Source organism: Passer domesticus, chromosome 5, assembly GCF_036417665.1.
Source record: "Passer domesticus isolate bPasDom1 chromosome 5, bPasDom1.hap1, whole genome shotgun sequence".
NCBI classification, from domain to species: Eukaryota; Metazoa; Chordata; class Aves; order Passeriformes; family Passeridae; genus Passer; species Passer domesticus.
The window spans coordinates 50063180-50204347 of record NC_087478.1 but is presented as its reverse complement, the minus strand read 5'-3'; the positions used below and the strand labels follow the sequence as shown (position 1 = coordinate 50204347).

Here is a 141168-nt window from a genome sequence, read left to right as displayed (position 1 = left end):
CTGGTTTGTGTTTCTCCTCACGGCCCCAGCTGTTGATCTCCACACCCCTGCCCTTACCATCCCTGGTAACTTTAGCTGAGAGGGCAGGGGGCCCATCCTCCAGTGTGTGAGCCTTCCTTAAACCCTTTGAAAAGCCATACTGAGAAAGGTCCCTAAAACTCCTGGAAATTATGGCCCTTCCATTTCAGGAAAATGACAAAAGCTATCTTCCCCAAAGCCAAAGGAAGGTGACAAAGTGGCCTAGGCACAAGAACAACAATTCTGTGTGAGTTCTGCTCTTGGCACAGCCAGGAGCTGGGAACCACTTCTGTGTCCCAAAGCACAGCCAGAGCTGTAATTCTCTGTCCATAAACTTGGACCCTTGCTTACTCCCTCTGTGCTGGTCCAAAAAGACAGGCATGATAGGAAGGACTGAGCCAGTCATGAAGGGAATGCCTCAAGAAAATGCCTAATGGTGTCAGCCCAACTTCACACAGAGTTATTTGTGAGCAGTCTGTATGATGCTACAGCTGTGGCAGCAATGATTCACAGCAGGGTTTAATCCAGGCTTCTTCATTGCCATCCTGTGAGACTGTGTTAAGCAACTTGCAGCTTAAGTCATTCCTTGCAGACAGCACCAGGGACTAATTAGTCCTTTTAAATGTACTGTGTCAGTAGGTGCTGAGCTCCTCACTTATGACTGGCTCTAATCTGATTGATGTGTGAAAGTCTCTTCCATGACAGCAGCACCAGGCACTAGCCAAGGCTGCATTGACTGCTGCTGGTGATGGTCCCACTGCAAAAGCCAGTTCAAACTTCCCCAGCTCCCTGCTTTCTCAGTTGTCTGCAGGGTCACTAAGCCTCCAGATTAGCCAGTGTGCATTTTTGTTTCTGCTCCTAGAAACAACACCAAGCCTGTGTGAGTAAAGCTGACCTGCAGTCCAGGAACGGCACAGGAGCCATGGTCACAAGGGGGCAGTGAGAAGAAGGACTTAAAATAAAGTCATCCTGAGAATCCCTATCTCTGGCCGTGACCTGTTGTGTGTTCTTGGACATATGTATTTCTACTTGACATAGTTTCTCTCAAGTTCATGGTGTGTCTCTTTTGGTCTCAGACTCTCTTGGGTGAGGGCTGTCTCCAGCTCTGGGCTTGTAAAGCTCTTAATGCAACATGATCTTGACCAAATTCTCCAAGCACTCTAAAAATATTCAATTCATAGGACTGTATAAACATCAATCATTTTTTCCATCCTTTGTAGAAAAATGATCATCACAGAAGGGTTACACTGCCCACTTTGAGGTAGGGCTGTATTTCAGGATGCTGTCTTTATAATTAATTGATCATTCCTTCAGCACAAAAAAAAAAAAAAAGAGAGAAAGAGGCCCTGCTCTTTTCATCTAGCCCGCTCTTATTGTTATACTTACAAATCCTGTTTGCTGCATTGTGAAAAGCTATATTTAATTTTTATCTTCCTATATGATAATAGAGCCTACCAACATCCATTACAGAGCAGGACTCCTGTGCTGTTGCATGAGTACAGAAAAAACCCCAGTCTTTGCCCCAGAGATAGATATAAGTGCTTATAAAAACAGTGATAATTCATTCTTCTAACACTTTTGTGAAGTAAGCAGTATGATTATCAACCTCATTTTACAGATGGGGAAGTATGTCACAGAAAGGTTAAGTGATTTATCTAATAACATGAAGCATGTCAGTGACAAGAAAAACTGGAACTCTTGATCCCAGACAGAGTTCTCTAGTCTATAAAGCAGATCTTTAGCAGCAAGACCAGAAATGAGGACCAGAATTACTGACACAACTCTTTTTAAAATGCTCAGCTATTTTTGAGACAAAAAAACTATGAAAGTAGAATTTCCCAAAATTACTTTAATCTTTTGTCAATAATTCAAGTCCCTGAGCTGAGAAATCTTACATTTCCTAAAACTGTTCCTAAACAGACCCATGTCCCCTTGCTGTGTTCCTTCTTTTTTATTACTCAATTTTCCTCATTTCAAAACCTCACCTATAAAAGTATTTACCTAAAGTAGCAAATGTTAAGCCAGATTTTTGTTTCTCATTTTTTCCTGGATAGACCCAAGCAGCCACTTGTGCTCTAAGAAGTGTTTCTGAAATGTGCCCCACATGGGTCCAGCCAGAGTCAGCCCCCAGGGCAAGTCTGGTCCCCTGGCTGTGCCTCATGTGATTTCCTGCATGGAGGGAAGAGATTCTTTCTCACTGCTCCCACTGGGAGAGGGACAAACTGGTGCTGAGCTCTGCAGCACCACTCCTTTGATGAGATACCTTGAGGGTCATGTTTGAGGTGTAGGACCTCTGGACAGTGGGCTCCAGAGCAGCATTCCCGCGCCTGTTCTGGCACCATGTTCTCTCCAGCTCGGTGCTGAGCTGTGCTGCAGCCCCTGTCCCTGCAAACAGGCTCTGCATCCTCAGCCTCAGGTGTGCCCCCACCACCTGGGAGGGTTATTTATGCCTCCTTTTTCTTTGTAGCTGGCTGTCATCCTAAATTCAGCTGGCAGCGAAGCCACAAACACTCTCCTCCTGCTTCAGGCCACAAAGAAATGTTTGTCTGTTTTCTGAAACATGATTAATATTTAACTTGCCCAAAGTAAGATTCCAGTCTAGCTGGCAGATGTGAAACCTCAGGTGTGTCTGTCACCTCTCCAGCTGCCCGGCAGAACGAGGGCAGGCGGCAGCCCTGAGGTGCCAGCCTGCCTTTCCTGCATGCTCACACCTCCCATTCCAGCTGGAGAAGTTTCTCTGGGAAATGGAGTCCAGAAAAGTCTCCTCTGCCACGTCCCCTAAAGGGCGTAGTAGTTTATTCCCTCTTTACCTTTTCACCTCTGCTTGACCTGTTTGTAATGTGGAGTTTATGATGTAATTATATCTCACGCAGCTGAAATTGTCCCTTGATCACCAGACTGATTACACTTAACAAGGCATAAACTCCCTCTCTCCTTCTCTGCCAGGAGTCCAATTTTAAGCTCTAATTGTTTTATAGGCCTTTTGCACTCCGGAGAAAGAAAAAAAAGGAAGAAAAAAAAAAGAAAAATTAGTTGCCATTTACACATGTTGTAAAGGCACATTTTTCACCCTCCCATCCACACAAACACCTCTTGGGGACTGCCCAAATGACTAACAACCCAACAGCCTATACACCTCACTGCTTTCCTAATGATTGCTAGAAGCCTCAGCTTTTCTCTGTCTCAAGTACAAATTGTTTCTTAGAGGTGAGCAGCAAAAGCCCTTTTCCAGGGCAAGAGTTTCTGCTCAGGTCATCAGCAGCTGCCTGCTGGCACATGGGGCTGGTGACAAGCCAGAGGGCACTGAGCTCTGCTCAGACCTCCTCCTGCAAGGGCTCACCAAGGGCACCTTGTCTTGAGCTGAGGGAAGGTATGCAGTGAGTTATTGTGGCCCAGCTAGGACAAGCTGAGTGATTTCTCACTCTCTAGGAGAGTGGCCCTGAGATTTCACTAGCGACAGCCAGGTTATGCACTGGGAACTCCTGACATCTTCTGAAAGCATTCTTCTTTTGAGGGGTTTTCCTGCTTCCCATTTTCCTCTTTGAAAAAGGAAGACACACAGTATTAGCTACACACACAAGGCATCATGGTATTACTGTCATTTACTATCATCTTCTGAGCAATACAGCCCAATAGATTTGTTGTTCTCAGGAGGAGATTCACCAAAAGACAGGGGGCAATGGGAAAAGATGGAACCTGAGGAAGGGAGGGAAGAAGGTAGAGGAAGCAGGAGCCCACGGGGTCAACTTTCCCAGCATTAAGGACGAGGCTCACTGCCTCTCAAGCTGCCTGTGCTCCTTTTTAGTAGCAGTATTCTGCTCACAGCCTGTACCCACTGGTAGCAGGTGGTGTGCAGGTTTCCAAGATAAGTTTTTGGTCTTTTTGTCATGTACAGCACCTTGTACAGTAAGAGTCTTGCTATCTGAGGAGAGACACTGCTGAAATACAAGAGAATGGGACGTGACCCAGTACTAAGAATAAGAACTTTTATAAGGTCTAGGTGGACCATCAAAATAAGGAGGTGAGAGATCTCTGCAGGGAGTACAATTAATGGCATTTTCAGAGTACAGAAGTCCATGCTGATGGTCTTCTCTGTCTCATCTGGCTCTTTTCCAGGTCTTTTGGCTGCTAGAGCTGGCTAATTTCATGGTATCTCTTTTGTTTTTAACTTTGTCCCCCTTCATTCCCCAAGCTCACTTGGCCCTAGGGACCTTTAATGCCCTATTTGCAGTCCAGGCAAATGCTCTTTCATAAAATCCCAGCCAGATGTCCAGCTGGTGAACAAATCACATAGCTCAATTGATTTCTGTGGAGCTATAACAATTTATAGCAGCTGAGGCTCTGGTCCTATAAACTGCAGCGAGCTTGGAAGGGAACTGCAAAGGGTTGCACACACCACAGGTTAAGGATGTATATTGGTGTTTGGGGAACTGGGAAAGGTTTTGGAGATAAATGTAAAGCAAAGCTGAGGAGCACAAGCAAAGCAAGTGGGCTGCCAAGCAAGGAATACAGGAACACTGTGTGTTAGGAGCACTGGGAAATGACTGAGCACATTGGGGCACGCTGGCTTGCATTCCTGACACACCAGCTAAAAATATTATGATGGGAAAAGAAAATGCACCAGATGCAGTTCTGCACACACTGGTAAGGAGGGAATTTCATAGAGCAACTTCAGAGTTCTTACAGTGGCAAAACAAATTCATGAAGGAATGAATGTGTACGTAGCAAAGCAAGAACAAAGAATTCAAGCCATGCCCTGTGACATGTCCCCAGTAAGGGGAGAATCAAGAGGGGTGTTGCAGCGAGACTCTTACTGTTCCATGCTTTATTCTGGTTTTATTAATATCTTAATTTGATATGTGGAGTAGTTGCGGGGGGAAAGTAGAGAGGATGTGAGAGTCTGCTTTCAAAGGCAAGCAAGGAGGAGAAATAACAGACTGGGAGCTGGAGAAATTGAAACAACAGGAAGAAATTACCCAAATGAAACATTAAGCTTGGGGGAAAAAAGTAATTATCTGAGATCAGGGAGGGAGGAGGAAAATAACCCAAACCACAGGTGCTTAATGGGAGAGATAGCTGCAACACTGGAACACCAAGGGCTATAATAGAGGGCAAATTGCATATGACTTTGGCAAGAAATGTAAGCCCCTTGTTTGTGTACAGAAGCACTGTATAGATTATGCAGCAGCAAGCCATGCTCTTCTTTCTCTACGGATGTCATGCCTAAGCTGTTGCTCTCTGTTCTGGGCATTTCAATACCCAAAAGCTATTGACAGAGCAATATATATTGATTACCAGAATAGAGACATCTAATTACAAGAAAAGGTGGAAAGAACAAAGTTTGCACCAGTTCACTAAGCAGTGACTAAAAGTAAGTAGGATCCTTATTTCTGATAAGGAGGAAGATATAAAAGAGGGGCAGCAAAATTACTGGAAAAAAGAGAAACATAAGAAGGGATAAAGAAATCAATTAACTTGGAAAGTCTCAGGAAACTTTCCCAGGAAACATTCATATGCTACTTGGTATAACAGGTTTCTCCAAGGGAAGGCAGTGCATCCCAGTGACCTGGGATATTGTAAGGTGCCATAAATCACTAAAAGGGTTTTGTAGGCATCTTGTAGGGAAACTGGCAGTTGCTAATGCCAAGTTTTCCTAATGTTTTGCAAACATTTATCTATGTTTTGGGGTTTTTATCCCTTGATGCAGACCATCCACACATTCTTTAAATGCTACCCAGGAGGTGGCATGAGCTTCTTACTGTTAGATGTTCTTCAAGGGGCATCTTCCAATCCCCAAACCCAGACTCACCAAGCCTGCCCATTACTCTGGAACCTGCTGAACTGTTCTTGGTTTTTGGCAGCATTACAGTTTCCCAGCCCATCAATCTGAGGAAGAAAGGTAGGACATCCAATTTTACTTTCAATTGCACAAGACAGCAGAGGGTTAAACTGAAAGTGGAGTGAAAGAGAGAAGCTGGCTTTATTCTTCCCTTCATACTCCCAGCTCTCCTCTTCATTTTGCTATTACAAGAGGCCAAAAAGACAGAAAAGCCTATATATTTCTTCCACTTCAGTTGATATGATCTGTCCCCAAGGGATTCCTCTATTTTGTATTACCACAGTTCCCAGGCCCTTCTTCCTCTGAGCTTTCCTTTTCCATTATTCCCCAATTATTGTGTCTGATAAAAAAATCAATTATTCCATTCAGTCTTCCCTAGACAGCTCCAATTTTGAAATGGACATGCCTAACCTGTTACCAGTGTGTGCTAAGCACTGCTGCTAAAGAGAAATCTCTAAAACCACCCCAGGAATCTGAAGCCACACACATACACGCCCCATTTCACAGGGGATTGCACATTGTTGTAGCAGGTAAATTTATTTTTCCAAACATAATGATCTGAACTGTCATGCAGGAAATATGAATTACGTTTCCTTTTCTCTTACTCTTCCCCATTAATCCCCCGTCTTTTTTTTTTTTAGATAATTGTCTGAAAATTTAGCAGCAACGGGATGCTCAGTTACAGGCAGAGTGGGGAACTCAGCATTAACTCAGCATGAACCCTGGAACTCTGGTACCTCTATTTGCTGCCAAAAGAAACAAATTAGATCCTGTTCTGCTAATAGGACTGTGTGTACCGAACATGATCTAGTAAGCAACAACATTATCAGAGAAATTGGAGAATCCTCAGGGCCATTTTTAGGATGTGCTGGTTCTTCAGTGGCAAGATCCCATCTTTGATGTTGTTTTTGAAGAACACCTGGGACAACAACAAACATATCTGAAGGCAGAATTGCAAATAAGTAGCAAATAATTAGTGTATACCCACAAAACACAAAATGTAGCTCCATCTTGACTTTTTATAAAGCACTAATAACTGCTTTGATTAAATCTTAGTCTCATTTTCCCTTTCTATAAATACACAGAAAGCTTGGAGCACCAGAAGCTGTAACATGTGTTGTCCTGCACAGGATCTGTGGCCCAGAACTATCTTCCCGAAAATCCTGCCCTGTACTCTGCCACTCCCTCAGGCAAGTGGTTTAATGTGACACAAATCCTTGAGGCCATAGAAGAATATCAGGTCACCCAAGTATTGCAGATATCTCTTTGCTGTGTCATGGAACTAGAGGAGCAGAGACCTCTATTTTCTACCCACAAATTGATGAATCATGTAATCCTTCATGGAAGAGCTCATAGTTTTGCACCTGTGTAATTTTGCATGTGTGCTTGCCTGTTGCACACATGGCTATTTACATTGCCAGTGAGGGCCCATCAGTGTACTGAGAGTCCTCCAAGAGGCCACCAGTTAGAAAATTAACCTTACTTCGACACCGGTCTGTGAAACTCAGTCCTGTGCATAACATCTGACAATAGCTGTGACAGTCAGTAAGCAGTTCTTCCTGCTTTCTCTGCAAAACCAATGGGTTGAGGCACTGTTCTTGTCTTATTCACCAGCCTGTTGATCATGACACTGTTTGGAGACATCCTGGTTGCACAGGCAGCTGTACTGTCCCCTCTCTGGAGGACAGTGTCCTGGTTTCAGCTGAGACACAGTTAATATCCTCCTAGTAACTGCTAGAGTGCTTTGGATTTAGTGTGAGATTTAGTATGAGAATAATCTTCATGACCCAGTCATGTTATAGTTGTTGCTAAGTAGTGCTTACTGTAAGTAAAAGACTTCAATTTCCCATGATCTGCCAGTGAGGAGCTGCAGAAGAAGCTGGGAGGGGGAGCATGGCCAGGACAGCTGATCCAAACTGGCCAAAGGGATATTCCAGACCACAGAACATCATGCTCAGTACATTAACAGGGGAAAGTTGGCCAGAAGGGGCTGATCACTCCTCAGGGACAGTCTGGGCATCAGCCACTGGTGGTGAGCAATTGGGTTGAGCAACACTTTTCTCTCTCGGGTTTTATTCCTCTGCTCTCCTTTACATTACAATTATTATTGGTATTATTAGTATTTGTTAGTAGTGTTATTATTTTTCCCCCAATTATTAAACTGTTCTTATCTCAACCCACTATGTTTATCTTTTCTTTCCAATTCTCCTCCCTGCCTGGGAAGGGGTGAGCGAATTGCTGCATGGTGCCAGCTGGGGTTAAATCACTACAGCAGCTGTGTTTCAGGTGCAGTGTCACCTGCTAGGCAGTGCAAACAAAACCATCTCAAGGCAGCAGCTATGATATTTTTTAGGTTGCCTGGGAGATCTTGGGCCCTGGAGGCATTGGTGGGGGTCGGCTGGTGTTAGCTGGAATGCAGATGGAATGCAAGATTGGAAACTTAGAAGAAGGCTCAGGGACAAACATTTGGATTACAAAATTAATCACTTCAAATTTCCAGAGAGAAAGACTTGAAAGAGCCCCACCTACCCACTGCTTTTTATGGGGGGCGTGAGTTTCACAAATCAGCAATCATTTGCAACCGTAACCTGCAGGGAATATTTCCTTCAGATACAGCCATCCATAAAGATTTTGCATTAAGAGACATGGGCATTTGCAAGCACCATCTAATTCTGAAAGCTGTCAAAACACCAGCATCAATTGCATTTAGTGAGAAAACTAAACTTTCCCACAGCTACCCAGCATCTCCAGCTCTTGCACTGGATTTCCCTGAAGAGAATTCAAACCGTGCAGCCACAGGCCTGACCTTGTAGACTTTCTATGTCCTCTCATGCTGGCCTTTAAGTTGAAACATATATTTTTTATGAAGAAAAACATTTTACAGAGCTTCAGAAGAGAAGTTGAGCTGCCCCACAGAAAGAGACATCATTACCACCACATCATCACCAGACTGTGGTGGTAGCTCAGCAGCCAGGGCTGTGCACTGAGCTAATGCTGCACACTGTGCAAAGCCAGCCTCAGCCTCATTCCTCTGGCCATGCCTTGCTGCTGCCCTGGTGACTCTCCTTTACTTTTGTGCCCTCTAAGTCCTGAAGTGACAGCTACTGCAAGCAACAAAAATGTGGGAGAGGGAAGGAGGACCAACAGACCTGGAGAGATTGCATTCTGGAATAAAAAAGAAATCAGTTCCCCCTTGGATGAATATTGCAAGGGGAGTGTGGAAGGGGGAAAAATAGGTGATTGGCAACAGATATGCAAAGGGAGGGAGGAAAACCCATAAAACAGTGAAACTGAAGGAGGCTCGGCAGTGACAGATCATAAATTCATATGAAAGCAGGCCATGAATTATAGCAAGGACAAAAAGCTGGAGGAACCTTGCCTCCAGCTGTGGTTCTTGCAAAGGCAAGGATTTAATACAAGCTCATCCTCTCCTCCTGCAGCCCCGCTTGCTGGTGCCAGCAGTGGGACTGGGCTAAGCCCTAGTGCTGGGACAGGTTCTGGTGAAAACCATCTGCAGCAGCAGTGGGAAAGGCAGTTTGCTCTGTCCATGGAGAGGAGACCTCTTGGGTGGAGAGCACCAGCTAGCCTAGGAGGATGAAGGCAGCTGCCTGGTTTGCAAAAGCTGAAGCTGGTGGCAAACAGTTTACAGCTCCTGCAGCAGTAGGTCCCTTTCTTCCAATCCCTGAGGTGCTCCAGGAGGTAATGGCCCTTTCCAGCCAGACAGCACCCAGAGCTGAGGGGTTATATTCTGCTTTCAGCATCCAACAGACAGAAACACGCCCAAAGTGAACAGAGTTCAGAGGAGAGCAGTAAAACATTATAAAAGGGTCAGAAGAGTTATTTACAAGGGAAAAATAAAAGAACATATGTTTAGTTTGGCTCAACAGTGACTGTGGGGAGATCACCAGATAGCTGAGAAAGATTTGAAGGACACAGTCAACAAAAAGGGATCTGAGGGTGTAGAGGAAAGGAAAGTGGTACTGCTTCTTGATCAAGAGGCTTTCATTAGTAGTAGCAGACTGAGGATAACCCAGACTGAGAATCTCTGGTAGAGATGGCTACAGAGAGAAGGCAACCACTGCCTAACAGAGATGTGCTGCTGTCATGCTCATCAAGTGTGGGCAGGCTGCCCCTCTTCCCTGCCCCTACCACCTCCATCTCCTCCATCTCCAACAGATGGAAAAGGTCATTCCTCCTCTGAATTGACACTAGGGACAGTTTTGACACTGTCCATAGTAAAGACACTGACTTCACCTGAACGGAGATTCATCCTGCCTGACAAAAGCAGTTACACAATATTCAGCAGTAAAATGTATCTCTCTTCAGACTGTGCCAGTGTTAGCAAACTTCATCCCAGTTGTCATCCCACTGCAGAAATGTTTTGCTGAAGTTCCTGACTCCAGAGGAAATTGCCCAGAACATGTTTCTGGAGGAGTATTCTGGCTTGGCTAGCCCTAGTACGAGGTGCTACAGCTGATCTGTGTGTCTACAACTCTGCCCTTAGCATATGATAAAGTAGTTTGCCCAGATGTAAGAACAACAATACAAAAGTGGTTCCATGGATTTGCTTATCCTGCTACATATTCAGCTGTTGTATATTCCAGAGGACATGGAGATATATTGCACCTTTTCCCAGTCCCTTCTATTTCTGGACCTGCTTACTGGCAATGAAAAACAATTCAGAGTTCACATACTGCTCATTTCAGCTTGCTGCTTCTTGGCAAGAACGAGCAGGCAAAAACATGATGGATTCCTCTTTGCACAGGTGCTTCTCCATGAGCTGATACCCAGTGGAACATGGAAGTAACTTCCGTGACATTTCTGCCCTCCTCTGCTTGACAGTGTTCCCAGATTTCAGTCCAGCTGAACAGCAAACAAAAACATAACAGCAGGAGAGGGTTGGGATACTCACTTTGTGTGTGCTTTCCAGTCACATCATAGCTCTCATAAAGCAGCAGAGATAGTTGTGATTTTGCCCATTGAGTTATATATGCTCTCTCCTTTTGAAAAACTGTGTAGTTGTTTGGGAACAGTGAGCTGGAAATGGGATTATGGACACTGGGGCCAATATGTAATAGGTAGAGCCCAGGTTATCCCTCACCCACAGCAGGCAGCAAGCCCCCTGCTCTGATTTCTGCCACTGCAGACATCCAGTTCTGGGTGAGGGAGGACTTTTGGCAGATCCCCCCAGTTGTACACACAGAGACATATCCAGCTGCTATAGCTGGCAGTGTCCTTTCCCAGCCCCAGCAAGGTGGCACCATTACCTGGTGAGGGAATTAGAGAAGTTAACCAGAACAATGACTTTGGAAGGCATTCAGAAGGCCATGAGAGGTAAGAGTTCATGTTTCAATGAAATTACAGTATCTATCTGCCTATGCAAAGGGCTTTAAGAAGCAAGAACACTTTCATAGGAAATACAGCATGTGTGCAGTGTAAAGCACATATGAGAAGCTCTGAGGAGAACTGGCAGTTACTTCCATACTCTGGAAAAGTATTAGTACTTATTCACTGAACATGAGGCACAGATAGAGAAAGAAAGAATGAACATAAAAAAGTCAGACGAGAGTTTTTTTCACATAATCTATGTCCAAAATGCTGTGCATCAAAGCGCTAGGCAAATGTCTCCTCTTTGGGTATATAACCAATTCATTCCTCCAGAGCACAACACAAAATCCAGAGATTGTACACTTCCATGAAAGACAAGATCACCACTTCACAAAACCGATGGTATCCATCCAGCTCAAGTGTAGTCATGATATTTCAGTAAAAAATCCTGTGTTAGGATTTTTCCTGTCCTGAGGAGCTGAGAGCCTCAGGAAAGAAATGTAAACAATAACCATCTGCTGCTGTGGAAGGCCACAGGTGCATCTTCTATTGGTCTATGTGGATTGTTTTCAATCAGTGACCAATCACAGCCACCTGTGCCAAGGCTGTGAGCAGTCACAGGATTTTTGTTATTCATTCTAATTCTATTCTTGTCTTTGTAACCTTCTGATCTTCTTCTCTCTGTTCTTTTAGTATAGTTGTAATGTAATATTTTAATATAATATATAACATAATAAATCAGCCTTCTGATGAAAATGGAGTCAAGCCTCATGTCCTCGTCCAAGGGGCAGCCTAAACAAGACTCAAGCATAGTCCAAAATTATTAACCAAGCATGTCACTTCACATCCCTCTTATGACTGGCCATGGCACAGAAGATATATGGGACTGGTCAAAAGTCCTTTGAACACCCTGAGACCAAGTACTCTTGGAATGAGGTATTCTGGGAAATACCTCATTCTGTATCTATGTCATTCCTTGAGCAAATCTGATGTTCAGTCCATCTCTGGACACATCCCCTATCTTAGTGTTGATAACAGCAGGCAAAGTTACAAATTTTGCCGAACTTCCTACTCTTTCTCACACCTGTGAGAGCCCAGCATGAAAGCTCATTCCTGCACCTCCGTTTGGAGGGCTGGAGGAGGCAGGCAAAGGCATCTCCTCCTCCCAGGCTGAGCTCCAGCAGACCCTCAGTGACGTGGCAGTGAGCATGGCTGGTAGCCTGGCCCTGCTGAGCTCAGCACAAGTAAATCCCTGTGCCAGGAGGGAGTAATGCAGCTGCTCAGAAAAGTCTGCAGACAGCAGGGGTTTGCACAGCATGAGGGAACAAGATTTTGAAATTAGATGGTCATTGCCCGCCTGTGTGCAACAGGCAATCAGTAAGCCTGAGCAGGTCTCTTTTACCCCAGGTCCCTCACCTGTCTCCCAAACCTAAGCAAAGATGTGCTATGAAAACCAAGGTTCCTTAGCCCACGTACTTTGACCTGCTGCCTCAAGTCCCTCTGCAGCCAGATGCTGAAATACTGCCATGCTGTGAGTGTCCCTGCCTCTGTTTCACCTCGTCTCTCCAGGCGGTACTGGTCCAAATGGGCTTGGCATGATGTGCTGTGAAACAGCCTGCTAACCAGGTCAGCTCACAGCAGCCACCAAAACCCACCTTGCATCTCCAAGCCCAGCCCATGCAACTCCCTATCCCCCAGCAAACACTGGTCAAACTGTGTTTTCATCTGATTTGGAGCTTAGGAAGAGCACTGCAAGGAGAGGAAGCCCTCAGCCAGCACCTCCCTGGATCAGGGAACCTGAGCAGTTCTGTCTGGAGCAGAGAGCAGGGAGAGAGTATGGGCTACACAACACTGTGGGCAGCAACACCTTCCCTGCTGCCTGACAGGGATCTCACAGTGCCCAAAGCAAAGTCAGTGAGGGGACCCACAGCCTTCCCCCCGCAGTGTCTGCACGGAATTACCGATCCCCAGGTACGAGAAAGCTGAGCAGCATCTGAGCCCCAAGGGAGCCAGCAGGTGAGCAAGCTTTTGGTGAGTTCCCTTTCCTCCCCCAAGGCTGGCATCTCCCCAGGGAAGAGCTGAACCACATTGCCAGAGAGCTTGTATTTCCCTTTCTGTACTGTTCCTACTCACTGGAAGCAAACAATTGGCCAAAACAGGGAAGAGAGGGATCCCACAGCACCAGCCAGACAGAGGGAAAGCTGCTTCCTAAAGCCAGGCAGAAGCTGAGAAATTCACTCTTTCATTTCTAGCAGAAGAGGAGCATCTGTCTTCCCACCTGTTCCTCTTAAGCATAACTCCTGGATTTCAGTTTCTGAAGCTGACAGCTTGCTATTAGTTAAAATGCATTCCCATCACAACTAAACATAATACCCAGCACTTTAAGTCAGCACTGGTTTAAGGGAGTAATTTTAACCACATTAATTTATACCTGGAAGGAGAGCAGTCTGCTTCTAAAACATACATTTCTTTGGAAGAAAGGCTTTGATAATAAGGGAAATTAAACTGAGGCAAACTCCCAGAGATTGCTGCACTGAGGGGTTAGACCAGTTTTTATCACCTGTGATTATTTTCTCATTAATTTTTCATAATTTTTATGTGTCAGTTACTGGTAAAACAGCATCATGTGTTCAGACAAACTCACGTCTTGCCAGCCTGTCTTTGCATCTTATTAGATCCAGCAGTCATCATGCTAAATTTGTGCCTTCCTGTTTATTTCCACTGCACCAGATTGCAAGGAGCTGTCGACTGTGTGTTCTTATAAATAATGATAGCGCTTTGCATTTATATAACCTTCCATCTGTGGATCAAAGTACTCCACAAAGCAAGGTTTGATGTTCACATTTTATTATCATCTTCGCTTCTTGCACAGGGAAAAGAGGAAGCACAGAGAGAAGAGCTCCCATTCAGAAGCCAGTTTCATTGACTAGGGAACAGTTCCTTTTCAGGCCCAATTTTATAAGCCCAGGATGATTTTCATGACCCTGAGGCCACACCTGAGTTTAAGAGGAAGATGTAGGTACCCAGTACCCTCTTGGCTCCAAGCTTACCGAAAGCCCAACGCATTGATGCCTGTGTGGGTTATCCTACCTGGAGAAGACAACGGAGAATCTAAATTCCCTCTGTGGGCAGATACTGGGTCATCTCCAGCAAAGCAGGAGCAAGACAAATGTGGTAGCCAGGATGCTGGCTGTAGTGGACAGGCTGTCTCTCAGAGGGCCTTGGTGAGGTGGGTAACTGCTTAATTTTAGTCCACTCAGGGCATGAACCCTCAGAGAAAAGAGCAAAGAAGCCAGGAGAGAGCCTCATTAAGTGGCTTTACTCCAGAAAGACTTTCAGTCAGAGTAAGCAGTGCAGGAGTCTCCAGAGAATTAGTTGCTAGAAGTCAAATTCCAAGAACTGAATAGACAGACACAGCAGAACCAATGTTCCTCAACGCCAGGCCTGGTGTGGCCACTCAGTCAAGTTCATGGAACATTTCTGGCTGCCACCTCTGTCCCTGCATGCACAAAATAACTTCTGAGTCAGCAATCACCCCCTATTCCAACAGCCTTTCATCACTGCCTAGTTGTTTCCTCCCTCCAGTACACACAGCTTAAAGTTGCTATGTCAGGATACAGCACCTCGAGTGCCTGGAAGCTGCTCAAGGTGCTATTTTTGGGGTGCCAGTTTATTTTTACATGTCCTAATGCACAAAGAAAATCTAGGCTCAGTGAGAAGGGAAGTTGAGATGTCCTGCAAAATATCAGCAGTGGTTTTTACGTCTCTGAATTGAATTTCAAGGAGAAAGGAGCAAAGCACTTGGCAGAGGCACCTGCTTTTAGTCTAAGTACTTGCTTTCATGCTGGTTTCTTTAAGTCCTCTATTGAAAAATCTTGTGATACTCTCTCTCCTTAAGATATTTAAATATCATTTCTCCCTTTGAAAACCAACTGCACAGTGATTCTGAGCACCTCTTCCATTATCTACTGGTTGGAGACACATACCAAACAAATACTCTGTATCCCCCAGTGTATTCTTACCCATCAAAGAACAAGCATGGCTTTAGGCAGCATGAAAGTGATTCTGCATTTAGTATTGTTTCCTCCTTCTTGCCTTCTTACCACCTGGACCCTGAGCAGCCCCACTCTCGTACACATGCACACTGAGGCATAGACTTAGCTTTCATGGCATGGGGTTACCTCAAAAATCAGTTTAAATATGGCTGAGGGAAATGCAGAAATAAGGAGCCTGCAGGCAGCTAATCTGTGCTTAGGTCCTCCTTGCAATATTCTTCAATAAGAAGAATGGCCCTTCAGGGCAATGGATGTATTAAGTCAAGAATATACTTTTAACTTAACTTGTTTTCCCAAAAAATGTTAAACCGCCAGATATGTTACATATGTGCCAGCACACTGATCCACATTGGCTTCATATGACCCATCATCCTGCACTCTGTAGGTGGGATGCCAAATCCCATATGCTCCTAAGCCAGTCAACTGTGGTTTTAAGGGACATTCCCAGCTATTATTTTTCAGAAAATTCTGGTCCACAATTTTGAAAGTTTTATGTATTTTCTAAAAATAATTATTCTTGCTCAGTGAAAACCAGTCATTAACCCTCTTTTGCCCAACTAAGCCAAAATACATTTGCGACTGTGTTCTTGTATTCTCTCCTTGATAAACAGTCATGGTTTTGTGATCTTTTATAAAGGTATTGATATACTATTCCTCTAAAGCAGAGGAAATTGACTTTCTGTGGCTCATCTGGAAGTTGCTAGGTGCAGCACTAGACACACATGCAAGGCCCTTCATATGTCTCTGAAGAAATGTATTGCTTTCACCTTTCTGACACCTCTCACACCAGTCATCTCCAGAAGCACATTGAAGTCCAGGAAAGGGCTGAGGACACCATGTAAGCACAGAGCAAGCTTATTCTCTCTCCTTCCCCAAAATGCTTCAATCCTACCTGAGATGCAAAAGAAACAGTGACAGAGCACACACAGCTAGCCCATGTGACAGACCTCAGCATTCTCTGGCATCACAAATCCTTCTTATTAACCATTTGTTATTGATTTTGTTTTTATGAATGGAAACCTTGGCTGGAGAAAGGCAGGTGTTAGGTACCATAATAAACAAAAAAGACAAGAAGAACCCCAAAGGTGGTAGCTACAGTGGTCATCCAGAGTGGTCATGGGCCTGGCCAGAAGCCACATATTCAGGGGGGCCTCATAAGTAACACTAGATGTCTGTGGAGGCTGCCCTTCCTTCCACTTCCATGCACCACCATCAGTCCCAGTTCCTCTCTCTGCTTGGAAAACCCCCCTGTCCTAACTCAGGAAAAGAAAAGAAAGAAAACAAGAAAAGATGTAATGCTGATGGTGATGTAGGCTGGGCACCTCCACAGCTCTCTCAGTCAGTAGTGTGAGGTACCAGCACCAGGCATCACACCCCCATCACACCCCCTGATCAGGTACACCTCGGTGAAGGTGACAAAACCATCATGGAGAACAAGAGAAAAGGCACACAGAGGAAGGGGGGGGAGACAGGAGAGCTGGCAGGCAGCTCCCCAAGGACAGTGTGATTCTGTAAGTCTCAACAACACCAATCAAGAACCGCAGATTTTAACTTTGCTGTAATTAACTTTATCCAAACGAGCAGCGAGCTGACTGACTTTCTTTGGGAGTCTTCTGGCAATTTAATGTGTCTTTAAAATGACTTGGCACTCCTAGAGGAAGAGGAGAGGGAGCATAAGATTGATGCAGTGCCAAGCATTTACTCCCACTAATGAAAAGGGATTGCCAAAGCTGTTTGATTATATATTGTACACTATTCACTAGGTGCTGCTCAAATGGGAGCACTGCTGTAACCACGGTGTTTCTCAAAACCATCAGCAAAATAACCTCCATTGCAACACGTGTGTGGAGTGGAGTGCAAAGCAAATGGCACAGGTATTTCAAATTACATCTGCAGCATGTTAAAAGGTAATGCAGCATGAAATCAGTCTCACTCACACTGAAGCAATGGAAATGACAGTCCCTGCATTTCTGGGCAGGTTTTTGCTCTGAGGTTTGCCTGCTGCCCTGACCAGCCATGCATGTTGGCACAAGGGGCTGGTGCAACAAAGGCCTCTGTTCATTCAGCTCTTTTGCTTGAGATGGGGATGTGACTTGCTAAATGACTTGCTGTGACTGCCTTGGCCATCTCAGAGGTCATCTCGGAGCTTGGGGTGGAACTGAGAAATCTGTGACAGGGTGAGAATTGGTGGCAACACTTGGCCATAGGCATATGAGTTAAATGCTTCTTGGCAGTTGGCACTCATGTTGACTGATTTCACACCTTATTTAAGACCCAAAAATAATTTCTTAGAGGTCTTAACCCTTCCCTATGAGTAGCATGGGAACTTTGATGAAATTTAGACCACACAAATGTGATAAATTCTCTTAAGTTATTTATAAAAACTGGTTTTCTTTCTGCACTTGTTTCTTTACTGCTCTAGCAGATTTCATGGGAAAAAAGACATGGTGAATACCTGGGGACCTGCATGTTTATTTATGCTGGGAGTTATGCTCAGGACCAACAGGCCAGGATTAGGTTTCTACTTCTTTCAGCTTTATAGCTGCTACCAGCATGTTGTCACAAGGTTTCACATCTCAAGAGTGACATGGGTGGAGCTGGACTTTAGAGGAAGCAGGCATGGGGTGGCCAAGAAAAACTAAGCAGCAGTTTCTTGGTGTTCAATAACATCTTTTCAACACAGTTAAGATTTTTTTAACACTCTTGTAACAGCCTTAGAGCTGAAGGATCCATTTCTGTCCATTACTGTCTGATGCATTTCTTCCCTGGAGAATTTTCTAACACCTAATCTAAACATTCCCTGGCGCAACTTGAGGCCATTTCCACTTGTCCTGTCACTTATCAGCTGGAAAAAAAGACTGACTGCCTACAACCTCCTTTCAGGTAATTGTAGAGAGTTCTAAGATTCCCCCTTGAGCCTTTTCTCTAGGCTAAACCAACACAGCTCCCTCAGCTGCTCCATTGCTGGGGTGACAGGGAAATCACAGCAACTGACCCTGTTGGAAGCCGAGGTGAGGCTGACTGGGAAAGAGTGGAAGAAACATCCTATTGTGACCAGCCCAGAGGCCCCATGTGTTCTGGGCATAGTCTTCCTCCGGAATGGCTATTACAAAGACCCAAAGGGACTCAGATGGGCTTTTGGCATAGCTGCTGTAGAGGCAGAGAACATTAAGCAGTTGAACACCTTGCCTGGACCATCAGAAAACCCATCTGCAGTAGGACTCCTGAAGGTGGAAGAGCAACGAGTGCCAATTGCCACCTCTATGGTGCACCGCTGGCAGTATCGAACAAATCGAGATGCTGTCATCCCCATCCACAAAATTATCCATGAACTGGAGAGCCAAGGGATGGTCAGAAAAACCCACTCACCCTTCAACAGTCCCATCTGGCCTGTGCACAAGTGTGACAGAGAATGGAGATTGAATGTGAACTATTGTGGCTTGAATGAAGTGACTCCACCGCTGAGCGATGCTGTGCCGGACATGCTGGAACTCCAGTACGAGCTGGAGTCCAAGGCAGCAAAGTGTTATGCCACTGTTGACATTGCCAACGCATTTTTCTCCATTTCTCTGGCAGCTGAATGCAGGCCTCAGTTTGCCTTCACCTGGAGGGGCGTGCAGTACACCTGGAACCGACTGCCCCAGGGGTGGAAGCACAGCCCCACCATCTGCCATGGACTGATCCAGACTGCACTAGAAAAGGGTGAGGCTCCAGAACACCTGCAGTACATCAATGGCATCATTGTGTGCGGGAGCACGGCAATGGAAGTGTTTGAGAAAGGAGAGGGGATCATCCAGATTCTGCTGGCAGCTGGCTTCACCATCAAGAAGAGCAGAATCAAGGGACCTGCTCGAGAGATCCAGTTCCTGGGAGTAAAGTGGCAAGACAGACGGTGTCAGATTCCAACTGAGGTCATCAACAAGACCACCGCGATGTCTCCACCAACCATCAAGAAAGAAATACAAGCTTTCCTGGGCACCATAGGTTTTTGGAGAATGCACATTCCCGAGTATGGTCAGACTGTGAGCCCTCTTTACTCAGTCATCTGCAAGAAGAACACTTTCCACTGGGGCCCTGAGCAGCAACAAGCCTTTGCTCAGATTAAGCAGGAGATCGCTTATGTGGTAGCCCTTGGCCCAGTCAGGACAGGACCAGATGTGAAGAATGTGCTCTACTCTGCAGCCAGGAACAATGGCCTGTCCTGGAGCCTTTGGCAGAAGGTGCCTGGGGAGACCTGAGGCCGATCACTGGGATTTTGGAGTCGAAGCTATAGAGGGTCCAAAGGCAACTACACTCCCACAGAGAAGGAAATCTTGGCTGCCTATGAAGGAGTTCAAGCCACCTCAGAGGTCGCTGGCACAGAAGCACAACTCCTCCTGGCACCCCAACTACCATTGCTGGGGTGGATATTTAAAGGAAAGGTTCCCACTACCCACCACACCACTGACGCTACATGGAGCAAATGGATTGCTCTCATCACTCAGCATGCCCATATTGGAAACCTGAATCACCCTGGGATTTTGGAGCTAACTACAAACTGGCTGGAAGGAGAAAACATTGGTCTCACTGATGAAGAAGAACAAGAGCAAGTGACACGTGCTGAAGAAGCTCCACCATGCAACCATCTACCAGCAGAGGAAACACGCTATGCTCTTTTCACTGATGGTTCCTGTCACATTGAGGGATGAACTGGAAGTGGAAAGCAGCCGTATGGAGCTCCACACGACAGGTTGCACAAGCTACCAGAGGAGAAGGTGGATCAAGTTAACTTGCTGAGCTCAAAGCTCTTCAACTGGCCCTGGACATTGCTGAGAGAGAGAAGTGGCCAAAGCTCTATCTCTACACTGATTCATGGATGGTAGCCAATGCTCTGTGGGGCTGGCTGGAAAGGTGGAAAAAGGCCAACTGGCAGTGTAGAGGAATGCCAGTCTGGACTGCTGATGAATGGAAAGACATTGCCACTCACTTGGAGAAGCTGCCTGTGAAAGTCCGTCATGTAGACGCCCATGTCACCAAGAGTAGAGCTAACGAGAAACACCAAAACAACAAGCAGGTAGATCAGGCAGCAAAAATAGAGGTGCCAAACGTAGACTGGCAACACAAGGCAGAGTTATTCCTAGCTTGATGGGTCCATGATGCCTCAGGTCATCAGGGTAGAGATGCCACCTATAAGTGGGCACGAGACCGAGGGGTGGATTTAACCATGGACAGTATTTCTCAGGTTATCCATGACTGTGAGACCTGTGCTGCCATCAAACAGGGCAAGAAGGCGAAGCCGCTACGGTATGGTGGGTGGTGGTCCAAGTACAAGTATGGGGAGGCCGGGCAGATTGACTACATCACACTGCCCCAGACACGCCAAGGCAAGCGCTACGTGCTGACCGTGGTGGAAGCCACCACGGGATGGTTGGAGACCTAGCCTGTGTCTCACACTACTGCCTGAACACCATCCTGGGCCTGGAAAAGCAAGTCCTGTGGAGACATGGCACCCCTGAGAGAATTGAGTCGCATAATAGGACCCATTTCAAGAACAGCCTTATCAACACCTGGGCCAGGGAACATGGTATTGAATGGATATATCATATCGCCTCTCATGCACCAGCTGCTGGGAAAGTTGAACGGTGCAACGGACTACCTAAGACTACCCTGAAGGCACTTGTGGGGGTAATTTTTATAAATTGGAAAACTAACTTAGCAAAGGCCATCTGACTGGTCAACACCTGAGAGTCCATTGATTGAGCTGGTCCTGCCCAGTCTGAACCCTTGCACACAGTAGATGGAGATAATGTCCCTGTGGTACATATGAAAGGTATTTTAGGAAAGACTGTTTGGATTAATCCCACCTCAGGTAAAGACAAACCCATCTGTGGGATTGTTTTTGCTCAAGGACCTGGTTACACTTAATGGGTAATGCAGAAAGACGGGGAAACCCATTGTGTACCACAGGGAAACCTAATCCTAAGTGAGAACTGGGTGTAAGGTTCATTGTGATGCAGATGGAAATAGAATAAGGGGAGGATAATGTGGATTGTCAAGCAAATTGTATTCTTTTTGCCATCTGTATGGCAGTTGTCTTCTGTTAAGTGGGCAGATTTCCTTATCTCTTCCACAACCACTCCTCCCTCCAGGGAGGCATCTGCTGATAACAGGTTATTGAATGTCACTGCATGACTGATAACAGCGACAGCATCCCATTGTGAGATGCTCCGCCCAGAGGGAGGAGCCAAGCATTCCTACCCTAGATATAATCTGGAGATTCTGGAATACCCGCACCACTTCTCCACTGGATTTCCCAGAGCAACAGCTTCCTCTTCCACTGGATCTTCAGAGGAAGACTGCACCCTTCTGCAGGATCCCTGCTCCAACAGAACCACAGCTGACACTCCAGGAGGACTACCACCACAATTCCAATTGGAATGCTACCAGCACCCTGACCAACAGGGTGTCAGGTGGTGTTCTGACTCTCTCAGTGTTATTTTAGTTTACTGCATTGTTTATTTTATCTTTTTATTTCCTTGTCTATTAAAGAACTGTTATTTCCTGCTCCCATACTTTTTGCCTGAGAGCCCCTTAATTTAAAATTTCTAGCAATTTGGGGTTGGGGGGGGGGGGGGCTGTGTTTACATTTTCCATTTCAGGGGAGGCTCCTGCCTTCCTTAGCAAACACCTGTCTTTCCAAACCAAGACACTACAACCTCCTGTCAGGTAATTGTAGAGTTAAAGCCAACATACCTCCCTCAGCTGCTCCTTGTAAATCTTGTGCTCAAGAGCCTCTACCAGTTCCACTGGCCTTCTTTGGTCACACTCCCTGTGCCAAGTCCACGGAGTTGCCCAATGCTGTGCCCACCCCTCAGAGGAAGGCAGCTGTGTGCAAACTATCACTGGGGAGGGGGTCTATGAAACAATCCAGCTCCCAAACCATGCCCAAAAATCCCATAGGCAAACATGAGCTGGCACAGGCCAGCAGTTTGCCTGTAAAGGCTCCAATAGGACGGTAAATAATGGCCAACATCCAGGAGTGTTTCTGGGCACTGTTTGGTTCACTACTGCAAGTGTAGCTACTATGTCCCATCCTGCTAAAACTGTATTTCATCATAAATATCTTTAATGATTATTCTACCTTCTCCCAAAGATTTAGCAATAAACAAGCTGATTCACCACCTGCTATGAGGACTGCTAGACCTGCAAGGATTAACATTTAGAAAATGTAATGGAGTGTGGCTAAGATGAAATACTGCATTGGTTAAAGACACAAGAAAACCCAGAAGTGAGGATGAGAGAAGAAGCTACAAAGACATTAAACTTGCTGTGCACTGGGCATTACTGGGCATCAATCCTGATATCACTGGGTGTGGGGGTCGGTTCATTCCTGTGTTTCAATGCAAATTGCTCAAGCAGAAGTGATACCAAGCTCCTCCCTGCCAGCTGCCTGTAACAGGACTCTCAACACCTGCACTGGGCTGCTTCAGCTACTTGGAGAGGGTTTCTATCATATCCAAATTGCATAAACCTGGAAAAACCTTTTTGAAGCCAATGGGATCCTTAAGGCTTCAGGTTCCTTTGGATGGATCAACACACCGCCTACTCTCCCTAAATCCACATTCCTCATCCCCTAATGCAAGTGGCCAAGGGACATGAGCGTTCATCTGCACTGCGAGCTTCATGGTGGGAAGGCAGGCCTCTTTGTAGCACAGTAACATCTTATTTAGCAGCTAGTTCTGCTGAGTTCAGGGGCTTTATCCCAGGGTAAATCCCTAATTAAAATCAACATGAATACAGGGAAAACTGGCCCCATTGCTACACTCCATTTTACAGTTTATTAACTCAGCTTTGTTTTGTAGTCAAGTCTAAGGATTAACTCTTTTTGTTTGCTTTTGGGTGGTGTTTTATTTTGTGCTTAAAATAGAGCATTTATTGAGAAATCATTGACTGAACATAGCCTTGTGCTCCTGTAAGAATCTGATAACAAGATGAATGCCTAGACTACTTTGCAATGGACAGATCAATATTACAATATGAAAGTGAGAAAATTATTTAGGATTAGAGGTGGCATGCTTGGTTCTGATCTCACACAGGATGTAAATCAGGCATTATGCCACTACAGTCAATGCCAGTGCCCTGGGGTAAATCTATTAACACAATCCTGAATCAAACCAAATAATTTTCAGGGTTGTGGAAAGTGAGGAATGATGGTTAAGTGGGACAAAACAGCAAATGAAATAATGTATAAATCGATTACACACTGTTGAAAGAAAAAGTCCAGCTTCTACTTGCTTAAAATGGAGGTGCTCTGGATTTTTGCTGCAAGAGGAGAGGATGATGGAATGGCTTTGTGCATTTGTTCCTCAAATGAGCTGAAGTACACCACCACCATAAGTGCATGAAAATCAAGCAAAGTTCCATGGGGGAAAAAAGTGTAAATTCTGTTTAAGTAGAAATCTTCCAATTTACCCCAGTGGTATAAAGAGCAGGTAGCAAAGTCTAGCTAGCCTAAAGGAGTGCTGGTGGTGCAACCTCTCTTTGGCCTGAGGAGCTAACCTATATCTAGCAGATTGTCTTGGGCAGCAACTTCTGTTGTTTCTAAATCTTCCTCTCTCTATAGCAGCCTTAATTGTTACTTCCAGAAGGAAAAGGTTGGTGACCCCTCAGCATTACACAAGGCCTGCAAACATACCATCCACTGTGGCACCCTGATTTCCACAGCACTAGTCCAGTCCATTCTGCTTATAGTAAGACTTTGCTTAATCTCTCTGACACCACATTAAAAATCTGGTAAAATCCAGCATCACTACCCTCCCTTGCTTATTATCTTTTCACCCTCGCCATGCAACACACACACACACACCAGTGCTGCTGCATCTCAAAGCCTGTCTGTAAAGTCAATCCCCTTCCTTTTGTAGACAACCAAGAGCCGTGCCAGGATTAAACTGTTCATTTAAGAGCAATCAAGTTTACATGTGTTGTGTTTTCTTTTGTTTTACTAAAGGAAACACATGAGTGAGTGATTAAAGCAGACACTTGGGTTGCTGCAATTCATTGAGATTGCTGTTGTTTGCTTTGATGAGATTCCAGTCTGCAGCAAATTTCCTCCCTATGATTAGCTTGGTGTGGAATACACAATGCTTGCTCCACTGGAATAGACCTGGGGAGAGCAAAGGCAGCATGTTTATGCACTGATGCTCTTGATTATTTATCATCTCTGTGGGATAGCACAGGTTAACAGAGGGGCTGCAGCTAATCCATGCAGCAGCTCCTACTCTTCCTTCATTAGGCATTACAGAATGATCCCTAGAAGAGAAATAATGTTGGTCTTACCCAAACTGATCCCTGCTCTGCGCCCCACAAACAGCCTGTGGCAACTTTTAATGCTCTTTGATAGCCACAGACTCTCATTGGGGAAAATCTACAAGGGATTAACTGTGGTAATATGTGACTGCCCACTATGCTTCTCTCCCTCAGTCAGCATTTTTTGTCTGCTGCCAGAGTTTCATAACCATGCAGAGATTTTGCTGCAGAGGGAAGGGGGACCCAGGGAGAAAGCCCACAGCCCAGGTGAGGGAGAGAACATAGCCTTCCTGTCTGTGTCCCTGTACCTACAGACTCAGGTGGCATCTCTTTCCCATGCAATCACTGCTTCCCCATTATCTCAGTGCAACAACCCAAACTCACCTCCTGGCAAGAGATAAGCACGAATAGTTGTGCTTGTGCTGCTGCATTAGGGATGGACTCAAATTGTCTTAAATGCAGCAAGCTCATGTCTTGCATACTTTCTGCCTATGCCACAGGCTGCTTACACAGCTGGTGCTCCAGCTGTGTTCACAGCACATCTGGAGGACCACCTCCAGGTCATTCTTGCACGCAGATTGCACTCACACACAGCCTGCAAGCACAGCCCAAGACAAGGCTGGAGGATGCCGGAGCTCAGACACCCTCTCTGCCATGCTGTGAGGTAGTGTTAGTGGGAAGCCACACAAAGGCATCAGCAGAGCTCCTGCAGGCACATGTGAGGGGCTTACAGGCTATGGAAAAGGTGCTTAAAGTGGCTCTAAGCATGCCCAATGCACCCCTCCTGCAGCAAATGTCCTGCCACAGGGTCTGCATTGCACCTTGACTGTCTACAGGTCTGTGGCAAGCAGGAGCAGGTATTAACAGTTATAACTAACATATTTATAGTTTAAAAACAAACAAACAAACCACCAGAGTTAACAGGATAACAAAAGTTTTGCCAACACAAATCCACTGCAGAACAGGCATGCCAAAAATGCCAAGAATTTCATGGACTTTGCTCTTAGATAGAGAGAGAAATCTTGATTCAGCGTCTTGGATAGCACTGCAATCACCTTCACCCCTTTTTACACCTCCTCAGAACATTGCCACTGCACCTTCATCAGCACAGCAGGAAACCTAACCAAACCTATGGCACGTGGGGATACCCAAGCCCTGAATGAGGTTTGGTCTGCTCCTAGCACCAGGGCAGCTGCACTACCACAGGCTCCTTTTACTCCCACTCTGTTCCTCTGGAGGTTACTCCGATGCATCTGGATCTCTTCTGCTTTTGGAACAAATCCAGTGGGCGCTGTGTCCTGCTACCTTCACCAGCCATGCCTGCAGTGCCCCAGGGATGGAGGCTGACCACTTACCACAGCTGTCAGCACACCCTGCAGAGGAGGGCTGGGCCCCCATGAAGCAGAAAGCCATCCAGGGCTTGTCTGCCTGCTTCCCCTGTTTGCTACTTGTTACTTGTTTCTCAGTGAAATCTTAGACTGGGTTTTGCATGAACAATTTTTTGGGTCATTTCCTCACCACTTTGTTGCTTTAGCTCCCATTTGATCACATTCAGCATCCTCTTCATCCTCCCTTCTGGAGCTTTTCCTCTTATCAACATTCCTATCATAGACAACGTTAGTCCTATTGCCTCCTACAGGCACGTGTGTGTGTCCTTATTTCACCTTTGTGGCAAACATTGCCTGCCACATGCCTGATCTGCTGATGTATCTTTTTGCCCATCACAAAACAGCTGCCAACACAGACCTGTGGGTCTCCAGAAACTCTTGCAGTGGAAGTCACACCGACCCTCAGCATCCCAGAAACCCCTTGCTCTCCTGGGAGCACTGGATACTTGCAGCATGGCAGAGCAGTTTTCTGGCTATCCAGATGGTTTTCTAGAATCAGACATTTTCTTCCTTGTGTCCTGTGCTGAGCAGAGCCTGGCTCACTGGCCTTGTGGAGCTGCTTTATTTGCAAACAGCCCTCAGTTTTGCTGTCCTGGTGAGAAGAGCTTGTAGCCGATCTCTGTATTTTACACACAGGGCACTTCAGAGCAAATACTCTGTCCTGGCAACAGCAATTTGCCCCGCCTGCTCTGTGCCTACATAGATTGCTTTGTGTCCTGAGGGTAGCTTCAGAAGAGCTTTATTCCTGGCAAACAAGGCAGGAGAGATAAGGAAGGAAAGTGTTGCCTTTGGAAAGCAGTTTCATAACCCCTCATAGTCAACAGTTGTCTTTATGACAGACAGCATAAAGCAAGGAGCACGCTGTAAGAGGTGATCCCATGTTACAGCCTGTCCTTCCCTCTGATGCACCATCTTCTCTACCCCTCTCTCACCTTTCTGCCTGGCCCCAGCCTGGGAAGCAGCATGCAGGAGGGACTCTGCAAACACATTGCTTTGTCACATGGATGGGCACTGCCACCAGGCCACCCCACACAGCAGCACCTAGGGAGTCTGAGTGTCCTGGTCTACTTTTCCTTGCACGGAACCCCTGGCATCCATCTTTCCAGGGCTTCTGTGAGGCCGAGGAGTACAGGGCCAGGAGCTGCAGAGTTGTGTGGCAGGTCCTGGAGGGAGGTGGGCTGCCTGACACACAGAATGTGAATGGGGAGCCAAGGATGCTGGCATAGATCTGTGTTTTCCTGAGCAAGCAAACCCTCCTCAGGAGTCAGGGTCAGGGGAAGGAATACCCTTTGCTGTCTGCATTTAGTTTTGGCTCCCTCAGAAAGAAAGCCAGGCTAGACTGGGTTCACACTGGTGTTGATGTCTCAGAAATTTGGTAAAAGATTAGCATTGAAATGACTCTGTCAAAAAAAAATTAACTATCACAGGGTTTGGGATCTGCTCACCTTCGGAACTAATTTGCTCACAAGTCCTGGCCTTCAGAAAACTCTGCCAGCTTCTCCAGTCGTATTGGATATAAGGAAGGGGGGCGGGGGGGGGGAAGGAATGATAATACTGTCAATCATTCTCACTCTTAGATCTATTAGGCTTATTTTTCCCCTATCTTTGTAATTACAGTATTGTATAAAGTGTAAGATAACATTCAATCACTGTAAAATAAGATTTAATTATGTCATGATGAGATTCATTAGTTAATATTTGTATATCACACTGAACATGCAAAGTGGCTAGCAAGCACTAAGTATTAATCTTGCTGTTTCAGAAAACAAGGGAATTTGCTTTGGGGGAGCAAAAAAAGTGCAATAAACACATGCACTTGGGGTGTATCTTCAGCTGGAATTAATCACTGGCTGGGCCACATGTGCCTTCAGCAGGACTCTGCTCCTTGGACAAAGTTTCATCCACGAGGCCCTCAGTGATGAGTCTGTGTTGAAGCCACTACAGGAGCACTACAGGTCCCTTTTCTCCTGGACTGTTCCCCACTTACAGCAGGAGCTGCTCTGCTGGTAACAGCTATCCCTTTTATAGCACCAGGTAAACTAAAACCAATGCTGGAGAAGTATTGTTGGCCACCAGTTCTGGTGCACCAGCAACTTTTCTTTCTTGGGGACTCTGACACACATAGAGCGGGAAAAACAAGGGGTATTTTGCTCTACTATTATGAACCAGATCATGATGGCTCCAGCAGCAACATCTTTCAGCATGGCAAGTGGGAGGTCTGGCACTTCTGTGCTTCAACAGACTGTCTGTAGAGAAGATGGTATAGAGAGACAGGCACTTCTTTTGTGCAGCCCCCAGCACTGGCTTCTCTTCATTCCAAAGAAGGAATGAATCCACCTAGGACTACACTATGAAAATGCAAAAAGTATAGGGAAAAATAAATTTTTGTAAAGGGGTATATTGGTATGTACTAAGGAGTGTTTCCTGACAGGTAAATTGAAGGGGCTAACGTAAGGTTTGCTTTGACTTACAGGAGCATGGAAACAAAAAAAAGCACTTATCCAAAATACTACCCAGCAGTACCACTATTAGATAGCCAGCCATATCCCAACCCATCACCTCTCTGTTGTATGAATTAGCACAGTGTATTAGCTCTGACACAAAGCCCAGAGGCTTGCAATCTCCTAAAACTGGCTGCCCTGACCTCCTGGCTTAGCTTCAGTTCCTGGGCATCTGGGACATGGTGGTGACAGGGCCAGCTCAGTCCCCCAAAAGACTCTCTTGAAAGAGCTGTCCAAAAGGCAACCTAAGGCAGTAAAAGCAGGGGCAATAAAGCCCCTAAGGCAGTAAAAGCAGTGAGGTTGTCCTTGTATGCCACAAGATAATACAATAAATTCCTACTTGCACGAGTGCTAAGATTCATATGATTGAAGCTGCATAGTTTGTCCCCTTAACTCACATTTCTTCTTTGCAATTCCAAGACAAGTACTATTAAGGGCATTCATTTATTTTCATCATCCCCACCTTCTCTCAAGCATGCAGTGATACCCTGCTGCCAGAAACCCATTGTTTAACTCTCAGCATCCAGTCCTCCACTTCAGTGGGTTGCATGGGAGGGTTTACAGAGCTGTCACCCTGCAGAATCCATACCTGTGTCCCCAAACTAATCCCATCCTTCAAGATTCACTTAGGCCCCCTTTGAGCACCAGCTGGCCATGCTCAGGCACAGGGAGGCAAAGGGGAGAAGCCGTGCGTGTGGTGAGTGCCACGCAGCCAGCCTGGGCACAGGAACAGCCCTGGGAGGAGACTGCACACCGAAATATTTATTGCTGCTGGAGCTCTTTAATTAAGTGGCAACAGTTGGGAGAGTAAACACAGAGGTAAAGCACCACCTTTCCTTGCAGGAACGCCTCCATCTACAGGTAAATCTGCCCTCTCTGCCTGAGGAGAAACTGGCACTGCCCCCCTCCTACACACGCTCAGAGAAGCAAGAAGCCTCTATCGTTCTCAGTCATCCTGGAGGAAGAAATCTTCATGGCACACAGGTTTACCAGCACTCTTAGAGCGTCTTACAGGGCAGCAGCCAAGCTGCCACGCTGCCTGTGAGTCCCTCCTCTCCTCCTCTGAGACATGTCACTCAGAGGGGCTGGCAGGCCGTGGCCCCATGCCCAGCCTCCCTGTGGACATCAGTGTCCCCTGTGCCACCAAAGGCAGCGGTGGCACCCAGGTCACCCCCTTTACCTCAGGGCGGCTGGGGGTCAGGGAGGCCTCACGCCTCTGCAGCTCTTCCATCATGGTGCCAACTCTTCTCCAGCCAAACTGCCTGCTCATCGGACAAAAGCTCATTTTCCCCACAATTTTGGGCTTGCAGCAAAATAGGGCCTAAGGAGGTACCAGGAAAACACAGCAGGCCAGAAATGCTGTGGGTAGTCCCTAAAATTGAGAAGCTAGGGCTGGTTGCTTTTATAGTTTTAAAGCACTTAAAGAAACAGTTGTATTTTTCATAACTACGAGCTCAGCAGGAACTCTGCAGAACTGGATTCCTTATTATGGCTTCAATCTGGTATTTACCTCCAATTTAAGTTCTGTAATTTCCCAACGTAATTTCTCCTTTTTTCTTTTTTTTTTTTTTAATTCAACAGCAAGTCATAAAACAATGCACCATCAAAATGATGGTGCAGCCTCTCCAATGGTTTCTTTCACCAAGTCTGAAGCTGGGCTGCTAGTGCAGGTGTTCCTAAAGAGAAAGCAAACCTGGATACCCAGGACATTCTCCTCTTTTATTTAGCTTGTCATCTCAGCTTACTGAGCAAACACTTCCATCTAGTGGCCTGCTCCACACATGCTGGGATGATGGATGTCCTTAGGAGTAACAGGTAATCAGAACTTTCTGCAGAGGAAAAATTATGATTTTAGGGAAAATAATCAGATTATCTCTCAGTGGCGAGAGGGGTTGGATTGTGTCGAGCCACTTAGCTTTCCCCTCCAAAGCCTAGGGCTGATTATCATGTAATGCTGTGCAGCTGCTAGGAGTAGCGTGCACATTATAGGAGCAATCAGTAGTAAATTACTTCTGAGACAATACTTGGTTGCATGTAAATGATTACTTTGGGTAGTCATTTGGAATAGATGAGTTTTGCAAAGTTTAAACAATCCTGGTGGGGGATTCTGCTCTCCTTCTGTCCTAAGGGGACAAACTGCCCTGCTGAGCAGCCAGCACAGCAAGTGCATGCACACAGGTTCATCCAAGGGCTGCTCCTGCTCTGCTTCTGGTCCTTGTGCTCTCTGGGGTAAATTCTTTAAGCTCTTTACTCACCTTCTCTACCTGAACCATGCAGACAGTATGTGAGCTATCTACCATCTTACTGGCCAGTATAAATAATAATGTCAGCACAGAATTCCCTTTAGGACAACCTTTGTGCTGGCTCTCTGATGGCTCACATGGATCTTGGCATTAAAGGAGTTGTAGGGAATGTTAAGGAAGAGAGCTTCCATCACGTATCCTGTGTCTCAAAGCATACATGAACAGCTCTGAGATCACAGCTGGGAGACATTGATTTTTTTATCTTCAGAGCTTAATTTTATTTTTATGACAGCACTGGAGTATTATCTTAGAGACTGATGACGGCCAAGATCACCTGAAAAATGTCTGGAAGCACCCACCTCCCAGATGCAGTTACATGAGTTTTCCAGACCCTCTCTTAACCAGAACCAATGTTTCTTTACATTTCTATATGAATTTCAACAGCAGCTGAATTCCCCATGTGACACCAATGCCCTGGACCACTGTCTCCTCTGCAGAGTCAAAAGCAAAGAAAATTAAAGCCTTAAAAGAAAGTACACGCCAGACAAATGCATCTTGTTCTGCACCACAGGTATCGAGAGAGGGAGCAGAGGTGACAGTGGACACCCACAGCACAGTCAAGGATGGCAGTGAGGCTCCCGAAGTTTCTATCCAATACCTTATTTGTTGGGTTATTCTTTCTCCTTCAAACATCTCACTGTGGGATAAAACCTTCAGGCAGCTGTAAGATAAAGTTTTACTATTATTCTTTCCTTCTGGGCAGAACAGCTCTGCTTAATACATTTTTAAAGACTAGGTTCATCTAGGAAGACTATTAATAATTAATAAGAAAACAATATTATTATGGAAATTAAGGCACCTCTGGGCCTGTGCGAACATGATATTTTCTGATGACTTACTGGCCTCCCTTCTAGCTCCTGGAGAAACAGCATGGAGAACAGGAGACATTTGTATCCCAGAGGGACCACTCTGTTTAGTCCAGGTCAATGCACAGGGCTGATGCTCTGTAATTAAAGACAAGCTGTCAAATGATTTTTCACAATTTTTCAGTCTTTCTTTGCTGTTTGCATTAAGGCAGTGAGAGAACCTTCCTTCCTCCTTGTCCTGTCATTACAGGGTCACTAAAGAGGCACTGGCTGTGATGGACCAGCAGGAATCAAACCTGCTCTCCCTTCGTGGGGCTGCAGGAAATTCCAGGCCTCTGCAGATTTCAACATGCAGGACTGCTTTGTCAGATGTGGTTGTAGAAGTGAATATCTTGCTGGACATCATGTTTTGAACACACTCTGCAAGTGCTAAATGGCCTGTACTGGACCTGAGAAATGGAGGATTGGCCCTTGTCTGTGCATTTTACGAGAACCACTGGCACAGTTAGAGTTACACACAGTCCTACAGCCAGATACTGCAGGATATGTGAATATTCCTCCAACAGGAGTTCCCTGATGGGCCCCACCCATCTGGAGATGTCTGTGCTGCAGGGATCACTGCTTACCAGACAGAATTTGGCTGGTTTGGACACCAGTAGCTATGCAGCCTTGGCAACATCTGAGTTTCCCAGGGCCTTCCTGGAGAGTACTTAGAGCTGATTTCCCTTTCATTGAGGGCCAAAGTGGTCCCTGGACATGCTGGGAGGTGCTAGTGACAGATGGAGGTCATTGCTGCTTTGATGCCCATAAGAGGAGGTTAAATATAGGGAATGGAGCAATGTCATAGGAAAAAATGGCTTACTTCTCTGCAGTTCTTAAAATCAGATAATCTTCTTTGGACTGAGCAGTGCTCCTCTAATCTGAGAAGGAAAAAGCCTGCTCCCTCTCCCAGTGAAGAACCACTGATGAACCAGTACCCCACTGCCCACAGGGGTTGTGGGTACCAACAAAAACTTCTTCCCCTCTTACTTTCATATGTCCTGATTCCCCTCTCCTTTAAAAGAGTGCTGGGATGAGCAGTGTATGTGCAGTATGTCTGTGGCAGAATGACCACCAGAAATTAAATTACTACTCATCAGCTGAACTACCATAGCAGATTGGACTCAGGTATTCATTGCTCAGTCCAGAAAGAAAATAAAATTTCTTGTTCCAAGTGATCTCCATAAAGTCACTGAGCTACACAGTGAGCTATAGACTAAGCTGCAACTCACTTGCCTGTGCCCCCAGAGTTTGCATGAATAAACTGTTTCAGCCTTTTCACCTATCTCCGTGCCTACAGAAACTTTTCCTGGAGTCTGCTCTACATGGAGAGCTACAAATAAGTTCAACAACTTTTAGATTAAACTTTACAAGTGGTTCCTTCCTCTCTAAGCAATGCAAATAAGGACAGGTGTGTCAGGTGTGCCAAGTTTTAAGATTTTCCTGCCTTCCAATGTCTTCATTAAATACCAGTGCCCTCAGCTCAGACTGGGAGAAGTCACTAAGTGACCCCAGTTTCAGCTCAGGCTTGTTTTCCTGTGAGCAAGTAAGAGTTAATGCTACAATACCCCCTTCTCTGCGGGGCACTGTGTGCTAGGGGGTGCTTTATGGTCAGTGAGTGGCTTCACCTCTACTCTCAGTGCTGCCTCATTTATTTACTATCAGAAAGAGAGAAACAAATTGTGTGTCTCTGTGCCTACCTATTCTTTAGGGTTCATCCTGGAGAGAAAAATCAATGACTCGATCTCTTCTTGAAGCACCTACATTAAAACATGGGGAGTGAAGTCTGACACTGTGTGTGTGTGTGTGTGTGTGTGTGTGTGTCCATGCATGGTTCAGCATTGCCATTCATCTTCACTCTCCAAATCAACAATTATCTGGAGTCCCCCCGGAGGGAAATGCACTCCTCTCATAAGCTTGGAGTAATGACTAGGAAGCAGTGGTGTGTAACAGGATCCCCAGTGCTAAGCTTTCCCTGATAACCACATACACTAATAAAATAACCCTAAGTTGGTTCCAGTCCTTAACGTTTCCTTATTACTATTCCATGGGGCCTGTGTTGGGAAGAGAAACATCACTTCCCTGCAAACTAATATCCAAATGCAAGTCGTGCTTAGCATCTCACATGGGTCCTCATAAATTTGAGTGAGTTCCCTGTGTCTTCCATCTCTTTGACCTGACAGGATGATCACTCCCTGCTACCCGTGAGGAAATATTCTGCACTTATGTATTTCCTTCCTAATTTCTTGGTCTATAACTTTGTTTTATCCTTCCTCCTTGCCTAACTTTGACCACTTTTGGAAGCAAGGACCAGTAACCCTTGAGATTTTTGCTATGCATGCCAGATCCATCTTTTGTCAGAAGACCAGATAAAAAGTTGAAGGAGATTAACATAAGATATACATGAGAACTTTGCAATAAAAATTTCTTTACTTTGGGATGAGATGGTACAATGCTTAAAACATACCTAAAAAAGAATCAGCTACTAAAATATGGTTTACATCCAGCCCAGGCTGACAGGTACAGTCCTTTTCCATACCTCCGTATTCTGTGTGTGTGTGTGCTGACTGATCTTTTTGCTCACATAACTGGAAAGAGCAGGAGCTTGTGTATTTGCTTTATGATATTATTGATATTATTGATTATGAACTCTTCCCTGTACATTAATCTGCTTGCCTCCTTACAGAAGTTATAACTATTCATGCCAATTTTTAGTTATGTATTAAATATGTCTGTCTCTCACCCATGGGACCTTGAGATTGGTGAAAATTGCAACCTACGCACACGAGAACATCTCTAGAGCATGAAAGACGCAGCACTCATCCTGTGTCCCAATAGGCTGTGGATTCTTGTGCCTACGTGCATGTGCATTTGTTCTAGCCAGACCCTGCCTGGGTATGATAACAGCAGCAGAATCCCAGAAAAAGACAAGGGTTAAGAAGCAGGCAGAAGCAGAGAAGAGATTGTGGAGAAGGCAGGGGGAAAGAAGGGACAGCAGAAAGAAAAAATAATTCACAAGTACACAACATCCAAAAACAAAGAATATATTCATATGGACCTGCTCTCATGTACAGACCACAAAGCTCCCTGCCAAGAAACTATCACCCCCACTTTGCCTTCCAGGAAACTCATCATCCAAGGGGGAACCTCTTGTTCAGGGCTGCTCCCCAGGCAGGAGGCAGAGCTGCCAGACACAATATCACCTCCTGTGTCCCAGCAGCCCAGCCACAGCAGTGAGGAAATCCTCAGCTTTGCCACCCACAGCTGGGATGCACTTCCCAGGAGCATGGCTCTGCCAGAGCCCCCAGCTCTGGTCCCAAAAGCCCACACGGTGAAGAACAGGACCATGCTGTGGAGCACAAGAAAGGCATTGTGTAGTGGTGCTGGGAGGAAAGTGGGTCCTGTGCTCAAGATCAGGGCAACATTCCTGACTGTGTGTCATGACACCAGGGAGGCTGGGGGACATGACATGTCTGAGTACGGCAGGTGGCAGGCAATGAGAGAAGCCAGCCTTGTCCTGCCCTGTGCTGCTTTGGCTACAGCTCTCTGTACTACAAAGGTTAATTTTCCATAACTCCTGAAGCAGCAGGGAATTTCCACAGGACTGACAGAAATCTTGTGTTGTGCTAATATTTTAAAAGGGTAAAGGAGACGACCCAGGTAATTATAGGCCTGTCAAGCTGACATCGATCCCAGGTAAAATAATGGAGCAGCTAATAGGGGAAATATAATTCATGCCCATCAGCAGGGGTTTATGGAAAACAGACCCTGTCAAATGAACTTAATATCTGTCTTTGCTGTGATTACAAGTTTACTTGGTGAAGTCAGTGGTGTTGATGGCAAAAAATTTAAGATTTTCAAAAGCATTCAACTTGGTGCCACACACTACCTGGATTTAAATCCTAGGACAATACAAAGCCAACAGAGTATGTTGTAAATGAATTAAAGTGACTGACTCTGAGAATATGACAGAAATCAGAAAGCTGTCATCATGGCAATTGTCTAATGGATTGTGTCCCACAAGGTGAGATGGTTTGCATGATGGTATTTTACTTTCATACCTGTGATCTACTGAAATCTGTAACCAAAATCCATCATACTGAGATTGGAAGGCTGAAAAATTGTGAGGAAGTGTCACTGATACAAACAACTATGTAATTTCTTGGTGATATTGGAGGAACAAGTATGGTAGAACTATATGCATTTCAGTTGAGTCCAACATGAAGTAAGCATATCTAAGAACAGAAGATGTAGGTGATACCTACAGGACAGGGGACAAACAGGAATGCCTTCAAAAATGAGTTGTGAGCACAAATTAGTCATGCATAAATACCCAGTGTAACACTTCAACAAAAGGTCTGGTAGAGCACCTGATCAGGGCCACACCTGCAGCCAGTAAAAAGATAATTTCACTTTTTTTTTTTTTTTTTTAAGCTTTCAACCACATTAGGGACCCAGACTGCTCAGTTCTAGAAAGAGTTTGATGAGGTGGAAATGCTCCAGAGCTGATTCAGGACAATATCCCTGGGATGCCTTCCTAGGCATGTCTCCAAGAGCCAAACTGCTCAGTTTACCAGGGTGATGGCTGTGGGGGTGATCTGACCATCATCTTTTGGCATCCAACAGAGAGGAAAGCATCAATAGCCAAAGTACCATTGATTTCGGTGGGGTAGCTACTTGCTGAGTGATACCTGCTCTGGAGCTAGTCCTTGATGAATAACTCTACTCCCAGTATTTATCTCCGGCACCTGTAAGTGAGGAACATTACTTGTCTGCTTGTCAGGACATTGCTACAACAACTGAGATAGCAGCTGAAAAGCACTGCCTCAGTGCCAGCTCACTGCATAGCTCCACACATTTTATTATTGAGTCTGCTCAGCACTGAGCAGACTGCAAAGTCTCTCTTTTGCCCCAGATGGCTTCCTTTGCCTCAGAGATATCGGAAAGGCTCAAAATAGCCAGAGAGGCTCTCACAAAACCTTCCTGCTGGGAATACCAATCTGCACCATGCACGGACTAAGTGCACATCCTGTACTGTGGTTTAAGCCATGACACCAAGTTGAGCTAGTGCAGATGGCTGTGCACTATTAATTGATTGCTAACAGTAATAAATGGCTCCATAGTGTGGACTTGTAGTCTTATAAATAAGGTCCCTGGCATTAGTATTGACAGTAGGCAGCATGTGGAAATGTTCTGGAGAGAGGTGAGCTCCCAGCCCCTGTGGAATGCAAGCTGCCACCCTGCATCTTGGCCAAACAACTATTTATTTTGTATTTCAATTAGAAAAAAAGCTCATCAGATTCTTTGGTAGAAAAAAGAAATTAAAAATAATGCTGACCTCTAAGGCCACTCTGGGGGCTAAATTTTCTTATTTGATTAACATTTCCCAGGTCCAGAAATAGAGAGGGTGGCTGACTAATAGGCTTAAGATCTCTGAGGTGAAATGATGCTTCTGACTGAAGAATATGCATTAGCTGGCATCAGTACAGCCAGAAAAAAAGGGAGAAATCCACTTAGAGCTGCTTCTCCTGTAAGATAAGCCCCAGGTTCACAGAGTGAGATGCCTCCTCCCTGCTGCAGCAGTGAATTAAGTTTGTCATTTGTTATTGTGTCTTTCCAGCACACAAAATAGCAGCCCTGGGCTGTAATCTCCACTCATCTGAGTCTGCACAGTAATTGCTGGCAGCCATGGAAACCAAACTTCCTACAGTCATTTATAAACTTGACCCTCCTTGCTTCCTTATTGCTGTATTCAGCCAAGCCCTTGATGGGGGTAAGTGAAGAGAGAGGAAATCGTAAACTGCAAGAAAATACAAACGTTTGGCGGCAGAGCACAGAGAACTGGCCAAGAGCCCATCGTGTGAGCGGGAGCCTTTCCAATGTCACCACTGGCTCTGCAGCAGGCTCCTGGAGAAGGAGGTGGAGCAGTGCCATCTGCTGTGATAAGCTCCAGTTAATGACTAACGGGCCGTTATCTGCATCGCAGGGGATGGGAGGATGTCTCCTCACTTCCAAATCCCACCACCGCCTTCCCAGTGAGCCTTGGCCATGCCACATGACTTGCTTTCTGCCTGAGACATCACATCTGTAAACTGGGGATAGCCTGTTTCACAGGATCACAGTGGAGGTGAAATTATGAAGGCCTCTCAGTAGATCAAAGATTTGGACCATAGAAGGCCAAAGAACTCATGCTTCTATTTTCCTCAAGGGTACAACAAAGTTTCTAAAAATGTTTCCAGCCCAGCTGAAGATGGAGAACCTTGCCTAGGTGACATCCTGCCAGAAAACTTGACCAATCACCAAATACTCACTACATGCACACTCTTTGGATGGCTGAAGCCAGGTGAGACCTCTGGCATCACTGTTAATTACACAAATTTGTGGCCATCCAGAAATGTGATAATGTTATAATTGCTGTGAAATACCTACAGCAGCAACAAAAAAACCAAAGAAAACATTTGATAATGGCTAGTTTTATCTAGTTTAATTATTCAAGGATCCTCAGCTGTCACACTTCAGGAACAGCAATGACTGAATACTGACAGGAGTTTCAGCACTACTGAAAAACAGGTCATTGACCTTTGGGACCATCAGATTACACTACCTGATGAATAGCCACATCTCATTCCTCCAAGCCACTTGTAAGGGTTTCTTTTCTTTCCCCAGTACTTTTGCTATGTCAATATTATTTGATGTAAAGCCCAGTCCAAAAGGATGAGTTTTTCTTCTTGACATGCCACACCAGGTTATGATATCCTGTCAAAATGTGTTAAGCCAGGCTCAGTTATGTTTAAAAGTGACACATCTATAGCAGCTGCAGCTTTCAAAGATGGTCTTTTCTGGCATGGTGAATTAAGAAGTATACCACCTCATTTAATTTTTTTCCTTTGGGAAGAGGGGAAACTAATTAAGATATGCTTAGCTTGGTCATTTTTTTTTTCTGAAACACAGACCTTCAACTATTTGGACTTTATTGAAAAGGAAAAGAATATGCTTTGGTGTCATTATTTCTCCAAGAGTTGTGTGCTAGCCATAAAGTTTGGCTCTAGAGGTTAAATTTTCTTGTGTTCAGATTTGTTTTAAGCCAAGGTTTTCAGATTGAAAGAGTGTTATACCACTTAGAAGGATTTAGGCTCTTCCTTCCTCTTTAAGTACTGCCTGATGCAACATGCTTCTCCTGGTCATAGGAAAGAATAGCAGCTGCACAACACTCACTTTTCTTTTCCTAGATCCTTGTAGCCATTTAATCTCTATCTTCCCACAATGTCTGTATTTAAATTTCCCATCCCTCTGCATTATTAAAACACTTACATGTAGCTTGTGGGAGATTTGCACCTCTGTGCTGTACATCACAGACTGGATGTGTTGCAGGAGAGGAGTTCAAGCAGCAGAATTTGCCATGCTCAGTTGCATCTGATCAAATTTGGCCTATTAAAACCATCAGAATATCAACTTTTACCGTCTATGCTTTCCTCTGCTTGCTAGCAGCTGGTTACCAAACTTAGTCATGAGAAATGGTGCACAGAGGCATCTGGAAAAAATAGGTGATCATGATAATCAATAAGTGCACCATAATGAACTGGCATGAAAGGCTGGGCTTAAGCAAGGAGAGAAATCTATTTCATGTTTTCAGCATCCACGGTATTTGCCTTAAAATGCCGAGTGTATCTTTGGCATGATTTGTTTTAAAAAGAGACAAAAATCTAATTAGGTAGGTCCATTACCTCTAAATCTCTGGGTAGTTCAGAGTCTGCACGTAAGTTAACCTGCTCTAAAGCTGCACACATGCACGTCAAACACATGCACCAGAAGTGCTTTCGTAGCTAGAAGTCTTTAGGGAGGCTAATGGGACAGCATGTGAACAAACTCATTAGGTCAAGAAGCAAACTAACAGCACCTTTCTCACAGGTTCCAGACCCACCCAGACCCCCTCTGCCCAGGGTGAGGTCCTGTCTGCCCCTGGAATCAGCTCCACTTCACATGGTCCAACTTCTTCTCTGCAGCACTGCCCACAGCCCGGGTAAGGATCACCGCCTGGGATTCACCCTAACAAATTCACCAGGGCTTCAGGTGCTACACTGAACAAAGCAGAGTAAAACTCCAGCTTTCTCAGCACCCACTTAATTCAGCTCCTGTGATTTCTGTGTATTGACTTGACCTAAATTATTTAACAAGTGATGTTTATTAGAACGAGCAGCACATACGCTTGCCCTGTTCTTATTCTTCTCCAGGCATCTGTCTATGGCAGCAGTTTGGGAGGGAAGAGGAGAAAGGAAGGGAAAGAAAGCTACTGATTTTTGTTTGGGGTTGGATTTTATTCAGACTGACAAATTCTCTGGTGACTACGAAAGATATTTAATGGGTGAGGTAGAAGAAGGCCCACAGAAATGTCCCATTAGCTGCAGGGTTTGGGATCTATCTGGACAGGATTGACCCACTCCCCTTCCCAGCCAGGTCCATGAAGGTGCTGTTCTTCTGCTGGCTTTGCCAGTTCACCCCTTTGTGTGGAGTTACAGCTGCACTGGTGCTCTGTGGCACAGAGGCTGGATGCAGTGGGAGGGGGATGCTCAGACAGAAAGGCAGCAATATCCTCTTCAGACAGGAGGGGGGGAGCTGGGGGTCAGCACCATGGTCATAGGGTCTCAGGCCTGATGATCTGGAAGAACACTGTCAGCCTCGCAGTATCAGGCACAGACCCTCATAACCACAGACAGCAAGTAAGCAATATGAAGTCCTGAAATTTTCTCCCAAAACTCTTCTAGTGATACTTCCACACATCCCAAACTACCAGTCCCTTTCCCCAGAATCTAGCTATGGCAGGATCCTTGTACACTGGGCATAGCATAGTGTTTGCTAGCTTTACTGTCCTTGGAGGATTACATACTTTACTTCCAGTCTTTATGCTGTCAGCTGCTCTACCCAAAAGAAGTGCCTGGGATTTGACTTTTAAAAGCTGTTTCTGGGGGCATACAGCACTCTGGTGGCAATGCCTCCATGAGGCTTTACACGTGTACTGCTTCTGAGGTCCATCTGTTCTCCTCAGAGAAGCTGGGCTCCACTGCTGTTCACCCCAAAGGATCAAGAGAAATGAAGGAAAATGCAACAACTCGTATGGACTCATTCTTCAGCAGGAGGTAGGAAAGATGCAAGTGGGAAACTGCTGGTTCTGCTTCCTCCAAAATCTAACTGCACATGGCAAATTGGGCAGACAGAGCATGGATTGTTACATCCTATAGGACAAACAGGATTAACAGCCCTGGTGCTAGCCAAACATAGAATTATAAAAAACATGGATGGAAGGGCTCAAACAACATCTTGTCCACCCCAATCCCACAAGGCACCATCTGCTGTTTGCCTAGTTAGCTCTTAAAAGCCTCCCACGATGGAGATGTCACTGCCTTTCCAGGCAACTTTCTCCACTGCATTTTCTGCCATTGCTGTCAGGAAGCTCTGTTCTCATGCCAAACTTAAGTCTCTCTTTCTACAATGTAAGGCCATTATTCCTTACCCTCACCAAAGCAGTCAGGAAAAAAAAAAGAATTCTGTTTCCTCACTGAAGCTTTTTGTGTTTTTAGAAACCATTGACAACTCTGTCTTCAGTCATCTCTCAGTTAAGCCTAGGTCTTTCACTCTTCGCCCCCTTAACATGTTTTCCAACATCTACATTCTCTATCTGTATGTCACCAATTGGCTCAGAACTCCTGGAGTGTGGTGATAGCATGTCCAAAACAGGACCTAGCAGTCTTCCAACTGGTAATGTTCGTCCTTGAACCATAAACTATTTTGCAGGGTCACTTTTTCCATAAGGCATTTCAAATCCTGCCTGCCAGACATGCGTAGAGCCCTTTCCAGACGTGTGTAGATCTCACCCTCAGCTGCAGATTTAATAAACCCCTAGCCCATCCACCAAGCTGTTTTAATGAAAACATGGTATTATAAAGCACCCACTCAATAAATCTTTACAGTCTGACAGCAAATCATTGAAAACTTATCTCTAGATCTGTTTGTCCTTTTTCCATTGGACTATTCTCCAGTTTGTGTAGCTCCATGTCTATAGCAGACTGACATCCTTGTTTTGCTCAGTTTGTACAGTGAAAGCACCAGCGGTGTGGCACCAGCATGAGTTTCCAAGGGAGTCACACTAAGTGCAGCCTCCAAAGACGTGGATTTTTCCCTTGCACGAGCTCCCAGCACAGCAACATGACTGTAGATGGTTGAGCTCCACTTCTGGTAGCTGCAGTAAATGAAAGACCAGGCTCCACAGTGTGTTTGGGAAGAGAATGCTTTCTGGAGCCATTAAGTCACTAACGTCTGTGCAGTCAGACCTGAAGGAAAGGTGCTGAATTGATGGATGTACTTGTCATATTTATGGTTTGTAGCAGAGTGATGAATGTGCTTTGTGGTTTATAATGTGATGCTCATTTAACTCTCCTTTTTAAGATCTGGCTGATTTATAGAAGCCAGTGTTACTATTGCGTTTCAGTGGGGTGACAGGGATAATATGAGAGCACAGAGGTTTGTCAATTAGTCTTGAATGACAAAGCCAGGCTCCAAATGGCTGCCTCTGATTGGGAAGATTTAATGCTGGAGAAAATGGATGCATTTTAAAGACATCTCTGGAGCAGGAGTGACCCACTGATTTATGTCCTTATCCAGAATTTTGTGGAAGTCCTAATTTATGGGGATACAGCTCCAGCTGCCTCAGTGAGTCAATTCACAGAGGTGTGTTCCAGCACACAGCACATCTCTGGCTGCAGCAGATGCCAGGTACCACTGCCCAGCTGTAACAGAGCACTCCAGAGCCATCTCTTCCCTACTTTTCCCATGATGGGTAATGGTTTGGAGTACATTTACTTTTATTACCCATGGAGAAGCACTTGATTTTCAGGAGTCAGGAGTTCAGTATGCACCAGAAAGGGTGGGTGCAAGATCTCTAATCATGTGAGTCAGAGCAGGCACTGCTGACAGCTCTGACTTATCAGACTTAACACACATCAGTGTCTATGTTTTCAACCTCTGCTCTGCCATGGACTCCCTGCTAAACTTTTTTCAGCAGGTCTCTTCCTCCATCAGCCTTATCTTTCCCACCACCTTAAAGCTAATGGAAGTATTTAGCTCACACATGTAATTAGCACTCAGCAGCACTCTAAAACCACCAGGCATGTGTGTGTTCTAAGCTTTTTCAACCCAGGAAGGCAAATGCCTATGTGTAACGCAAAATCACATCATGCTATTTCTGGTAGGATCTTCGATGTTCATTTAGCTCAAAATTCTTTGCCAGGCTGCTGGAAATGCAGTTAGTTATAGAGCTAAATATAGCAAAACATCTGAGGTGGAGGCAAGAAATTTAGAAAAGTGAAAATGTGTGCAGACAGAGAAGCCAAGATCACCCATTTAAATCAGTCAGCACAGCACACACAGTCCTCTTTCATTTACTGTCCCTCTGTTTACTCCTGCAGAATTTTATGACAGCTGCCCCTTGGGAGTGCATTGCACACTGAATTTTGTCCCTGGGACAGGGACATTTTAAGCAGCCAGATGGTGTGAGAAACAAAAAGTTCGATGTACAGGTGCTGCACAAGTGCACGGAGGTCAGGATGAGAAGTGGGGACAGCTTTGTTTTGGGAGGGGAGGAGCAGAGCTAGCCAGAGGTGCTGTCAGGGGCAAGAGGTGCCTGCTGGGTTCCAGGGGAAGAGCTGGTACTGGGCTGGTAACATAAAGATGTGGCTGGGTTTGGGGAGGAGCCTCATCTGTTGGCTCAGACAAAACCAAACCCTCATGACCTAGGATGCTTTTGAAGGCTGCTGAGAGCACCTCAGCACCTCCCGAGGCAGCCCTGGAAGAAGGCCTCCCTCCCATGGAAAATGGACATAGTAAACCATGTGTTAGCAGTGATGTGGCAGTCAGGCTCTGTCACAGAAAGGCCACGGATAGCCTATATATTGCCCTGAAGTGGGTCTCCTGCTGGTTAGTTCTTACTGCTATTTTTAGGCTAAGGCACTTTATGCCTTCAACTTCCCCCCTCTTTTTTTTCACCATCAAATGGCCATGAACTCTCTCACAGTTGACAGAAATTTGTATCCTTCAGCAGTAATTGATCCATCATGACTAGGCTGAGGTAACTGAATGAAGAAATGCATATTTGAGATGCTGTTCATTTTAATAACTACACTGCATGAGTGGAATAGATATTGAATTTAACATATAGTGGCATGAAATAATTCATACTAAGTGGTGTCTTGAGTCAGTTTTCAATCTAATTTTCCTTTTGTAGTTTGTTTTCTTGGGGGGGTTTTATGCATAAATAGATTTTATAAAGATCAGCAAATTAAGTTTTGGGCACATAGCAGGTTTTCCTTATGATGAAGAGGACAAGTATAGTTAAGCATCCACCTGCACACTTAAGGGACTGAGATGGTTTGTTGGCCCTGATACACTGTAACTCATCTGAATTTATCTCATCAGTGAAAAAATTTAATTTTTCAGAGGTCCAGCAGACTTTTGAAAAGCTAAGGCTTTTGTCAAGGTTAATTAGGACATAACTTTGGAATGGCACCAAGGTAGCTGGCCCAACATGGAAAACAGAGCCATCAGGCTGGCTGTCACCCAACCCTGTGAGGCTCTGGGAGGCTGGATGCAGCCATGCAGCCAGAGAAGCTCCTGCCCATGCCCTGGGGTGAGCTGGTAGGAGGGATGGCTTTGCTAAGATGAAAGGCAGCTCTCCACAAAGAACCCCTCTCTACACTTCTGCCTTTGACCCCACTGTGTCCTTCAAAATGGGGCTCAGGCTGGAAAATGAGAGTTCCATGCAGACATGGTTTCTTTCTCCAGATATCATCATCATCATCATCATCATCATCATCATCATGATTATTATTATTGGCATAAACTGTACAGGTACAAAGCCAAGAGGAATATCGTCATTACCCAACCTGCCTGAGATGGGCAGTGGGAACAGAGGTGGTGTTCCTCCTCATCACCAGCCTTCAGAGAGGAGGCCTGTGCACAGATGGACAGGTTTGGTGGATATTTCCTATTAAAACAAACAGGGGAAGGACAATATAATATATCACAGTCATTAAGAAGAGAAAGAGCTGATTTCCCCAAAGGCTTTACTAGAGGACTTCAGCTCAAAGTAGCTGGCACCTTGTTCCACACGACCATCATCTGTCATCTGTCATTTCACCCCCTCACTGGAGCCAGCTGTCTGAGCAAACTCGTCTTTCTGGCTGTTGCTTTCCCAGTGAAGTCTGAGCCAGCCTTTTGCTCCATGACAACACGTTAATCCAGCCCAGCCTCTGAGCAGCCAGAGCTCTCGCCATCTGATGGGTGGTTTGTCCCAGCTTGGTTCCATGCTGGGGCAAAACAAGTACATCTCAGCACTGGGCTGCCCAGCTTTTGGCAGTACACTGCAGATGGCACGGCGTGTGCAGCACCCCCTCGTCCCCTGCAGATGCACCTCTGGGTCCACACCAGTGCAGGCATGCATCGCCCCACTCACCTCCGTGCAGGGGGCAAGCACGCCAGAAGATACCTCAAACTGATCTTTCCATGAAGAATATGGACACATTAGGCTTAATCCACTGATCATGGGACTTTTAGCACTCCTAACCTTTCAGTCTGGCCTTGACAAGTCAGAGCAGGCTCAAGTGAAAAAAGGGCTCTGCACTGCTCCAAAATCCTGCAGCTCCAAGCCAATCACACAGCCGTGGTGAGCAGCAGAGACCAGGCTGCAGGCATGTTAGCAAATAACTGCTGTACAGACTGTTTATTGTCCACTTGATGCCAGTCCTTGTCAGCATCAATATCCCAATTTCTCTTGCTACAAACAAAGGTTAAGTGAGTCCAATTACTCTAGTAAGGTAATATCAATAATGCTACTAATTACAGCAATCGCCTTATGGATCATTAGTTTGTGATTATGACTTTGTCAAGTGCTTTGGCAATTTTATGCAAGAATCACTCACAATGTGTCATGGAAAAGAAATATCTTCTTGGCATTGCTAGGCTCTTCTCTGTATAAATGATCCTAAAAGTTTGTGTGAAGTCTGCCAGAAGCTTCTTAGGAAAAGAGATGGCTGTCTGTATTTGCAGCTCCATAACACACAGTAGGAAGAGGGTAATAGCAAGAGAGGGGTGGAGGGGTCCTGCCTTATGCAAATGGAAATTCATTGTTTTGAGTCCTGAAGAATTTCAGAAAACAGGATCCCATGCAAATAAAATGGACCCAGGTTGTGTGAGGTACTGACATGTTTTTCTAATAAGAGGCATTATTGTCCTTACAGCCTCCCTGGAGAGTCTTGGCATGTCTTATTTTATTTGAATAAATAATTAATTTAGTTTAATTAAGATCATCCAACAGTCTGGAGATAGGTTTTACTAATTCAAAATGCATGGGAGGGTCTGAGTATGTAGATGGTATCCACGGAAACTGATTTTTCTCTTCCAGTTGAATTGGAGGTGGAAATTGGGAAGTTCTCTCTGTCCCATAATTTTTCTTTTGCCCATAGCTCTGCTGTCAGAGCAGTGGTGACCAGAGACAGGGTATTCCAAAAACATGCAGTAGGAACCCTTCTGTGACCCCTTCTTTGGTCACAAACGAGTGAGTTCTTAGCGCCTCCATCACACCAAGGAATTTTTGCTAATTTAACAGCTTTTCCAGGGCTTTTCCCAGGACCCTCTCCACATGACAATATTCCACATTTTCAACCCCTTGCTTAAGTGAGTACTAAAATCATTGAAACACAACTTAAATTAAAAATAAAAGGGAAACTGAACTTAAAGTCAGAGAAGAGATCATTATAGTCCACTAATCTCACTCATGCACATGACAGATCATAAATTTCACCCTCCACTTCTTACACCATTATACAGTAGAATTAAAATGCCTGTTCTAGAAAAGGTCCTTGTCTGGAAGACGATAAGGTTCCTCGACTCATCATCCCATTAACAAATTCAAGAGCTCTTTAGCATTTTGAAGGATCTTATGAAGGTCTGAAAGTCTTATGAAGATAAAGCAAACAGCTGGAAATGAGATTTATTCACAGACAACCCCAGAGTGTGAGAATATCCCTGGAACATGCAGGCATCTTGTCTACACTTGCTCTTCACTGTTGTTCTGGACCTGCTGTAAGAATTAAACTGGCAGAATACCCATGATGGAAGTCCAGCACACAGGAATTATATAACCCACTGCTACTCACTAAATTTTGAGAAACAGAGAAAAGTCTTTCTTTACAGGTCCAGCTTTAACAGTGAAACTCATGGCTAAATGTCTGCCAAGTTGCATGGCTGGACAAAGGGTTCAAAATCCAGGGACCTCAAAGAAGAAGGTAAATAAGAAAGGTAAGAAAGGCATGATTTACTGTCATAAGAAGGTAAATCTCAGATGAACATGACTGTAGAAAATGCAACATCCCAGACCAATTTCTGCCACGTTCTGCCAAAACTAATTTGATAGGCACTAGCACTTTGTTGGTCATAAAGATGCAATACAAGTAATCATACATTTGGACGGCTGAGAAGACAAGGACTTGACCTCATTTCTTACTGCATACCTCCTAGACTTAGGAAGATGGCTCAGGCAAGGCTGAAAGCAATATGCAGTCCATAATCATGTGAAATATTTAACAGAGAAAGCAGATGCTTAATAAGATTTTAAATTACTCATTAGAGAAAACCTTAAGCAAGAGACAATATACACAAGCACATTAAACAGGACAGCATCATGGTTTTTTCTATTCCCTTTTTAATGTACAAGCAGACAACTGAAGAGAAAAAAACCCTTAAACTATTGTAATAATGTAGCTCCTGTTCACATCATTGGGACACCAGCTGGAAAAAGATAGATAATTCACCTCCAATTTCATTTGGCAAGATGAGAAGATCAAATGAATTGTGATCGTGTGCCACTTTGGGTCGCAAGAGTAAAATCTGCACTCTTTGTTCTCCATGGTCGGCATTGATTCACCCTCACTTGAACTGAGAGGTTATTTAAGCAGTAATTTCAGCTTCCTGCAACACAGAAGCAATAAATGTATTCTCATGTGCATTTGAGACATTTTTACTAAGTACATTCATGGGGAGACAACTGTTGATTATTCTCCAAAGACAACTGAAATAATAATGATAACAAAATGTCAGAGAAAAAGTATGGCTTCAAGTACACCTGCCATTTGTTTATCCCTGACATGCTCATAAATATCCACCTTTCTCCTCTTTTTTCCTAGGGCTCCAGGAAGAGAGGTGGCAGGGTGGGGAGAAGGGAGTGAGATGCAAGCAGCAAGGCTGTTTGTGGCATTCCTGGTGACTGAGGCCCTTGCCATTCATTAGTATGTGTTGAGCAGCTTCATGGAAATGGGAAGTGATGTTGTACAAAAGCACTGGGAGTTAATTTTTTTTTCCTCATGGGAACATTTGGCTTGTGCTGAAGACCCTGCATTGCTTGGCTGTGCTTTAAGCAAACCAAGAAGCCCAGCCCAGACTGTTTTCCCCTGCCTACAAGGGCACAGAAAGGACCATAGCCTAGCTGTGTGTGTCAATGTGCCCAGGTGCATGGCAGGTGGCTGGAGACCACTGTTATCCCACCTTTTATGTTGTGGTTTGTGCAACCTGATTTTGGCCAGTCCCTTTACCAGTGGTACCAGAGGGCTCATCCACCTGCTCCAAGAGAGTTCACCAAGCAGACCAGCACCAACAATTTTCATCCAAGCAGTGAGGGCATGGTTTAGTAGCAGGCTTGGTAGTGTTAGGTTAATAGTTGGACTCAATGATCTTAAGGATCTTTTCCAACCTAAATGTGCCCGAGGCACAAGGAGCAGCCCTTATGCAGGCAAGCACAGACCCTTGCTAACTGGACTGCAGCATTTCCATGACCTTACCTCCATGGAAATGGGCTACATGGATACAGGGAGCTCAGCTCAATGCTGCCTCACAGAGAAGAAGACTGACTCTCTTCACTCTGCTGCTCGCTGTATGCACACCCCATTACCAGAGTCAGGCACTAAACAAGTGTCTGAGCACTGCACAAGTGTAGGATCCCCTTCCACCTCCTCCCACTAGTCCAAAAATGATGCCTTTTCCCAGGGAAGTCAAAATGGGCCTCATATCGCTGATTTAGGGCTGTGAAAATTCACAAAGCTGCCACTCCATCCCCAGCACTGGAAGTATGCACCACACAGCTAAAAGGAGGAGGTGCAGATGACTGATTCCTGCTTTCCCAGTGCCTCCATTTCTGAGCAGAGCTCACACTGTGCTAGAATTAGTTCCCTGGCTGAATAAAACACTACAGCCTGCAGAGCTGTAATTTTGGCACTGCTCACCAGCACTAAAAACAACTTTGAAAAAGAGAAAACAAAAAGAAATACCATATCTGTCAGTTCTTGGCACTAATCAGTGAAAATGGCTTCACTTCAGTGGCACCAAATGAACATAAAGGTAATTGAAATGCAACAGCCAGCAGGCTGACCACCTTTAACAGTATAGTTTCTGTGCCAATTTAAGAATTATTTGGATTTTTCTCAGGGGATTTTCATACATATAATTATATTAACATATAGGACCCCTGTAATATGCCAAGCTAACAGCCCTAAAGAGATCACTGTCCTCATTTTATAAACAAAACAGATTCAATCCAGGGAACAGATGCTGCCCTCTCAGGGAGCCTCATCCTGTCCATCAGAGATGCAGCTACTCTAGATCATTGTGGAGTTACTGACCAGCACTGGTACAGGCACTAGAGTAACCCAAACAAAGGCATCCATCCTCATGTCTGTACCTCTGACCTTTAATCAGGGACCACCAGCCTGTGGTTCTGAGTCAAGACTCAGAAACAATTCAAGAGCAGCTCAAATGTAGGATCTGTCCCATGACAGAGCCTTGGCAGTGTGGGAGCTGCAGGTAATCCAGTTCCCCAGCTGGGATGAGAAATGGATTAAACCTCATAGTCCCATCCTTATGTCTGAGTCAAACCAGTCCCTGTGGCAGAGTAGTGAAGAGAAAGCTCTCAGCTGCTGGAGAAGTAGGACACAGTGATTATACGGAAGATTATTATGAGATTTATTACTAATACAATATCTAAATATTACCAATGCAGTATCTAAATAACAGCTTTATCATCTATTACAATGGATTAATTATAGAATTATCAGATCGTGGTCCCTCCTGTTGAGTTATGAGTTTCAGTGAGAGCCCCCTGCTGTCTAAACTTCTCAGACAAGTCTAGGTGCAGCTAGGCCCACTTAGTGTCCATTTGGTCAACAGTTTAAAGGGTTATAAGCTGATTTGACTAGAAATGTACATGTTTACAGTCTTTGGCTCTGCTGAATTCCCAATTACAAAACAACAAAGCATCTATATAGCTATTTTGGGATTTTATCCCTGTATTTTATCAGATATTAGTGCTTTTCAATCATCTGTCTAAAAGTCAGTGTTCCCTGCCTTTAGACTGGATGGACCCTCCAGGCTGCAACTTTGGGAGAGCAATTTGCCAAGTTGTCCCAGTCTCCAGCAGTATTTTATGCCCTTCTGTAAGCTAGTGTGCACCAAAGTCAAATGAAAACATCTCAACTCCCCCGCCATTGAAATGCATTAATAATTATGCAAGCAACCAGAGAGTTCCTCCTGCAATGCCCACCTGGTGCTCTTATCTTAGGACACATTGCCATCAGAGAAGGTATGTGTGAGGGGGAGAACAAATTCAAAGACTAGACTAGCTTTTCTTGCAGTTACAGTCCCTTCTCACCATGAAGAAACAGAATTTCTGGCCAGGCTTTGTCAATCCCTGCCTGTAAATCTCTCCCAATAATTCTCCCAGCCTTGGCTCCAGGAAACACATGATGTCTGCTGACCCTTGGCTGTCAAAAGTTATTGCATGATTTTGTAGGGTCAGGAAAGCTGGGCACATCTATACCATAGATAGTATTGAGTGGTCTGAAGTATTCCTAAAAAATAAAGTCCCTTGGAGGCAAGGGATTGCCCAGGCAGCAGTCCTGCCTAGCTCTTGGCCACGGTGTCCAATCTGCTCCTACATGAGATGTAAGTGTTTCGTCCCACGACTGAAGAGTCGATAAAGCAGCGACCCCAAACACAGAGGTGTATGGATCACAGAGGCTGTGACTGCATCCACATAAACCCAGCCTGTGACGAGGAGCAGTGCCCACCTCACCCAGGTCACTGCTTCCTCTCCTTCACACACATCTGGATGTGGCCTCTGGGGATATGAACCAGCACAGCTCACTGGTTCACTGCAGGCCAGCCCAGGCTAAGCCATGTCTCCTCAGGACAGAGCTGGGTGGAGTGTGAATGCTGTGTGTAAAATGAGGAAACAAGGACTCAAGAGCTGATGAGATTGGCTACCAACGCCAATGGCCTCATTTCATAAAAACCTTGGTCACTTCCAGTCTCCTCTGAATCCAAGTCAATTTTGGTTTTCATTCTGAACTCCTCAGACCCAACCTACCTTTCAGTGAGTCAGCTTTTGAGATTTCCTGTTTTGCAGACTGGGAAAACTGGCTTGTTAAAACATTTAGATAGGGAGGGCTAAGAGCATCTCCTCTATCTGTAACTCAAGCACAGAACAGAGGGTGCAACCACAGGACACATCAGAGCACGCTGATTATTCTGTCAGGAACAACTTAAGATGGCAAATTTTAAGCTCTTATTTCTGATCGTGAAACTCCTGCAAACACATCAAGACTTTTGCACCTGCACCTCATTATTCAAAATTATTTGATGAGCGGTTTGTGCAAACATGTTTAACTGCACATGGATCATCTACAAATCATTCTATGTGACCTTCATTCAAGAGTTTAACATCCACATACTGCCAAGTGTGTCACTGCATATGACTGTGGTACTGTCAGCCACACTGCTCTTTTCAGCCTTGATTTCTTAGGGCTGAAAAAGAGGAAACATACCTGCAAGAAGTATCAGAGAAAAAAAACAGCAGGACATTTTGCTCTTCTGTGAGATAAAATTCAGAAAATGAAGGCAAGGTTCAAATTTGGAATTATTTTCATCCTTTCTTGTCTAAAGTATCAAGAAAAGCATAAGCCTGATGAATGGGTTGTTTGGACAACTTCACATTTTCTCCTCATGGTCTCAAAAAGTAATCGCATTTGCATACATGAGGGTGATTCTCTTTGAAGAGGAATATCTTTCTTACTGATTTCACATCTGATGATTGCTTTAGCACTGGGAGTCTGGATAGGTCTATTAAATGGCCCGTAGTGTCATTCAGCCCTCTTTGTAACACAGGTCCTACAGACTCACCAGTTCTCCTCCTTTTCATTTGCTTGTTTTAATTTTGCTCCCCTTTTCCTGGAGCCAAAAAGGGAGGAAAGAGGAAAGAACCAGTGACAGACACCACTGATATTGCTTGATAAAAGGAACTCGTACACCTCAGTGATGGGTGAGAGGGACCTAGGAAAAATCAAATTTGACTGACAGCCTCAGTTCTGGATCTCTTGCTTGAGGTATTGGCATGATAGTGCTAAAGGTCTTCTCTCTAACACAATAATATTTCACATACCTGCCAAGCATGCTGATTTGAATGTATTCATCTCCCAGTTTCTGTCACCACCTATCATGGTTCATCACAATCACTGCTGCATTATTAATAATCCTTCCTCTGTGTATGTGTGCATGTTTGTAGCCCAGATGGAAAAGAGCTCCACCTGATCAACAGCAATCTCAGTGGAGGGCACTGTGTGGGGATTTGGAAAAAATTCACAAGAAGTCTGCTCTTCTATGTCAGTTTGAGAGACAGTCCATCACTATTTCAAGCATCCTCTCCAGCTGGCCATGCAGGATACAGGTGAAGTGACAGGAAAGAGAACAAGGGTTTACTTATTTTAATGGAACTAATTAGGAAGTTATCCTGATAAGATCACGGTGTGAAGAGTGCGCAGGTGAAGGGGGATTTCACCCCAAAATTTTGCAGGATGAAGATAACGATGAAGATAACAGCTCTGCCTGGCTAAAGTCCTCAGTGGGAGGGCATCATACAACATTTTAGTGAGCTGACAGCATTGTCAATAGGATGACAATATCCTATTTTAACTGGTGAAGTAGCAAAACTGTGTCTGGTGGCACAGCAGAGCAATAAAGAACCTCATCTATTAGTCATGCCTCCTGTTGGGAAAGAAAAAAAAAAATTACTGGCATGAGAAAGGCCAAGGGGTACTGACATGTAATCCCTACTTCAGAAAATTCTGGGAAAGGGCACTAAGAGCCCTGTGTTTCCCTTCACACTGGAAATGTCTGCTGGCTCTCCAGGACACAGGAATGTAAGACCTGATATTTCCAGAGCAGGATGCACTAATAAATCCTAATCTGTATTTTGCCAGAGGCACCTCTTTTTCAAACAGACATGTATGTTCATCACCATCTTCTCTTGAAAAGACAATGGCAATCAAAACTGTATCCCAGCCTCCAAAGACAACCCCCAGCCCATTATTTCCTCTGTATGAGCCATCTATGGCACTTTAGAAGGTTCTAATTTTACCTGCAAGGCCCAGGTGGTGAAATGGAGAGTCCTTCATCCTTGGCAGAATCACCCTGGGACTCAGGTCACAGCAGATTTGCAGCTTTATCTGTCCTTTGGTCCCTAGTAGATGGAGTTTCATGGCCAGTGAATAATCATCTCTTTGGAAGCCATCTCTTTCCAAAGTACTAAACATGATGGTTGGTACCTTCTCAAGAAAAGACAAAGCCAGATGAGCTTGAGAGTTGAATCTGTCCTTCAGCTCTGAACCCAGTTACTCTGGAGAGTACTCGAAAGCCATGCACTAGGCTTGGCATATATTTATTTCTTTGACAGAAGGCTTACCTTGTCAGTCTGACAACAATGTTTGATTCCCACAAGTGCTTCTCAAAGCAGCATGTGCATCATTAACCTCCCTGCCATCCCACAGTGACTCTTCCTTGGCTGCAGAACTGCTGTTACCCTGCATCTGCAGGCTCCTGTGGTGGAGCTGAGGCATGGGATGCACTAATTCATGGCTTACAGCAGCTGAGAAGGTGAATCTTTGTTAAGATCCCATCCTGGGAATGAGAGAAGCATGTTACCTTCAAGTGCTTCCAGAGGGAGGCAAAAACTCCTCACAAAAGAGTGTGGCACACAGAGGTGAGCATGTTTAAGCTCATTTCAACTGCCTGCCCTGCTCTGACAAAGAGATGTCCATCTTGCCTCAGGAGAAGGATTTTTCAGGTTTTACCCCAAAGCATGTGATCCAACACCTGCCCTTTTTGCCTTGCCTCTGGTATGTTGTAAAGGGTTGTGAAATTAAAATCCAACCACAGCCTTTGCATCCATGACCTCAGGGAGAGGGGCAATACATTCAATGGATAAATTACATGCAGCATTAAAAAAAAAAATCAGCTCTAAAGCCGCTGCCCTTTAATTTCAGTGAATGACCCCTTGTTCCCATGTTGCAGGACAGAGTTTAAAGAAAGAAAAAAAAAAAGGAGAGAAAGGAAGAAGCAATCAATTTCACTTTCCATCTTTAATCATTGTGAATGTCTCAGACAAGGCTCCCTCCAACTAGTCATCATTTCTGGCTAAAGAGTCCCTGCAATCTCTCATCATCTGTAAATTCAATGACACTTGTGTCTTCACTGACCTTCTCTGGACCTTTCAATATCTCCTATATTTTTCTTCACCTGACAAACAATGATTTCTGACCTCTCATCAGCTTGATCCTTCCTGTTGTCCTCTGAAAGGAAGCCTGTTGCATTATTCAGCCAGTCCCTGACTGTTGCTTGCTTTCTGCTTATTTGAAAGCAGGTACTGGAGTCCCTGTTTTCAAAGCAAAGTCCTTCATTTTAGGCAGATTGTCAGCGAAAGAACAAGTTGATAAAATCTTTACACAAACCTCAGAAGAAAGCTTTCAAAGTGAGTTATCCCCTCATTTCTACTCCTAACATACACACAGAGCTGGGTATTGCTGTTGACAAGCCTGGAGAGAACAACAGAAGCAGTTTTTATTGCTATGCCATCGACTTGCTTTGGAAGCTGCTCATAGTTTAGCTCTTTGGGGCTTTTTTGCCCTTAAAATAAGCTGTAGTTTTGGAGTAAGGCTCAAGATGGGTCTTGGAAAACACAGTGTCTGCTGCTAGCAGAAATTGTGAGTGCATTGGTCTATGTGCTCTCATGCCTCTTTGTCCCTCTGTATAAAACAGCCAGTGATGCTGTGGACCTGCTTTGCAAGAACGTTGATGGCTGCTAATGAAGAGCTCCAGGAAAGAGCTGGCTCTTATCCTACATCAGTAATTTCCCTTAGTTTTGGACTGGCCTGTTTGGACATACAAAGGGCCCTTCCTCCAAAGCATTCCATCCCCCCATCCTCACAGGATATGAAAGAAGGGCATGTTCTCCCCCAGCCCTACCCACTGCTGTCTTGCAGCCCAAAACATTGCCCAGGCCACTGGCTTGCCTGAGAAGAGAACACGTATGGTAAAAGCAGGCGGCCCCTGTCGAAGGGAAGAAATTATGAGGAGGTCTCCATTGATATCAGAAGGCTAATTAATTACTTTATTATACTAGATCATTCTATACTATATTACATTACATCTAAACTGAAACTGCACAAGCACTCGACTCACTGAACAAAGTCTTGTGACTGCAGACCCGCGCTTGCCCTGATAGGCCAGGGATAAAACACCATCACTGTGGGTAAACAATCTCCATATTGCATTCTACTTTGGCACAACACAGGAGCAGTGAATGAGATAAGAATTGTTTTGATCATTCTTTTCTCTGCTTCTCTCACTGCTTCTCTCAGAGAATGTGAATCCCCCACATGTGAACCTCTGTGAGCCCAGTTTTCTCCTTCTCCCCAGGTTTCTTCAGGCAGCAACAAAACATTCCCTGCTGAAGACTCTGCAAGTGTCAGTGATGGCTGTAAGGAAACAAACCAAAACAAACCAATGCCATTCATACACCACAGCTGCTCCTGCAGCTGTCTGCAAACTTCTTCAGTGCTGCAACACTAGGCCGGTTCCTTCTTTCCAAATTTGCTGCAGAGCCCTGGCAGCCAGGCACTTATTTTTTTTCCATGAAATATGAGATGCTGAAAAGTAGGTAGAGGCTTCTGCCAATCCTTCCCTTTCATCTCCTTGCTAAGGCCTCCTGCTGCCCACAATACTATTGCACTCATGCTCTAACTACCCCAGCTTAACAGGTTTCTGCTGCCAGCTCTCCAGAGGACAGGATAGTGCAGGGATGGGATGGGAACAAAAAGTTAATTTTCTATTAATTTGGTTTCTTTTCCACTTGGAAAAGTGGCTGAAGTGATGATTATCAGGTGTGTGCTAGCAAAGGGTAGAAATCCTAGAAATCCTGCGCCGTATCCTTTTCATGCTGTGAATCATTGACCTTGAGTAGAAAATAATCTGCTACTGAGACACATTACAATGGAGTACATACAACGTGGGCAGCTCTGCTGATGTTTGTCTGTCTTTGTTTTGCTATTTATATCTGTAATTGTCCTGAAGAGAGAAATTAATTACAGCCTGTCTCCTTATCCAGAGATTTTGTTCATATTACAAACCCCTGAAAGCACAACTTGAGCAGTTTCTGATTACCAGTGAAAGCTTCAAACTGGAATACAAGCTTCTTAATTAATCTCTCCCTCTTTCCCTCTTTTCAAATAATGATTTCACGATGTTTATGAGGAAAAAAAAAAAAGAGAATAAGAAGAAAGCATGAGTTAGAGACTGAGAGCAGAGAAACAATTTTCTTCCACAGAGAAGATAGTTGCAGGGGAGAAGCTGGAGGTAGATTCTGGCTGAAGATTTCAGGCATCATATGTGGCATTTCTCCTTCTCTAGAACAGTGATGGAAGCTGGACAATAAAAACTGAGCATCCCATTTGGGCAGTCCTTCACATCTTCAAGACTCTCATGGTCTTCCACTTGCTGAAAAATCAGATATTTTCTACAGAAATGGGATTCAAACAGTTATGCTTTGTGCAGATGAGTTAATGCACATGTGTCTGTCTGTTCAGTTGTCAGCCTTTCTTTTCTTCACTCCTCTGACCTCACTGGGCAATTTCAACTGATTTTAGCTGGAATAACAGGCATAAACGAAAGGTTTCATAGAAAAAAAAAAAAGAGGATGTCTGTATAGAGGACATAGTCTCCATGTCCTAAATTATGGAAAGTCTGCTGGCTGAACTCACAGCTCATTAGACTCAAGACAGTCCATATGGATATGAAACCTTTTAAATGCCCCAACCATAGGAAAAAAGTTTCAGTTGGAGTGTCTTGACCCAGGACTTATTAGTTCCCCTTGTCATCAACTATTCACTCCTTTCCTCCTTTCCTCCCCTGCCTCTTACAGGCTCCCAGCAGGTTTTCAGTACCTTTTGGGCCACCAGCAGTCTGCTCTCCAGGCACTGAATCCCCTCCCTCTTTTCGATTCTAAATGGTGAATAGGGGTGAGGAAGGACTGAATTTCCACCTCTGCTCCTCCAACATCCATTTATACCTCTGGATGCTTAGGCAGAACAGAAGTTCTATTTCCCCCTGTTTCTCTTACAATGGTATAAAAGGAAGAAATTATCTTTTGTTCCCACCTTCCTCTAAACTGTCCTTGAGTGAGAGGATAACTATTTTGCTTTATGACTGTCACTTCCCAGGTGATTTCCCTCTTCCTATGTTACTACTAATCTGCTAATCTACAGCCACTCCCAGGGATGAGACCTTGTCAGGTAGGGCCCAAGGACAGTGATGGAGGTCACCAAGGGCCATTTATGGATTGCACAGCCAGCACAGGGGCCAGGGAGCATCACTACCAAAACTCAAGCACCTGCAGCTGGGGATGCTGGCAAAGGCAGCAATCCTCCAGCCCCTCCTGACTTTCAAGCCTGTGGATGGGAGGCAGCACAGCAAAATCAGGGACTCCCTGTGTCAGAGCAGTGCCAACAGCCTGGGGAATCTGCTTGAGGATGCTGGGGGTGCTAAGTAGGGTAGTTTAAGCTGTATCACTGTCTCCTCCTGGGGGGCTCACCATTTGACTGCTTGCTTTGGAAGGGAGGCCTGTGATGGAGTGCCTCCTAAGGGGTTCCCATACAAAGCCCTGCTCAGCTCTCAGATAAGCAGCTTGTATCTGAAGGCAGTGTTTATGTCAGAGTTAATTCCTCTCCCTTAGAGATTATGGAGGGATTTGAGCAGTTTATTCTCAGAAAAAGCAAGGGAGAGTCTCTCCCCATGGTGATACCTGTGGGAACCCTGAAAGAAGCTGGGTGCTTCCTGTCATGCACCTGTCTGATCTCCAAATCAGAGAAAGGTGCACAGCTACAGGTAAGCAAAATTCATCCTCTGGTTTTAGAAAGGAAAGACAAGTTCACTGTTAATTAAAGCAGGAAGTGTAATTGTTTCTATTAAGATAGTGTAGGCAGGACCCCACATGAGATCTTGTCCTTGCTGTAGGGTGGATTAGGAAGAAAACAAACAAGCATGTTGAGAAATTATCAGCATTTCCTAGAAGACTGTCAGAGCAGATCATGAGAGCCACAGGCACATCAGAAGAAACCAGATGCATAAGTGCTATAAGTCATCTTCTTAGATGGTGGGAAACTCACTGGATGTGTACTTGTTACCTTACTTTCCCACAGAAACAAAGTTAATTAAAAAAAAATCTAATAAAACAGTGAGGTTGCAGTCCTTCTCCCTTCCCATGAGAGGCTTCTGAAGAGGCTGATTGTGAGTCCAGCCAGGCTGGACAAAGAGGGTCAGAGACTTTTACATCCCAACAAGTCAATGTACAAAAGCTGACTGAATGGTGAATACTTGAATAGCACAGCTGAAAAAAAAAAATCATTCAAGAGTGAGCTCAGCACTCAGAGATTAGAGGATCCATAAGGAAGAGACACCTTAGTACATCCCAAACATAAGACCTTGAGGTGGAACTTATCACCCCAAAAAGCACAAAAAGGATACTGTGCTGTGTTGGAGCTCACAGCACCTTTCCTCCTGCCAGGTCCCTTCTGTCCCCTGCCTCCTGGAAAGCCCTCTCTTGACAATAGGGCTGAAGTCTCAGCACGTGTCCATCTGTGCCTGCTGCTGAAACAAGAGGAAAACCTCCACAAAAGGAGGGGGAAGAAAGGAGGACAGGCAGGAGTCAGCTATCTAGAAGAGCTAAATAAAACCCAGAAGGCCCAGTCAGTAACTACTGAAAAGGAATGAGCATTGCACAGCAGTGAAACTGTGCTCAGCTTTTCTGACAGATGTTTCTGACAGATGTGTTCAATACCCCACGTCTCACTTCATTTGGTTTCCCTCTCATCTGTTAGCCAGGGATGTTGATTCATGCACACACAAGCAGATGTGCACCCTTTGGTGTCTGATGGTGCTTTTTATCCATCCCCAGGAGTCTAAGGCTTGACAGATCTTTGAGAACAGACACCAAAAGAAGGAGGCCAGAGCTGACCTATGAGCTGCCTTACCTTGAAATGCAACTCAGCCTAAATGATGCTGGGCAGGGAAGGTAAAGCTGGCTTCTGTAAAAGGCAAATACCATGGTGAATGCTCCAGCAGCAGTGCTATCAGGTGAGAAAACAAGGGCTGCCCAAACACACTGGAAAACATGAGATTAAATCTTTCATGTATCAGTTATCCTCTTTGAGTTGATGTGGAAGGACAATCTATCTTTCTTCTCTGAACCATCTTGAGCTGAGTAACAGAAGGAAAAAGACATCTTCCTTGAATAGAAGGAAGCATCCTTCCATTACAGTGTGCACTTGCAGGCCAAGAAAGCCAACCTCATCTTGGGCCACATCAAGAGCAGTGTGGCAGCAGAGCAAGGGAGGGGATTCTGCTCCTTGTTCTGCTCTGGTGAGATCCCATCTGGAATGCTGCAACCAACTCTGTGGCACCCAGTGTGAGAAGGAACATGTACCTGTTGGAGCAAGTCCAGAGAAGGCCAAAGGTGATCAGAGGGATGGAGCACTGCTCCTGTGAAGACAGGCTGAGAGAGTTTGGATTGTCCAGCCTGGAGAAGAAGAGGCTCTGAGGAGACCTTATCACACTTGTAAGTACTTAGAATGAGCTACAAGAGAGCTGAAGAGGGAGGGTCGTGCAGTGGTAGGACAGGGGCTAATGTATTTAAATTGCAAGGGTACAAATAAATTAGATACTAGGAATAAGTTACTGTGAGGGTGGTGAGGCAGTGGAACAGGCTGTCCAGAGAAACAGTGGATGCTCCATCCCTAGAGGATGGCTCAAGGCCAGGTTGGATGGGGCTTTAAACAACCTGGCCTAGTGGAAGGTGTCCCTGCCCATGGCAGGGAGGTTGGAATGAACTGAGCTTTAAAGTCCTTTCTAACAAAAACCACTACAATTCTATGATCTTCTTTTAAGCACTATGATTTGACAGGGACTAGAACAATTGAATAAACACAGAGCCACAAAATGAGCTTTTTAGAGCCTGCTTTTCAGAGCAGGATGGCACTTGAAGGCAAACCTCATGGAGTTTTGCAGACCTGACAGTGCAGCTATTTGAATGCAACGTGATGTTTATAATCTGCAGAGTGGCTGAGCAGTGTGGTATGTGCTGCATTTGAATGCATTACATTGCACTGCTAACTGACTCTTAACTTCTTTCTGATGTGTGGTCAGAAAATGATTTGTAAATGTTTACTATCAAAAATGCTGTCACAAGCTATCCTATATGTTAAGTAAGTTGGGCTGAAGTGAGCACAAATGATCCCTATGATCAAAGTTTTTGAAGTTCAAATCTTTAATTAACTACGAAGCTCTTGCTTTCACATCAATAATAAACTGTTATGCCAGACCCTCACAGAGAAGCAATCAGACTTGAAATCATAGGCAATGTTTCTTTTTGTGTTGGTACATCCTGTACAGTGAGAAGATTTCAACTTGACACGTGTGTGGCTTCGCACTTCAGCGCTCACTACTTCAGTGTCACTCCTCACCCTCTGTCTAGTTCCTGTTCCAACAACCAACCTGGCATCCTGCTTCATATGGCACCATGTCTTAGACCTGTCACCTTTTTCCACACATTGTGACATTTCCCTTCCTTCCCACAATGCTCTTGCACATGCCAGTATTGTCTGCTTGGCTGTCTGAATTTGGAGAGACTGTAACAGGTGCTGACATACGCCAAACTTCAGAAAATTTGTCTGTGCTCTTTTAACCCCATTAGGAAGTTTTCAATGATGTGCAAGATGGCAGATCCTCAAAGCTATTAATCCTCTGACACCTACTGTGGTATTTAAGCAGCTAAAAACCAATAAGGACCAGAAGCATTATCCTTTTGCACTCTTATAAATCTTCTTGTATGCTTACTCATGATGTGGGCTTCCAGACTGTCCTAGACTCTCACCTTTTATAAATCAATTCCCTGCTGGTTTGCAGAACTAAAGACCTGAGTCAATGAATCAACAGCTTGTTTTTCTTAACATAAAATTTCAGTTAGAATGAGGAGTCTACACAGACCCCTGCCTGAGTATTTTGTAAAGCTTTGAAACATTAAATCAAAAGCCATTCTAAATTCAGCACTTCCCTTGGCTTCTCTTTTCCTCTGAGTGAAACAGGGACATATAATACAGCATAGTCCTGCAGCAGGAAGGGTTTGTGGCTAGTAGCTGGATAAACCCTCACTAGCCACAAATTAAGGGGTCCAGGGCCTGAAGCAGAGAGAACTATTTTGACTTTTGAGTATAGTCCAGCTTTGTTTTATCAACAACTATTTGTACAAAGCTCACAACTGAAGGAGCACAGACATCAACAAAGTTCAACCACTGGTTTGATCCTGAGGCACTGACAGGCAAAGCAGGAGGTCCCAGCCTGGGTGCTCTGTGTAAGCCAGGTGAGTTGCCATGCTGGAGGGAGTCCACGCAAAGGCTGTTTGTGGGGGGACTCTGCCAGTCCTCTCCCAAGCTGGTCCTGCACAGCAGCACAAACCCCAGAAATTTCCACAGCTGTGGGAGGTGAGGATGTGCTGACAACCTGCAGCTGCTCAGGGGAAAGCACATGGGAGGCCTCCAGATTATGGAAAACATGGAAAGAACTGGGCTGAGAAACACAGGCTATCATTGGAGTCCTTGCAGTTCTGAAGTGACATCCACATAAAACTAAAACTTTTTAGTCCTGGAAACGCTGGGGATGCCACTGGGAATGCACTGAGACAGTGGGAGCACTGTGGTGACAAATGTGATAGAGGCTTCTTTTTTGCTCATGGCAATGTCCTGAGATGTGAGATTCTTCTGGACCAGCACTCTCTGGAGACAGAAGCTGACATTGTGCAAACTCCTCATGCCTCTCTCCACCGAAGTCCTTATCAGATGTGCCAGACCTGGCTGTTTCTGTGTGACTTTTCTCCTTTTGTGGCTTGGTCCATGCAACTCAGTTCTCAGCTACCTCAACCCCTATTTTATTCAAACCTGGTAGTATCTGCACAGCAGTGACAGTACTTCTAATTTTGCTCCCATATATTTTAATTCTGAGCACAGATTGCCACAAACTATTGCCAGTCTTATCCTCCCTTTCCTTTTCCCTGCAAAACCAGGTTATGCTGCAACAGAAAAGCATTCCACCTCAGTTTGAAGATCAACTTCTTGTCATAAAGGGAGTAACTGTGGTCGCAAGGCAGCTCCCAAGGCCCCGGTTCAGCAGTTTGTCTCTGATCAGCAAAACATTTAAGCACATGTTTACCTGGAGGCTGATGATTATATCCCTTAGACTTGCCAGAGCCATGCTTTTCTGTCTCTGGTTTATGCATCCCTAGAGACTCATGAACTACTTCTAAGGGGACCTGAAAGGTACTTAGGAAGAGCAAGCTTCTCACCAAGAGGCTTGTTTGCTACAGAGAAGGCGCAGAGTCCTGCTGAGGGAATGAAGAGCCCAAGGACCTCTCCTTGGGAGCAGGACAGGTCTGACAGCGTCAGGCCACAGGCTTCAACAAAGGGCTGAAATCCCACCACCCCTAGTATGTCTTCATGGGATCTTGCAAAGCAATGTCAGCCTGCTCTGCAGCCAGTCTGACAGGAAGCCATCAGCTCCAGCCCCAGCATGGAGCAGTGGTGGTGGGCACAGGGCTAAGTCCGAGCTGAGACACTGAGATGAGGCACCAACATTAACAAAACCTCCAGTCTAGGGCTTGTGTCAGCTGGTTTGGAGCAAAATCAGGGCATACATGTGTCTGCCTGAAAAATATCTTCTAGATACTTCATTAGATTGAAAGCTGTGGAAAGTTTGGTGTTTCTTATCCTCTCCACCATCTGGACAGAAATGACATGAACTGCTCAGTTTTTTTCTGACACAAGGCTGTGTCAGATTCTTTTCTCACAAGGCTGATCATGAATAGGCACCTGATTTCAGCCCTGGGGGCATTGTGCCCATTCCTGCTCTTGCTTCATCCCCCCATGCAGCCACAGCAAAATAAAGAAGCCTGCAAGTGGTGAATAACCTGGGCCCATCCAATCTTACAAAGTAAATGTCCCATGTCTGCCCTTTATCGATCCATCTGCAAATGTGCATATGAAAGTAGGGAAGTCGTGCTGAGATTTACTAAAAATATATCCAACTCACCTTGTGTTTCAACCGGCCATTCAAATTACTTTCAGAAATCTATTATGTGCATTATCATTTTTTATTTTCAGCACAAAGAGGATTTTTTTTCCCAGCCAGCCAAGTTACTGTCTGCTTTTATACAATAAATTGCTATAAATTAAGTTAGCAGCAGTATAAACAGAAGTAATAGATCCCTGTCTCTGTAGTGGCAGCTGACAGTATTATGGAAATGTAGAATGTCTATTTCTGAGTTTATTCTAATGCTGATGAGTTTGCACTGATGTTCGTCTCTCTCATTTCTCATTTTATCACCTCTAATGCAGTGATTTCCCCCCTGCAAGCTTCTCTTTCCTGAGGCTTGATTTAGTCAAGTAAATCCTAAAGGCTAATTTAAAAATGAGCTGTAGAAAAATGCTTAGAGTTGGCATAGTAGGTACCACTTAGGCTTTTGTTTGAATAACAAAACTTTGCTTCAAAATAATAAAAGTTGCTCAATTGAATGCATTCAGTCCAATAAAAATACAATCCATTTTCCCCCCGAAATATGCTCATAATAAACAGAGCAAGTATTTTTGTTTTAAATCCATTTCAAAATTTCAACCCCTGCTGAAGGACAGCATGGAGCAAGTGAAGTAGGAGGGAGAATGAGAAAGTGAAAATTTGTAGACCAAAATGTGTATTTGGGAGTGTAACACATAAAATGGTCTGCTTTTCTTTTCAACTTACCTTTCCACAACTCTGACTTTGTAAAGAAGGCCTCAAAAATGCATGGATTAGCACCAGTTTGGAGGATTCTTTTCACCACCACAAGTAATAGGAACTTGTGGAAATAAGAATTAAGCTCTTAACCTTGTGAGAGTTTCCAGATGCATCAACCCCCAGTATCAAATTTAAAAAATAAATCAGTACTTCCATAAATTAAAGAGTAAGTGACCTTGGAAGAATCTCTATCCAGAATTATGTTTGATGACCCTCAGTTTTGAAACCCCCATCTGCCTTTTTGTAGAGCACAGCAGGACTTTTTTTTATTTTGTGAGAATCTGGTGAAGGTGATCTTAAAATCTGCAACAAGAGCCAAGAGCCATGTCCTTCCCAGCACATTTGAACAAAGTTGCCTTGGTCCATTTCCAGACCTAAAACTCCACTGAAGAGAGCTTTTTTATGAGGAATAAAAGTGTGAGTTGGTTTTTGGTTGGGGGAGGGGAGTGGGGGAGGATCTGTTAAAAAAAAAAGCAAGCCAGAGGAATCACAATAGCCTTTCCTTCTTGCCCCTGCCCTAGAGTTCAGCTTGTCATTGAAGCAGACAGGGAAAGAGCTACTGAACCCACAAAGACCAGATTGTGATCACCAGAGGAAACTTTCTCCTGGTTTTGACACTGACTTCTGAAGGGAACCTGGAGACTGCTTAAGTTTGGTAAGACTTCTTTGGAAAGCAAGCAAAACAACACTGACACCACCAGCCAGGCTGTGCACCCGTTCATCACACTGCTATGGAGCCTCAGGGTCTAATGGTTGTAGCTGGGGAGCTGACTGGAATTATTGCTTTTCCCAGGAAATTCCTGAATTGGGAAACCTGAGGATTGTTCAAGACCAAAATTATTCTGATTTTTAATTCTCCAGTGTATTTCTCTCCTCTTAGCACTTTGCTTTTAGCATTTTGTTGAGCAAAGCCAACTGCAACAGCACAACAACAACGAACAGTGCCATTAACAAATTCCTCTTATCCAGTTTCATACCTGAGCTATGGAGTGAATCTCTGTTGGTTCCAGGGATATTCTCTGCTCACAGCCAAAGCTAAGTTAGTTACCCTGCACTACCTTGGAAGCATATAACATATCATAACAACACAGCCATTAGCATGTGTATATATAGCAGTGTCTGCAAGCCACAAATTTGGGCCATTTCAGAGAAAAACAAGGAGTCTAAAGGAAAAATAGGGAATCACCCATTAAAACCCAGCCTTTGTGAAGGTACCAAATGGAGAACACAAATTTCTTGCTGAGGAAGAAGCAAGTATTTTCTCGGTAGGTATAGCTGCCCTTGCATAGCCTGCAAAGCTGGGAACGGGCTGCAAGAGCACCCCAGAGCACAAGCTGAGACCAGGAGTTCAGGGCAACAGGAGCCCAGAAATGGCACTGCTGCCATCTAGTGATTTTTATAACCATTTAGCTTAAGGGAAGATGCTGTAAATCTTGGCAGGCAGCACTAGCTTAGCAGTGCAGAATAATACAGACATAAACTGTGAACTTACCTGCGGTAAAGAGAGGAACACGGTGAAAAATGCACTGTAGGATGTCTTCAGCACATAATGAACATAAGGTTGTGTAGATCCACGTTCAGCCCAAAAGATAGTGCTGAGACATGACTGCTAGCAATGACCAGAGCAGGAACACTTAAGAAATGATGCATTTGACATTTATGTGATCATTTGTCTCCCATAAACATTTCTTGACAGGTTCTCAGAATTCAAATTCACCTTCTGTTCTGGAATATGGCAGGGCTCTGCTTTCCAGAATGGAAGAGCTTAAATAAAAAGTGTATTTTCAACTACAGTAATTACACTAGAATTAACACAGAAATTTCCACCCTTATTTAAAATTGTGCTCCTGTACTCCAAGAAAGATTTCCACTGCCTTCTTTTGTCATAGCATAAAGCTTCATTTTACCAGTCATTTCCCTCCCCACTAAGCTCTCCTTTCTCCTTGCTTCACAAAAAATCCTCAGTGATTAGTGGTCACATCTTCTGCTGCACTCTGCCTTACATGGTGTACATTTTCCATCCCTTCTCCATCTTTTCACTGATGTTTCAATTTTTCTTTATATGGGAGTTTTTCCATGCATAGTGTCATCCCAGTGATCTGACTAAAACGCACTCTTCTCCTTTGGAGTAGATATAAATTGAACTGAAAACTCCTGCTGAAGACATAGCACCAATTTGCATAACAGCACTGCAATATCCCACACACCAGACTTGGTGCATTTTGCTTCTCTTTAGCCACTGATTTTGTCCAAGCACAGAACTATTCATTTGTTGAATGTGCTGAAAATATGCAAATGCACTTAACAGAAATGGGAGAATGGCTGTTACTTTTCTCCTTGTTAGATCTTAGACACTGTCCTCATCCTCCCACCTATCAGAGCTTGTAATTTACCAGTGCTGTTTCCAGGACAAATGTGTCTAAAGAGTCCTAAATTTTAGCTCAGTAATAGGACTGCTAAATCTAAATATAGAATGATCTAAATGAATATATAGAGGTTTTGGCCCAGCCTCACTTATTTTACTAGAACACTGCTGTGGGGGTGTTTTGAGCTGTGCTAATTTGCAATTTTCTTCATAATAAGCATCTTTTCTTCAGGTTCTTTCAACTGGAAACTAATGCATTTCAAGGAGGAAAATGTGAAGAAAACAGCAACAACTGAAATAGACTCAGTGGGGAAGGTTTTCAGATTTGGTTTTTATTTGGTCATTTATTTTTTCAGAAAAAGCAAGCAGCTCAACTATATCAAAAATAAAACTCCTTGCTTATGAAATCTAGCAGACAATAGAATGCTCTCGAGTGATGCAGTAAACGCTTCTATTACCTGAGACATTTAACCATGAATTGAATCCAGGACTGTAAAACATCCCATTCTTTCTGTGCTCCAAGTGCAGCACCAATACTCAATAGCCTTCCCTGGCTGGTACCGTTAAGAAAATAAATGAGTTATGACTGGGATATACACTGATACAATCTCTCTACTTCTCTCTATGTAAGTACACTGCTACATCCTGCATAGGAACAAACAACAGGTTTTATGTTGCTTTTTTTTTATATTCTCCCATTCTGAAATCATGACTGAAGCCCGCCAAACTCTTTCCTAGGTCTCTCACCAAAACAAATAAGGGGCACACAGACCCATGTGCCTTAGTTAGGACCAGTATTTCTTGGGAGAACAATTTATCCCCCTTGTGTACAAGTGATCAGTACACACCCCAGGCGCATGATAAGGATTTGGTCAAAACTGCTTCTCAGACTGCCACAACTTCAGCATCCCCAGACAATACTGAAGATCCTCAGCTTCCATCTGGAGAGCAGTTGATGAAAGAAAAGAAGAAATTTCAAAATGTTGCACGGTGCAGTGAGCGACGAGCTGAAGGAGCTTCCCCTCTGATTCATCTTGAAGCGCCTTAACTTCTTCTGAAGGTTTCTGATGTGCATTACAAAGAAAATGTTCTCATTTCAAGTTTATCCCACATTTGTACTTACACTTCAGACCAATACTGTCTTCACACAAAAATTTTAAGCTCAGCTTTATGACTCTTCTGTCTGCTTGGTGCAAAGCACAGCTAAAATTAATTTTCTAGAGGCCTTTCATTCCTCCATCTTTCCCAGCATGAGTTCAGCCACAGCCTAGACTGCAGAATTGCCCATTCGATAGCTGTCTTGTACCAGGTTGCAATGCCAGAGGTCATTATTTTTAGGTTCTCCTGTAACACAGAAAAGTCAGCTTCACTAAATTTTATTTCAGACTGCAGCACAGTGAGAGGTGAGGATTCTTTAAGCAAGCTTGCAAACAACAGTGCAATCACAAAAAACTGTGATTCACTGTATACAGGATAGAGGATTCACTGAATACAGGATACAGTGAGTCACTGTATCACTGACCAGCTATATTTACCTCCACACCAAGGGCTAACTGCTTTTACATATTTGGGGAAAGAGAAGTTGACGTCTCTACACAGTACACTTTTTCTTTCCTTTGAGTGACATATTCTGTTTGCAACATGAGAATGAGTGCAGGTACGACAGCTTTCTAGAAATACTTCTGAGCAAAAACAGCCACAAAAACCAATAATTATATTGGTAAAATAAGATGTTGGCACAAGAACAAGTGAACGCAAGCTAACCATGTATACATTTAAGCTGATGATTAGGAGACAGTTCCTAACAATCAGACAAAAGAGACTTGGTCTTCCAATGAGCATTGTGGGGGAATGAGACTTGATTACTTTAAGGATCTTTAAGGATAAAGATTGATCAGTTTACAATAACAGATTGAATGACAGTGGGCCTACAATAGCTAGGAACACCACTTGATGACCCAGATCATGTTGTCTTATCCTGTGACCCTGAAAGCATTGAAAATTACAACAACACCCCAGCTTCTCCCAACACATACCACTCTGCAATTCATAACTTTTTTTTATTCCTCAGCTCTCATCACATCAGTACATTTTCTGGCCTTTGCTATGACTCCAGCCTTGGTGAGTCTGGAGCATGCTGTCTCTTGCCCATATTTTTGCAGCAGCTCCATAGACCATGGCACACTACAGTCACAAGTTTGGCATTACCTCGGCTGGCATCTCACGAATTTTGCAGGCAGCACTGTCCTGTTGCCAGCCTCTGCAATCTCCACTGCCACTTTTGAGCTGTTCAGGTAACGGTGAAATCTCCTGCTTTTCCCAAAAGTTCTGATCTCCAGCAATGGCATCTGTAGCCAGAAGCAGAGACAATATGCGGGCTTGGTCCACAGAATTAGCTATGAGCCATCTACATTATCTGGAGAGAAATTTTAGTAATATGGTCATTTCTGCTACCCAATACAGGACAGATGTCAACACCCTTGATCTATCATAAACAGAAAGCTGCAAGAATGAAGCATCCCAGAGTTACAGGCTTTTTTTCCTAAAGGTGAAGGATCATGCTACAATGTCTAAGAAGAGAAGAGCCGGTCGGTCTGACCTGTACAGAAGAGGATTATAATGGAATCAAGGTATGAGAGGAGGAATTTAAATAAATTAACAAACTGAAGGGGAAAAAAGAAAAATGCAATCCAAGAATACAGATAGAGCTGAATGCTATTTCATGGGACCAGGGCTGTGAGCAGACACCAGCAAGGTCTCCAGAGAACATGGAGAACAACCTCAGTGCTGAAAGCAATGCAATATGCCTTGCATGGCTCCATGAAACTCAGAAAAAACCAATTCTACCTCCCTGGCAGGTGGTAAGAAGGGAGACAGCAAAGTCAGTGAAAAGAGGCAAATTCAATGCTGACAGATCGCCTGCATTTATTTAGCATTTCTTTTTTGTGTATCGGCCTGGTATAGTCCTTTCCCCTTTGCTTAACCACTTCCAGGAACAAGCTCTTCCTCTCCAGACCCCACAAATCCTACTGTAGTTTACCATACTATTTCCCTTCCAGATGGACTGACCTCCCATCTCACCTTAGCTCTCTCAGCATGAATGCAGAGGGTGCAGCACGAGGAGCAGGAGGAGAAGGCGTGTCCCCACTGTGACAGATGCTGTGGCTCCAGGGAACATTCAGGCTGCTGTATTGACATTACAAATGAATGCACACACCTTTGTGGTTTCGTTAATGACTGTACTGAAAGATGAAGAGGCATGAAAATGAATGCATCCTGCAAAAAAGCAAAGACAAATGGGAAGTAATTTAAATAAAGTCCCCACACACTGAAACAATGAACATAAAAAATCTTTTGAGGTTTTGATTCTCTAAGGAAACAAGTCCTTGTATCCAAAGAGGAGTCACCAGCATTGCTTATAAATAAGACTAAGGAAATTATATGGGTGAGGCAAATGGCAAGCAAGCAAGCAAAGTTCACCACACCTAAAGTCACTATGACATCGTGGTCACTTCCTCCACTTTCCTGTTTAAGGACAGCTTGGTAGCTGATAACAGCTACAACACACAAGTGCTATAACGTGCACAATGAGTAACACTGTCTGTGCAAAACAAGAAACAGGACTAACGAGTGCTTCATGAATAGCACTGCCTGTGTGCTGCTTTTCTTCCATAGGTGGAGAGAAGCAGTTTTAAACCAGGTCCCATTCCAGTTAATGCCCAATCATCTCAGAATTTAGGGAAAAATATGAGAAACTGCAAGGAGTGAAAAGAGATTTATGAGTTGCAAAACTATGACAGGTAAAATTGATAATTGTTCACACAGCTGAGTGCTGAATTTAATTCAGTACATAACGTGGTTGTAAGCTCATGCTCATTACTCATTCCTCTTACACTCATTGCACTTGACACACCACAAAACTAAGTACTAAAACCCAAGGAAACAAAAGAGGACTGCTAAATCTAGCAGCTTGGACTGTTGTTCAGTCAGGAGAAAATAAGTAGACAAGGATGCATGGTGGAAATAAAGTGGGGAAAGCAAGGCTGGATTGGGAGGCCTCATGGGCAGAAAGTCTTTAGCATATGGCTAATCTTGCATTAAGGATAAGGAACTATACACACATCCTAAAATGTTCTGCTCTGCCAAGAGCATTCATACAATGTGTAACTCACAGACAAGAGGACACCTGAGGGAACATACCATGTACCCTTTTGCCATTTCTTTCCCAGGGATGTAGGCAAAAGAATGCAAGCTGCTCTGAGCAAAAGGAATAAGCAATATCCTCATAACAATCTGAAACTGACTGAAGTTGCACTTCAGGTCTTAAAAGCTATAGGGACTGTATGATTTTCTGATTCCCTTGCTATGACCTCCTATATTCCAGAGTACAAAGAAACAATTCTGTTAAGTGTTAAGAATTTGAAGGGGTTGTGACTCTCTTAAATTTGCTATCAGCATTCTGGCATTTTCCCCACCTGACCTGTTTAATCTAGGTGTATACTCTAAAGAGATTCCCGGATTTTCTAGAAAAGCGAAAGGCTAAGCTGTCTGAAAGTACCCCATAAATGTCAATGTTTTGTGCTGGCTGGCTCCCTTTATGAGCTCTGAAGAATGGGAATGATTGAAATTAATTTTTCTGAGCATTTCTTCACTGATGAAAAGTGCAGTAGAAGGGACTATATGTTATTGTTGCTACTATTACAATTCCTATTATTATTACTATTATGTTTGTTCTGTGGGAGGAAAGAAACTTGGATGGATCTCAGCAAGGGAAGTCTGAATGATTGGTACTTCAGTGGCTTTATGTGCAAGTATCCTAGATATGCTAGATGTTCATTTTTGCAAATTTACCTGCAAATTCATTCTCTCTCATATACACACAGTTCTGACACAGTCTAATACCTATGAACCATCCAGCACTAAAAACATTAAACTGCAGGGGAGCTCATGTGCTTTCTCTTTCTAGAGTGCAGAATATTAAACATACCATCCCCATGCACTTACTAGCTATCATTACCAAATGCTTGCTCTCATCAAATACCAGGATAATTTAAGCTCTCAATTTTCAAAGCAATCTGAATCCCTGTTTCTTTGGGCTGCACGTAGCCTCTCCCAGCCATGCTCACAGCTTCTTCTCACTTGCTCCCATCCTACCTCCCCCTGACCCATAGGCCAGGGGCTCCCAGGAGCTGACTGATGTTTCTGTTATGTCCATAGATGTTTTTGTACAGCCTGTAGTATGAGCAAGAAAGCTGCAGACTATAAAAATATGGGAACTGTGATTTTGTTGTGCTGTGCACTGTCAAATGGGGTATGAATCCACCACTGGGACCCCTAGAAACATCACCAATAAGCAGAAGTAAAGGAGCAGGTCGTGTCAGGTTCAGCTCTAGCAAGATCCTGGTCATAAATTTGCAGAGGCACTTCTCCACCTTGGTGATTCCTCCCTCAGTTATGGTCTGGAGGGCAAGGAGTGATTTTGGTTTTGCCAGTAGCACACGTGTACATGCATGAGAACATCAGCAGAGGCTTTGTGCTCAGCCTGGGGGCTGGCCCTGCTGTGTTCCAGCTGCTGCATTGCAGACACTGAGCTGTGTGTACAGGCTGAACCCCTCCCTGTGGATCAAACCACGCTTTCACACAGCATAACAGGCACAGGCCTCCATTCTCTTCCAATTCCTCTAGGCCCTGCTGGACTGCAAATAATTACCATCATCACTGTGGACTCGTTAGGACACAAAAGCACCAGCAGGAGCAGAAGTTGGACCTGTGGGAGTTTCAGAATGGCCTGTGTGTGACGGGCAGGGGTAACCCCAGGCACGGCTGGGAACACAGCCTGCAGCCAGCCAGGGACTGCGAGCAGCTCTGCCCGAGTCACGGGGGTACCTGCCGGCACCCAAACAACACGGCAGCCCTCGCGTCAGGGGAGATTATGAGATCCAATGTGGCATGAGTGAAACGAGGTTTGTTGAGCCACCCAACAGGGCAGAGCGAAGAAGGGCTAACCTAGTGGGGGAAAGGATTCCTTTGGTGAAAAACGCCAATCACTTGTTTTTTAAGATTTTAAAAGTTTAATAGTAATAAAATGGTTATTAAAATAGTAATATAATTAGAGTAATATGATTTGAACAATTGAGATTAGGACAATATGAGACAATAAAAACAAAGAGATATGGATGTCCGGGTACCTTTTTCTGGGCAGAATACACTCATTAACATTAACACTCATTAACAGAGGATTAACCCTTAAAAACGACAGCCTGTTGCATATTCATACATCTCATACATGATGCATAAATTCCATTCAAACACAGGATTCTCTCTGGTCACTGTCAATTTCTTCCTCTTAATCCTCATGCCATCTTCCTGTCTGAGCGAGGGGGGAAGAAGTTAGTTTGCTGCTGATAAGGGAGCAAAAAATTCCCTTTCTCTGAAAGATTTAGGTGTCCTGTGGCTTCTATCCTGTGCGAGTCCTTTCTTAAAAAAATATATTACATAGCATAGTTTCTATTTTAACATTATGTTATAACATAAAACTATATTTAATACATTACTTAAGAAAATTAACACAGCACAGCTTTCTAACATAACACATACAATACTCATTTTAATACTTGCGAAAAGCCAATCACAAAATACACATTTTTCACACTTTCTGGCTGTTTCCTTTGGGCTTTTTTAACGTCTCTCTTGAAGCCTTTGCAATAATGAACGAGCTAATCTCATGGAATGCTGCCTTTTTAGCTGTTTAGTATCAGGATTTCACCCTTTCCCACCGACCCACCACGGCAGCAGCAAGCAGCCAACACAGCCCGGGCTGCGAGCCCAGCCAGCTCGGTCTCCTGCGGACACGGGCAAGCCGGGGAAGCTGTGCCGGGTGTGCCAAGCCCCAGCGTGGCACACCTGCACTGGTGTGTCGGGGTCGGAGCCGGGGCAGGTGTGTCCCCGTGTGTCCCGCTGTGTCCCGCTGTGTCTCGGTCTGTCCCCGGCCCCGCGGGGCCTCGCCGCTCATCGATGCGCTCGGCAAGCCGGCGCCCCGCCCCGCCGGTGCCGCGTTGGAGGCGCTCGGCGCTCGGCTGGCCGGCGCTGGCGCGGGTGCCTTGTCTCCTTGCCCAAGATGGCGGCCGCGGGCGGCGGCGCGGCGGGAAGCGGCGGGGCCGAGTGAGGCGGCCGCGGCCCGTCCCCACCCTGCGGCCGCGGCTCGGCGCCGGCGGGCCTTCTCGCCGCTGGGCGGCCCCGCAGTCGGGGCACGCCCGGGCCTGCTGCGGGGGGCGGAGCCGCGGGCTGGCGTGAGGCTGGAGCCCGCTCGGGTGAGGGGACGCGCGGGCGGGCGCGGGGCGGACGAGCCCGCTTTGAACGGAGGCGGTGGCGGCGGGGCCCGGGCTCCGGGGGGTGTCGGGGCGCATGCGCAGGACGGGCCGGTCCGTGCCCGCGGAGGGTGCGCGCGGACCTGGCGGCGGTGCCGGCCGCCCTCACGGCCCCGCTGGGAGCGCCGGGCCGAGGGAGCCGCGGGAGCCGCCTCCACTGGCTCCTCCGGACCGAGGAGCGGGGCCCGTGCGGGGCCCCGGGGCCGCAGAGAGGCAAGGCTGGGCCTTGAACCCGCAGGCATGTGCGCTATGGAGCGGGAGGCATGCGGGGACAGCTTCCCCGCTGAGCCTGTGCCGTCGCTGCTGAACCCCGGGAATTTGAAGCAGGGGAGCCTGACTGAGGTTTACAAGATGAGAGTAGTGAAGGGTGTGTTTTGTGTTTGCCGGATTGGGGGTCTGGGCTCTGAGCACCTACCAACCTTTGTCCTTGCCAATCAGAAAAGATTTAAGAAGAGACTAAAAGGTATGCATGTAGGTACAAAGAAATCTTAGGCTCTCCAAGTCACCCATTCATGAATGACCGTCTTCAGCTTTGTTTTGCAGAGCAGTATCTATATTAGGTCCTTTCTGTCTTGAGCACAATACTCTGGTGTTGTGTGTCCTCTCACTGAAGTCTGTATGACAAACAAACTGCACAAAATGTTGACAATGTCTGGTTTAAGATCAGTAGCCCACAAGTGGCAAGATGCTCTTTTTATTGCTGAATGCAGTGCTCCTCTCTACACGTACATATGCAATGTTCTTGTGTATAGGTGGAATCCTGGTGTTTGCTGCCAGCAATACATAATGGTCAGAGCATTGTCTGGACATTCCGCACTGAGTGTTTTCCCAAAACCTGAAGAAATAGCATGTATTCCCATGAATTTAAACAGAAACATCTCCTGTGTACCCACAAGCCTGATTTAGTTGTGACTTTGTTGTATCAGTTAAGTAACCACTGTAGGATGAATGAGTTGTACATTGTCAGCCTCAGCCAGTTCGTAAAATCGAGTTCCATGGGGGATGTACAAGCACAGGTCCCCTGCTCCCAAATATTCCCATGTAGCTTCAGTGTGGTGGGATTACCCTGACAGCTGGGATGAGCTGGCTGCACGGTCCCTGTGGCTGGGTGTTTACACTTGTGCACGTACACACAGACACACAAAGGCAGCTGGCAGCGATTGGATTCATCCCGTGGGAGCAGAAGCTTGATCTTGCTGAGCTGGTCGTGACTGAGGAACAAAAGCTGGTTGCTCTGAGAGAACCAGAGTGTGGCTGTTCCACGGCAGCACTGTCCTGCTGTGTGCCCCTGGCTGGCACAGTGGCTCACTGAGAGGAGGCCTGGGGGCAGAGGTTGGGTTGCTGCAGGCCTAGCTAAAAGGAATGCTCTCTTCCATCCCTCTCCCAGGCTGGCATTCAGAATGGCTGCAGTGCTAACACTGGGAAACACATCAGAAGGATGCACACCTGTTATACAAAATGTGTGATCCTCTAGTAAAAAAAAAACAAAAAAACAAACAACAAAAGAACCCAAAAAACCCCAAACTAATAATTCCTTTGTAATTTAATACCTTCTGCCTGGTCTCTTTCCCTTCACTTCATCTGAGACTCAAGGGTTTGAATTCTCTGTAAACATCCCACTCTTTGCCACGGTGGCTCCTGACAAAAAATGGCTTTGACACAGTTAGGGTGTCATGAAAATCAAACTCACTTTTCTTCTCACCCTTTTTCTATTTTTGTAAATAAATTAGTTCAGTGATTCAGATATTTTATAAGAAGGGGTGGTATTTTCTATCTTTAAAATAATACAATATCAATTTTGATTTAAAAGCCCAAATCTGTCAAGCCTAAAGAGTGACCACTCATTTCCTTTTCCACTGTCTTCCAAAGAATCCTTATTTCATTCAGAGAAAGTTTCCCCATTTACATAGTGATTCTTCTTTATGGAAGGGTTATTTTCATTCTCTTTCTCAGACCTTTTCCTATAGATGGGAACGGGGGAAGGAGCCCAGACGTGGCAGCTCATTCACAGGCTCCTGCAGGACCACCATGGCTTATGATGGCGCCAAGAAGAAAGAAGGTATGACTGCTTCGTAATCTCAGAGGGATTTGCAAAAAGAATAAACAAATAATTTTTTAAAGGGTGCCCTTTGCAGCCCTTGCCAGGCCATGCAGTGAGAGTGGGAAAGAAGTTAGGGTGCTGTGGAGCCCTTAAATTTAACCTGGCCAGGATACTGGAGCCCTTCACTTTCAGGTGTACAGTACTGGGTTTAGAACTGGAGAGAAATGGGTGGTAATTCCTACTGCAGGCACCCTGACTGGGAAGTCTGCCGCTGCAGCCTTTCTTCTCCCTGACAAGTCAATGGGACAGGGGATGAGGGATAATGATACATTTAGTCATGGTAACATTTCTGGGTCCGTTTGTATTTAGGAAGGAGCATACAGGCATTAGAGATTAAATCTGGGATGATTGTGTTAGAGCACCAAGCCCCATCCCTCTGGTCAGACGGTACAGACTGTATGTTACCTTTCAGGCCTCTGTGCCAGTATCCTCTGTTAGCTTATTTTATGAGTGGTCCACTTGTCTGTCACCCCTTAATGTGGTGTTTAATTTCTTTTTTCCCATTTCACATAAATCACAGAGTCCCTAGAGAGTCACCGAAGTGTTGATGACGGGCTGGCACCTGGCAGGATACAGCGAGAGAAAAAGCGCTCGTACAAGGATCTTCTGCAAGAGGAAGATGAGATAGCAACTCAGGTAGAGACCCTCAGAGAAAAGGTTCTAGGTGTAAGGATATGCATAAAGGTAGTGATGAGTTGGGATGGGTTTCTTGTCCTTTTTTTGATTTGTTTTTTATTTAGAAATGCATGTAGAAGACAGCAAGAGCAGCTAATCATGTCCTGTATTGTTCAGTAACTTTCCTGAGGAAAAGGGGGGAACAATCCCTGATTCCAATTTTTCTGGCCTCAGAAAATGAGGTACTAGGAGTGTTGTCCCTGAGTTGATGGGATATACCTTGCAACTAAGAAAATGCTATGAATAACTTCTTACACACATTTTTTAAAAAGTAGCACTTATAGTTGTAGAAATAGGCAGCAAAGGATGGATAAAATATTAACTGATGCACTGTTGTCATCCTGATTCTGCAGACAGCCTGAAACTATAGCTCTGCAGAAGAATGAACTTGCCCTGTTTACCTCTTTGGGGCCTTAACTCTTGAAATAAGAGTTGCACACGTAGTGAGTGCCACATAGTGGCAACTTAAGTTTCTTCAACGCTTTTCTCCTTGAGCTACAATTTCTGCTGTTAGCTCAAATGTGGCTATCTAGTGATTTGGTTTTTTTTTTAATCTCAAAAGCAAGTTCTTGTTTAAAATTAAAATCTTCTACCATGTGGTTGGAATTCTTTAGAGGAACTTTAATTTCTGTTTCATAAATTGATCAAGCCACAGATACCAATTAGTTGACATGGCATATTAAGGACATATTTTTTGTCCCATCATTCTGATTGTCATCTCTTTGTACATCCTGTTACTTCTTTTTCAGCATAGTAAGCATGAACTGTTCTCCTTTGTTTTCAAGACTTGACAGTCTATGTATCTGAAGTTATTTCTTAGCTTTATTAAAGGGTAGATATCTGTCTTTATCAACTTATCAGCTGATTTTCAAGTGATGGCTTGCATTGCCCATATCTCAACACTTTGCAAATGTGCTTTTTCTTTTCTGTCGCTCCTCTCACTTGGGGGTCTCCCTGCAGAGATCTCTCAGTTTCCTTGGAGCCCTGTTGTGCTGCTGTGCCTACAGAAAGCTCGATGTCAATTAGGTGACCTTTGTGCTGAAACCAGTCCTGACTAATGATATGTTTTGTATTCTCCCACCTCTCTGTAGCATGTGTTTTGTCTTACTTTAAACCTACACTGTGTGCTCTAGGGGACAGAGTAGGTTCTCTTTAGCTCCTAGAAAGATGATCCTGTGTCATACCTACGGATCCTTGATGTTACAGCAGTTACCTCCTATAACTTTTTATCTGTTAATTGTCCATGTGACTCTCATATTATTTTCCTCCTTTTTGACAGCAACTGTTGTCTTCTTATTCCAGGACAGTGAGTTTTTTCCAGGGACAGAAGCTCACAAAAAGAAGAGAAAGCATTCCTCCGATGAGTTCTGCTACAGAGGTAAGGTAGTAATGGAGCAGGAGAAGGGGCTAACAGGTCATGACTTAAGGAAAGGATGCTCTTAAACCAGTGTCATCAAGCTTTGTGGTTAGCATTTTACAGGAGGACAGTACATCAGCCTGCCTTAGAACAGCTAATCAGAAACCTGACACTGATCAGCACCGGACAGCAGAAGATTAGGGAATTATATTTTCAGTCTGTCTTAACAAATTGCCATTGTAGGGGGTAGAGATCTTCCATCCCCTTTTCATTGACAAGTTGTAGTTTTATAACTCATGCCTTCACATTTGACGTTTTTCTTGTTTATCAATTGCATTGAAAACAAATTATACTTACAGGTAGTATAACTTGCTCTGAATTTATAAAAATAGAATGTCTGAGGTTGAAAAATAAATGCTTTTCTGTTCAGTTAGTCTCACAATTAATAAGTTGGCTGGAAAATAACAATTTGGCTCATAGAAGCTTAACACATTTAGGATTTATTATTGGCTCAATAGAAGTAGAAGGCCAAGCTGAAATTTAATCTTTCATCAAAATCTGTCTACAGAATGAAAAAGCTCATATTTTCAATTCATTGGTTTCACCTTGACTAAAAATGTCACAAAAACCTTGCACTTGAGGTGTAATTTCAGTTAGATGTATTTTCATCAAAACATTTTATTTCACAGCTCACAAATGGAGTTTCACAAAACTTCAAGAACTTTCCTACTGTCTCTCCCTTCCTTAAATTGTCTGACCAGCTCTCAGGTGTCACAGCCTCTGAATTGTATCAGTAAGGTTGTGCTGAACTGGCTGTGGTTCTTTTTAAGCCAGAATGTAAGTCTGTCACCTGTAATCAGGAGGCTCACAGGATTCTCACGTCTCTTCTTCGCTGTCTTTGAGGGAATCATCTCAATGTATGTATCATTTCTTTTGATCTTTTTCAGGTGTCTCGCCTTTGGATCTACCATCAAAGAAGAAGAAAAAAGCATCTTCTAGCCCATCCTCAGCTGATACAACCATGGATTTACTTAAGGCTGTCAATTCACCTTTGGCCACAAGCTCAAAGTCTTCAAAGAAGACCTCTGAAAAATCATCTCATTCTTCCTCTGGCCATTCTGAAAGCAGAAGGGAACATCCCAAGAAGAAGCTGAGTGGGAGTAGTGGGGAGCACTCAGTGGATGACAGCAGCTCCCACAAATCTAAAAAAATGAAGCCTCTCTACGTGAACACGGAGACTCTTACTCTCCGTGAACCTGATGGCTTGAAGATGAAGCTCATCCTTTCACCAAAAGAGAAAAGTAGTGCAGCAGATGATGATTCTTTATCCTACTCTTCAGCACCAGCAGCTGCAAAGAAATCTTCAAAGAAATCAACTCGAGATGAGCAAGGCTCATTCCTGCTGGGGCATGATCTGCAGAACTTCCTGAAGTCATCCCGGAAAAAGCACAAACCACCTCCGGACTCACATCCACCTTCTGAGAGTTTTGGTGCTGACACCTCCCTTCATTCAGAGGGCCATGGAAGCGAGTACGAGGTTTCAGGTGTGGAGGCACCGCCAGAATCTGGTTCTTCTTCTGGTGGAGAGTTGGAGGCTGGAGAGCTGGTGATAGATGACTCCTACCGGGAAATCAAGAAGAAGAAGAAGTCCAAAAAAAGTAAGAAAAAAAAGGACAAGGAGAAACACAGAGAGAAGAAGCACTCCAAGTCTAAAAAGAGTTCTGGGCACTCTCCTGTGGCAGTAGCAGAAGTAAGAGTGTCACCACCACCTGCCAGTACCCCCTATGTTGTCCCTCCACCTCCTCCTGCTGTTTTTCACTCAGATGGTCAAGGTGAGAAGAGGAGGAAAAAGGAAGACAAGGAGAAGGACAAGGCTGAGAAATGGGAAAAGGAAAAGGAAAGAGAAAAGGAAAGAGAAAAGGAGAAGGAAAGAGAAAAAGAAAAGGAAAGAGAGAAGGAGAAGGAAAGAGAAAAAGAAAAGGAAAGAGAGAAGGAGAAGGAAAGAGAAAAAGAAAGGGAAAGAGAAAGAGAAAAAGAAAAGGAAAGAGAAAAGGAAAAAGAAAGAGAAAAAGAAAAGGAGAGAGAAAAGGAAAGAGAAAGAGACAAAGTAAGGAAAATTTGAAGGGAAAATAGAAACTGGGTGGTGGGTAAGGGTGAATTAGGCACTCCATTACAAAGGCGTGTTAAATTGAAACAAATGATAACTGATACCAATTATCAATGCTTTAACTGAAGCATGTTTGGAAAAATGTGATTTCTGTTTGTAGCAGAAGGAATATATGTTCCTCTGGCTTTGTGGCACAGACTAGAGGTTCTCTGGGAAAATTATACTTAATTTTGCTTGGTGTGGGTCATTTACCAAGCACATCTGCATCTTTTTGTAATGTGACTGGCTCTAGCCATTCCCAGGCAGACTTTTGGACTAGTGATCAAAGTTCCTGTAAAAAGGAATCAAGTCATTACTTGAAAATTGAAAACATTTACCCATTTACTTCTGTATTCAAATGAAATTCTAGTACTAACAGACTTCCACGTTCCCATTTTTGTCCTGTACTTATATATTCAGTTTTCCATGATTACTGCATAAAGATAAGAGTAGCAGAAGTGGTAGCTAGCATGTGAGCGAGTTTACAAATGAGATAACTGTAGCTGTGTAAGTAAATAGGGAAAAGCAGTTTGTGCATGTTCAGATAGAGAAATAATGCTTTGTGTGAGGAAATGGACAGACAGAGCCCAAATCTCTTCAGCCATTATCCTATTCTGTTTGGGGATTTTTCCCTGATGATAGCTCAGCAATTGCAATATCTTTGCTGTCAATGTACTGCACAGTCTCTTTTCCTGCCAAGTGGAAGTACTTTGTAACAATGCAAGGAATGGAACAAAACATTATCACAAGGACTTAATTGATTTGACAGATCTATAATAGGTACTGTGAATTGTATAACAGATACTGGATTTTATTACAGGTTTTAAAACTGAAATACATTAACAAAGTTGTATGTTGATCCTGAATTTAGACTAGCAGCTTCTTGAGTTTTACAACATAAGCCTTGTACTGTTTCTAGCTGATTCCTGTGCTTTCATAAAGACTAAATTCAGCCAGGAGACGTAAAGGACTGCTTTTTAAGTTTTCCTGACCTAAGTACCATATCTTTCTTTAAGTCTTTAATAAATGCCAAGTTCTTATTAAATTGAAGAAGGTCTCATCATAATTTAAAATCTTTGTTTTCTTTCTTCTTCTGACTAGCCAAAGAAGAAAAACATGTCTGCTTATCAAGTGTTCTGTAAGGAATACCGTACAACTATTGTGTCTGAGCACCCTGGAATAGGTAAGGGAATAATCCAGCATTCTCTTCTCTTGATTTTACACCGGTCAGGTTAATTAGCAGAACATATTGTCTCTTCTTCATTTTGGCATAATGCAAAGAATCTGCCGATGTTTTTTAGACTAAGAGATGGCAAAGGGGCTAGGAGTGGTCGTATTATAATTTTATTTTAACTAAGTTGTGAATGTAGGTAAAGAACTTGCTAGCTTTTTCCTAATGTTAAGAGTTACCTTCTTTGTTGTCAATTTCCCGTAAATACACTCTGACTTCACCTTCCTGCTATCAGCTTTTTCTTTTTTTTTTTTTTTAATTATTTTAAAGAGTAACGGGAATGCACATTTTCAGGACAGTGTGGAGAGTTCCAGTTATAAAATGGCTTGCTTCCTAAATGTGTATGGAGGGGCCAGTAAATTTCCTATGTTCTCTACAGGATTTTATGATCAAATTTGTTTGAAACATTTCCTTTCCTTTCCTTTCCTTTCCTTTCCTTTCCTTTCCTTTCCTTTCCTTTCCTTTCCTTTCCTTTCCTCTCCTCTCCTCTCCTCTCCTCTCCTCTCCTCTCCTCTCCTCTCCTCTCCTCTCCTCTCCTCTCCTCTCCTCTCCTCTCCTCTCCTCTCCTCTCCTCTCCTCTCCTCTCCTCTCCTCTTTCCTTTATCTTTCTTTTCTGTCTTTTTTTTTGCCAGATTTTGGAGAGCTAAGTAAAAAACTGGCAGAAGTGTGGAAGCAGCTGCCTGAAAAGGATAAACTGGTGAGTGTTTGTGTGAGATGTTTTTGTAAAATTATTTCTGTGAATTAGGTGCTTAGATCAGAATGTGGTGGCAGCATTGCCACAATGCCTTGAAATATGTTACCTACATCCTTAAAGCATGTAATGGTGGAAAGTATGGAAGTCTTGCCCTTGCAAACAGAGCATTCATTTTGTTCTCATGGGATTGCTTCACCTCCTAGCTATGTAATATCATTCTGCCTTCAGGTGCTGGCATCAGGTAACAGAATTACCTAATGTTTTGAATCTTTCTTTTCTTACCATGGTAACTACAGATCTGGAAACAGAAAGCTCAGTATCTCCAACACAAGCAGAATAAAGCGGAGGCCACAACTGTGAAGAGAAAGGCATCATCTTCAGATGGTGCACCAAAAATGAAGGGTAATTGTTGCACTTTATTTGTCTCATCTCTTTTCTTGGACAGAGAAGGTAGTTTTGCCTGTGGAATAAAAAACAGAGGTCCTTACCTGCTTTCTCACAAAGCATGACATTTAAGTCACTAGACAAATGAACTTTTCTGTGAGAGTGAGAATGATGTCAGCATTTTTCATAAAGATTTCCTTATCTGATTCATAGAATGGTATTGGTTTTGGCAGTTTAAGGATTGAAATGTAAAAGAAGAAGAGGCAGAAAGGAGGTTCTGGTGGGATTAGTCTGCTGCTGGAGAGAAGATGGTTGTTCTTGGTTTAGCATCTCTGATACCAAACCTTCCCAATTGCATTCAGCTGAGGTAGACATTCTGTACGTGTAAGAAAGAAGTTTCAACTCCAAAGACTGGGACTGGGGCAACAGGAATATTAAAGCATCATGCCTATGAGATTTGAACTTTAGTAACTAAATAGGCTTGTGAGTAAAAGAGTGAAAGCAAGGAATATAAAATTTTAATTAGTGTGTTTTCCAGCTTCTCCAACAGGAGTGGTTTCTCCTCACAAAAAATCCCCCACCAGCACCGTGGTGGTGCCTTCTTCACCAGCCAAAGCCCCTGAGACAGATCCCATTGACGTGGCTGCACATTTGCAGTTACTGGGTGAATCTCTGAGCCTCATTGGACACAGACTGCAGGAAACAGAGGTGAGCTTGTAACATTGATGTCCTGTAATCTACACAATGCATTCAAGGGGATGATTATTTTATTTTCTTAAAAGTTTAACCAGTGGTTTTCTGTTAGGAAGAGAAACTAGAGGTGGCATGCCCTGTTTCTTTGATGCATTGTTGTTTATCTTCAGTGAAATAAAAGGCTTCAGTAAACAGTAGGCATCAAAGCCAGTCAGGTGCTTTGCAGTTCTAGGTCCTTGAAACCAATTTGTAGTTCAGCAAACTCTTCAGTCTTTTTTTGCTGTATGTTCACCTTGAATTTAGTGTTTCCTTGCTATTTTTTCAGTCTCTGGTCAGTTTCTGTTACTGTTCTACTTTTTAGAAAACTCTCAGCCTTTTCCAGGAAGTTTTTTGCATGTCCTCTAGTTTTCTGGCAGTATCATATTGCCAGTGCTTTGGATAGGGGCTACAGTTGTTTCAACTTATAGGGGCTACAGTTGTTTCAACTTACCTGGTAACATAATGTCACATTTTAATGGTTTCCTGCTCTTAAATGACAGTGACTCTGAATGCACATTCACACGTCTATGCTCTGAGAACTCAGCCCAGCTTCTAAGGAGAAAACATATTTGTCTCAAATAATATCACTGAGTTTTATCAGTAGCATGATAATCTCACCCCACTGTGCTTGCTTATTTTATCAACAGTGAAATAAATGTACTTGTGTTTTGGTTTTGGTATGACTGATTTGAGATCATGAGAGGAACAGCCAGAGCCCATAAAAGAACAGAGACAAATTCTCTTTCCTGAAAGTTTATCAATGACTAAAGCATTTGTTACAGGCTTAGCATTTCTTTAACTTCAAAAATAAAACAACTGTTGTCATTAGGACTCATGTAGTTACAAAATAGATGGTACAAAATGGCACAGCAAATATATTGCAAAAAGTTGTGGAATCAGTATTTTATGCAGCTAACAATTTTCTGGTGTTCTCTGTTGATTCCTGCCTTTATCTTGCACCTGTTTGTTGCCTACTGAAATGTAAAGTTTTTGAGCCAGCAGTTTCTCTGTGAAGGACAAGGCACAGTTTTGTTACTGTGTAAATAGTGAAAGTGGACTGGAGGAGCTGAAGATACAGTATCTGCATGAGAGTGGATACAGTTGAGAAAGAAGCGCAATTTCCACTCCTCATCCCTATCCAATTTTTTTCTTCCCTCCTTACCAGGGAATGGTGGCTGTTTCAGGAAGTTTGTCAGTACTCCTAGATTCAATCATCTGTGCTTTGGGCCCGTTGGCATGTCTGACCACACAACTGCCTGAGTTGAATGGCTGCCCAAAGCATGTTTTGGTGAGTTCTTTGTGGTTATTTTCTTTCTAGCACTGTTAATTTCAGTAGAGTACAAATAGAGCTTTTTTTGATTAATCAGTGTAATATAATTCCACTGCAATAAGAAAATTTGTCTTGGTTGTGGGCTTTTATAGAGGAATATTTATTGAAATCCTTGCAGATATTACCATTGTACAATATTGTGCAACCTTTTTTTCTCCCAGTGGCAACTGGCCTAATATTTGTAGCATTGATTGCAGTGTGGGTAGGTCCTGTTTTAGTCATGATGGAGTCAATCAATCTAAATCAAATAAAAGTGAACCAGGATTTTCAAAAGTTCTAATTTTCCATAAAAATAAAACCCACCTTCTAGCTGCTCTTTATCCCACAACCTGGTTTTCCTTCAGTAGCATAAAAAAACCAATTTGTGGTCTCAGGATTCCTAATGTGATAGTGTAGGATCTTTTACAAGTGGCTGAAATCTTCTCTGAGGAAAGAAAAATAGTCTCTCTCTTCAGGAGCTGCATAACTACAGTTTCTTTTCTGCTTTAAACTACTCTTAATATTGAGCCCTGATTTAGCAACAGCTCATGGCATCTGTGTAGCCTCATGTGGACATAGATTAAGATGGCAGCAGCCATCAGGAATCATACTGTCATACTTCCTACAAGAGACATGAATAAAGCAGCAAAGGAGAGGAGCAAAAATAAAAAAATACAGTCTGCAAAAGTTAAGAGACTAAAAAATCTGGAAGAGGGGGCAATGAAAATGGGTTATGAATTGACATGTCATAATAGTGCAGCCCAAACGTTTATTCATTACAAGAATGGACTGTCAACAACAGGAACAAAGTTGAAAATTTAGTCTGTGAACACCCACAAACTGGCTCTATGCACAAAAGCTGAGTCAGTGGGGTGTTCCCATCTTAACCATGGAAAAACTGATGCTTTTTTTCCTTCCTGCTTGCCAAGTTTATTCAGAGCAGTAACGCCACATGGCCAGTGGCGCGTTTATTAGAAACTCGATCAACTTATTGTTACAAGGAGCAATGGAGCTATAAGTGAATTATGGCAGCTATGCTTCACTTCTGGAAACCCGTGTTCAGGAGCTGATAATTAACCTGATTTTCACAGTCAGGTACATAACAACAGTGGTGTTCTGAGACAGGGATAAACCCCAGCGGTTGTGTTGCAATCTATATTTGAGACAGTAGGTGGCATTGCTAAATTCTAGAATCGCAACTGGTGCAGCTCCAGCTCCTCCGTCTCTCAGTAAAAGGTGCTGCTGCAAAGGTCTCCTTCAGCTATCCAGCCACAGGCTTGAGGATACTGAAACACTGCATCTGAAAAACATACAGCTAGGTCTTTTTTTCTGATGGGCGTGAGAAGGACTCCTACTCTCATAATTCTGTTACATTTTCCAAGAAAAATTGACAGGCACTTCTTTTTGCCATCTGACACGCTGTTAGAGGTGATCAATAGACAGCTTTGTTTGTCTCATCCTATGATAACTTGTAACCTAAGTAACTGTATTAGTACCCTCACCTGTGCCAGTTTTTAAGGATTTCAGGTTATAACCTGACACTAAAAAACACTGAATTTCTTTTTCCAGTCAAACACACTAGACAACATTGCCTACATCATGCCTGGACTTTGATGGGAAAGGATCCTGCGATGTACTCAACCTCTGTGTAACTGACTTGTGTACGTGCACTACACCGGCGCTCCCGAGGGGCTCCATGTGGAGGCTTTTAAAGTTTTATATGTGTATAGTATATACATAGGATTGTAACTATTTGACTTGTATTTTATGAAAAGTTGTGAAGGTAAGCTGAGAAAACCCTTTTGTGTTGGTGGGTGAAATGTCCTCCAATCTGAAAGTATTTTGTATGAAGAATTCAGAAAGCTTTTGAAATATTTGCCTTAAATTCAGATTTTTTGGGAGAAGCAAACAGAGAATGGACTTCTCAATATAAACAAAAAAGCTGTCACCATGAGAGGAGTCATTGAAACAGGTGGCCCAGCGAGGTTCTTGACTCTCCTTCCTTGATGATATTCAAAACTGAACGAGCACCCTGCTCTAGTTGGACTTGCTTTAAGCAGGGAGCTGGACCAGATGGTCTCCTGATATCCCTGTCCAAACTAAAGTATTCTGATATTCTGTGGGCAGGTAGAGATGATACATTTTGGACCAGGGAATAAAACTGAATTCTTCACCAGCCCTATTTGTAACTCTTTCTGTTTAAAACACGCTTCTTGAGGGGAAAGCTGGATAGCTTTTTGCCTCTTGGTCACTTTCTCCAACCCCCACACCTCAGTCAGTAATAAGTGAAAGTTGTCAGTGTCAGCTTGCTGATCTGGTAGCTGGCATTTGAAGTGAAGTAGATGACAAGAAGTTTAATTTTTCCTTGTGGACTCAAATCATCATTAGCACAATGTATCAACCCATGGATTGGCTTGAGAGAATGAACCTCCTGCTGATTTTTCCACGGCATGGTCAGGCTGCTTCAACGGAAAAGAGTAGAGAAGCAGAAGGGAAAAACTTGGATTGCTTCTGCCCGTCTTGCCCCTGGTTTGTGAAATGGCTCATCCCCCATCTCTCTCACCAGCACTATTGCAGGAGTGCTGTGGTGCTGCTGCAAGGCAGCCACCAGTGGCCAGTTGGAAGCAGTTACGGCCAAGTAAGGCACATGTGGGTTGATTGGACCGGTTTCCCTTCCTTCCAGCCACATACTTGGAGTTTGGTTTTCTGCTCCTCCGGAAGAGGAGCGGCAGGAGAACACTTGATTCCTTTTTAGGCTTTTGTCTGTGTGTATGTATGTGTATGTGGTGTTCATATCACATGTATTTAACTTTTACCAGTATCTGTAACAGATTTTAATTTATCCTGTATATTTCTCTGTGTGTGTATATATTAATATATATATATACATAATTTAAAAGCAAAAATTCCTCCCTCAGCCAACAGTGTGTGTAAAATGTGAATCAAGTTCGTTTCAGTTCACTTCCTGCAGGAATCAACTCTATGTATAGTAGTAAACATGGGCATTGTGTAAAGAAACACCAGGAAGATTCTAAGAGTTTGTAGAAACAGGCTATCTTGTGAAGGTGGGTAGAGCAACTGAAATATCATTTGACTCAGGCCTTATCAGCTCTGTAACAGGAAAGTTTTTTAATTAGAGAAAGGGCATTTTTTACTTCCAAGTAAGTCTAGCTTCTGTTTTTTAGGACAGTTGAAAGTGACCTGTCCCTCATTGCAGCTGAGCCCCAAATCAGAAGTAAATTAAATCCTGGGGTGTGGAGGGTTTTTCTCCCCATGCTTCTTTGCCACGTATTCCCCAGATGTGCCTGTACAAGGTAGTCTGTCTCTTACAGATCTTTTCTCAGTGCAGTGAGGGGTTTTCTCAGCAGAGGAGGCACAGAAGGCTCTCAGACCACCAGGCCAGAACACGTTTTAACAGCTTAGGACAAATCCCAATGGGCCTGGAAATAGGAAGGGCCCAGGAGGGAGGCAGTCCAATCCTGCTTTAGATCCTGGCCCATACTAAAGCATCTGCTGTTGTGAGCAGCACAAAGTACCCGGCTCTTTCCAGAGCTGAGAGCATTGTGGTGAAGGGGTAGATCTGCTTTTGAAGAAACAGAAGGGGATCAGCTTTAGCTTTGTCCTCTGTTACAACTGAAAACTCTTGAAGAGTGAAAAACACACACAACCCTGGTGTATTGTATTTTTTATTAAAATTTGTACACTTTGTATAATCTGTATCTTGTGGTATTTGGTACTATAGGGAAACTTTGTCAAGACTTAGCAGTTTTTATATTTTTGTTATTTCTTTGCTGTTTGGTCCAGATTACATTACAATTATACACAAACTTTTTTGTACTGTACTTACAATATAAATTTTTTTTAACTTCTGGAGTATTGTCATTCATTTCTGGCATGTTCTGTTTTCTGCAGCTGTTGTTACTACTTGTATGTAGTGCTCTCAGCAAAACACATCCAATCCTTACTCTCCTAAACTCACTCACTTGGCAGGCAAGCTGTACTGTTTCCAGCAGTACCCAGATTATTGCTCAGGTTCCTGCCTGCTTGGGAGCCCCCAGAAGGGCGATGTGGCATGGAGCACTGCAGGTAACACCGGGGCATTTGTGTTCCCTGCTGCCTCACCTCCGTTCAGCTCCGTGGCGTTCAGGTGACACCAGTACACGGGACTCGTGTGTGGTGCAGGAAGTCAGGCGTGGCAGCGTCACAGCGGGATTTGTGCTGGTTATTAACACGTCCCCATTCTCCAGGTATGGGTGTTGGTTGATTGCAGCCTCAGCTTGGGCAGGGCAGTTGCTTGGGCCAGGAGCACATCCCAGAACGTGCCAACCACCCGTGTAGAGTCACAGGATGGTTTGGGTTGGAAGGGACCATAGATCATTTCCAACACCCCGGCCACAGAGACACCTTCCACAAAAAATTTGCTCAAAGCCCCATCCAACCTGACCTGGAAGACTTCCAAGGCTGGACACCCACAACTCCTGGCAACCTGCCCCAGCGCCTCACCACCCTCACAGGAAAGAATGTCTTCCTAACTCCTACCGGGAGTATCGGGAGTCCTCCCTACTCACACCGGGCTATGGAAAACTAAAGCCACGGCCACAGGCTTTCCGGGCTTTGGGCATGGCTCAGGCTCGGGGGTGTTTGCACGGGCTCGGCGTGGCAGAAAGCGGCGGAGGCTCCCGGCGGCGGGGGCCCCTCGGTTCCCGCGGCCGGGGGCTAAGGGCCGGCAGGACCGGGGGCCCCTCGGTTCGCACACCGCCCTACCCGGCAGCCGCGGCCGCTCTGCGCCTCCCTCAGCCCGTGCACGGCGGGGCCGGTCCGGGCGGCGGCCGCTGGCGTCACGGCGGGGCCCGGCGGGCCCGCCCCGGCCGGCGCGCGGGTCACGTGAACGGCGGCGGCGGCAGCGTCAGCTGATCGCGGCGCGGCGGCGGCGGCGATGGACTTTCTGCTGGGGAACCCCTTCAGCTCGCCCGTGGGGCAGCGCATCGGTGAGAGCCGCACCCGCGCCCCCCGACCCTCCCCGCGGCCCCGCTCGCCCGTCCGGGCCCGCGCCCCCGGGGGCGTCCGCCGGACCCTTCCTCGGGGAAACGCCGGGCCCGCCTCCGCGGCGGGACCAGCAGCGCGCTGGCCAATCAGGAGAGAGTTCTGCTCTGACTGACGGGTGCTGCGGACCAATAGCGGACGCGCAGCCCGAGGCGGCTCCGTCGGGGACCCCGCCAGCCAATCCGGGCGCGAGGGGGTCTCGGGGTGGCGAGGTGAAGTTTGCTCACTTAAAGGGGCCGCAGGCCGGTGGTCCGCACCACGCCCCCCGGCACCGCCGAGCCCCGTGATTGGCCTGGGGCCATTCCCGCCCGCGCCTCTTCGGGGGCTTCGGGGCGCTGCTGATTGGCTGGGCTCCAGCCAGGGCAGCCTATCGCGGCCGAGCGGGAACGGGGCGCGTGACCCGCGGCGGCACGAGGGGCGCGCGCGAGACCCCGGGGGCTGAGGGACAGCGGGGCTGAGGGACAGCGGGGCTGTGGGACAGCGGGGCTGTGGGACAGCGGGGCTGAGGGACAGCGGGGCTGAGGGACAGAGGGGCTGTGGGATGGGGACAGCCGGGGCTGAGGGGACAGCGGGGCTGTGGGGATAGAGGGGCTGAGGGACAGCGGGGCTGAGGGACAGCGGGGCTGTGGGGACAGCGGGGCTGAGGGGACAGCGGGGCTGTGGGACAGCGGGGCTGTGGGATGGGGACAGCCGGGGCCGCAGGGCTGCGGGAGCAGCAGCCTCAGGCTGGGCTGGCCCTGGGGCCCACGGCTCGCCCAGTGGCACCAGTGTCCCGTACCCAAAGGACTGAGGCGCTGGGCAGCTGGGGGTGTTTGCCTGCCCGAGCCTCCCCGCTCTGAGCTGTGGGACAGCGGTGCCTGGCAGGGCCATGCCCTGGCTCCTGCTGCACGAGCTCTTCCATCTGGCTGCAGCTCCCAGCATGGAGCACCGGCTCCAGCAGTGAACACCGCACCCACCCTGTGCCCTGCAGGCCCATGGGCACATGGTGTCCTGCAGTCCCTGTGCTCAGGGCAGCTTGGGGGACATGGGAGAAGGATGAGGCCTGAGAAAGTGAGCAGAGATGCCGCAGTTAGAGAGAAGAAGTCTGTCAGACCCGCACTGGTGTCAGAACAGGGATGCGGTTCTTAAAATGCTTAGAATGAAGACTCTGTTCCCATGTTGTATTGCCTAAGGGCCTTGAAGTTGTGCTTGAAGGCTGATGGCTATTTAAACTCTCCACTTGTAAGTTTATGCACTTGCTCATTCTTGCTGTTCACTGCTTGTCAGACCTTTGCTGTTTGCTGTGACCATCCAGTCCCACATTTGGTGTCCTTGCATGGGTGAATAGGAGGCTGTGCCTGGACGGGGAACAGAGCAAGCAGCTGCTTTAAGTAATGCTTTTATTACAATGATTTTAGAGGCTACCCTAACACTGTCCCAAAGTGTGTCAGGGCATTGTGATGTGCCACTCTGGTGTTGGGACAGATAGGTGAGATCCATTACAGCCAGGTGGTGGAAGGATCATGAGGGAAGACTTTGTGTTACCAAAATCCTCCAGATTATCTTCAACACACCCCCAGAAGGACATCACATGTTTCATCACATGTTCCAGGAGAAGCCATCTCCTGCCCTTTCCTGAATGAATGCTCTTTGTTCCCTCAGTGAGTGTATCAGATATGTCCTTGTGTTTGGGTAGAGGCAATCTGAAGGTTGCCTCACAGATCTGGTCAGTTTAGTAACTAGATTGTAAGTGGGTTATACCTCTAGGCTTTGTTTCAATTAAATAAGGGATTCCCAAGCAACAAACCAACAGCAAAGAAGAGATAAAAAGAAAAGATATTTCAAAAGTGTTCTCCGAGAGGAGCTGAGAAGCAGAGGTGTGACACTAGGGAGATCTTACTGACAATCTTACTCGGGGTTATGGGAGTCCAAAGAGGTGGAGGAATTACAGCGTGTGAGAAAGGAACTTTCTGGAGGACTTGAAAGGGGTGGTGATTGAAAATATGAATCTTTTCTCCTTTTGAACACTGCCTATCAGCATCCTGGGGACGTGGATAAATGCTATCTTCCCTGGTTAGTTTGGGACGCAGACATGACTTCCCCAAACTCGTTTGGTTGGTCTGTGGCAGCTGCGTGTCCGGCCCGTGAGCCTGATCACCAAACTGCACAGTGCTGCTGCCCTGGGCTGTCTGCAGAAGGATAATGCTGCGTCCTTGTCAATAATTTGGGCAAAGTCATGTATGCTTGATATAGCTTATGAAGTCTAAAATAGCTTTAGATGAAGGCTAAGGAAAAAAAAAAGTCCTCTGTGGCCGCTGCATCAACGTTCTCAAATTCCTTCATTAATGTTAATCTAGTAAGACCCATTTATTTTGCTGACTAGGAAAGCAATGCTCAGATAATCTCAGTGATCTGTCACAGCATGAGTCAGTTGCAGAGGAGTAGGTTTTCTAGTTTCTTACTCACAGTTCTGAGATTCAGTCACAAAAGTTGCCTCTCCTGTTTTTGCACCGTGATGTCTCTAGCAAAGTGAGAGGAATACAGACTTGCTTGTTTGGGATTTTTTTCATTTGTTTCTGTTTTGTGGTGGTTTTTTTAAACGCCAGTGGTGAGTGATAAAGCATCACTCAAAGACTGGTAAAGCATCATAGTTCAGATTCCCACCTGGAAAGGGAAATCCACTATACCTCCACCTAGGAGCTAAGAGAAGCTTTTTTTCCCATTTTCAAAATAGAAAATATAATTTCAAGAAGGTGAATTGTCTCTGAGGGAGAGAATGGAGAAGAAACCACCAATGGTCTCTCCTCACCCTGGAAATCTAAAATAACTAGTAATTATAGCAATACCAAAAGGAATAGAGGCAGGTTATTTCAGTGGGTGAGGGCAGGCAAGGGATAGAAGTAACAGTGTAGCACAGAGGTGACACAGATGTTTTTTATGGATGGGGGTTATTTTAAGCATGAGGACCAGGAAAAGTTGAGACTGTAAAGAGGGAGCAAGTAAGTAAGGCTCCTGGGTGAGGAAAAGAGGCAGATGCAAGACAATATACCAGAAAAATCCCCACAACCTTTTGGATCCCACCTTGCAGCTGTTCATGCACCCCTCTGTGGGCTCTGTGGGTCCCTGCAAGGTTGTACTTCTCAAAAAGGCATTGCCTTGTCTTCTGTGCCTGCTCTGTCTGGAGGAAAAGGGGCAAAGGCATCAGTTGAAGAGTCACTTGATCCCTGAGAATTTGAGCTGATTCACAGGAAAGGAGCAGGAGTTCAGAGACACCCATACCCACACCACTGTGTCAACACAGTCTGTCCACCCCCATGCTTGAGTTAGGTTTGGAGCTGTATCTCTGGTCTCTCTAGAATGCACACTGTCCTCTCAGGCTTTGGGGGAAGGATACAGCTAAATGGTGAAGTCCTGACAGAGCTGGTGCTGAAGTTCCCTCAAGGGAAGTCAAAGCATGAGGCTGGTACAGGGTGCTGATTTGGGCCTGTGAGTTTGTGAACTTGAAGGGAAGTTGGAAGAAGGGACATCTTGCATTGCTTTGTGCTGAACCTGAGCTGTGATGAACGGCTGGTGTCCTCAAACACCTGTTGAAAGGGGTGAGAAGGTGCTTGATGCTTTGCTGAGGAACTTAGAGCCAGCAGGGAGCTGGCTGCACTCTTTGAAGGCTTCACTTGGAGGAGGAGCAGGGCATGTCACAGGCAAAGGATTTCTGAGCAGCATCTGGCTGATTATGGGTGCTTCAGGCCTGGGGTGGGGAGCAAAGGGGACAGGAGCCCGCAGAGTACCTTCTGTCCCTGGCTCCTGTACCTCCCCACACTTCTGACTGCAGTGCTGGTGTGCTGCTGCAGGGACAGCTGAGTGGGATCCCCAGCCCCAGAGTGTGCTCTCCCCTGCCACCAGGGCAGACACAATAACCTTGAAAAGAAGCAAACTTGTGGAATGTATTCGTAGCACAAAGCAGAGTACAGCTCCTTTGTGCCAGTTATGCCAAGTGTTTGGAGTTCTTTGTTATCTGCTGGTTCTAAATAACTTTTATCACCTAGCTGCAGTCAGCAGGAGCACATCCAGTGCCACGCAGGAAAAGAGTCGATGCTCTGCTTCAACCCATACCACAGTCCTGCGTGGTTTGGGTCGATCTGAGCAATTTGTGAGGCAGCAGACTGGAATCAAGAAACCCCAATGCTGTCACACCCGGGGAGCTGGACTGGCTGCCAAAGCAATGTGGCCTTGGAGCAGCCCCATGAAGGGCCTCCTGTACATTCAGCAGCCGGTTGGTTTGGGGCTTGGAGGGGGATGGCATTCGCAGGCTCACGATAACCTCTGCCAGGGGAATTCTCTGCTGCAGGTCAGGCTCAGCTGGTAACACACACAAGTAGATGCTGCCTGATGACACCAGGCAGAGTGCTGGGCGTGTGGCAGTGCCCTGCCTCCTGTGCTCACTCTTTTTAGGGACTTGTCGCTGTCCCCAGCCATCCTGGGCTCAGATTTCCTGCAGAGCAGACAGCTCATGTGCTAATTACAGCTCATGAAATGGGGCCAGCCACCCTGATCCTTCATGTGACTAATTAGACTTTGTTTCCTCCCCTTCTGCAGGCTTTACAGAAGGGCAAAGTTCAGGATTTTGGAGAAAATTCCATATCTTACTAGGTTGGACAGTCCCTTACAGCTTGGAAGAGAGCAAGGAGGATTAGAAGGGCATTAGCTTCAGCTTTCCCAATGCCAGCTAGGCCAGGTCTTAACTTTTACTGGGTAAATTCAAGCCTTTTGTCCTTGGAATTGCCTCAGGGTCACATTATGTTTTCCATATGCTCTAATACTGCTCTTCCAGCTTTGCATTTTGTGCCCCTGTGTTGTGTTTATGGCAGGTTTGCTGCTTTCCTGCAGCTCTCTCTTAATGAATGTATGAACTAGGATTATGGTAGCAGGATGGCCACAGTATTGTGGGGTAACAGGGGCAGGGTGTGTCACTTCTGAGGAAGCCCAGTTTTGCCCTAAATGGCCAGGCAGGTGAAGGAGCACGCATGGTTTATTTACATTCCTTTCTGAAAAGCAAACCTGCTGCTCGACCTTGGCAGGATTGGTGCATTTGGAGGTAAAGGGTGGTGGGGAGGAGGTTATAGCATGCCACCAATCATTGGGAAGTGAGGAAAGGGTGTTTGCAGATTCAATTCATGTTTCTGTACAATGCGAAGGAAGGTTGGGGAGATTTGAACAGCAAGGATTGATGGTTAAGTGCAGGTTTTATTTTGTCCTTTGTTTCTTCTGTAGCTCAGAGCTTCCAAGCAGGCTCAGCCCTGTTCCCAAGTTGTGGGTTTTTCCTTCTATGTGCAGTGAGAAGAGTGGATGTAGACTTCACTTCCCTGTATAGTGGATTTCTGTGATTCACTGCCAGTGGCAGCAAACAGTGCAGGGAAATTTCTGGCTCATTTAAACCGTGATGTGTCATGAGCAGGGGATCCCAGAGGAGAGTGCAAGTGAGGGGGGCTTTGTGACCACGTGAGCCAAACCCATCAGACTGAGCTGAGCTGCAGCCTGCCTGCCAGCAAGGCTGGTGTCCCAGGGCAGGAGGAAGCCTGGAGCTCTGACATTGTACTGAGCCTGATCCCAAAGGAGCCCCAGTGGAAAACATTTTCCCTCATGTGTTACCACAGTTTCCCCATTGACTGGTACATGCCCTGGTGCACCAGACATGCCTGTTGCCCTGGATGTATTCTCCACCACATCACCAGTGCAATCAGTGCAATCCTTCCTCCTGTGCCTCACTGAGGAAGCTTGGATCTGCCAGAGATCAAGATCCCTATGTAAAGTTAATACTCAAAGTGACAAAAGCTTACCTGAATCAAGGAGCCTTAAGGTTACTCCAGTAACAGCCAGACCTTTAGAAAGGTGGAAGAGCATCAAGAACAGTCTGCCACTCTCCTTCCCTGTCTGCCCTCTTCCATCTGGCTGTGGCCACGATGTCATCAGCATAATCACTGTGTAATCAATGCATTCTGTAGCCAACCGAAAAGGTGGTGGCTGGGTTGTGATAAGATGCAGATAGTTTCACACTGTGGTGTGCAATCTGTGGGAGGGACACGTGTATAAGAGGCTGCATTGTACAGTGGTGTGAATAGCTCTGTGCCTGACCCTAAACAGGACATGGTGGATGTGCTTACCCAGGCAGGAGTTAAAAAATCTTCTTCCTGTGTTACAGCCTTATCTCGTTACTCTGTGAATGGGCATTTAATTTCATTCCTACACAGGGATCATTAGCTTCTGGGTCAAAAGCAGAAAAAGGCAGCTCTGCAGAGGAAGGACCTCTCAAAAGGGGTAGAGGACTCACAGCAGCAAGGGAGAGTCGCAGATTTTGCAGGGACAGCAGTTGTGAAAATGCAGGCATTTCTGTAAGTACTTTGCTGGGACTGAGCTCTCCTGAAGGGCACCTGGTAAGTGCTGAACAGGTCTGGCCAGTTTTATTTCTCTTGCCCCAGTGCTAAGTCAAGTGTTTTGTAGGATGAGAGAGCTGGAAAGGATGGTTTTTGTCCTCTGCTTACCATTTGCTGTGTCTGTGTTTCCCTGTGGTCTTGGGAGTGCCTGGGTCCCTCTGGCCCCACTGGCCATTCTCTACTGGTGGTGTCCCTGAAGGCATCAGTCAGTGGCATGGCTTGAACTGAGACATGGATGATTATAGGGTGGAGACACTGGTGCTCCCAGTAATAGCTGCTCATTTCCCAAATCTCTGCCTTGAATAAATAACATCAAGGCTGACTGAGGAATTCCTAATTAAAGGGGAGACAATCAAAGCTGGAACAATATTGCTTTGGCTTCAGCCTGCAGTTTGCTTCTGCCCACACTCCCTAGAGGCCAGAAGTTCAGGGGAGAGGTGTAAATGTTAAACAAGAGAATCCCTGCTTTGGTTTTCTATGTTTGCTTGTTTGTTTTTATAGAGCTGGTGTACAAAAAAAGGGGGGGCCTGATTCTTTTGTCTCCTTATGTGGTGCAAACCAAGAATTGCAGCTATTGGCATTAGATCCATATCAGTGTGAGCAGGCCGAACTCACGGTTTCTGGCCTTGAATAACAAAGCAAATAAGCCTCCTTTTCCTTAGCTGAGGAACTGAAGTCATGCTGAACCCCTTCCCTTCACGTGCAGGACACCAGAGATCACAGACTGTGTTTGTGTGTCAGTAGCATTGGTGGCACGGGTGAAGCTGGGCATCCTCCATCCCAGCAGCGTGCTCTGCCATGGTGACACCTAGTGGGGAGCACCTGGTGACCCAGAATTTGCACATGGATTTATCTCCTTACATGTTGTAGTGGCAGGCAGGGAGAAGCAGGCTGGGGTCTGGGGTCTTGTGAGAGTTTGACTTAAAGAGTGCCAGGGCTGCTCTTAACCTTGGTTTCTGTTTTCCAGAGAGAGCTACTGATGGGTCTCTGCGGAGTGAGGACTGGGCTCTCAACATGGAGATCTGTGACATCATTAACGAGACTGAAGAAGGGTAAGGGAGCTGGCAAGGGCCCATATCCAGCAGCAGGTCCCTGCATTCCCCGTAACACCACATCCCTAGGCTGCAGTGCTAGCATGCACTGGTGGTGGTAACAAGCTAGGGTTCCCAGCAATCCCTGAGACAAGACTCTGCTAGGAGACCTAGAGACATAGCAAAGCTGTCATGGCATTTATTAGATGCTTCTCTATAATCTTGGTGAGTGCTAGGAGCCAATCAAAGAGGCCTTCAGGGTCCCCAGATAACCCTCTGCTCAAGCCAGGCTGCTTCCCATCTCCAGAAGGCATATTTGCATTTCTTCCACTTTGATTTATTCCCCCTTCATACCCTTCTCTTTCTCTCCTCTGGGAATGTAGAAATCTAAAGACTGGCGACTGAGAAGAGGGGAAAATCTCAGGCTGCTATTCAGTCCTCTCACTGTGCCAGTCTTTCTTGGGTTTCTTCTCAGGTATTTTCATGTACAGTCACTCAAAAACACACAGAGTGGGTGGGGGACCTCTTGTCTCCCTCTCCCTACAGGGACATGTTCATCAGCCTGCCAGACTTGTTAACTCAGGAGCTGGGGATTTGCCAGTGAATTCAAGGGAGAATGCTCCTTCTCACAGTGGAGATGTCAAGAGCAGCATGTAAAAAGAAGGTGTTACATGGAATAAAACATGTAGGTTTCACTCCTGCTGTCCTACCCCACAGTGATGTTGACAGAGGATTAGCAAGCCCAGATTTCAGCTTCACAGTTGTATGGAAACAAAGTCAAACACCTCTACTTACAGATCTGTCACCAGTCCTTTTCCACTATCCCCACAGTGCAAATACACCTGTCTCTGCCCACAGTTCTCAGACCTGAGCTATGGCCACTTCTTTCAGGTCTGGGCACCTGATAACACAGCTGGACAGGCTCTCCCATTGCCCTGCAATGCCCATCCATTGGCACCATGCTGCCCCACAGGCCAATAGGCTTCTGCCCTCCTCACTGCCTCAGTGCCTCCACCCCACTTTTCTCCTCCAGTGCCGCAGCTCTTCCAGCTCAGCTTCTCTTCCTGTGCTCTGCATCTGCATCATCTGTGCCCTCTTAAGACCACAGTGGTCTGAGACCATGGTGTTTCTCCCCTCTGAGAACGATTAATGAGGCCCTGCTGTGCTGTTGCTCTCTTATCCACCTGCCCCATACAAGCAAGATTTTCCCAGTGTGTCTCCCCTGCAGCTTTTGAGCCTCCTTCTCTCCGGGGAAATGTTAAACAGCTCCTCTTTGAGTAACACACTAATTGCTGCAGCTTGGTCTCTCCTTCCTGTTTCTAACCCATGCCAAGCTTTTCTGTGATCTCCTCCTATTCAGTCTCTCTGCCATGGGATCTTGCTCTACCCCCAGGAGTGTGTTTCTAGCATTGTTTTTACTCTGTTCTCTGTTGTGTCCTGAACAGCTTGAGCTGTTGCAGACATCAGCACAGAGGCCTCTAATTTCATTAACAGCACTCAGGGACATGGGTTAATGGTGGACTTTGCAGTGTTAGGTTTATGGCTGGACTCAATGACCCTAAAAGGTGTTTTCCAACCTAAATGGTTCTATGATCAGCCAACCCCACTCCTCTTGCAGAACCACAAGCAAAAACTGCTTAACCGGTCACTGCTTCAAGCCATCCTGAAAACATGGTGGGAGGGACACCTGCTGACTATGAGGCATCCAGAACCTGTGGCTGTTTTGCTTTGCCTCAGCCTTCTGCTAATCTTTCTTCATCTCATCTCTCCTTCAGGCCCAAAGATGCATTCCGAGCCATTAAGAAGAGAATTGTAGGGAATAAGAACTTCCATGAAGTTATGCTGGCTTTGACGGTGAGCAGTCAGGGCTCTTTCTCTGTTCTGTGAAACCCTGCTGTGAAGCTGAGTGCTGAACACAAGTTTTAGCACACATGCTGAACAGACACATGTACCTAAAGCCAACAAGGCTAACACATGGGGGCAGAGAAGGCTACAGCTAATGCTTTATTGCCTTTGAAGGTTCTGGAGACCTGCGTCAAGAACTGCGGCCATCGCTTCCACGTCCTTGTGTCCAGCCAGGACTTTGTAGAAGGTGTCCTGGTGAGAACAATCCTGCCAAAGAATAATCCACCTGCCATAGTGCATGACAAGGTGCTGACCCTCATCCAGGTGAGCCAAGCTGTGTGAGCATCTGCACCAGTGCAGAGAGCGTGTGTCTTTAGGTGTTTGTACAGAAGGCTGCTGTATGTGGTGACGGGCTGTACTGTCTCCTTCTCCCCAGTCCTGGGCAGATGCCTTCCGCAGCTCTCCAGACTTGACTGGTGTCGTTGCTGTCTATGAAGACCTGAGACGGAAGGGTTTGGAGTTCCCCATGACTGATCTGGACATGCTGTCACCTATCCACACACCACAGAGGGTATGGGAGCATTGCTGAAGAGAAGAATGTTGGGCAGCTGTCATTCTGGAATAATGAGGGGATTTCCAGAACTCTGTCTTGAATTTAGAGGGTTTTTGGGTGGTGAGAAGCTCCAGGACAGCCAAGAGCTGTTGGAACCAGATGGGGAGCTGCCATCAGTATTTCTCCTCTAGTTGCACTGCCCTGTCAAGTGTGTGTGTCTAACATCTCCTTCTCTCTGTCACTTTCCCCACCTTTGTAGACTGTGTATAACTCCAATTCTCAATCTGGACAGAACTCACCTGCAGTCAACTCCCCTCAGCAGATGGAGTCCATCCTCCACCCTGTCACCCTGCCCCCCGGGAGGGGCACATCCAGCGATGCGCCCATCACACCCACACCAGAGCAGGTGAGTTGGACACCAGTCCCAGGATGTTGCTTACTCTTCCTCTGTTTGAAGCTGTTTCACAAACACTGTTCTGGCACTGCAGTACTGGTCCTGCCCCAGCCTCTGTCTTCTAGGAGCTGTTCCTCTAAAGCACAGTCCTTCAAGAGCTCCCCAGAGCTCCATTGTGGTCACAGTGATGAACTGGGATACAGCAACCATAGACTGGTTATGCTTCCCTAAAACAGGGCTGCTTGCAGGTAGAGGGAAGTGGGGTGCTGAGACATGATGTGTCTCCTTATCATCTTTGTTTATCTTGCCTTACTGTTTACTTTATATTAATCAACCCTGTCTGGCTATGTGGTTTCCAAAGGCTAGGGCTTCCTCACTTGTTTCCCCATCCTTTTTTCTCCTTCCTCACCATGACTTCATATGACACCATGTTCAGCACCAAACCCCTCGCTGTCAGTGTTTTGCATTCCCTTGCAGAACAGAAGTAGAAACTGTTCTAAAGAGGCCCATTAACAGCTGGTAAACCAGAGGACTAAATCTTCAACTGCACACATAGTTGAGGCACTTCTATTGAATGGGAATTAATTGCTTTCCCTTCTCTTACACCACTTTGGAAATTAAACAATTTAAATGGCTACCACATGGGAGCTGTTAGCTGAGGAGAGATTTGAATCATACCAGCAGCCTGTGCTGGCTATTAAAAATCAAGGCAAGACTAGCAGCTGAGATTCCAGGTGAGGGCCTGGCATCTGCTACCAGCAAATGAATTTGATGGTAAGTCATGGAGGGGTTTCCTGCTGGGAGCTCCTGAGAGCTAAAATGAGTGGTGACAAATGAACTCCCTGGTGGCTGTGAACAGGCAGGCACACATGGTGCCATTCCCTGCCATTCAGAGCTCCCTCAGCTATGTCCCCAGCCTCCCCTGGCAGAGCTGTCACTTCTCTTCGCTCTTGCAGATCGGGAAGCTGCGCAGTGAGCTGGAAGTGGTGAATGGGAACACAAAGGTGATGTCGGAGATGTTGACGGAGCTGGTGCCATCCCAGGCCGAGCCTTCTGACCTGGAGCTGCTGCAAGTAAGGAACATTGGGCAGGGTGGAGGGCTGGCACATGCAGCACAATTTAGCAATGACTTGATGGACTGAGGCCCAATGCATGCCAGGTGTGGGGAATGACTGGACAGTTTAGTGTGGGGCTTATCAGGGAGTGAAGGGATAAGGGAGACACAAGGAAGGTAGAGTTTCAATGGTGGATGAAAATCACATTGCCAAAGCTGGAATTATCTCACAAGGGAACTTGTAGTCCCCAAGGGCCTTTCTTTCTGGGTGATGTGTTACACAAAAAGCATACAATTATTCCATGTAAAGCTCAGACTCAATTTACCTCTCACACCAATATTTGTTGCCCATCAATAGTTCCTGATAGATCCCAGTAGCCTCTGGATTCTGTGTTCCAGTCAGAATTCCAAATTTGTGAGTGTGACCTTAGTGGGTGGTGACTTGCCCTTCTTTGAACAGGAGCTGAATCGGACATGCAGAGCCATGCAGCAGCGAGTCCTGGAGCTGATTCCCCGTGTCCTCCATGAGCAACTCACCGAGGAGCTGCTCCTCATCAATGACAACCTCAATAACGTGTTTCTGCGCCATGAAAGGTACCTCTCTCCTCCCTTCTCTTCCCTGCTCTCCCACGAGACTTTGCTGCCCTTGAATGCTGCCTATCTCCCCCTTTTGATCTGCCCAAGAGTATAATACTCAAGATGTATCAGTCTGTATCATCCATCTTTGAGAACAAAGCCAAATGTTCTCATTTTTTTCTGACTTATTCCTGTCCCTTCAAAGCTGCTGTGTAAGTTCCTGATGGGGTATAAAGATGTCCCTGTGGCATAACCCAAAAGAAGGAGGCACCTGCATGGAAAGAGCTGGTTTTCTAGCTCTGAGACAGATGGGGACAGAAAGAAATTGCCCAGATGGGATCGGCACTGCTTTTTTTTCCTTCCATTTCAACAAACATATCTTGGCTAGTTCATCCCCAGATGAACTGTAAGGAGAGCTGCTGGTTACGAGTAACTGTGGAAGATCCTAAGAAGCTTTCTCACACCACCTCTCAGGAGACATCAATTCTATGGGTCTTACTAGGGTATCTTGAGGGGAAATTGGGCCCTGAGCCATAGTTCCCCTTTCCTGGTGGGTAGGAAAGGGCAGACTGTGCCTAGTCTTATAAAAAATCTCTTGGGCTGTGGGTGAATGAGCCCACACTACTGAAATGCATCCTGTCACCTTTCCTGCAGGTTCGAGCGACTTCGGACAGGACAGCCTGTTAAGGTAACTCAGAGCAACTGCCCCTCTGTGCAGCTTGGCTTGCATCCTGCAGGTCCAGCAGTGCCCTGCTAACTTGGAGTGAGGTTCAGTGTGCCCCACATAGAAATGGTGGGCTTTGCTATCCCAGCCAAGCTGCACCAGAGCACCTGGTACATGGGACACCCCATTTCCCACTGCAAACCTCTCCTGCCCTGCCCAAAGAGCAAGAGCAGAGCAGCAGCAGTTATGGTTATTAAATAGTGAGATTCCAATTCCCATATGAGCCTACTTTGAGCACTACCCTGTCCTCTGGACCAGTACTCACCCTACTTGCTTTTATCCAGCAGAGCTGGAAGGCTGGCTACCCAGGCATATGCTGCCCTGGGACACTATTTCCAGCCAGTTCTGTGATCACTGTCCCTCCTCTCCCTCTTCACAGCTGATATCTTTCAATGGGTGCAGAAGGGCTTTCCTCTCCAGTATCAAAGAGCTAGGATTGTAGGGTCAAGGTATAAGCTTCAGAAACTCCCCACCATCTTCTTTTTTCTTCTTCCAAAGGCACCAAATGAGGCAGAGAACAGCTTGATTGACCTGGGACCCAATACTCCTTCAGCACTGAAACAGCCTGAAGTCACCAGCAACCTTTCCTCTCAGCTGGCTGGAATGAGTGTGTTGCTACGTGGTTTTCCCCTCAGTCTTTTTCCTGGGCTGCTTTGAAAATCCTTCCCCTCCCTTGAACCATCTCCCAAAATTATTTAGTCAGATTCCTAGAGTAACCTAGAGAAATGCCAAAATGTCAACTAAATGCCAAATGTCAACTAAAAAACTCATGAAGAAACTTACCCTAAGGCACTCAAGCATATGTCTTGGCATCCTCACCTCACATTGTGCAGGAGGTAGCCATGACTTAAGAATGACCTCAGCATTAGTCTGTGGTTAAGGATCTGGCTTTCCAGCAGGACTGGGGATAAAGTTGCTCCCTCTGCAATACCTGGCAGTATTGCCTACTTGCCTTTCTTGGTGTGTGGTGTCAGGCTCACCACTGAGGTCTGGGAGAAGCAGAGCAGCTGAAGCTATGCTGCAAAGGTAGCCATGAGCATCTTGGGCCCAGGACTCAGGATTTGACAGATTGTTTACTCAAAACCCTGAGGGGTCCTGGGAGTTCTTCAAGACATACCAATAGCCTACATAGCACTGCTTGGACGCAGCTGCAGAAAACTGGCACCAGACTGTTTTTACAGACAAGACAGTTGAGATATTTTTCAAGTCAAGTGTTTTTTGGATGATGCCTGAGTCATGAAAATCCACTCACCTGTCTCAGAGGCACTTGCCCAGAAGCACAGGTTATTTTCTTCTAGGGGTTATGGAGCAATTCCCTCCAGAGTTGTCTAACATGGTCAGGAACATCTAGCCTTCAGCATCAGTAAATTGATGCTGCTGCTTCTGTCTGAAACTGAGCCAAAAATATCCACTGAGTGGGCAAAGAAACAGCTTCTGATACCTCACCCACGACTGCATACATGTACAGACTGTGCTGCAGCTGGAGGAGTGGGCCGAGAGTAGTATAGCCTGTTCTGATGACAGTTTTCCATCCAGCACTCTCCAAGCCCACAGTCCTCCAGTTACTGTTCTGTGCTGCCTGCTCACCCTGCTCTCTCTCCCACAGACCTGGGCTCAAGCAGTGTAAGTGCAGGGCTGCACTCCCTCGACACTTCTGGCAAGCTGGAAGAAGACTTTGACATGTTTGCCCTGACCCGTGGCAGCTCGCTGGCTGAGCAGCGCAAAGGGTGAGTGGAGCAGCTCACTCTGTCCTGTCCTGCCTTCTTGCAAAGGAAGAGGGCTCAGGGAAATTTGAGCCACACCCCAACCAGCAGCAGTTCCTGGGAGACAGCAGGGTGAAACAGAAATGCACTCTTCCATGCACACTGTTTGTAGGATGAGCTCTGTGCTCCCAGTCCATTTTCCTGCTGCCATCATCTCCCCTTCATGGCATCCACTGGGTATGGGGAGAAGGAATTGGTCTCCTGCATATCCTGGGAGATTCAGTGTGTGGGGATGAAGGTGTGAAGTGGGACTGGCTCAGTTTTCCTGTCTGCCTCTGAACTCATATGTCCTGTCTGGGATGATGTTGAATTTGGGAATTGCTGAGTACTGATTCAGCCTGACAGACAGAGTATTGAGCTAGAGTGCAGGAAGAGTGCAGTCAGTTGTGGCTTGCAAGAGGGCATTGTTCTGTGCCTCAGCTTCCCTGTTGGCAAGTGGGACCGATGTCTCTTCCTCCATGGTGAGTTTGAGACCTCCTGATGTAAAGGACTAAGAGCTGGGTCTCCACAGTACTGGCTGAACTGAAGAGGCCTTCTCCACTGCAGAGTGGATTCCTGAATCCTTGTTCTGGAGGAGCTGGCAAGGCCTGTGCTGATCAGATCCCCTGGGTTTAGAGATTGTGGCTGATCTCACACTGCTTTGCCTGGCAGAGCCATTCACTGCTCTCCACAGATTACCAAGCAGTAGAGCCCACGGGCCCATCACTGCCTCCAGCCCTCCAAGGCCTGTGCTCCTGCACTCCTGCAGCCACTGGAGTGCCTTGTTCTGCAGCTGGCCAGTAGCAAGTTAAGGTCTCTTATATGTGTCAAGTTAAGGTCTCCTAATGATGTCTCCTTTCATTCCTCTGCGTCACACTGCTTCTGGTAAATGTGGTGGGGAAACCCGTGGCCTACACATGACTTCATGTGTTTTGTCCCTGGATTTCCCCACTGCTTTTACTGTGGGTTGTGCTGCCTGAGGACAGAGGCAGTCCAGCATAAAAACAGTTGTATCAACAGCACACAATCTGGGGCTGAAACCAGAGTCAGCGCTATGTGCTCAGTGCTGGAGTTGTGGACAGAGGTGGAATTGTATCCTCTCTGCTGTAGCAGTCCTTAACAGGCTGAGGCTTATGATCTCTGCACAAGTAACAAGACATCTTCTATTTATTCCTCACTGCCCTTCATCTGCCTGCACTTGCGCTCTTGCCAGGTAACCTCTAGTGGCTCAGGCTTCACATTTCACCGAGAGCCTCTGCTCTGTGTCTCACTCCACTTGAACAGACCCATTGCTCTGCAGCTCCCGAACAGGACGTGCTGGCAGAGCCTCTGGGGTTTGTTTTTGACCCCCCATGCTTCATGTGTGTCTCGGTGAGGCAGTGCTTAAGGCACTTCAAGCCTTTCCTGCCATTCTTCCTCATCAGTGGCATGATAGCAGCGCTGTACTTCATCCTGGATGCCATTGTCCACAGCGGCCCCTTCACTGATGAGCACTTCTTTGAGAAGTTTGAGCGGCGGTGGCCCAAGCCCCTGGCCCCCAACAAAAACAGCTCCACTTGATGGTCTGCTGGATCTGTGGGATTGGGCCTGGGAGCAGCTGGAGAGGAAATTTGTGGAGAGTTCCTGTGAAAGGCTTCATTTTCCTAGCATGGAGAGTTTTCCCCACTCGGCATGGATCAAACGGTGACGTGTGGCATTGTCACGTGCGGTAGCAGCCTAGAGGGGACACAGGCTTGGGATGAGGGAAATTATGGGTGAGACATGTCTGTGTGTGGAAAGAGGTTGCTGTAATGGTGCATTTGGAGACTAGGCTCTTCTGATCATCCAGTCTCACCTATGGCCAGCATAGGCCAGTGAGCCTCTAACACCCTCACTTCTCATGTGGTATTTAATTATGAGCTGTTTGTGTCTGTGAAGATACATGAGGGCCTGTTGTTCAAATCCTTTCTGAAATATCTGTAATATTCTGGTCAGCCTGTGTTAGTTTTTTCTCTTTATAGTCCGCCCCAAAGAAGGTGAGTGTTGTGGTTAATGCACCTAGCTCTGTAAGTCTGTGTCTTGGTTTTCATGTAACTCCTTGTCATCCTTCTGTCACTGTGCCAGGACCATCCTGTTGTATCCCACAATGTTCCAGTGAGTAGATTAGTCTGTTTTGTGGTGTTACCTTTAATAAGGGCTCTGCACACCTTTCTAGAAGCTCTTGGTAGCAGAGTGACAAGGCATGAAAAGTTGTGCAGTCAGAAGAACTGAACATGTGTTTAAGAGTTCCTGCTCTTCACTCTCAGGCATCTCATCAGCCTGTTGTCTCTCTTTCTGCTTACAGGGTTAAGTATGAAGACCCCCAAGCCACCAAAGGCCTTGCTGGTGCCCTGGATGCCCGGCAGCAGAACACAGGAGCGGTAAGTGGCCACAGCTTTTCCTGCATCACTAGGAATGGGAGTAACCTCCTGGCTCACCAAGGAAGTAAGGGTGCTGTCTGTTGGGAAAAAGTCAAGTGATGATAACTCCCAGTTTCCACCAATGTGCATTTCCTAGCTGGGCTGCATACCTCATTCTTAAAGTCCTGAGGTAAGGAGAAGGGAAAAGTCTGGGATTGCCAGTTGAAGGATGTCCCTCCCCAGGGAAACTTCCACCTGGAAATGTATGTTTTATTCCTCTTCAGCAAATTTCCAAGTCCAGTCACCTTCTCTCTGCAATCAGAGAAGTGGGCCACCAGTATTAGTACATTCTTTCCTTCACCTTAACCCCGCTGCCTCCCCTCTCCCTCACACTGCAATGCAGACTCTCTGTCATCCAGGGGGAGTCTGGTGCCTCTAGTGATGGAGCCCAGCTGACAAAGTGGATGATGCGTCAAGGAATGGTGAGATCTGAGGTCTTGGAGGGCCAGCAGGGAGGGAGGAGGCTGGGGCTGCTGAAACAGAAGTGTCACTGCACAGCACATGAGGATGCACAGCAGACATCAGCAGATACTGCTAACTGAAATGGAGCAACCCTGGGCTGGGCCAGTAGTGAAGACTAGGCTTGGGAAGGAAGCAGGCAGTGTGCCAGTCCTTCCTCAAGTAAACATATGTGTAGGGAAAAATCCTTGTTGCTCTGAGGCTAAGAGAGCATGTGTCACTCTGAGCTAGAGGATGGCCTGTCTTGGGGTGGGTGTCTGAGGCAGAGGCAATAGCTGGTGGCATCATGAGGGCGGCTGCTACCATTCATTCTCCTTGCAGTCTCTCCTCCTTAACAGGAGGTGCCTTGTTTGAAGGAAAACACATTCTGACTTTAACCCTGTTGAAGGCCTCCTCCTGTAGCTGGTGACTGAGCTTTCAGGCATTTAAATTTGGCCTTTTGGCAGCAGGAATTCCTGCAATTACATTCCCTCAGGCACACAGAGGCTTTGACAGCTCTTGGGTCTGAAGCTTGTTAGCCTGTCTTCCTGTAATGGGCACAGTGCAGCCTGATGTCTGCTCTAGGAAGTTTCCCCACATGCTGTACAGTTGGCTTGAATGCACTTCTACCCCAAAGAGATCCTCTCTGGGCAGGCAGAGCCAGTTGGCTTTGAAACTTTCCTAATCTTGCACATCCTCTTCTGCTCCCATTCATCCATCTGCCAGCTGTGGTAGCTATCTGTGCTTGCTCCCTGGTTTGAGGAAATCTGCCTGTCTTTGGTTACAAGGTGTTGCTCTTTTTCTTGGTCTTGGTGTTTTCCTGAGGGCAAGGGAGCTATATATATTAGAAAACTAATAAATAAGTTCCCACAAATACTCTCTCATTCTTCTGCTTGGAGAGCCTCTAGCAAGGGCTGCTTCTTGCTCAGCTTTGTTCAGGAGCTCATGACTGGAGAAAAGGATCTGGAGTTTTGAATCAGACTTTGTTTCTTTCAAGGTTACCTCTGTCCACTAGGAATATGTCCCTTTGCTGTTTAAATTGACCAGGGCCATGAATTCTTCTGAGCTAGCCTTATCCCTACTGGAAGTAAAATTTAATTGTAGATGACTTCCTCTTTGATGGGTCTGTTTCAGTAGTTTTTTGTGATATCAAATCCTGCTGTGCTTCATGATCGTATCAGGGAATCAGTTCTTGGCAGGTATCTTTGCCCCTTTCTGTGCTGTCAGACCTGGCACCTCCAATATCTTCAGCACTGCAGACTTTGACATCAGACTGGTTTGTAGGGGGAGAATGTGTAGAGAAATGCATGTCTCTTGTTCTCTGGCTGCCTACACAAGCAGACAACTTCCACCTAGTGGGTCCTCACCAAAAAGCAAAGTCTGGTCCCGTCCTAATAACCCAAAGCCAACCACCAAACCACAGATGCTTTTAATGGCATGTATCCTGGAAACTGCGTGTCTGGGCATGGATGGGACAGAGGAAGCAGGTAAGCAATGGCACTGATAGCTGGGGGAGCTTTGCAGTGGCACCAGCTGGATTTGGCTGGGCCTGAGCTGACTGAACAGAGCGAGAGGATGAGCTTCTGGGCTGGGCTTTCTTTTTGCATAGTGGATTTACTGGAACATCCTCTGTTTTCTTGGCCTCATTGCCCTTTTTCTTCTGTCCCAGGTACCAGTTCCTCAAGCCAATTTCATGGAAGACATAGAAAAGTGGCTCTCCACTGACGTGGTAAGTGAGGGGCTGCCTTCTTGGAGCCAGCAGTCCTGCTGGAGTTGTCTGTGGGGCTGGACTTCAGGCAGTGTATAACAGCCTGAAGTCCAGCTGGCATTGCTGAATGTGTGGCACAGACTGCCAGAAGGGACCAGGGAAGGAAAAGCCAGGGATGCAGGCTTTGGGATGCCACAACAGTATCATCAGCCTTCTGGGAGCCATAGCTAATGAACTGAGGCTCAGGGCCCCTCCAACATGTCTGTACTGTGGAAGGGAGGGGAACACTGTCCTGTCTCTCCATGTGCAATGTATCTCCATCTGTGAGATACCTGCCTTCCTTCTAACCATGTCCTTCTCTTTCTTTGCTAGGGAGAATCAGAGGATCCAAAAGGTGTCACCAGTGAAGGTAAGATGTGGCAGCCAGCTCTTGTCTTTAACTGTTCCTGGCAGAACCTTGGCTCTTCCACAAACCTCTCTCTTTGCTAATGCTCTGCTCTTCTCTTGCCCTCAGAGTTTGACAAATTTCTGGAAGAGCGAGCGAAAGTTGCGGACCGCCTCCCCACTTTGTCCAGCTCCTCAGCAGGGACGTCTCTGTCCCCTCCTGCTGCCAGCCACCATCGGAAGCAAGCAAAGGAAGATGATGCTATGTTTGCCTTGTGAATGCTATGGACTGGTGTGCTGTGGAGCAAGAGGCTGTGTGTGCTGTTTTGCTTGCCTCCAACCAGGGGCCAGCAGAGGAAGGACTCTGTCCCCTTCCTCCATTCTCTTCCTGTTTTACCTTTGAGTTGGTTTTATTTTTAAGCTGCTTTCAGACTTCAGATAATCTTTGTTGTGTTTAGGGATATCATATAATAGACTTGTAAAGGGGGTTTCAAAGCTGCTAGAGCATGTGGGAGTTCAGTGGGCTTTTCTTTTTATGGTACAGTGTGGGCAAAGCAGAAGAAGCTCCGGAAGAAGCTCCCCCATCCTACTCTCCAGTGAGGTAGTTAGAGATCTTGCCCAAGAAGCAGGAGAGGCTGCAGTCTGCTGCTGAAATCATTCCTGCCTGCCTCTTTCCTCATCCCTCCCCTAGAATGTATCTCCAGCCCTCTGCCTGCCAGTGTTAGACTGGAAAGCACAAGGATGTGAAGCATTACTGGTGACTGAGAAGGAACACTAATGGTAGAGGGACCCTGTTGCTCTAACCTCTCTTGCACAAGTGTTTGTGGTATGCAACACCTTCCCACTTACAAGCCCTTCTCTTCCTCTTCCTCAGCTCCTTTTCCCCATCAGTTTATACAGAATCTTACCCACAGCCCAGATGTTTCCATTGCATGTCAGCCAGTTGTCCAAGCCCTTGGCAGCACACAGGACTGCGAGCGGTACCCCAGGCTGAAGGAGCTGTCTCCCACGGGGTAGGATGTGCCTTCAGCAAACTATTTGCAGTTAATTTAATTCTCCATTATCCTGCTTTTCTCCCATTGTGATCCTACCTCCCTCTCTCACTTCCACTGATGCCTTCCACCACATTGTGCCGTGGTGTGGGGAGTCCCTCCGAGCCAGGCCAATGCTGCCAACTCCCTCGGGATGGCTGTGTGTGCCGGGGTCACAGAGTGTGTCCCCTGAAGCAGGAGGGCCTTCCATCAGCACTGTTACACCAGTGGGAACGTGCTTTGCTGCAGAAGCTTCTTCAGCTGGTGGGCACAGAGGGGAAGTGAGACATCAGTCATCTCATGCCCTGCAGCAGGAGAGAAAAACCTCTCCTCTGCACATGGGGAGAAAAACCCTTCAGAGCAAACCGCACACGCTGCCCACTTGTAAATGAAAGCCAGGGAGGAGGGTGCCAAGCTCAGGGCTCCTGCTCGTGGGATTTCTTGTTGAGCATGGGAGAGTTGTCTTTTTTTACTGCACATTAAAGGAGCAAAGGCTTGAGCCTCCCTTGAAAATACAGTGTGTACTGTCAGTGCTGGTGTGGGATGGGGAGGATGCTGTGGGGAGAAGAGGAATGAAACCATGCAGCTACATTTGCTCTCCATGAAAAGGCAAGGGCGCTGGTGCTGAGAGAAGAACAGCATGGGGGCTGAGGGTGCAGGGAGCCAAGGCAGGTGCTCTCTGCTTTTTACTACAGTCTTGTGGGGAGGTGATTACAGGCCATCTCAAAATAGCAAGAGGGTGAGCTACCTCTTCTCCTTTTCCTCTGTGTCTTGTGACCAGATCTGAATACCCACCTTGTAGCCCATAAGCCACTTATAAAGACATGCAAGAAATACAGTTGCTACTAAAGGACCCTCTGGTGTCCACGGGACATCCTCGGTTGTCCCTACAACATCTCTCCAGTGTCCAGCTGAGTGGGAGCTGTGGGAGGGATTCTTAAAAGGAAGCTGAAAATGAAAATGTCATCTGAAGAAAGGCAAAAGGGCTGAGCTTCCCCTGCTGGAGCATGTGCAGGAGAGGAAGCAAGAGCAGGGTCATGATGGAACACAGGCTGGTTTTGTAACTGTGGGGCCAGAAGGGCCTCCAGAACAAGCAAGGCCAGTTCCTGGCCTCGGGCTGCCTGCCTCAGCTGGGAAGGAAGGACTCCTGGTGCCCCGTCAGCATTTGTGGATGGTACCAGCCTGTTCACGCTGGTGATGCTTTAACACTGCTTCATGCCTCAGCTGGCACTTAAAGTTCTCAGTGCCTCCAGCTCCCTCAGAGCACTGCCTGCAAATTGCCTGAAAGGAGAAACAAAGATATCCTGAGTGAATGAATATCCTGAGTGTGGGGAGTTCAAACTCCTCCTTACTGCCTCTGGGATGCCCTGAGCCCACCTGAGGATAAAGACCCATCTTCACCCCTCACTTGTTTTTAATTCCCCAAGCAGCCAGCATGGGACCTGGCAAAGGCATGAGGGAGCTGTCCCCAAGGAAGGCTTGAGTGCAGCAGAAATGGGTTGCTGCTATTTTCGTCAAGGGACAAACAGATGGAAAGCATTTTTGGTGTCTGCCAAGTGAGGTCAGTTTGAATCGATGGCCAACAGGTGAAAATTCAGAGTGCTGCTTGTGGCACCCAGGGTGAGCCTGTCCCCTCTTGACCGTGCAGCCAGCCATGGTCTCAGAGCTTTTCACTGAGATTTATCCAACAGTGACAAGGTAGCTCTTTTTCAAGTAACTGAAAAGATGAAGAAAGGGGATGAAGGCATGGAAAGATTCCAAATTAGTACTGCCATACTTGTTATAGATTATACCAGTAATAGCTTGAATAATTTTGCAAAGTTTCTTTTGAGGAGGAACTTGGGGGAAAAAAAACCAAAAACCTGCTAGTTCTGCAAGGGTTCGTTTAAATTAGAGGCTGGGCACTTCGCATTGGCAAAAACTGCTTCATTATTGCAAAAAAAAGAAAAAAAATGACAGCACTGTAAGGAATTCTTTTAAATGCCGTTTCCTTTTTAAGTTTTCTGATGTTTAGAAAGAACAGCGCTGCTCGCTCTGACCACCAGATGGCTGTGGTCCCTCGTACATCCAGCCCGGCTCCCCGATTGCTGGGGACAGCCCTCCCTTGGCAGTGACCTGCTTAGAAGGCTCTGCCACATCCGGGGACAGAAGCAAACAAAGTTTTTCCGTAGTCTAGTATTATGCTGAACCATCAGCCCTGTGCAGCCCCGCACACGCATTCATCCACGCGTTGTGACCGCACGGAGGACGGGAAGGGCTGCTTGTGCTCTGCCTGGGCATCCATTAATAACCTCACTGGGAACAGGATCCTGACCTGGACAGATATTTTGCATGACCCAGAACAGCTGTTGCTATGCCAGATGAAGAAAGACATAACTTCCTTGTACTGGGTCAGAGTTGCTCAACATCTCTAAAAACTAAATATACACTAAAAGTTAATGAGAATTTCCATGATGTTTGGGTAGTGTGATACTGGGCATGCCACCATCACACTCATACAGGCAAAAGATTACGTTTCTCTTTTACCAACCACTAACCTCCAAATAGTACATTAATTTTTTTAAAGGATGGTAACAAAAATATGTCCTGATTTCCCACAGCAGTCTCACTACAGAAGTGTCCCAAGCCAATACACTGGGAAAGCTGTTCTCCATTCCACAGGACTTTCATGTTGCTTTGTCGTGTCAAAACTTCCCCAAAGCTTATTTTGAATAACAAAATTCTCCCTCCCTTCACAAAATGAGAACAAAGCCACTTCCCCTTTCCTTTAGATTTTACTGTTGGTGCTGCTAAGGGTGAATGAGGACTATATAAACAAATGAGAGGAAAAGTAGGTGCTCCAGTGCTCAGGAGCGAGGGAATAGAGATGGCCATTGACAGGATCACTCCCCCCGAGCACAAGTTTGCTGCAGTGCTGTCTCCAGCAGCCTTCCTGCAGGGCTGGACATTGGTCCTTGCCAGGTCTTGGATGGGGGGAACAGGGGTTGCTACACTGTGCAACAGAGACTTTGGGGGCTCAGTGCCACCAAGGAGACTCCTGGGGGCTCCGAGCAGGGATTTTCTTGGGGGGATCAGGAATTCCCTCGCAGCACAGAAAAGCTGCATGTCCCTGTATCCAGGTGCTTGTTTTCCTGGCCAGTCTCTGCAGAAAAGCATGGATCAGGCATGAAGCAAACTTGGCAGCAGGGTGAAGCAAGGACACGGCTTTCCTGCGGCTTACGGGGAGTCTCTCTCACCAGCACAGAGCAGTGGGAAAATCTGTGTTTAGAAAGGTTGCTGTGAGGCACTTCACTGGTATTTTTAGCTGCTTGACCAAAAAAAAAAAAAAAAAAAAAAAAAGGCAAGCTTAAATGCCAGACCAGTCTCAGTGGGAAGAACGTGGCAATTTGGAAATTTCTCTGAGCTCTTTAGCAGTCTTAGTCCAAAACAAAGAAAAAAAAATTTAAAAATTGAAAAAAAAAGCAAATTTATAAAGGTGTGGGTGATCTGCCAGCAGTGCCCCGCTACCCCTGGGCAGGGACATATTTTGTGCTGGCATGCACACCGTGAACCAGCAGCTCCAGCCGGGCAGTCAGGGGGTGGCTCACCCACACCAGGCACCTTCAGTCTCACCACTTGCCCGGTACCTTTGGTCACTCTCGGCCTCTGCCACACCACACCCGGCAATCGAACGCTTCAATTCAAATCCCACGTCGCCTTGTTAATGATTATTTAGCTAAAGAGCTGCCGCCAGCGCCCCGAGGTCCTGCTGTGCCCAGCACTGCTCAGGGGAAGGGCTGAGCCCAAAGCCCTGATTCCTCGGTGCCTGGGATGCTAGGGAATGCATCCCCCCAAAAAGGCGGGGAGGGGTGTTCTGGCTCTTTTGCTGTGCCAGCTGCAGTCCGTAAGCTCCATAGTGCACAGGGCTCTCCAATGCTGAGCCCATTCTGCCCTAAACTAAGCTCTTTGAAGTAATATCTGCCCTTTCTAACCCTTCTTTGGCTTATTTCTCTTTGTCAGAATGTATCTGTCACCCTCTCAAGACAGAGAGCAGCTCGGTGCAGTAAATAAGGGCCTGCCTGCCTGCCCTGGAGCAATCTTTGGTAATGAGAGAAGGAGGGAGCACAGTCTGTGCCATAGACACCCTGTGTGCGTCGTGAGTAAGTCACATAAATGTGGCACATCCTGAATGCCAGTCCCTAAAACGGATTCATTCCCATACATTGTTCCTGGGTTTGCTGTTTTCCACCAGCACAGGTGAAAGCCTGGCGCCCACCTGGCACCCCAGTGTCCTGTGCCTTGGTTCCTCGTATGGAGCAGAGACTGTCCTGGTCCCACAGCAGATGGACACGGCAATTCTCCACATCCCCAGGTCAGAGAGGGGTGCCGCTGTCCCAGCTTGGAACACCAGCTTTTCCAACCCTTCCTGCCTCACCCGGTGTGGCTCTGGGAAGGACAGGACTGTGAAAAATGCCAATCACTTGTTTTTAAGATTTTAGAAGTTTAATAGTAATAAAATGGTTATAAAAATGGTAATATAATTAGAGTAATAAAAATTTGAACAATTGAGATTAGGGCAGTATGAGACAATAAGAAACAAAGAGTTATGGATGTCCAGGTACCTTTTTCTGGGCAGAATAAGCCTGAAAAAGGACACTCATTTACAGAGGATTAACCCTTAAAAACGACAGTCTGTTGCATATTCATACAATTCATACATGATGCATAAATTCCGTTCAAGCAAAGGATTCTGTCTGGTCACCGTCAATTTCTTCCCTTTAATCCTAACAGCGTCTTCAGGGCTGAGCAAGATGGGAAGAAGTTAATTTCTTCCGATAAGAGAACAATAAATTCCTTTTCTCTGAAAGATTTAGGTGTCCTGTGGCTGCTACCTTGGTGCGAGTCCTTTCTTTAAAAAAAAAGTATCTTACATAGCATAGTTTCTATTTTAACATTATCTCATAACCTAAAACTATATTTAACACACTACTTAAGAAAATTAATACAGCACAGCTTTCTAACATAACACATACAATATTCATTTTAATACTTGCGAAAAGCCAATCACAAAATACGCATTTTTCGCACAGCTGAAAGGGGAACACTTTGTGGCTGCACGTGATGCCACCAAGGCACGAATCCCAACACCGGCCGCGGGTGCTGAGTCACCCTTTTCCCAGCGCTGAGTCAGGGTCAGCCGGGGCTCTTTGCTGAGTCAGGGTCAGCCGGGGCTCTTTGCTGAGTCAGGGTCAGCCGGGGCTCTTTGCTGAGTCAGGGTCAGCCGGGGCTCTTTCTTTGCTGAGTCACGGTCCGCGCCCGGTGCTCCCGGCGGGGCGGTGCCTCCGCAGCGCTCGGATTGCAGCTGCTCTCCCGAGCCAGGGCTCCGGACACACGGAGAAATCTCCAGAAACAGCCCCTGCCTTTCTCCTGGAGCCTGAGCCAGGGAACCGCGCAGAGGGGATTTGGAAACCTTGCGGGGAGGGGGGACTTGGGTCTCACTTTCTGTGCAAAAGTTAGCTTCCCGTTCCTCCTTCTCCTGAGAAAAGGGTGTGAACAGTGTGGAACAAGGTCCTCTTTGTTGCATACGTGTGATTTTTCAAATCCAAAGTTTCACGGTTTGTTCTGTCTCGCAGTCAGGGCACACTTTGTTTTCCACGGTTGTGGCACTGGAACAAAGGAGGCAGCAGCACTGACTGAAACATTTTCACAAATGGGATTTTTATTTGCTAACTCTGCCCCATTCCCTTCCACACCTCCCTGTGGCTGCCAAAGCAGCACCCAGCTGGACACAGGATTGATTCCCATGACCACCAAGACTCTAGGAAGCATGGTGGGCTCTATGCACCCTCTCCCAAAATTTCAGCCCCGTGTACCCATAACCTGCTGTGTGATTAAAGTCACTGCCTGACTCTGGTGGGGCACATGCCTTACAGAGCACTTGCTCTGTTCTCCCTCCTTCTCCCTGCTCTGTTTCCAGACAGCCCAGGCTCTCTTCTTGCTCACAGCTATGTGCTGGAGACACCAATGTGCTACAGCACACATATACCCATACATCTATGAAAATATTTGTTGTAATCTGCATTTCCTATTTTTGTCATGCTGGTTCGTTTATCCTGGGAAATTTGCCTGTGCCTCCATCTCCCCCCCACACTGTTTTCTGGGGTTCCTGTGTGGGGGTTGCCTAGCACAGCCATGCCTGTCCATACAACCCTCCCGAGGTACCAGCAGTGCCAGCCCCACGGGCAGCTGCAGCGCCTGAGCTCTCCAAAGGGACTTCCAGTGCACTGGACTCTCGACCTCCTTTTTCTCCATCTTTATCTTTGATCTAGACTGGGATTTTTAGATGCTGAGAGAGCAGTGAGCACAGTCAGTTCTGCCAAGGCGGGGCTGACAGAGGTAATCTCCCTTTGGTAAGCACAAATTAACACACAGGATATCCCTGTACACTCCAGCACAGACTCCCTTCCCCAGCAAGTCACTGCAAGCAGTTACTGTAACTCCTTTTCCCCCTACCATTACACAGCAAATCCTGGTCACCGAGTGATGATGCAGCTGCCTGGGTTGCACTCAGCATTCCGAGTGCTGCTGCATTTTGCTGTGTCACGGTTGGAGAGAGCCCATCAGCCCCCGTGAGCTGGCTAAGGCCGGTTTTCCCCACGGAAGCCGAGCTGAGCTGCTGGGAGCTGCCTGCCAGAGCCCGGCGTGGAACAGCGCTACCCACAAGGGACTCGGGAGAGCTGACCTTGCATCCCGTGACTGCCTGTGTAACTAGACATTTCTGGCCACAAATCTACTGGCAAAATAGGCTGTTAATGTACAAAGAGGAGAAAATTCCCCACTTCCCCGTTCCACATGGAAACATGACCCCTCAATAACTTTCTGTTGTTTTTAACCATTCATCTCCCATCTCGTGACTAAGCATTTTCTCAGGGGCTGGGATGTGCGGACGGGCTTTTAAGCCCAGCAAGAACTTTCACAAATATCTTGCCTGAGGCTACTTTACTCATCTTTGCTAGACATCCCGTGGGCAGTTTTGCTGATGTCCTCACAGTGAGCAGCTCTGGCAGCACCCAGCCACAGCTCACTGGAAGGGCAGGAGACAGCAGAGCTTCTGGCAGGCACAGAGGAGACCACAGTCTGAGACTTTGGTGATATTCAAGCAGAATTTCCTAGTGACCTGGATGTGGGCTGGCCTCTGATTTCCCATGGCCCGCTATGCTCTGGGAGCCAGGTTGCTCCCTGCACTAAAAGAACTCACCTCCCTCCCTGTTCATTGCTCTCAAGTGCCAGCTTCCAGAGTTCTCTTTGAGGAAGAGATGGTAGCTCGCAAATCCCCGCTGGCACATTGGCTCGCTGGCTGGCACTGACCTCCCACCCACCACAAAGCAACAGCACAGCAGAAGCAGTGCAAGCCCTGGCTGCAGAACACTGGAGGGCCAGAAATGCTCCAGGCCAGCCACTGCAAATATGATGACGCCCCACTTTCAGTTCTCCTTCCATTTTGCTGGAAGGGCATTTGGGTCTTTCCAGAGAGCTAGGCTGAGTCTCACAGCTGCTCCATCCCAGAGAGAAATCAGACAGCATAAATCACTTATGGGGCATGGCTTGCTTGTGTGCACCTTTGCAAACCTCCTGGCAGAGGTGAGCTGCATCTCTTGTGACCTGCCTAGGGGAAGGTAAAGCCCCAAGAGCCAGAAGAGGTACTGCCCCATGTCCTGAGACAGTATGGTTACAAGCCAGAAAACACACCTGGCATGGTAGCAACATGACTAGAGACCCTCTCTTTCTTCCCCCCAGTCTTATTCAGACCTACCACAATCCTGGATTAAAGGGAAAAGGACTTTTGGATATATCTTTTATAGGGCCTCCAAGCATGCAGCTTCTTGGAAGAAGACAAGTGGGGTGGGGACAAAATTGGCTTGAAAGCACCCAAAAAGTCCTTGGGAAGAACTGGGTGCATTGCCAGGGCTGCAGGTGAAAGGAGGGGCAGGGCTTGAGGACTGGATTTTTTTCATAGTACTTCACAAAGTGAATAATTCACTCTCATAATATAATTCTTATTCTCATATAATCTCCATATATTCCCTACTTCCCTCCACTAGAACTAGAGGTTCAATTTGTGCTCCAGCTTTCCCTGTCAGAATAGGACTCACTGAAAATGACAGAAAACAAGAGCTTTAAGGAGTTATGTCAGAGGGAAGCATTCATTTTGGGGCTGCTCCTGTGGCAAACTGGTTTCAATGTTTTCAGGAGGGACTGGCCATGGGGCAGTCTGCTCTACTCATGAACTATGCACTCCCAGGAGATGTTTGGGGAATTGTCACACTTGCTTTGAAGAATCAGACATCCTGATAAATTTATTTTACCTTCCATAAAAGCAAGCAAGTTGTCTGCAGTGGCACGGGGAGAATGGAGTGTGTCAGCTTTTACCAGGCGTGCACTGTTGCTTTAAAGGACAAAAGCAAGACAGGAAAAGTCTGGCTGAGTCAGGATGGAAATGCTGAGTAATCCTTCCTGAACGCTGCATGCCAGATGTCTGCTGGAGTCAAAAAAAGAAGCGTGGAAGGATACTTTTTCTAGAACAGCATTTTAACCTACAGCCCCCAGCCCTGCTGGGGCTGGTGTGGGTGCAGTGACAGGGAGGCAGGCGAGGTGCTGGCGTGGATGGCAGCAGCCAGAGAGAGAGCTGGCTGCAGAGGGACAGCAGATGCCACAGTCCTTCTCCTTCCACCCAGGCTCTGCCTCCCCTCCACCCCCTGCACCACTGTACCAGGGAGTTTCTCACACCCACAGAAACAGGGGAACGGTGGCTCTAAGTGCCCTGCTTTTTTTTGGCTGAGCACAAATGTGTGCTTTTCCAAAGTACAACAAGCTATGCACCACCTGTCCCTGCTAGCCTAGCTTCCAGCATAGCTACAGGTGGGAAAGAAGGGCCCAGCTTCATCTGTTGGCAGCTTCACTGTCTACTTTATAAAAAACAAACAAACAAACAAACCAAAAAACAAACAAAACAAAAAAAAACCACCCCAAAAAAAAACAACAACAACAAAAAAGACCCCAGCAGAGCAACAACTACTGGCAGAAGCACCATGTCCAACTCTTCTCCCAAATCAGAGGAATTATTTGCCTTTAAAAGTCTCTGCAGACTTCCTCAGTTTCCCCCAAGTCCTATATGATATCTTTTCAGCTACCCCAGCCTTCTGGGAATCTGGGAGATGGTGTGCTATTTTCCTAAATTGCCCTGCACGCTGCTGTGGTGACAACAGGAGCCAGCTGTCAAACAAATCAGATGCCATTGTTGCCATGAGCAGGAGAGCATGGGGTGGGTATGGCTGTGCATCACTGCTGGCACACCTGTGTTGGCTCTGTGCAAAGTGACAGGGTTTACTGCCAAGGGCAGGGGGGAACAGGTCTGGCACTGCAGGCCAGAGCTGGTGTGTGCCTGAGCACAGCCATGGGAGATGGGATGGCTATCCCTGAGCTGTGCTCGAGCAGGTCAGGGTGAGGACTGGATTAGCTCTCCAGGCAGGTGCAAGGCACACAGACTGGGGTGCAGGGCGAGGAGGCTGCCCTCTGTGCCCCAGACATCAGCTCTGTGAATCCACCTTCCTTGTCTCCTCCAACCCGCTGTCCCCAGGACAACGAGCACCTCTGGCAGTACCCGGGCTCTGCCTGCCAGGGGCAAGGCACTGAAAGGGTTACAGAGCCAGGCCCCTCAAAAGAGAAGTTTCTGGACATCCTCTTGTTTTTGCTAAGTTATCAAGATGCATCTGGTGACTTCCTTCTGGTTCTTGGGGGCTGCGGGCCAGGGGAGGTGACAGGCGGGCTGGGAAGGGAAGTGCTGCTGTGTTGCAAGAAGTTCGCACTCGCACTGAGGTCAGCGCTCCGGCGCTCACGTGGCCCGGCCGTATAAAGCTGGATGTGGGATCGGGCTGGCCAGCTCACTGCTCCACCGTCCCGGGGCTGCGGGAAGCAGGAAAGCACAGCAGCAGCAGGGAAGCAGAGGAGTGAAACGACGTGGAGAAACATGGAAACTTCCCAGGCACACAGCTCTGAAAGGTGAGAGCGGGACGGGAGCGAGAGGGAAGCCTTTTGGCAGAGGAGTGTTGTGTTTCTCCCTTGCTTTTAGGAATGCTGTTCCCGTTCCTGCTCTGCAGGGAAAGGCATGCTGCTGCCTCCACCTCTGCATGGAGTCTGTCAGTCTTCCTTGCTCGGGACACTGTTTGGAAAGCTGGCGCTCTCTGGGTCCCATCCACATCTCTGGGGAATGCTCTGCTCCTTCTCCTGCCATCCCAGGCTCCCCCTTTTGTCTTAGAGAGCTAAGATCTGTTTTGTCAGAGGAGACAGCCCTAATTCCTGTTTGTTTCACTGTTCTTCCCCAGGATGTCCACAGACCTGTCAGAACTGTTGAAGGAAGCTACCAAGGAGGTGCACGAGCAGGCAGAGAACACACCGTTCATGAGGAACTTCCAGAAGGGGCAGGTGTCACTCCAGGAGTTCAAGGTATTTCACAGCAGCATTGTTTGGGGATGGGATTTCCTCACCAGTCACAGCAGATGGGCTGAGGGTACTAAAGAGGGGAGGATGGGGCCAGTACAAGTAAGGAGGGTAGAGACATGAAGTATCAGCCTCTCCTATGAAAAACATCAAATTTCTGCACCCTGAGGTCTTACTGGCTCCTCTTGCAGAAGGTGGGGAAGGACTGTGCATATCACAATGGGCAGCCAAGCTGAAACAGGAGAAAAAGGACAAAGAGGTTGATGGGACTAATGCTATTGCTTTTCTCTTTCTTCATAAACGCCTGCATGCTGTTATTGCCAGTCATAGTTAATGCAGATAGAACTGTGTTCAGATACTTGAGCAGCTGAAATGCCCAAAAGAGGGAGAATTCTGTATTTACAACTGCAGCTAGAAATAATGATGGGATGGTGAGAAAGTGAGGATGTGGGATCATTGCTGGCACTGAACTTTGTATTGTCACTTGAGTTATACCACAGCTGAGATCATGAACAATAACTCAAAACCAGACTGAGTTTGAGCAATCTGTGTCTGCTGCTAACAAGCAGGAGCCTGTTGCTTTTTTCAAGATAAAAGAGAAACATTTCCACATATTAGCCTAACCTGGCTAGATACAATTCCTGGGATCTGAGCCACATAACAAAGCCAAGAGCAAAACCAAAGCAAACACGGCCAGAAATTCCTGAGAGGCTATAGGAAGTGACACATGGACTTGCAAATAACAGCTACCGATTCAACCTCTGGCTTAATTACTTTGTTGTTGGATTGTTCCTTGGCAAATAAATCCATACAAGGAGGAAAGAGAGTGCTTATTTCTGACAGGTGACATTCAGAATACTTAGCCAAGCATAAATTCAATCTCAGGTGCTGACTTCCTGCTGTAAGCAACATGGCATTGGTTAGGCAGTGATCTTTGAGACAGGCAAGTTGTAAAAAGACCTTCAGAAATAAAACTTTGTTTCTTAGATGATTTTTACATGCTGTCAGGCGAATGAGATGGGACATGGATTTTAAAAATTAACAAGTGTTTAAAAGCCATGTTTCTCATTAAACCACTACTTGTCTCTGAAAGCAATCAGTTGAGCTACACTTTTGCTTAATTTGGAAGGGAATGTTCCCATGTTTTGTTTCTTTTCCGGTAAGCTGGGTAACAGGTTACTGTTTAAAAAACTGTTTTTGTTTACTCTCTTGGCAGACCTATATATCTGGCCTGCTACGTGACTGCCCAGATGGTGGATATTTGTTTCCACAACCAGTCACTGCCCATGTGCTTATCAAAGTCCTGTTTTCTGGCACAGTGGGGCAAGGTTGAAACAGGAACTCTCTCACTGCAGAGCTTGCTGCTTTGTGAGAAAACAAACAGCTTTCTCTCCTGTGAGCAGCATAATCCCCCCTACCCAAACCTGACTCACCTCTACTCCAACACCTTCATCTTTTCCCATTTGCTGCCCACAAAGGGTCACAGGGTAAGGAAGGGGTGGTGTAGGTGTAGCAGCCTCTGAAAACAGAATGCCTGGGGAAGGGAAGAACACAGATATATTGTCTCAGATCACGTGGAAAAGCTGGCAGATAGAAGAAAGTATCGCATAAGCTGGGAAAAACAACAATTACAATGGTTTCAAAATAGAGGGGAGAACACAGCGTCACAGCACTCCTTCACAAAGGCATCTTTCAGAGGCAGGCTGCGCTTCCAGATCCCTTTTATCTTGTCTCCCTGGGGCAACCGAGGAGGCAACCCCACTTGCATGCCTGAGTGAGCAGAGTGGTGGTGCCTCAGTTCCCAGGATGGTGGGATGCTGACAGGATGAATATGTTGAAAAATAACCAGGATGTGTCATCATCTCACAAGGCCCCACAAAGGGAAGCCACATTGTGGAGCATTCAAATTTGAACAATGTACCAGAAAGGATACCTTTGGGAATACCCTCTCTATTGACTGAGGGAATGGGAAGAGACCAGGAATGCTTAAACACATCACATGAAACTGCCAGACTTTAACTTGAAGGCAAGGCAGTGACTTTAAGAGCAAGTAAGACCAATACCAGCTGGAAAGGGCTCACCTGATTGCTATCTCAAGCAGAAGGGAAGGGCTAAACAGTGTCTCCCGGTACCTTGCACTGTTTTCCACATGGGAAATCTGCAACATCACAGATGGTTGTGACTCATAGTGGGTGTGCCCATGATTACCTTTATTGTTAGTACAATTTGTCCCACAGACTTCAAAATGACAAGCAGATGCACCTATAGCTCATCCTCTTTCTTCTCTTCCAGCTGGTTACAGCATCCCTGTACTTTGTCTACTCTGCTCTGGAGGAAGAGATCGAGCGGAACAAGAACAATCCAGTTTATGCCCCTGTGTATTTTCCGGCGGAACTGCACCGCAAAGCTGCCCTGGAGGAAGACTTGAAGTACTTCTATGGCAAAAACTGGAGGGAAGAGATCCCATGTCCTGAGGCTACTCAGAAATACGTCGAGAGGCTCCACTACATAGGCAAGAATGAGCCAGAGCTCCTGGTGGCCCATGCCTACACTCGCTATTTGGGAGACCTGTCTGGGGGGCAGGTGCTGAAGAAAATTGCCCAGAAGGCCCTTCAGCTGCCCAGCACTGGGGAAGGGCTGGCTTTCTTCACCTTTGATGGCGTCTCCAATGCCACCAAGTTCAAGCAGCTCTATCGCTCCCGCATGAATGCTCTCGAGATGGACCTTGCCACTAAGAAAAGAGTCATGGAGGAGGCCAAGAATGCATTCCTGTTAAATATACGGGTGAGTAACAACCAGCCAGCTCTGCCAGCCCACATCCTCTCTCAAACAAGAAAATAGCTACAGGGGAAATACAAGGCCAGTGTTTCTACTGGGCAGCTTATGAGAAGTTGTGGATCAGGGCGAGCTGGTCAGGGTTGGATGGCAGTGCTTCTCCAACCTGGGAGCCAAATAAAACAATGGTCTCTGAAAAGCTTTTATCCCTCCCTTAGTGTTTGAATCCAGTCTCTTTCATGTGCCACTATTCAGATATGAATGAGGGTTAATACTGGGAGTGGGGATTACCACATAGTGTCTGTCCTGCCTCTGTGGTGAAGTTACAGAGGTCTGCTGTGCACTCTGACTAGGTGACAGGTTTCCTTGCTTTCATTCCCATCAGAAGGCGGGCAATAGCCTTCTCCTTAGATGAAAGCTTCACAGAGAACCTGTAAAGTGAACAAGGAGTTTGAAAGACATCCTTTTGACCTCACAGACAACTTTTGTTCCACGCAAAATGTGCCAGGAGACTTAGACTAAAGCCTTGTGTCTTCCTCTAGTTCCTGAAGTGCCTGAGGAGGGGGCAGGTGGCCCAGTGAAAGAACAAGAGGAGGCCACATAATGAGACAATGTTCCTTCTCCTCAGGTGTTCGAGGCGCTGCAGGAGCTGGTGTCCAAGGGCCAGGAGAATGGTCATCCTGTGCAGCCAAAGGCAGAGCTGCTTCGCACGAGGAACGTCAACAAATCCCATGAGCACGGTAAGACACTTCTGAGGGCAGGTGCCTCACAGTGCTCCTTCCTTCCTTCCCTTCTCCTCCTTTCCTCTGTTCTTGTTTGTAAAAGCCATTGGGAAACAAGCATGAGGTGCTTGCCCCATCTCTTCTCCAGCCATGAGCAGGTAATGCAAGGAGAGGCACTGCTGTGTGCAAAGCTTCTTCTAGACATGACAGAGCAAGGAAAACACACGTGGGCTCTTCAGAAAGTGTGTCAGGGAGGAAGCTTTACAAAAAGAGACTCCTCTCTCCACCTCTAGGGCTTTAACAAATGTAAGGTTCATTCACCACAGGCAAAACTGACCTTGAGTTCACAGGAGCAAAGGCATCAGTTTTGGGTGCTGCAGATCGGCCGTGGTGCTGTGATGCTGACAGAAGGTTCTTCTGGACACAGTCCTATCCAGCAGCCTGTCCTTTTGGACCGTATCTCCCTCTGATCATTTTCCTGCCTCCCAGAAGTATTTGCTGAAAACACTCCAGAGAGTGCTGGGTTTACAGTGAGCACTGCTCTGGATGGTGGAATGTAATCAGGCTTGTACCTGAGTGAGCTCAGATGTTTAGAGAGCAGATTGGTTTCCATGAGGACACACAATTCAAATTAAAAAACCCCTTATGGCCTACCCATTCTGGAACTAAAATGGAGATTTGTTTTCAGAGCATCCTGGATTGAACCACAGTTTTTCCATAGCAAAGATGGAAAGCAAACCTTGCTTTCCATCTCTGGATAGTGAAGCTTAAAGCAGCTTCTGTGGGAAAGGCATTAAAAGTTCTCTGTGAAACATTGCCATTCCTTTCCCTATACATGCATACAAGTAAGATTTTCAGATAAATTTGGTGTTAGATGAGGAATCCCATCCTGAAGTTGTACTGCAGAAATTGCTTGGAGTGCTGAAGACTGTTCAAGGTCTTTAGATGCTTAACTAATTAAATCAGTGAGAAGTAGGACACAAAATACCATTTAAAACTCTAGCTTCAGTATTTGTCTGTCTTCTGCACACATCAGGGGTTTGGAGCTGGGCAGTGCACGTGTAAGCCTGTAAGGAGACAAGGGAAGAGGCTGGCAGTCAGCTACAGGCAGAGGGGCTGTGGGCCTTTGTGATTCCCAGGCCAAGTCTGCTGCTTCCCCTCTCCACTGGGAGAGCAGAACCTGCTGCCACTGTTTCTCCCAGCTGAGCTCTGGGCTTTTCCTTCTTCCCTGGACGACTCCAGCAGGGTGTGCTCTGGCACTGGGGAGAGCAAACACTGCACGCCAGCAGCTTCTTGCCACAACCTCTTCTCACTTGTCTTTATTTGCTTTTTCTCCCTATTTGACCTAGGTCCAGCAGCTGGGAAGGAAAGTGAGAGGACAAAGATGAGGAACACAGACACGCCACCCACCACGTCCCTGGTGCGGTGGATCGTGGCGCTCAGCTTCCTCGCCATGACAGTCGCCGTGGGCTTGTTTGCCATGTGAAGAAGCAGGACCTCCACCTTCTCTTCGAGACTCCCCTCACCCTGAACTAATCCACCTTCCCAGTCCTCGTGAGAGAAATTACCCCTGACTGGGTACTGTGATCTTGGTTCTGCCACTAATACTAGGAGACTTTTCTCCCCAGAAATCAAAGAGTGCTGTAAGGGGGTTCAGGCAGTTTCTCCTGTGCTTGGTGTGAGCTCTTCTCAGAGACTAACTTTATCATCGAAAACCAAGGGTGCAAAAGGCTAAAAACAATGGCCAAGAATTGCCATTGCTTTACAGAGTGCCTGCAAAAACCCTACAGGATCAGAAACACAGCTTTGGCATCTGTCTTTCCTCAGAAAGATGGAGCTCCTTGGAGCTCTGTTTGCTCAGTTTTTTTATACTGTTAGATAATACTGTGATCACTTTCTCTGTGGAGCCACGTGGCTCCCACGGGTAACAGACAGTTTTACATGACACTAGTAGGTCTTTGTTATTTCTTTTTCCCATTATTTTTGTCTTTGAAAAACAAAAGACAGTTGTTGGACATACAGTGTCATTCTTGTCTGGTTGTATAATTTATACACATAATAAATTTCAATGTAAAGTCTTCAGGCCTGGTGTTTCCTATTATTACAGCCTTACCCAGGGAAAAAGGAGGTGTCTTTCTTCCTCCTGGTTTTATGTCTTTTGGAGCTGCTGCCTGCACAGACATGACAATAGACAGAAGTGGGAGCTATCATCAGAGGCAGACTCTGCTCCCACTCAGTGCTAACAATAACCTGTTATAAGCTGGGGCAGGTTCCTTCAGCTCCCTCACGCTGCTCTCTATTTCTAGAAACAGCATCCAATTCAGTGAGCGTGCAAAGTCTTTTTAAGGGGTGGAAGGGGTACATAAGAGCGGGTTGCAAGCAAAAGGGGATGGGACCCTCAGCTGGCCAAAACCAGGAAGCTCTCCCTGAACTGCCAGCAAAGGCTGCGTTACCAGGCTGCCTTTGCAAGAGCTTCGGCGTGAATCAGAATTGCCAAGTGTGGTTTCAGCACTCAAAAGTTAAAGGCACCCTAGGTGCTGGTCGGGGCAGGCATCAAGCACACAACCACGGCCCTTGCCCGAGTGGCAAACCAGCCCGCTCCCTGCCAGGGCCTGGCACACACTGCCCTGCTGCAGGCACTGCAAGCACAGAGCACTGCTGCAGCAGCCCCTGCGCACAGCTTGCACCCCTTGCCTTTGCTGAGGCACATCTGCAGGCTGGGCTGTGTCCAGCCACGGGCCCTGCCTGCTCCAGGAGCTCTCCAGCACAGGAGAGGCTGCAGTTGGGGTAGGGCACTGCAGGCACTGACAAAACTGCCGTGTTATCGCCTCAGAGTCCTCTCTTTATTCCAGAAAGCCTCTGTGATCAACCTGTCTCCATGATCTGCCTGTTCTGGCTGTGACCTTAATCCCAAAGACGCAAGTTCCTACTGATCTGTTTTAATGACCAGCACCGAACCTGCTCAAAGAACAAGACTCAGAAGGCAGGTCCTGCTGAGAATGAGCAGAAAACAGGACTGTCATCATTCTCAGGCTCTTTCCTACTCTGCATCCCTTCCCCAGCCCCCTTCAATAGTTCTCTCTTTGCATCCACCTGCCAGAAAAAATAGTTGATTCTCAGAAAAGATAGGTGTTTGAAGAGCAAGAATATGAGGCTTGGTAGCTATTTAAATACAAGAACTTGTTCATTCAGATTTGAATTAAGTTCTACCTATTGAGTCACTCTAAACCACCCCAACTAAACCATTTTGTTCTTTCAAACATGCTCAGGAAGCTAAGATCCCAAAGAGACAAACAAATGCACATGAGCTCAGAAACACACTGCACCACACTCAGTCCCTCTCCCCTCCTCAGAGAGCCCGACTGCAACCTCAAAGTTGGAAAATGTGGGATCTGAGTGGTATCACGCGGTCGGTCCCTGCTCGTGGCAGGAGCGAGATGGTGCTTTGGTGTCTCACAGCCATCGCTGTCACACACACAGGATTCCAGACCGAGCCTCGAGTCGGCAGACATGGAGACCAAGGCTTTGTTTGTACTTGTCTGTGATCTTTATGAGCACATCTGGTTTCTCTGCAGCAACGACACCTCTTTATGTCCCAGGGGCTGCAGCTGAGGCCTCCCTTGCCGCCCGCACTGCGCCTCCCAGCTCAGAGCGCTGAGGGCGCGCAGCACCGCGCTCTGCAGGGGCCAAAGTGCGCGCCCAGCCACCGGCCAGCCTTCCCCCTAAATTCACTAACAGCCAGGAGGAAGGCATCCGGGAGCACTCGTGTCCTGAGGGCCTGGAGCAGTGAGGGGCCCCAAGCAATGGTACCACCCGCTCCCCCTCCGCGCCCCGCCGCAATGGTGCGGCCCGCCCGCCATTTCGCCTCCCCCTGCCTTTCGCTCCCAGATTTCGCGCCAAACCGCTGGGGGAGGGCAGGGGGCGGAGCGCCCCGACCAATCAGCGGCGGCAGCGGCGCCGCGCGCTCCCTCTCGGGGCGGGGCGGGAGGGCGGCCGCGGCCCAATCGGCGGCGGCGCGCGGCGGGCGGGCCAATCGGAGCGCGCGCCCCGCGCCGGTTTGGTTTCCGCCGCGCGCCGCTTTTGCCGCGAAAAAGTTGGGAGCGGGTTCCGGCCGGGAGCGAGGTGCGGAGCGGCGGGGGATCGGGATCGGGATCGGGATCGGGGTCGGGGCCGGGATCGGGATCGGGTTCGGGATCGGGGTCGGGATCGGGGCCGGGGTCCGGGCTGTCCGTGGGGCACTGCGGGGAAATAGCGCGGCCCGCGCGTGGGGCGATCCCGCGGGGTGTGGGGTGCGGGAGGCGGCCGGGGCTGACGCGGCGCTCTGGCCCCGCAGCGGAGCGGCAGCCGCGATGTCCGGCTTCGACGACCCCGGCATTTACTACAGCGACAGCTTTGGGGGAGACGCGTCCGTGGACGAGGGGCAGGTTCGGAAGTCGCAGCTGCAGAAGCGGTTCAAGGAGTTCCTGCGGCAGTACCGGGTGGGCACGGACCGGACGGGCTTCACTTTCAAATACAGGTGCTGCTGTGGCCCCTTTTCTCCTTCTGAGCCTTGCCCATCCCCGCCTGCACGTCCAGTCTGCTCTTAACCTCCCTCCTGCAGTGCACACCCCACCCTTTGTCTCTTCTCGTAGGCCACAAAGAACTCAGCACTAATAGATGTTTGTATTTAACCCGATCGAAAAGCAGAGGTCTGGCGTTCTCACAGATTTTTAGCTAGCCAGTGGAAAAGGGTAGCAATAGAGGGATCCACACTGCCAGGCTTGCACTTAGTTCCGAGATTCAAGGTCTGTCTTTGAAGTTGTAGTGCTTTCTGGTTTGGAGAATTGTCTGTATCCATTAAATCAGTGCACCACTCTCCACGTATGCCTTCCAGTTCTGTGAAGTTCCATTGGCCACCCTTTGCTTATGCAGTTTGGAGACACAGCATTGAGCAAACACGGAGATACATCATAATCAAGGGTTAGAACAGTCTTTCACCCTTGAATTTCATTCATTGTGGCGTTTTTAAGGAAAATGTTGTCTCTTCTGTTGTCACTTCCTTTGTTTTAAACCACATCTTATGTATAATTATTATCCTAGGTAGAAATTTTCTCCTTGTTTGTCTGGTCATGTAACTCCAGTAAATACTTTACATTACCACTGCAGCACTGGTGTCCCTGGTCTTCTGTCACCTTTCAAAGTGGGCTTGGGTGAAAGATTGCCCAGCTTCTCCTGGCACTCACCTGACTTTCCCTGCTTGCTTTCCAAACCAAGGACTCCCTGCAGAGCCTGCCTTTTCTGATCCCTGCTTGTTCTAAGGCCGCTGTGGGTGGCTGGTGCTTTCTGCCCTGCAAACCTTTGCTGCTTCCTGCCTTCCAGGGATGAGCTCAAGCGGCATTACAACCTGGGGCAGTACTGGGTGGAGGTGGAGATGGAAGACTTGGCCAGCTTTGATGAAGATCTCGCAGACTATTTGTACAAGCAACCAACAGAGCACCTGCAGCTGGTAAGGATGGAGGCTGGCAACCTAGAATGTTGTCACGAGAGCAGCTCTGATGTTCTGCTGTAACAGACCCACTGATAGCCCAATGTTCCCTCTCTAGTTGGAAGAAGCAGCAAAAGAAGTTGCAGATGAGGTCACTCGTCCTCGTCCCTCGGGGGAGGAGACTCTCCAAGACATCCAAGTGATGCTGAGGTCGGATGCCAACGCAGCCAACATCCGCAGCCTGAAGGTGAGGTGAAGCGTGTGGGTGTGATTGCAGGGGAGCTTTTGGGACCTGGTCACATGGCTCAGGACACAGGTCACTCACTAGTTTACAAGCAGCGTTACTCTGCAGCTCAGAACTGACTGCCAAGGGCTGTTACTGCTGGGCCCTGCTGCAGGGACCTTACTGCTGTTAGTGCTGCTCTGCACGGAGTGTTCTGTCCTTCGCTCTCGTGCTTTGTTGTTTCCCATCCATCTTCCATTGGTGGTTTTCTCACCTTCTCTTCGCCTTTCCCTTTCAGTCTGAGCAGATGTCCCACCTTGTGAAGATCCCTGGGATTGTAATTGCAGCAACCCCCGTGAGAGCCAAAGCCACCAGAATCACCATCCAGTGCCGCAGCTGCCGCAACACCATCAGCAACATCGCCGTGCGCCCGGGCCTGGAGGGCTACGCTCTGCCCAGGAAATGCAGCACGTAAGGACTGACACGGGCGTGCACCAGCAGCCTGGAGGGCGAGAAGAGACTGCATTCCCTGCTCCTGCTGCGCCCCATGCATTGCAGAATCTGCTCCCTGTTCCACAAGGCAGCGGCATCTGCGCTGCTCTGCCTCCGCCCTTTGTGCTGCCCGTGGGCAGTTCTGGCTGGCACGTTCTAGCTGTGCCTCTGTGGTCATGCTGGTTGTGACCCTGCGTGGTCAGCGCTGCATGCAGTGTTGAGTGACCATGTCCAGGGAGTTCTTTTTATTCATAGGGAGTTTTGCCTCTTGTACATAAAGGTTCATTCCTGCCTTCAGCTTCCTGTCCCATAATACTTTGTTAAGTTGTTCTTCTCTTTTCCAAACAAACTCCTTGCTTCCGCATTCCCACTCCTGAGGGGGATGTTTTGGGTTGCATTCCTTAGGGATGCTTTTCTACTAAGCTTTTTGTCCTGCTTTACAGCTCCTGGTGCCTCTGAGAACTGTGAGCATTAGACTGCCATTGTGCTGCAGCTCTCGAGGCAGCTGATCCTGGTGGGTTGTGTCTTTGGGCTCATATCTGCCAGTATTTATTTTCTGCACCTGAACTCTAATGCAGCTTGAGAGGGCTTCAGGCTAGGCATCACTCTTGTGTGTGGTCTGTACAACGCCTCGGTCCTGATCCCTGACTACGTGAGTGCCTCTACTCTGGTATTGCCCTACCTGAAAGCCCTGCATGGAGTCAGGCATCAGTCATGCCACTCTGAGACAGCAGCAGGACGTGGAGCTGCTCTTTGTCTCAGAGAGCTTGTAATCTAGCTAGGCAGATATGGCTTGAGAGACTAGGAGGTGAATGTCAGCCTTGTGACATTGCTAATTGCTTTCTCACCAGAAACCACTCAATATTTGCTTCATGTATGAGGTTGTAAAGAAAAACGCCCTGCCGTGTCACTGAGTCTGTGCTGCTGCCTTCTGTGTAATTAATGAATTACCTTCCCTGCATGGAGCTAGCAGGGGAGGGGTGGGAGACAGGGAGAGTGCTCAGACAAGTGTCACCCTGCCTCTGGCTTGTTCTCATGTACACATGTGGCACTTGTAGAAGACAAGACAGAGGGCTTGCTGGCCTTTGGTCTGGCCCTGTGTGTCTGCCCTTAGCTGCTGATGTGGCACTGCTTGGAAGGGGCAGCTGCCCCTTGCTGTGGCTGCTGTCTCCTCCACAGGAGCGCTCCAGGGGGTGGCTCTTCAGTGCTAACAGCCTCCCCGATTGATCTCTCTGCACAGAGAACAAGCTGGCCGCCCAAGGTGCCCTCTGGACCCTTATTTTATCATGCCAGATAAGTGCAAGTGCGTGGATTTCCAGGTTCTGAAACTGCAGGAGTCTCCAGATGCCGTGCCGCATGGGGAGATGCCCCGGCACTTGCAGCTCTACTGCGACAGGTACTGACACACCTTCCCACCCCGCCCTGCTGCCTGTGGCTGCTGCCATCATTTCCCACCGCCATCCTCTGCTTTCCCGTCTCCTCCTAGGTACCTGTGTGACAAAGTTGTCCCAGGGAACAGAGTCACTATCATGGGGATCTACTCCATCAAGAAATCTGCGCAGAGCAAGAACAAAAGCCGTTTCAATGTGGGGGTGGGCATCCGGAGCGCTTACATCCGCGTGGTGGGCATCCAGGTGGACACGGAGGGCTCCGGTGAGGGATGCTTTTGGTGTGCATTTGGTCTGTGTTGGTAGCCTGGTGTTGGGAGACAGTCCCTACCCTGTTCCTGAACAAGGTGATCCCTCAGCAAGAAGTGTTTGAAATCCCAGGCTTCGTCCTTCTCTGCTGTTTATGTAACAGAAGGTTCAAGCCATTCCTGGGACTGACTTGCCCTGGGCTCTCTGTAGCCTGTCCTGTAAGGCTTTTTCTCAGTCATATTAAATGAGGAGGTCTCAGCCTGAGTCCTTCAGGGTGTTTAAGTGAGAATCTGCTAAGCCATCCCTGAGGATCCCAGCCGAAGTCCGTGGTTAGGATTGTATTTACAACATGTTCCTGACTAATTCTCCCTCTGGTTCCTGCAGGGTGCTTTTTCCAAGATCCTTGCTTTTTCTTATCGGCCTCTAAGGACAGAGCCTGCCTTGCTGGGTTAGCAGATGCTTTCCCTCTCCACCCTTCCCACCTGGTGGTGTTTGGGATGATTTTCAAGAGGGGATTTTGGTTGTAGTGTGCGTGGGGGGAGTGACACAATTTCCTTTAAAACCTCCATTTGTTCTCTGTTGCATTATTTCCCTCATCCCTGTCCAGGACATAGCTTCAGTGGCTCGGTGACGCCTCAGGAAGAGGAGGAACTTCGTCGCCTGGCTGCCATGCCCAACATCTACGAGACCATTGCCAAGAGCATCGCGCCCTCCATCTACGGCAGCACTGACATCAAGAAGGCCATCGCCTGCCTCTTGTTTGGAGGCTCCCGCAAGAGGTGGGCAAGAGTCAGCCTTTGTTACCAAAGTCAGTGTTTTGTTATCAAAATAAAGGCTCACCATCTCTCTCCCTCTCTTCTTCCCAACCCCATCACTCCAGGCTCCCGGATGGCCTGACCCGCAGAGGGGACATCAACTTGCTGATGCTGGGGGATCCTGGCACGGCCAAATCCCAGCTGCTGAAGTTTGTTGAGAAGTGTTCTCCCATTGGGGTACGTGGCTTGAGGTGCCCACTTAATAGTGCACCCTTTCCTCTCTTCTGCTCCTGGTCCAGCCCCAGAGACAAGACCGTGGTCATGGCAGACACCTGCCTGTGCATCCACAGGCAGACTTGCTGGCAGAGGCGTGAGCTGCCATTTCCAGGACTAGCCTAGAAGGGATGGGGAGTGAGGGAGGGAAGGGGAAGAAGGTCATGCCTTTTATTATGCTGTGAGCCGGGGTGTTTGCAGATGTCCAAAGACGTGCCTGGTGCTGCTGTTTATTGTTGAGACTTGATCAGCAGAGGGGCTGGCTGGTCAGGACAAATTAAGTTGACTGTCTCTCAGGCACAGACCTCCAGCTTGAGCCCAGGCACAGAATTATGTTTTCAGCTGTGTTTTTTTGTAGTCTCTATTAAACTCAGCCTCTGACTGTATTGTTCCCTCCAGGGGCAAACAAAGCTAATGCAGTAGCCCACCAAACAATGAATCACTCCCTCTTCTGTACTTAATATCTGTGTTTGTGTCTGCATGCCCTGCGGTGTGTCACAGCTGCTTAGTCTGAGGCTTGGGATGAGGCAATAGCCCTGCTCTTACCCAGCACGTCTGCTTTTTACATGTGCTGAGGGCTTTTTCTGGAGGTTCTTCCCCCAGCAGCTCTGGATTTTGTGGTGCCAGGGATGTTTTGTCTCCTGCTGGAGCGGTGGGCTCTAGGGTGCTGCTGCAGCTGATGTACTGTCCCTTTCCTTATTCCACATGCCACTAGGTGTACACCTCAGGAAAAGGCAGCAGCGCTGCTGGCTTGACAGCCTCAGTGATCCGTGACCCTGTCTCCAGGAATTTCTTCATGGAGGGAGGAGCCATGGTGCTGGCAGACGGAGGAGTGGTGTGCATCGATGAGTTCGACAAGGTACCTGTGGGGCTGCCTGTGTGGGAGGGGGAAGGAAAGCCCTTGGGATACCAGCTTGTCCCAGCAGAGGCCAGAGCTGCCGGTGGAAGGGCAACTCCTCTGAGACTCCCTCACTTCCTTTCAGGGAAGGGCAGGGGGATGGGGTGGCAAGGGAATTCAGTTACATCCTGCCCTCTTGGAGGCAGGATGGTCTGTCCTCACAGACAGGAGTTGTTTTTGTTGGGGGTCACTTCAGTAAGTGTGTAGCACTCTGTAGCAGAGAGGTCTGGCAGAGGTGACTGATGGTGACATTTTCTCCTTGCCTGGTTTCTCTCACCTGGGATGCAAAGATGCGGGAGGATGACCGTGTGGCCATCCATGAGGCCATGGAGCAGCAGACCATCTCCATTGCCAAGGTGAGCTGTGGATTGAGCATGCTGCCCTGAGGTGGGGATCTGAGAGCCCAGCAAGCAGCAGTCACACATCTTTTGCCAGAACTGCCCATTTTAGAGCCCAGGCAGCCATATTGATGGTTGCTGGTGTTGCTGGTCTGAGACCAGTCTGCCCTGCCTGGAGGCTTTGGGCAGGCTGAATTTCATGGCTTCTCCTTGCTGGTGGCTGTCAGGCTGCACCTGCAAACCCATTGCTTTGTGCCACAGCTGCCCAGGAGGACTCAACCCTGTCTGCCCAGTGTTTGTCTCAGATTGCAAATCTGGGGTGAGATCTCCACTGCCTCTGCCCTTGACAAATTAAATTACGTAGTGCTCAAGTCTCAGCTGAAGCCAATTCCCTTCCAGAAGGACATGTGGGCCTGGCCCCACCATTACAGAGCAACTGGGTGCTACTTATGGGGCTTTTTTAAATGCAGGTGATTGACAATGAGTCCATGAAAATGGCTTTCAACCTTTCACTGAATAATGACCTGCTGTGACATGGAGGTGATCTTGACACCATCCTTTTTTTTGCCTTTACCCACAGGCAGGAATCACAACCACACTCAACTCCCGCTGCTCGGTTCTGGCAGCTGCCAACTCCGTCTTTGGGCGCTGGGATGAAACCAAGGGCGAGGAGAACATTGATTTTATGCCCACCATCCTGTCCCGATTTGACATGATCTTCATCGTTAAGGACGAGCACAATGAGGAGCGGGACATGGTGGGTTGAGCCGCGCGGGTGCCACTGGGACTCATGGTGCCCCTTTCTTTGGGAGGAGGAGGGGGAGGCAGGGGCTTTCCTGCTCTCTGAGTGCCTTCTGCTTTCCCACCCAGACACTGGCCAAGCACGTGATGGCCTTACACGTGAGTGCCTTGACGCAGACCCAGGCCGTGGAGGGCGAGATTGAGCTGAACAAACTGAAGAAGCTCATCTCCTTCTGTCGGACGTGAGTGACGGGCGTGTCTTTGGCAGTACCTGGGCAGTGGTGAAGGGCAAACCACCCGGCACTCTGGGTGCCCTTTCTCTTAACTCCTGTCTCAAAAAAAAGGTGCAAGAGGAGCTCTCAGTGGTGCTGCAGCACCCAAGGACGGGATGGGTGCCCAGGGGGCCCTCCCCAGTGGCGCTGCTGTAGCTCCTGTCCCCCCTTGCAGGAAGTGTGGCCCCCGGCTGTCGGCAGGGGCGGCGGAGAAGCTGAAGAACCGCTACATCCTGATGCGCAGCGGCACCCGGCAGCACGAGCAGGAGAGCGACCGCCGCTCCAGCATCCCCATCACTGTCCGGTGAGCAGCACCCCCTCCTCGCCCCCCAAATCTCTGGGATTAGCGCTGCACTACTGGCTGATCCAGGAAGGGGCTGTCGCAGGTCCTGAGCCCTGAATGTGCTGTGGGGGGAGGCAGGAGGTGCATGGAGTGGGATAGGTGGGGATGGCAGGACCCTTGAAGCTGCAGTAGAAAGCAGGGAATGTCTCTGGCTGCAGGCAGCTGGAGGCCATTGTGCGCATTGCCGAGTCCTTGGCGAAGATGAGGCTTCAGCCCTTTGCCACCGAGACGGATGTTGAGGAGGCCTTGCGGCTCTTCCACGTGTCCACGCTCGATGCGGCCATGTCGGGCAACCTGTCAGGTGAGGAGGAGATATTCTGTGCTGGGGGCAGGAGAGACATGCTGGACCTGGCTGCTCAGGGCAGGGAGAGACGAGCTCCTCTCTCAGGACCTGGCTGTCAGGGGCAGGTGCTGGACCTCCTTCCTGAGCAAAGACAAAGCAATGCTTTTGGCAGCAAGGGGCCATCGTGGCTGTAGGGCTGTGCCTCACAGGGAGGGCAAAGACAAATGACACTGAGGATCTTCTGTGCTGTTCAGGCCTCTTGTGGTCCCAAGGGCAGATTTTGGTGCTGGACGTGGTTCCCCAAACCTATTAATCTTGTAAGATCTTTTTCTGTGGGGGTGAAGACAATGTTTCCTTGGGCAGCAGCATGGAACAAATGGTTTAAAGAAAGCTCCAGCAGTCAGGTCCACATTCAGTTCTGTGGTTGGAGCTCCACAGCCTTTTACGGTGGAGTTGTTCATGGGTTCCCTACAGTCTAAGCTGTGCAGGTGTGGTGGGAGGCACAGGAGATGGGCACTGTGTCCTGGCGAGTGACAGCTGGGCGGCACAGAGAGCTCACACGGTGTCTGCCTGCAGGGGCAGAAGGCTTCACGACGCAGGAGGACCAAGAGATGCTGTCCCGCATTGAGAAGCAGCTCAAGCGCCGCTTCGCCATCGGCTCCCAGGTGTCCGAGCACAGCATCGTCCAGGACTTCATGCGGCAGGTGGGTCAGGACTCCACGGAGGGCTGGGCTGTGAAACCAGGGACCCCAGGCTGCTGCTGGGGCCGTGAAACCCCTTCCTCAAGAGTGGACTGGCCAGCCTTTTGGTCGTGCTTTAGGAGTTGTTTGTAGGGAATGGTGTACAATGGGATTGCACAGTTTAAGGAGACTGAGGTAAGTTTCTGCAAAAGCTCTGAGGGCTAGGGCTGGTTTGGGATCCTACCCTTGACACCAGAACTGTTTGATTTGTGTCACTGGCTGCAGTCAGATCTAAGGCAGGGAAGGAAGCATCAGTGTCTTGGGCTATTGGGATTGCTTCTTTTAGAGAGTCTTAGCCAGGCTTTAGCAGAGGTTGCAGGTTCCTGCTGAGCTCCTGTCGGCTATTCCGTGCTGGCTCATCGTCCCCCACTCTCCCCTTTTGCAGAAGTACCCAGAACACGCCATCTACAAGGTGCTGCAGCTGATGATGCGGCGGGGGGAGATCCAGCACCGCATGCAGCGCAAGGTCCTGTACCGCATCAAGTGACCTCCCTGTCCCAGGCCCCAGGAGGGAACTGCTGCTGCTGCTGCTGCTGCTGCTGCTTGACACCTGCCCAGGAGCAGGCAGAGTGCCCCTGGGAGCTGGGGCCTGCTCCTGAAAGCTTGTCCTTGGGGAGCCAAAAAGCCCCAGGCCTCCATCTTGAACCAGGGTTTGTGGTGGTCAGGGCGTCCCTTGTGTGCTCTGTTGCTGTGTCATGTCCATGTTTCTTGGAACTCCAAAAGCTTTTAGTTTGTATTAAAATAAAACCTGATATATTGGTAGCTTGCAATCTTTACCCCTGAGGGGCAGAGGGGATGGATCCCCTTCCTCCTTTGAAGGGGGTGCAGGATTGTGGATAGAAAGGTGTCCCTCCTGCCTGCCCTCCTTTATGCACTTACTCAGGCTCCAGCCTCATGGGCAGCACCAGCAGCCCTGAAGGCAGAAACTCATTTCTCACTCAGGGTTTGTCTATTAAGGCACAAAGCCTGTTGGCACAAGCTGTCCAGTTGGGCTGAGCAGTGCAGGAAGTACTTTACCACTCCCTGTGTGCAGTCTGCTGCTTTCTTCCCCCTCAGACAGTGGCAGTGAAGAAAATTATTTGCTGTTTGTTCCCTGCTCTTTGCTAATCCCTCTGCTCTCTTCCAGGCCTGCAGCAGGGACACCCTTTACCCTGCAGTGTTAAAGGTCTTGCTTGAGACATGGGCAGAGTTCCCTGCTTGCTCCAGTGAGGATGGAGATGAAGGATAATCCCCATGAGCTATGTGCTGTCCTCCAAGTAGTCCCTGCCACCTCCTCCTTTGTGCCAATGGCCTTGGGGAAGACTGTCCCACACACCAGGAGCCTCTCCTGGACACTGCCCCAGGGTGCCCTTGTGCAGCTACTCACCCTTTCACCCTTCTGCATTTGCAGCACAACCTTGTACTTAAAAACTTGGCAGATTTTTGTTATTTCTAGCAAATCAGTACTGGCTCTCTTAAGTGTTCTCACAAAGATGTATGGTGCTGGTAGGTCCCTGCTCAGCAGCCTGGGGCCACCTTGGCTGTGAGAACAGTGGTGGGGACCTCTGAAGACAGCAGAGTGTTGGGTGAGCAATGCTGGTGCACGTGTGGGCAGGCTGGTGCCTGTGTCTGCTTTCAGGCTGAAAAACCTCAAGAGAGGTTTCAATAGCAACAGAAATGTTCAGGGCCAGCAGAGGGTACCAGAGCCTTGAGGATGCCAAACTGTGGCCCTGCTTGTGGCGCTGCCTCCTTCTCCTAGAGGGAAAACCAAGGGATCCCAGTGGGCTGTGGTGTGGTGTGCACTCAGTCTGACACCTGGGGGTTCAACAGCATCCCTCTGCTGCTGGGTTTTGAGAGGCACATGGTGCACTCCTTATGTGGTTGTGGAGTTGGAAGTCTGGAGGGGCTGGGTGGTGTGGGAAAGACTGGCTGCAAGTTAGAGAAACAGCCTGCTGCTCTTCATTCCCCAACTTTTTTGGTTAGGGACGGCCTTGGTGGAGGGCTAGAAGGAAGAGAAGGCTGGCCTAGACTTCCAAAGAATAGGCCAGGATAGGTCTCATCGTAGTGATTTTATTGCCCCATGTGCCAAGCACCTTGTAGTGTTTCTTGGAGCAAACAATGCTGGGGCAAAAGGGGCCCCTTTGTTTCCCCTTAGGGAAAAAAAAACAAAGGACACCTTCTGTCCTCACAGTACTCCCTGCATGGAGAAATAAGAGAAGGATGTTGCTGCTCCATGGAGGGGATCATTTCCAGGAAGAAGAGTAAATGGATGTGGGAATAACAGCCACATCCTCCCCTAGAAACCAAAGTTCCCAAAACCACCGGTGTCTGTTAGAGAGCATCCTGCCCTCCTCACGAGCTTGCAGCTCCAGGAGTTCTCTCAGAGCAGGGCCAGCACAGGCCTGAGGCAGCAGCATGTGTCGTGGCTGTTTTTCTGCCATGGCCCCTGCAGAGCTCTAGTAATGGGTCCTGCAGGTCCCTCAGCCCTGCCCCTGTCCCACAAGTAGCTCTGTCCTTGCTCTGAAGGTGCAGGCAGTATCTGTGGGTGGCCTTTCAGAGGTGCACAAGAGCACAGCAAACAGGGAGGTGAGTGTGGGAGTAAGGATCAGTACCCACAGCCTGCTGTTAATGCTGCCTCTGGAGGAGGCTGAGCCTCTTCCCAGGCTTGAACAGAACACCCAGAGATGGGCAGAAGGTACAGGACACCCAGTGCAAAGGGCTCTATTTTCCTCATATACCTTCCTCCTCTCCTTCCCTCCTTGCCTCCTTTCTTCCCTCATCATCACAATTTCTTTTTTCTGTGCTGGAGCAATAGGACATGGCTGGATTTTGGCTGCTGCTGGCTGCCAGAGGTGGTCATGTGTCATTCAGAGGTTTTAAATGAGCCATCATCTCCAGGAACATCAAGCTGTGCTGGGCGTTGGCAGGTGTGGAGGTGGGAAATTCTAATTTTTTAATGTTGTATTCGTGACATGATTAGAGCTGAGGTAGATTTCTGTGCTGGGGATCAGAATGATTGATCTCTGTGCCAAGAAATGTGTTGATTATATGGTATGAGGTTATGTAAGTGTACATACAACGTGAAACAACATCATTTAGCAATTAATGCATGCAGTGTTATCTCAAGGAGCAGAGCTGGGATGTGCACAACTGGTGTTGTTTGGAACTTGGCATCACTGGTTAGTGCTGGCTTGTGCTGAGCAAAGCACTGCAGGTGGAAATTGTGTGAGGAACAGCAGTTCTCAGTTGGGCAGGTGCATGGCAATGCCTATTTGATAAAGGACCATCATCCTCCTGGTGAAGGTGTCTCTTCTTGGTCTCACCTGAAGTTTTGGCATGCTGAGATTTGGGATAAAGTCCCTGTCCCAGTGTTGTTAGATGACCAAAAATACTAACAGAGAGAGCAAAACCAGTCAGGCTTAGCCCCTTGGATCTGAGCAGCACAGCACTCCCTTACCTGGCCTGCTGACCTCACTGTCCCTTCCTCACCTCAGATCTGTCTCAGGCACAGGAAGCCCCTTCCCTACCCCTGGCTTGTCTCTTTGGGAAGCACAGTTGGATGAATGCAATCACCCCAAACCAGGCAGGCACCAACAAGGACCAGGTGCCTTTGCTTCAAAGCTTGGGCTGTTGTAGAGAACCTCTTGCCATGATGAATTAGTACCTGAAGAACTTGCAAGCTACATCTAATCCAACATGAGATGGGTTAATCTGTGTGAGTGGATCACTGCAAAGAGCTCCAGTCCACTGGGCTCTTGCCAGCATTTTTGGCTGTCCAAGGACATAGCCTTAAGCTGCGCCAGGGAAGGTTAAGGCGGGACATATATAGGAGGAATTTCTTCACAGAAAAGTTGCTTGGAATGGGCTGCCCAGGGAGGTAAGACTGGACGTGGTGCTTAATGCCATGGTCTAGTTGACATGGTGGTATTAGGTCATAGGTCAGACTTGATGATCTCAAAGGTCTTTTCCAATCTAGTTGATTTGTGAAGCTCATCAGAATATTTCTGTGAAATGTCAGTGGAGCTCCACTACTGTAAAATCCAGCAAAGCTGAGTCATCACATCTGCACCACTCAGATTTCTTCCATCTCTGTGTGGGATGGGAGCTGTTGCAATGCAGCAACATAACCTCTGAGCATGTTGTGAGTGTCACTTCCTCCATAAAATAAAACAGAACCGAACTGCAGAGTCCTGAGGGCTATTGCTCAAGGATGTGAGATAAACACTGGCGAGTGGGATATGCTGATATGGGCAATGTGAGAAATGATCTCATGTGGTCCAGCAAGCACCAATCTCAGACAAATGAAGTTGGGACTCCTTCCCCCTTTCTGCTGCTGACTTTGTTGAGCAAGTGCCTTTATCTCCTTGCCTGTTCTGGATAATAACCTTTTTGGAGCACAGATCACTTCTTACCATGATTTTGTGCAGTGCCTGAGAGAACCAGTAGCCCAATCTCAGTGGCAGAGTTTACCTGCTGGCTTAAGTAACATTAATACGTTCTAGGGCTTCTCCAGCCATTGTTAGGATGAGAAATTCTCTCCTGCAGGCAAATTCCTGTGATTTGCTCTGGACAATGCCAGAAAAGATGAAGAAATCAAGGAGGACTGTGGTACAGCAGTGCTGTGCTGCCTTGTGGAACAGTGCATTTGTCATGGGTCGGGGTGCCTGAGAAGTGCTCTGCTGGGTGGGGCTCTTGTGCTGGATCTCAAGTCCTCTAAGTTTGGTTAGCAGCCTGTATCCCCTAATTCTGGGCTAGGTTCCTTCAAAAGCCTAAACCATTCATTCTCCCACAGCAGTGACATACCAATGTCTGCTACTGCTCTTTGTCATGTTTTGCCATCCTTTTGCAACATCCTTTGCTCTTTCCTGGACACCTCTGCTCCAGGTCTGTCCCAGCAATCCCAGGCAATCCATTTACTCCTCCCCTCCATGCCTCATGCCTGTTCTCTTCTCGTCTGCATGGTCATCCCCTCCTATTTCCCTTTTTGGCCATTGTGGTCTGTCCCATGCCACCTTACCACTTACAGAAAGTGCTTAGCAAAAGCCTCCCTGCTTCACAGGCAGGCAGGACGTCAGGGGATAACTTGCTGGATCAGCTCTCAGCACTGCCTGTTAGAAATAGGACACCAAGGGACATTCCTCAGAGAACACTCCCTGGACCATCTGCTGCTT

The 141168-nt window shown here is 46.9% G+C and overlaps 4 protein-coding genes and 2 long non-coding RNA genes across 13 annotated transcripts; 4 read left to right on the top strand and 2 right to left on the bottom strand.

Moving 5' to 3' along the window:
* Positions 1–66583: 66583 nt before the first annotated feature.
* Positions 66584–69909, bottom strand: LOC135301363 (uncharacterized). Its single transcript, XR_010363117.1, has 3 exons — positions 69304–69909; positions 68431–68638; positions 66584–67566 (listed from the first exon to the last, which is right to left on the bottom strand). It is a non-coding gene; the product is annotated as an uncharacterized LOC135301363 (long non-coding RNA).
* Positions 69910–73308: 3399 nt separating this feature from the next.
* HMGXB4 (HMG-box containing 4) lies at positions 73309–88083 on the top strand. The gene is made up of 11 exons (XM_064420376.1): positions 73309–73532; positions 75543–75648; positions 76211–76326; positions 77668–77743; positions 78670–79829; positions 80970–81051; positions 81732–81796; positions 82090–82195; positions 82716–82885; positions 84075–84197; positions 85788–88083. The coding sequence occupies exons 2-11, from the start codon at positions 75618–75620 to the stop codon at positions 85830–85832; spliced, it is 1974 nt and encodes a 657-aa protein (XP_064276446.1). The 5' UTR covers positions 73309–73532; positions 75543–75617; the 3' UTR covers positions 85833–88083.
* Positions 88084–89055: 972 nt separating this feature from the next.
* TOM1 (target of myb1 membrane trafficking protein) lies at positions 89056–110101 on the top strand. 6 transcript variants are annotated; one of them, XM_064420380.1, is made up of 17 exons: positions 90248–90482; positions 95486–95668; positions 96636–96720; positions 98475–98553; positions 98719–98868; positions 98981–99115; positions 99357–99503; positions 100448–100564; positions 101006–101139; positions 101776–101809; positions 102344–102452; positions 103452–103572; positions 105911–105986; positions 106385–106447; positions 108133–108192; positions 108544–108580; positions 108686–110101. In XM_064420380.1, exons 3-17 carry the CDS (start codon positions 96683–96685, stop codon positions 108832–108834), a joined length of 1449 nt encoding a protein of 482 aa, XP_064276450.1. In that variant the 5' UTR covers positions 90248–90482; positions 95486–95668; positions 96636–96682; the 3' UTR covers positions 108835–110101. The 6 variants fall into 6 exon arrangements, with proteins under 6 accessions (XP_064276447.1, XP_064276448.1, XP_064276452.1 ...); XM_064420377.1 differs by lacking the exons at positions 90248–90482; positions 95486–95668 and adding an exon at positions 89056–89206; XM_064420382.1 differs by lacking the exons at positions 90248–90482; positions 95486–95668 and adding an exon at positions 89420–89473.
* A 4784-nt stretch (positions 110102–114885) lies between these two features.
* LOC135300679 (uncharacterized) lies at positions 114886–122397 on the bottom strand. Of its 3 annotated transcripts, XR_010362448.1 has the most exons (4): positions 122144–122397; positions 121496–121596; positions 120239–120294; positions 120007–120135 (listed from the first exon to the last, which is right to left on the bottom strand). It is a non-coding gene; the product is annotated as an uncharacterized LOC135300679 (long non-coding RNA). The 3 variants fall into 3 exon arrangements; XR_010362449.1 differs by lacking the exons at positions 120007–120135; positions 120239–120294 and adding an exon at positions 114886–115231; XR_010362447.1 differs by having other exon boundaries at positions 120062–120294.
* HMOX1 (heme oxygenase 1) lies at positions 119466–125637 on the top strand. Its single transcript, XM_064420383.1, has 5 exons — positions 119466–119624; positions 119948–120068; positions 122355–122846; positions 123466–123577; positions 124909–125637. Exons 1-5 carry the CDS (start codon positions 119485–119487, stop codon positions 125043–125045), a joined length of 1002 nt encoding a protein of 333 aa, XP_064276453.1. The 5' UTR covers positions 119466–119484; the 3' UTR covers positions 125046–125637.
* A 1936-nt stretch (positions 125638–127573) lies between these two features.
* MCM5 (minichromosome maintenance complex component 5) lies at positions 127574–136780 on the top strand. Its single transcript, XM_064420375.1, has 17 exons — positions 127574–127681; positions 127893–128075; positions 128918–129044; positions 129142–129270; positions 129545–129717; positions 130979–131134; positions 131225–131391; positions 131983–132154; positions 132256–132367; positions 133119–133262; positions 133592–133657; positions 134220–134396; positions 134510–134622; positions 134828–134956; positions 135154–135296; positions 135855–135982; positions 136404–136780. Exons 2-17 carry the CDS (start codon positions 127909–127911, stop codon positions 136503–136505), a joined length of 2205 nt encoding a protein of 734 aa, XP_064276445.1. The 5' UTR covers positions 127574–127681; positions 127893–127908; the 3' UTR covers positions 136506–136780.
* Positions 136781–141168: the final 4388 nt, after the last annotated feature.

Coding starts and splice junctions, on each gene's coding strand:
- HMGXB4 (XM_064420376.1), top strand. CDS start 75,618: ATGGCTTATGATGGCGCCAAGAAGAAAGAAG. Junction 82,886..84,074: donor ACAGACTGCAGGAAACAGAG/GTGAGCTTGTAA, acceptor CCTCCTTACCAG/GGAATGGTGGCTGTTTCAGG. Junction 84,198..85,787: donor GCTGCCCAAAGCATGTTTTG/GTGAGTTCTTTG, acceptor TTCTTTTTCCAG/TCAAACACACTAGACAACAT.
- TOM1 (XM_064420377.1), top strand. CDS start 89,155: ATGGACTTTCTGCTGGGGAACCCCTTCAGCTCGCCCGTGGGGCAGCGC. Junction 89,207..96,635: donor GCCCGTGGGGCAGCGCATCG/GTGAGAGCCGCA, acceptor TCTGTTTTCCAG/AGAGAGCTACTGATGGGTCT. Junction 108,193..108,543: donor AGTGGCTCTCCACTGACGTG/GTAAGTGAGGGG, acceptor TTTCTTTGCTAG/GGAGAATCAGAGGATCCAAA.
- HMOX1 (XM_064420383.1), top strand. CDS start 119,485: ATGTGGGATCGGGCTGGCCAGCTCACTGCTCCACCGTCCCGGGGCTGC. Junction 119,625..119,947: donor CAGGCACACAGCTCTGAAAG/GTGAGAGCGGGA, acceptor GTTCTTCCCCAG/GATGTCCACAGACCTGTCAG. Junction 122,847..123,465: donor CATTCCTGTTAAATATACGG/GTGAGTAACAAC, acceptor CCTTCTCCTCAG/GTGTTCGAGGCGCTGCAGGA.
- MCM5 (XM_064420375.1), top strand. CDS start 127,909: ATGTCCGGCTTCGACGACCCCGGCATTTACTACAGCGACAGCTTTGGG. Junction 131,135..131,224: donor TTGCAGCTCTACTGCGACAG/GTACTGACACAC, acceptor GTCTCCTCCTAG/GTACCTGTGTGACAAAGTTG. Junction 134,623..134,827: donor CTCATCTCCTTCTGTCGGAC/GTGAGTGACGGG, acceptor CCCCCCTTGCAG/GAAGTGTGGCCCCCGGCTGT.